The sequence below is a fragment of the Lissotriton vulgaris genome, chromosome 4_1 (genome assembly GCF_964263255.1).
Source record: "Lissotriton vulgaris chromosome 4_1, aLisVul1.2, whole genome shotgun sequence".
Taxonomy (NCBI): Eukaryota; Metazoa; Chordata; class Amphibia; order Caudata; family Salamandridae; genus Lissotriton; species Lissotriton vulgaris.
The window spans coordinates 251,432,261-251,554,156 of record NC_141691.1 but is presented as its reverse complement, the minus strand read 5'-3'; the positions used below and the strand labels follow the sequence as shown (position 1 = coordinate 251,554,156).

Sequence of the window (121,896 nt, the reverse complement as noted above, 5' to 3'; positions counted from 1 at the left end):
CACCAAGAGCCGTTGGGAGCCAAAACAGAGCAAAAGGGAGAAGAATTGGTCAAATCGGGATCAGAGCTTTCCCGAAAGTGGGAAAAGGAACAACAGATGTGCAGAAATCCTCTGGAAAGACGCGGAAGGTGCTCCTTCACTGGTCACTCATCTCCAGTTGCTGTGGTGAGAAAAACCAAGACTGTGGGTTCAAGAGGGGGAGAATTGGTGGCAAGCTTGTCCCCGCTAGCGTCCCTTGTCGGCAGTATTAAGAGGTCACACACAGGTAAGTTTCAGTGAAGTTTATTGCCTGCAAACGTAGTGCCACCAACTCCTGCTGTCAGCCTGTCAGCTCTCTTGGTTTCAACGGTCTCACATGGGACACTGCTATTGAGATAGAACTACCAGGCTCGAGCAGCACATTCCTATAGAGTCAGTGCTCTCTAGCACAGGACGTCTTTGGAGAGATGCGAGCAGTGAGATCACATCTTCCTGCTGTAACAATCTTGAGCCTGCACCCATAGGCTGACTTTCCTCAGTACCACGTTTTGAATACCCCAGAATGGGGAATACTGTGTACTCTCCGAGGGGTATTTGCAATGTGCTGGCTGGAGAAATTATTAAAGTGTTGTTTAGGTGGCTACCAAATGTCATGGCTGAACTAGGGACCATAGCCAGAAACAGGTCTCTAACATCTGGAAAGAGAAGGAAAATAACTTGCACGTAAAATTCAGTTTAGACATCTCCCTCATGCACTGGATCCCAGAGAGATGGTCCTACAATTTGTGAACCTAGATGACACTGAAAAACGATGCAAATGTTTGAGGGAATGGACACAGGTCTCGTGGAGGGCAGGATACATAGATTTCACTCCTACAGGCCCCACACTTGCTGAACCATCATCCTCAGTTGTATGAACTGGCTGAGGAGCTAAGTCACTGAAAAAACAAACTCTGCCTACCTATAACCTTTACCAACTGCATTGAATAGGAGAAAGCGCTAAAAAGTACAAGAGTAACAATTCCATTTCATGCTGTTTAGCAGAAGACAAGGGAATGAAAGAGTATGAAGATGCAATGGGAGCACATTTCCAGTATCACGCACAGTACGAGGGAATGGATGCTAGAATTACGAGTCTTTTTTCCCTCTATACTTGCACCTTTGTAACCAATGCCTCGAAAGCTCATGCACTAGCACGAATTCTCAACTTCAACTCTGTCTAATAATCCTTTCAATATGCTGAACATAAGAAATAGAGAGAATGTAGGGAAGGATAGGTGTTATGAGCCTTAGACTTGCTTTCATGATCACACAAGGTCTTGTTTTTACCATGGCCCTGGGACCAATTCCTACTAATGGGTTCTGTAGGATCACTCTCTGATGTGGAGGCATGTACACGGTGTGCATGCGGGGGAAAGAAGATCTCAGGAAGGTATGATAGCATCACAGGCATCTTTGTATACTAATATTCTTATTTTACAATGTGGAAAATCCCAAAGCAAGCTGGGAACGTGATTAAGAAAACCCACAAAATGAAATAAATTATTTGGTTGTGACAAGTTTATTACTTATATTCAGAAAAGGTTCATTTATTCACATACAACTAATTAATAGTTATCAAATGCGCAAAAAGGCAATCCTAATAGAAGCTGCCACTACATATTACCAATTAAAACACTGAGAGAATAAGTGATGATAACAATTATAAATGAGCCTTTTAAATTCCTATTCTTCCTGCAGCTAATATTATATATTTGACAATGTACACTTTTCTAACAAATGTAAACCTATTTGAATGCAAAACTGTAAGCCCATTTAAAGAAACGTGACACTTGAATTTTAAAGCATTAGGCTGCCAATTGATGTTGAATTAAATTACAAATACATGTACATGTTTAAAAAGGTTCCATTAGTCTGAAATCAACAGGATGAACAATTCTAGCGAGACGATGGGATGAATTCATCTGGAATGTTCACCTGCCATACATCTTTTGACCCCTTGGCAGGAATTGGTTCCAGCAGCCATCTTGGATTAAATACTTCAGTCAAATACTTTTGCTCTAGGCCGGTCAGAAGGGCTTTGCATCCAAGTTCAAAAGACTCTTCTGGACTTAAAATCTCAGGACACTGCCATGTGTCTCCCACGTCAATCAGCCCTGTTGAAAAGGATGTAAATAACTGAAACGTCAGGCACAATGTTCTAGGATGTGCTTATGCATTTGCTGCGACGCAGATTATAACTTCCCCAGCTCATTAATCCCTTCGCTGCAGCCGCCATTTTACTGCTGTGCGGTAAACAAAAGAACAGGGCGGGCCGTGACGAACCCCAGCCGTCATCAGCACACGCCCACCGCGGGGCGTGACGGCTGGGGTTAGGCACCAGCATGGGAGGGGTTAAACCACAACTCAACATATCATTTTGTAATTATGCCCTTTTTCTCAAAATTCCTAGCCATATGGAAAAACAATCATATAGTCGCAAAGCCTGCGATTTGCAATCAATTGCCTTCCAGCGGCATAGTAAACAAGCATTTGCAATGCAATAGGTCTTGCATTAATTAAGTTTGAGCTATTGGCATTGCTAAATATTGCAACACCAATTGCAACAAATGTCTATCAATTGTAGGCCAAAAAAATGTGTATTTATTTTTGTAGCAATGGTGGCATGCTTCGCTTTAGATTAATATGTTTAAAAGTAAAGTGCGCCATATTGCGATTGATACAATAGTTGATTGTGGATGCGTTAACAATTGAGGTGTGTCCTAATGGCTGGTGGTGTGTGTGCCTGTAGAAATTGTGCACTCATGGCAGGTGGTGTGTGTGCCTGGTGGAAGTGTGCACTGCCGGCTGGTGGTGTGTGTGCCTGGTGGAAGCGTGCACTGACGGCTTGTGGTGTGTGTGCCTGGTGGAAGCTTGCACCGACGGCTGGTGATGTGTGTGTGCTTGGTGAAAGCGTGCACTGATGGCTGGTGGTGTGTGTGTGCCGGGGCGAAGTGTGCACTGACGGCTGGTGGTGTGTGTGTGCCGGGGAAAGCGTGCACTGACGGCGGGTGGTGTGTGTATGCCTGGTGAAAGCATGCACTGACGGCTGGTGGTGTGTGCCTGGTGAAAGTGTGCACTGACGGCTGATGGTGTTTGTGCCGGGTGAAAGCGTGCACTGATGGCTGGTGGTGTTTGTGCCCGGTGAAAGCGTGCACCGACGGCGGGTGGTGTTTGTGCCCGGTGAAAGTGTGCACTGACGGCTGGTGGTGTCTGTGCCCGGTGAAAGCGTGCACTGATGACTGATTGTGTCTGGTGAAAGCGTGCACCGACGGTGTGGTTGTGTGTGTGTGGTTGTGTGTGTGTGTGTGGTTGTATGTGTGTGGTTGTATGTGTGTGGTTGTGTGTGGTTGTGTGCGTGTGGTTGTGTGTGTGTGGTTGTGTGTGTGGTTGTGTGTGTGTGTGTGGTTGTGTGTGTATGTGTGTGTGGTTGTGTGTGTGTGTGGCTGTGTGTGTGGTTGTGTGTGTGTGTGTGTGGTTCATAATCAAAGTGTACCCAGAAAAGCGTAGAGCGACAGTGTTTACCTAAGCAGTGTTGTTATTGGCAGACTATATCAATCTATGAATGCAAACTTCTGATCATGGCCATAGTTGCTCAGCTATGTTTACTGGAGAGGAGTACCCTGAGCTTTGTACCTTGCTGTTAATGCCCAAAAGCGTGTGCATGTTTGAGTGAACCACGTTGCTGCATTTTCATCACACACAGCTATTATAAACAATAATAATAATGTGCCAGGACGCCCCTTAGCTGGGGCAGCTGTGCGCAATACAAAAGCCTATAACATAACATAACATAACATAACCAAGCCCCTTCTCCAACCATACAACATGTGGCTACTACTAAACGTTGCCCACAGTCCCAAGGACCGACAGCGAGGGTGAGAATACACAAAAAAGGGCACACTCACACGGAGCCAGCAAAGATGTGCAAACAAGAAGGACAAACAAATAATCCATACATATAAGGTACATGTAAGTAGTGTATACACACTATCGTGGGCAAAAACTCATAGGGTTACAAACGCGGTAATACTGTGGCAGTATGCGTAGATGGGAGTCATGCATTGTTAGTAGACACACATACAGGTGACAGAATACGAATAGTGATTCCCGGGAAGAGCATGCGGGATAAGTACACTAGCATATACACAAGTCGGAAGGAAATCTGATGGTCGTAATCCATTTGTATTCACCATGTAACGAGACAATACAGGGGAGGCACACCAAGACATGGGGTACACACAGTGAGGTACATATATGGGTACACAGGATTCAGAGATACAGAGAGGGGTACACAGGTATGCTCACAGTTAAAAAGGATACTTGAAGGTCGTGTTCCCTTTGTATGCTACGTGTGTACAGGTGCTGAGCACACATACCTCTGGCTAAATAAACAAGTAAATTGCCCTGGCAACATCTAACTAAATATGTTGACAAGATCCTGGGCCACGCCCGCTAAACTCTAGGAACCGTCAACCTATCAATTATTAACGCACCCTTATTGTAAACAACATAAGAACAACACATAGGCTGGTGGTTTTACAGCTCATGAACCTAAACAAACTATAGCCTTTGGCAGCATCATAGAAATGAGCGCGAAAAGATACCAGACCCGAGACGATTGTTTGCCACAGCCCCCAAGAGTTTCTTAAGTTGCAGTGATTACACCTACATATCAAACTTGACCATTAAAGCATTAGTTACTTTAAAATAGTGCACATCTTTTCTGGTAGGGCTCACAGACGGCACACATATTCCCATGCAAATTTTGAAACTGATTACGGGAGTGAAACTACTAAATAGTGACACCTTGCTTTTTTCGTGTCATAGGGGAAAATACGCAGATATGAGAAAACAAGAAAAACAGAGTAGGGAACAGGTTGGGTAAGAGGAGGCAGCAAAGAAGAGAATCAAACGGAAAAAAAAATAGGAAAGGGGGGGTAGGTGCAGCGGGAGGCCGGAGAGGAGCAAAAGAACAAAAAAAGGGAGAATAGGAAAATTACGAAGAAAGATGCACAGCTGTTGGAGGGCATGCTGCAGACGTTTGTGGGCATTCAGAAGGTCAGAGGTATGGATCTGCTCAAAGCCTGTTTAGTCGGTCATCCTGCAGAGGTTGATAACAGGAAGGTTACTGTGTTGTTATTCAATCGAATAGTTGCACGCCGCATCAATGCAATGCATGATGAGCAAAACTATCACAAGTCATCTCTAAGCCATAAAAAGTGCTGCATTTTAACAGCAGTTAAACCGAAGACCAAGAACAAGCATTGGCGGCCGCGAAATGAAATAATAAAAAAAAAAACGCGAGTGGTGACGCACGTAGTGGGCACGCGCGTCACCGTAAGTGCTACCTTGCCGGAAATCAGCATGCTATAACGCGCATGCGCGCGCGCACTCTTGTGCACGTTCTAGCAAGCTGATCGCCAGCAAAAGCATTTCTCAGAGCCCCACTTAAGGTCTCGGCCGAGACCACTGCATGTGCTGGATCAGGCCGAGACCTAAAAATGCAGGTTGTAATGTACTATATTGTCATTGCGATTCGGAAAACTTCTGAGCTGCAGGCTGCGGATAACAACGAATAGCATAGAAAAGGGAGAATGTAATTTGTGTCCCGCTCCTTTGGAACCTGTTAACCCCTTCCATGCTCGTGACGGAACCATTCCGTCATGAGTCACAGTTGGGCTGTGCGGATGACGGAATGGTTCCGTCACAACCACGCCCGCGATTGGAATGTCCAGAACAGGGCTGGAATTCCTGCCGCACAGAAGCAGTTAAGCATCAACTGCAGTCACAAACCACTGATCTGTTACAGACTCCTAAAAAGATATTGTAAGGCATTTGCAAAGTGATATATGTCCAAAAGGGACAGCTTTGGCTTTCTGAATGGTGGCTGCGCGCATGGAGAGAGCATAGAGCAGTCTAGGGGACCGTAGCATCCTCTCCAATGCCATTCTTTGAATGGAAACATTTATTTGTGCAAACCGCCCTTGTTCCTTTAAAACGGCAGGAGCCGCTTCAAACAAAAGGTTGGTATTCAGTCGAAGCGGATACAGGGATGGAGGTCCTCAGTACTTTGCAGGCATCTTTCCTTGCATTGTAGCCATTCACAAGTGATTGCAAAACGACTTCCACACAGCAGTAATGAGTTGTTGTGGCTATTCAAGAATTGTCATTTTGTGCCAGTACTAATTTGTTGATCAGTCACAGCACAACATGAAGATGGATTTGCAAAGAAGTTGGTGTGCAAAAAGCACTGGCTGCTTTGCAACGGTACATCAGGTATGTAATGCTGCTAGTCAGGGGTCTTAAACTCGTTCTGCAAATAAGCAATTCCCCATACTGCTAACCCCACCAAAACAGCAGTGTAACCCAAGGGTACAGAAATGATTTTCAATGTCCAAATCATTTATTAAGATGGAGCCTTATACAGAAAATTTTTGCAGACTTCCTGGTCGTATTTGCTTGCTGTAGAAAATCATAATACTAGAATCGATCTACAACCCCTTGTTCAATTCAAAATGTCGTCAAATTTTCAGAACTGTTTATCTTCCTGTGTCCACCCTTGTGTTTCTCACCTGTTGTCACCACAAACAGAAAGAATGTAAGTGGCACATACAATAGGAAACATCAACTTCCACTTAGCAAAAAGCAAAAACTGTGGTATTTATTTTATGACTGCTTGTTCCTGAAAGCTGGGAAGATATGGATCCTAGAGCAATAAAACCGTTTGTTGATGCCATTTAAAAATATATAAATCATATAATACGTTATAAATACGTTTCCTCTCACAGGACTTTTTCCCCATTTTTTCCCCCTTCCCCCAAAAAGTTGTGCTATGTTTTGATTATTTTCTTAGTTCCCTTGAGGGGACTTAACAAACCTCAGGCACATTTAGAATCCCCAAATTGTAGGAAAACAGAACGTATGCATGGCCTAAGATATATTTTGTGAACACAAAGTTATGAAGGCTTAAGGACGCCGTGCCACAAACAACATAAAATGGCTCAGCACTGTGAGAAGTAGGGGACGGGAAAGCCTCAGCAGCTAAGTGCTTGTAAACTGCTGGGCAAAACGTTACACCCACTTACTCTACCAAAGTTCCTAACACCCAAGCCTACCAGTGAAAAGGTCCAAAGACAGCCTTTAATTAATGCACAGCAGAAATCTGATGATGAGATTGTTATGTGGCCTTGGCGTCCACATCATTTCTATCCACCAACTTCACCATAATCTTTCATATTTGCTTGTAGTTACTCCTGTTTCTTTCTATAAAAAGCATTTAAAACAATTACAGGTAATAAAACTAACCTTCTAACAGGTGTCAGTGTACTGTGTGTTTCCTTCTAATGCAGGTTTACAAGTAACTTGTATTTGATTTATATCGTGAAAATAAAAACCATGACACAAATGTCAAGAAATGTAAAATTCTTATTGAAGGTATCCAAGAAATCATTCATACTATTTCATTGCCTCTGCTCAAGTTCTAGAAAGTAGCCAGATTTTGTTGAATGCCGAAGTGACCTCTATCTTCCCCTTTGTAATTTTTAAGAGCAAAGACAGGGCAGGTATGGTGCAGAGTTACAGTGCTGTTCAAACCGTTGTTTTCTGCTGTTACCCTATATGTTTTCGTCAAGCAGATCACCAATCTTTTCCATCAGCTCCCATGGTTTTAGAGGACATGCAGATGGGTGTGAGGAAAATTTTGCTTTGGGCAAAACTGGGTGCAAACCCGGCCAAATACCAAGATCTCCCATTATCACCAGGCTTTGGACGATCGTTTATAACCTAAAGGTGCCATAAAGCATCTATACACACACATATGCACAAACCTTTTGAATGCTGGGCCAAAGGATGTTTGGGCTGATACAAGTGGTATAAACCAAGAAAGAATTGCACCCATCAAAAGCAATCTTTGGGAGACAATGTTCATAGATTATGTATAAGCAATGTGTACTTTCTCTCGGGGCCCATCATATATTAGTTATAAACAGTTGGTGAGGAGAGAGTAATACCTGGATCAGATGAATTCACCTCTAACAAACATATTTTTAAATTAGACATTGCTTAGTTGTGTTACCCTTAGAAAGTTTGATACCAAGATGGTCACCTTCAACTCTAAGTCAACGCAAAAAGAAGAATACCCTAAAAAAATTATAGATTCATTATGGGGTTTAGGCTGGTGAAGGATTTTATCTTCTGACTGTGAAACCTTCTGGGAGGTCAAATCAGTCCAACAGGTTGATGAAGAAGGTAGAGCCCAGTGAGTACATTTCAAGCTTTGATACATATGATTTGAAGGCATGGTGAACACGTCAATGCTATGGTAAAAATGTTTCGATTGAGGGAAGATGCAGGAAGGTATCTATCAGCAGGCACAGTATGAATTGGATTCAGCACGTGATGGGAAAATGTCCCCGTGTCTTCCTTGGAGACCTGCACAGATTGAACAATTTGACAGGAAGTTGTGATTCTATTAACATGTCTTTATTCTCGTTCTTCTGGACAGCTGTATTCCCAACTTCCTCACAGTACTTGTCGGCAAACTTCCAGTTAGCAGTGTTTCCACTGTTCCTGGGAGCAGTGTTTGGCTCACAGGTCTAACTCCTGAGTAGACTGCAGGGCCCATTTGCACACAAAGGCTCCAACATGTACTTAAAACACTCGGAGGAATTCTTCCAGTGGAAATCCCAGGCACATGTTTCAAACTTATGAATCCTAAATGCTTCTTTTGCAGGATTGGAACCTACCTCTGGCCAGTCAACCAGCATTTTAACCTAGTTTGTGAAGCGGCAGGGGCCTCACAAAGAGTATTGACATACAGTGGACCAAGGGGGTGTGAACTGAAAAAGATAACCCTGCATGCCTTCTCCCTTATTTGCCAAAAACGCCTTTGAAGCTGGGGAAGCAGATTTCTCTTTCTCAGGTTCATCTGCGCGTCTCTCTCCACTCGGTTCATCCAAGAGTCTCCCTCCACTCTAGAGGTGATATCCAGTGCTTATTCTTTCTTTCACCCACCCTATAAACATTTAAACATCTGATAACTGTGGACCTGAATGAGATAATTAAAATCAGATTTAGAAGTACTGATTGAAATTTCAGATGTGTTCTAATAATTTTAGCAGCTTTGCCCCATGTTCAATATTTAATACAGTATAATTAAGGAGACTGATGACAGCAACCCGGCTCTTTCACTATCCTTGTGGAACAAAGGCGATAGAAGACCTAACCTCAAGGAGTTAGTGAACACTATCTGACAAGAATAATCTCTAGGCAAATACTCAACACAACCTGCTTCTCTGGCCCATAATGTTATTTCTAACAGGGCTTTTTCAACCCAAACATTTATCAGGGAGGGGACCATGGAGTTACTTCTTTATAAAGACCCACATGCAATGATTAGACCAGGTAGGTGTACCAAATCATTACATTAGACAGGACTAATAGACCAACAAATTATCAGTCCGGACGTATTATATTGAGTGCATTGGAGCATTTGTATAGATCTTCAATACACTGAATGAGGCCCTTTAGTTCTTTTTAGGGTAATCAAGTAGCTACTTTGCTAGTTGCACACTGTTGATAGAGTGTTCGCTGAGGTGTGACCTACAGGTAAGGTATTTTGATATCATGAGTGTGGCTTGAACTTGTGCTCCAAACTTGTCACAGAGTAATGTAGCAGCCTTTTATGTATAAATCGTTGTGAGAAAAAGAATGCAGGAGATATTTTTACAGGTTGTGCACACAAATCAGTATGACTTGTAGTCTGAGAGTCTATTAGGTCCTGAATTTGGGTGCAGCAAAGTCTGAATTCTAATTAGCATCTGATAATTAATATTCTGTTTTAGAGTGTCATGCAGTTAATGTAGAAAGAAACATCTCAAACCAATTTACGTTTTTTAAAAGGAGCAATGAGCAATTTTAGTACCATTCTGTATCTGATGACTGTGCCAGTGCTTAATTTGAGCCAGGGGTGTCCAGTGATTGGCACGGCACTTAATTGCCAGCATCTGCACTTAATTCCTTGGACCGGCACTTAACTGCCAGTATGTCATGTATGTCAGCTGCCACATGGTAGCGCTGTTTAATTTCAATATACATTAAAAACAACTAATACTTGCCAACTAAGCCATTCTTAACGCTTTGGCGCCTTGAACAGTCCGAGTTGTCACACTTGTAACAGTGTGATGGTTAGTAGTTCTCTTCAAATTAAGCACTGGACTGTACTAATTGATTGGTTATTGTAAGACTGGTGATATCATGGGCATCGAGTGGTGGGTAATAGAGCTGGCTATACAAAAGATCCTTCTTGCAAAAAGTAACCAGCACACTGCTTAGGCATGGGGATAAAATGGTCCTTTCCGCTCATCTTTTGGGCTTATCGGACAGTAGCATTCTGTATTCTTTGTGGTATGAGAGATTAGATGTCTAGAAAGACCCATGAGGATCCCATGGCATAATCAAAATATGACATGACAACACCAGAGCTCCTGATGCCTGTTTCCTGTAGATAAGATATACTTATTGGGAAGATGGGTTATAATATCCTCACTGTAAAGAAAGCACATCTGGTCACTTTTTTACCTTGAGTTTGGAGTGATAGGTATGAACCCATGATCATACGGAGGTTGTTCACTTCCGTCAATGTGGTTGCTGGCAGGCTCATCTAAAGAGCCAATGCAGATATAAGATCAAAGTTTTGCCATGATCTACAAGGGCGACCTTCTGTTTTGGAGGAGCTGAGTTTAAGGTGGACCACAACATTCTCTCACTAGTTCTGGATGCTTTTAGTGCCATTTCTATTAAGGTCAACAATTGTGTCAAGCTACTTCTAAACAATCCCACAACTATTAGAGGTCTGGTAACGTTTCAGTGTATAATTATTAATAACCTGTGGTACCTCATGCACATCTGCTTTTTGCCTACTTAAAGCATGTTTTGCACCTTTGCACAAGCTTAGTGCGGGCTCTCTTTAGTAAAATAACGACATGCCTGTTTTCCCGATAACCATATATATATATATAGTGCACTTGATGGAGATAGCTAGATTGAGTTTAACCCCTCCCATGCTCATGACGAGCTCAGCTCGTCATGAGCCACGGTGGCCGTGTGCTCATGACGAGCTGAGCTTGTCATAACGGTCATAATGCTCGCACGTGGGGCTAATTCCCCTGCTATGCTGAACGCTCTGAAGAAACGGGTGTGGCCGTGACGAGCTCAGCTCGTCATGAGCACACGGCCACCGTGTCTCATGACGAGCTGAGCTAGTCATGAGCCCCGGGGCGCTGTGCGCCCCCCTTCCCCGGCCCCAGCACCGGGGGAATTAGCCCTGCAGGCAAGGGGTTAAACATCAAAACAACTTTCGCTTGTATATCTATTAAAGTGACCTGCTAAATAGTTTATGACAAACAACCAGCATACTATTGATGACACTGGTATTTGAATTGCTCGAAAGGTTACAAATGTATTTTGATACACTGAAATCGAGATGAGGGTGGAAGAATAAATATAAAAACTGATATGTAACTATTCTTTCCATACTCTACTAATTAAACCATGGCTAAAGTCACTGGAGGACTGAAGAATAATTACTTATACTCACGGTCTATTATTCTTTTAGGAAACATTTGAGGAGACTCCAGGTAAAACAAAAATAAACAGTTGTATTGTATTGTAAGGGGTGCTTGTAAAGCGCACTGACACCGTGGGTTTCCTGGCGCTGGTTGGATGCAGAGGGAACAGAGGGACTTAGCTGGATTGAGGGAAAAGCCATGTTTTTAGGGATTTGCGGAAGAGAATGAGAGAATTAGAGGTTTTGAGAGAGAGGGGGAAGGAGTTCCAGAGTTTAGGGGCCAGGAATGCAAATCTCCGGCCTCCAGATCTGCAAAGTTTGATAGGGGGGATGGACAAGAGGTGAAGGTGAGAAGATCTCAGGTTACGTGATGGGCAGTAGAGCCTGATGAGGGATTTCAGAAAAACGGGACAGGAGCCAGATAGAGATTTAAAGGTGAGGCAGCCGATCTTAAAGTTCTGCTGGCCAAAAGTGCGGACCCCAGTGGGTAGAGCTCCTGCCAGGAAGAAGGAGCTCCGTCTTTCCGGGGTTCAATTTGAGCTGGTTTTGACACATCCACTGGAGGATGTGGGACATAGCTGCCTGGAAATTAGGAATAGCAGAGGGGAAATTGAGAGGAAAGATGAGTTCCAGGTCGTCCGCGTAGTTAAAAACGGTGACGTCCCACTGCCTCAAAGAAAAGAGAAGGGGTCGGAGATAGAGGTTGAAGAGAAGGGGGGATAAAGAGGAGCCCTGGGGGACCCCACAGGGCGAGTGCTCCCTAGGGGCTCTGAAAGTGCCCAGGCTGAGGGTCTGAGACCTCCCGGTCAGGAAGGATTTGACCCATGCCAGCGCCAGGCCCTGGATGCCAGCCTGCTCGACACGGTGGAGAAGAATGTTATGGTCCACTGTGTCGAAAGCGGCTGACAGATCTAATAACACCAAGGCCTGGGGGGTACCCTTGTCAGCGCCGTCTCTCAAGGCATCCAGCACGGCCAAGATCACAGTCTCCGTAGAGTGGCCGGGTCTGAAGCCGGCCTGGTTAGCCTCGAGAAAGTTGGAACTCTCGATGAACTGTGAGAGACAGGCGGTGGCGTGGGCTTCCAGAATTTTGGTGAAGAAGGGCAAGAGGGAGATAGGGCGGTAGTTCGCCGGGGCGGCGGGGTCAGCACCTGGCTTCTTCAGTAGAGGCACCAAAACGGCCTCTTTGAAGGAGCTGGGCACCGTACCGGAAGAAAGAGAGGAGTTCAGCAGGGGAAGGATGCAGTCGGGTAAAGAAAGGCAGATGTCGCGGAGTATGGAAGGGGGACAACAATCGTCTGGAGATCCAGACTTAGTACGGGAGGCCAATGTGGCCAAGGATGTGGGATCTAAAGGAGGAAACTGAGTGAGAGAGAGGGCATTATGGGGGGGAGAGACGAAACCAGCGCCAGGTGGGGTGGCCGGGATGGTGTCCTCAACCAAAGCAATTTTCTGAATGAAAAAAGTACTTAGCGCATTGCAAGATTCCTGTGTGGGGGCCTGAGTCGGGAGCATCCTTGGATCGGAGGTGAATTCGTTAAGGACTTTAAAAATCTCTTTGGACTTGCAGGGGGCCGATAAGATTCTTTCTGAGGCGTAAGCTTTTTTGGCTGCAGAGATGGCTGATTTATACTTATTGCGCGCGGCCACATATACGTCTCTGCTAGACAAGCAATAGTCTCTCCTCCACTTGCGCTCTAATCGGCGAAGTTCCAAATGAAGGGTTTTGAGTTGGGGGGTAAACCATTTGTGGGAGTTGCTGTGTCGGGATCGGGGGAACTTAGTAAGGGGGGAAAAATATCGCTGGCTGTCGTAAGCCAGTCAGAAATATGCCCGTAAAGCTCGTTGGTGCTTATATCGTTGGGAAGCAGGGGACGGGTGAGAGAGAGGTGAGATAGCAATTTAGAGGAATCGGCGGCTCTCCACTTGCGGGCGGTGCCACCCTCCCTCAAGGGGATCCTAATCTGGCCAACAGCCGAGAATGTGGTGTCAATCAGAAAGTGGTCAGACCACACACAGGGTGTTATGAGCGGACAGGAAGACTTGACCCCGTGGACCTAAATGTGGTCAAGGATGTGGCCGCCACTGTAGGTGGCGGACCTGACTAATTGAGTAAAGTTCATTCTCGAGAAGGCCTCGAGTTGGTATAGCACTTATAGTACCTTTAGTCAATCCACACAACCAACAAATATAAAATTGACATGCATGCCCAAGAGAGTTACGTTTAAAGTTCTTGCTATAATTTACAATGAAAATACTGTTGTATGTGATATCTTTCAGTGGACTAGTTCGTCAGTCAGTTAAATATATTTACTGGGCTTAAAAACAGTTATAGAGGTACATACGATTTAAAACAACAAATATCAAAACCTTTCATTAAGACCAGTTTGTCAAGATCACACAATGTAAAAGCTTTCAAAGGGTCACAGACAAAGATTATAGACAACAGGATTATAAACAGCCTTTCAGAATAATACACACAGAAGGCATGCATGCCTGTTAACTTACAGCAATAACAGCTGTACGAAACAAAACCATTTAAAAAACGGTTTGCATATTTAGGTTTTGAGGACTCGTGTAGATTGTAAAGCTGTTGAGTGGTTAAATTTAGTGTAACATAAGATGAGCCCTTTTACTGAACGTGATAACTCTTTGGTATTGCTATTTATCCACGCTACCCTACATTCATGCAAATTAAATAATCGTAGGGCAAGACTAAACAGGGGAATAGAAACGGGAAACATCATTTACCACGAAGGCATTACCACTAATGACATTTACCACGTGACACTTACCACGCAAACGTCTTTACAACGAGGGTGCCTTCCACGACCGTCTTTACCACGGGCTGGGGGGGGGGGGAAACGTGGTATTCCTTCAAGTCGTTCTGCGTGGGCTTGGGGGGGCTGGGAGGGGGGCTCGGAGGGGGGCTGGGGGGGGTCTCCCCCCCAAAAAAACAAACAAACAAAGGAGCGGATTACTCAAATTAAAAAAAACGCACTTCAGTACCACCGAAATAAAAGGAAAGTGCCTCCCCCAAAGACGTGCTGTGTACGTCAAAATAGCAGTCCTTTTTTAGTTTTGGAAGACGTGTTTTGACGCTTGTTTCGATGGTGGATGGAAGTACGGGCTGCTGGTGAAAGACAGGAAGGTGTCATGTAAGAAAATAATCTTTAACATTTGTGCTTAAAGGACGTTAAAATGCGTGGTATAATCCTTCATTGCAAATTCCAGCGTGGTAAAGCCACTTGCAAACTAAAATTCGCGTGGTAATGCCATGCATGGAACTTGTAATCGTGGTAAAATCATATATTCAATAGAAACAAATCACAAGATCAAAGACAGGCTTGAAGAATGCAGTGTGGTAGCAGAGAGGCAAATAGCTATGCCTGTGTGTATAATATAAAATTATATATATATATATATATATATATATATATATATATATATATATATATATATATATATATATATATATATATATATATATATGTTCAAGCAAATGTCCCTTGCTGGAGGAGGAGCGACCATTCAGCTGGTGCCGGTGCCGAGTCAAGGACAAGACTCGTTTAGACTTTTCCAAAGCAACTTGAAATAAAACACCGCACTCTTCTAGGTTCCTCAGGAAGTTTTTTCCTTGATGGATTAAAGAGCTTAATCAAAACCTAGAAGAGTGCGGTGTTTTATTTCAAGTTGCTTTGGAAAAATATATATATATATATATATATATATTGACAAAACGCAAAACCCCAAACTCTCGGGTTTAGAGAAATGAGAGCACTCAAAGCCAATACGGCGTAGGTCAGCCAAGTCTTTTATTCATCAAAGACCTCCTCGGTAGTCAGTTAACAAAAAAAAAAAAAAAAATATATATATATATATATATATATATATATATATATATATATATATATATATATATATATATATACACACACACATATACAAACTGAAAAAACCATCTATTTCACACACAATATAGTTAGGAATTGGCATTTAAAAAAACCTTAGAAATTCACTTAAAAAACATAGGTTTCATACATGTTATAGTTAGCTGGACATTTCACTCATACAAAACGATTGAAATTCCCCCGTTATAGTTAGTTCAGCTAACTATAACTTGCGCGCCCGCAATGCACTTCTGATGGCATCACATATTACATCACTCATGACATGGTCAGTGACATCCCTCATGACATTACTGAGGACATCTCAAATGACATCTCAAATCACTGATGACATCATCCAGCGAATGTGTGTCTGTCTGAAAAATAAATATTTTTTATATATGTATATCTAAAGGTGATGGAAGAATAAATGGGTAAATAAATGTCTAAATGGATGTTTCTTTTGTAAAAATGATTGCATACTGACTTATTATGTGAATCTTAATGAATATATCTGCAGGTACTGGATCCCACCAATTAGAAGGAAACAGAGACGGCACACCAGGAAATCTTGCACAAACCCTTTATTGTGCACTCGTTAACCCAAGACGACGCGTTTCGGCGTAAGCCTTTATCAAGTAACCACCATTTTGTTTTTTGCCATACTTATAGTCCCACAACTGTTTCGATACACAATAGACATAAAGAAAATACTCAATAACAAACATCGTTAATGAAGAACTTAATTCGCTTCAACAAATTCTATTGCACTATGTCAGCATTTCGACATTCAGTGTATGCAATTTGGTGAGTACGTGAGGTACGGAAAGTCGGCTATGTTCGGTAACCCCGCTGGCAAAGTTGTCAATGATCGTCATGTATAATTGACAGTGAGCCTCCCCAGGGAAGAGATTTCCAAGTGAATTCTCATGCAATATATATCCCGCATTTAATCAAAAAGGCCCGTCAAGGTAAATGAAATTACCATCGTGACGCGGTGCCGGCATTGGCCAATCTCCAGCCGAGGACTGACGGGTCACCGCTAGGTATCTTGGGAGTTGTGGTTTAGGTAGATACCGCGGAACGGGACTGTAGTCCCGAGATTATTTATGGGAGCTCCCTGATTTAGATGCGCGATAAAGCCATGGGATTGGGCTATGTCAGTGGAGGAGAGCTCCCCTCGTGAATTGACCATCATATAAGACTTGCCAGAGGGTAGTTGGTGGTAAAGGTCAAGGTGTGAGTGCTCTTATTCAGGATGAGTGTAAGGTGAGAAATTTCGATCCAAATGAATGTGTTTATACAGTGATAATTCAAAAATAATAACATTAAAATTATACGTAACAACCAACTCAAATTCCAATCCATTATCATGAGTATGGTGTCATGTTCCTATGTCCAATAAATATATACATTACTTTCAATTCAAACAGTGGGGATATCAAGATACAGTCTACTACTCATTAAGGCTGTGCCTTCCCCGCTAATTGTTTTTTGCATATCTAAACATAGGAAAATTTATCAAATAAAACGTGAAAAAGTGTAACACACAAACCATTCATCACAACGCGGGTATACTTCTGCTCAGCCCTGGTCAGATCTAGGAGCCTATGTGGGATGCCAATTCTTCCCCATAATTCAGTCCTTTTGGGGCCTTACTCTCCATGTCAATGATTTTCCTAGACTCTCTCATCCTCAGCTGTGTTTCGCGGTCCCCACCTCTAATGGTTCTAGGTATTCTATCTATTCCATAGAATCTCAGACTACCATTGTTGCTGCCATGTATTTCTTCATAATGGCGGGCCATGGGGTAATTATGATCTTTATTTGAGATGGCACGAAGGTGCTGCAGAATCCTAGTTTTTAAAGGATGCTTGGTACTTCCCACGTACTGGAGCCCGCATGGGCATTCCAGTACGTAGACAGTAAAATCGGTGTTACAATTAATAGGTTGATTGATCGTGCGTGTTTGACCTGATCCTGTTTTGTAATTTTTGCAAGATTTGCCATTGCGGTCACACTTACAACTCCCACATGTAGTGAAACCATTGGGAATTGGGGGCCATTTCGTGCTTCTATCTTCTCCAGGATAGCTTCGGAATTGGCATTTAAAAAAACCTTAGAAATTCACTTAAAAAAAACATAGGTTTCATACATGTTATAGTTAGCTGGACATTTCACTCATACAAAACGATTGAAATTCCCCCGTTATAGTTAGTTCAGCTAACTATAACTTGCGCGCCCGCAATGCACTTCTGATGGCGTCACATATTACATCACTCATGACATGGTCAGTGACATCCCTCATGACATTACTGAGGACATCTCAAATGACATCTCAAATCACTGATGACATCATCCAGCGAATGTGTGTCTGTCTGAAAAATAAATATTTTTTATATATGTATATCTAAAGGTTGATGGAAGAATAAATGGGTAAATAAATGTCTAAATGGATGTTTCTTTTGTAAAAATGATTGCATACTGACTTATTATGTGAATCTTAATGAATATATGTATTAGCGAGTGATGTTTAAATATGTAAATATCTGTATCTGTGTCTGTGTCTCACTTTGCGTATAAGTGGCTGCATGGGTTGGTGAGTAGCTACATGAGTGTGCATATGGGTTATTAGTTGTTTTTTTGAGTATCAGTATGAGTGTCTATATGAGTTATTAGTTGGATTTTTGAGTATCAGTATGAGTGTCTGTATGGTTTGGTGGGGAGTATTACTTAGCGCATAGATGCATGAATGAGTGACTCACTGTTTGTATGTGTTTTGAAGACAGCATGTGTGCAGGACTGTACGGGTGGATGAGTGTGTGTATGGGTGTGTTAATGAGTGAATGACTGTCTCAATAGTGTCTTTATGAGTAAGTACATATGTTTTAAACTAGTATATGTGAGTTTTGATGTATATAAGTGAGTATATGTGAGTGTGAGAGATTGGAAGAGTTCCTGTATATATAAGTATGTGTTTCTATAAGTTATGTTATGTTATGTTTTATACCGCGCTCAATTACTACCGGAGTATCCTGGCGCCAATAGACCGCTGGGGAACCCGTCCTGGCTTTCCCTGTGAGATGGTCCCTACTGGGTATCTCCAAGGTGAAACCAGGCATCCCCGGCGTATGTGGGGGGCCGTTGTGGAGATAAGGCAAGCTAATGCCCAGAGTTGCCAAGTGTGCTCCCTGATTAGAGTAGGCACAGAGGTGAGAATTATTGAGTCCGCTGACCCTGGTCCACGACCCTGCCGCGTCGGGAATTGAACCCTGGTCCCGGGCCGTCCTCTGCACCCGGGTCCGCCGCCTCTAACCAGTGAGCCACACCACTCCACCATAAGTGATTGTTTAAGAGAGTAAATATGTGTACGTTTCTGTAGAAGTAAGTAGAGTGGTGTGTGTATAGCTGTATATGCAAGGAAATGGATGTTCGACTGATTTTGAAGGAATTTTTTTAAGTTCCAAAACTCCACAATTAGAAGAATTTCCAAGTGAAACCAGTCAATGTTAGCCTATGTAAGGAAATTCAAGTTACTGTAAGTATGGTTAGAATTACTTTTCAGGATCAGTAGTGAGCTGAAAGATGCAGCACTGAGGTCTCTCCTGATAACAGGTGAGTAAATCGGAATTCGTAGTTCAGCTGATTTTACAGGAATTTTTTAAAGTTCCAAAATTCCACACTTAGAAGAATTTCCAAGCGAAACCAGTCAATGTTAATCTATGGAAGGAAATTCAGTTACTGTAAGTATGGTTAGAATTACTTTTCAGGATCAGTAGTGGGCTGAAAGATGCAGCACTGAGGTCTCTCCTGATAACAGGTGAGTAAATCGGAATTCGTAGTTCGGCTGATTTTAGAGGAATATTTGTACGTTTCAAAAATGGACACTTAGAAACTTTTCTGGTGAAAACCACACAATAGATTCCTATGGGAGGAAATACAAGTTACTGGTAAGTACCTTAGATTTACTTTTCAGGGTCCGTACTGGGTTCAAAGATGCAGCACTGACGTCTCTCGTGATAACAGGTGAGTAAATAGGAATTCATAGTTCCGCTGATTTTAGAGGAATATTGTGCTCAATAGTGAAGGAACAGGGCGGGCCTGAGGCGACATGTGTGCAAACACGCCCTGTGGAACGTTTTAGGCTGGGGAATTAATTCCTCTTAAATCTTGAGGTCCCCTGTGAGCCAACTGGCCCACCAGGTACCTCCAGTATGCGCCAAGAAGCTGCGTTGCAGATAAGTGTTCAGAGGGCATGCCCCCTTTTTACAACACTTTGCAACGCAGCTCTGTGGTGCTTACTGGAGGTACCTGTTGGACTAGTTGGCCCCTAGTGGACCTTTGGATTGAAGAGGAATTAATTCCCCAACTTAAAACGCGCCACAGGGCAAGTTTGCACAAATATCATCTCAAGCCCCGTCCCCTACCTTCAACACTGTGCAAACGCACCCCGTAGTGTGTTCTAAGTTGGGGGATTAAGTCCTCTTGCATATTAGTGGTCCCAGGGGGCCAACTAGCCCACCAGGAACCTACAGTATGCGTCAGGGGGCTGCGTTGCAGAGGTGTAAAAAGGGGCGTGGCCTCATTACACCTCTCTGCAACGCAGCCCCCTGGTGCGTTTGCAGAGGGGGAACTAATTCCCCTTGCATACTGGGAGTCCCTACGGGCCAACTAGTCCACCCGGAACCTCCAGTATGCGCCATGGGGCTATGTTGCAGAGAGGTGTAATGAGGCCACTCCTCTTTTTACACCTCTCTGCAACGCAGCCCACTGGCGCGTTTGCAGAGGGGGAACTAATTCCCCTTGCATACTGGGTGTCCCTGGGGGCCATCTAGCCCACCCGGAACCTCCAGTATGCGCCAGGGGGCTGCGTTGCAGAGAGGTGTAATGAGGCCATGCCCCTTTTACACCTCTCTGCAACGCAGCCTCCTGGCGCGTTTGCAGAGGGGAAACTAATTCCCCTTGCATACTGGGGGTCCCTGGGGGTCAACTAGCCCACCAGGAGCCTCCAGTATGCGCCAGGGGGCTGCGTTGCAGAGAGGTGTTCTGAGGCCACGCCCCTTTTTACACCGCTCTGCAACGGAGCCCCCTGGCGCATTTGCAGATGGGTAACTAATTCCCCCTTGCTTACTGGGGGTCCCTGGGGGCCAACTAGCGCACCAGGAACCTCCAGTATGCGCCAGGGGGCTGCGTTGGAGAGAGGTAGTAATGAGGCCACACCCCTTTTTACAACACTCTGCAACGCAGCTATGTGGCGCTTACTGGAGGTACCTGGAGGGCTAGTTTGCCCCCAGGGACCCCAGTATTGAAGGGGAATTACTTCCCCCTCTGCAAACGCGCCAGGGGGCGCGTTTGCAGAGTGGTGCAGGGAGGGGGCGGGGCTTGAGGTAACGGATTGCACCACTCTGCAAACGCCCCCTGGCGCATTTGCAGAGGGGGAACTAATTCCCCTTGAATACTGGGGGTCCCTGGTGGCCAACAAGCCCACAAGAAAATAATTGACGGAGTGCTGAAACTTTTCAGACACTCATCTCCAGTCACAGATCAGGGTAGAATCCATCATCATTCTTTAGCTCACTTCGCCACCCCAGTTCAGACCTAGCTATATGCAAATCAGTCTTAAGCATGTTCCTCAGAGCCTGAACTGTCACCCCAGGTCTTCGGGGACTAGAACCAAGCATCCTGGTACCGATTTCTGGGTAACACCCCTCATCAGCCAGGTTAGCTTGAATCCAGTTGCAAAGTGAGCAAGGGACCCATGTCTGGCATACCCTGCCAACTTAGAACAAACATAGCAAACTACAAGGACATGATGGGCGGAGCGCTGAAACTTTTCAGACACTCATCCCCAGTCACAGATCTGGGTTGAATCCATCATCGTTCTTTAGCTCACTTTACCACCCCAGTTCAGACCCAGCCATATGCAAATCAGTCTTGACCCTGCTCCTCATGGGAACATTACAGTCCGAACTGCCAGGCCAGGTCTTTCTTGGACCGGAAACAAGTGAGCTAAAGAACAATGATGGATTCAACCTAGATCTGTGACTGGGGGCGATTGTCTGAAAAGTTTCAGCACTCTGCTCATTATTTCCTTGTGTTTGCAATAGTGTTTTTATTGCCTTATTGGCGCACGACAGTACATTTATAGAATGTACACTATGTTGAGCCGTACACACATTCGGTCACTTGCTACTCTGGGGAATCTTTTCAACACGAATGAAGAGCAGTATGTTTCCCATCAAAAAGGGTGAAGACTTATTTTCACCCCAAAACAGATGGGGTGTACTGAAAAAAAGAAGAGGTGAATGAAAATGAAAAGAAATCCGGAACCTGAACAGAGAGCAGTCATAAATTTCGAATCTGTTTCAGGAAATTCTATGAATACATATTCAACCTTTCACAATGCATGCAATTGCAATTTGAGACCCCCATTACTAGGAGTAGGTGACAGACCATTATGGTCTAAATGACAAAAATGATACTCATAAAATTACCACCACTTACCAGCGATAACTCCTCTGCCAAATCTCTCTCCCGAGTATAACAAATTGTCAATTTCAGCCGGTGACATGCCAAGGTTAGTTAGAAGAATATCTTTCCAAGCACAATCCTCCCAGTCTTTGTAGGCGATGTGAATAGCAATAGTGCAGGTCGAGTACTCGGCCAGGACAGGTCGCCAGCGAGTCTCCAATGTTTTGACTCCATTCAAAACCAATCCAGCATACGGTTGCCGGAAGGAGAGGCAGCCAAATTTCATGCCTCTGATGTCACTCAGTTCTCTCCGTCTCCTGATTTGAACGATATAAGCATGTTAAACATTAAACGGTCGAATACAATTCACGTGTAATTGTAATTAGGTGAAAAATTATTTCTGTAGCAGAAAAAAACACAAAGCAGATGTTTGAAAAATGCAATGACATAGCTGTGTCTTCTACGACGACTTTTAGAGATGTGGTCAATCAAGTTCCTGTCCGTGGAACCCGGGGAGCTTGTTTTTAACCTCTTGTTCGAAACATTACCAAAAACTGTTCGAGTCTTGGCAAATAAATGTATCAACCAAATTCTGAAGTTGTAGATTGTGAAAGTAAATGCGTAATTGTTAAAAAAAAACTCCGCCATCTAGGACAGTTTCAATTACAAGCTTCCAAGCCTCAATTTCATAATGTCTCGGTTACAGTCTTGTATCAGGTGGCATTCCCCCACACAGCCCTGTTCTGAGTAAAGCACCTTGTGCTTTACGTATGTAGATCATATATACCAGGTGTCTTCAACTGGTCAGGATCATGAGCTACTGACAGCTCTCATGCTGCTTCGGACTTATTTTGCATGTAACTGCCTGTCAGCTGGATTAAGAAACTACAGCATCCTACCTGCCTGTTTCTAGGAGGACTTGGAAGCTGACAGTGTTTGAACGTTGTAGTCTACACTCTTCCAACGAATTGTTTCTTTCTTTACTTCGTTTCCCCTTTTTATCTCTTTTCTTCAGTCTTTTTCCTTAGTTTATTGTCATTCTCTCGTTCTCGGTTTCTTTCATCTCCCTTCTGCTTCTATCTTTCCTATTTTTCTATCATTCTTTCTTTCTCTACTTTAATTCTTTCCCTCCTTTGTCTTGCATTCTTTTTCTTGCTACCTCTGCTTTTCTCTACTTGTTCACCTTTCTTCCTCTAATCTTCTTTTTTCTCCAATGGTTTCTCCCTCTTTCAGTTTATTTTATTTTCTTCAATGCTTTCATTCTACTTGTTTCTCTTGTTTTCTCTACGTTCCATTTTTCTCTGCAATTTCTCTACCTTCTTTCTCACCTTACTTCTCTCTGTATTGCTATCTATTATTGTTTCATTCTATCAACCCCCTTTTGTATTTCTCCATTTCTTTACCTTTCTCTTGCGCTCTACTTCTTTCATTTGGCTTATCGTCTTTCAGTCTTAGTCTCTTTTCTTCCTGTCTTTCTCTCTTGCTTGTTGTATTTACTTATTGTACTTTTTCCTTTTTTTCTTCCTTTGCTCTCCACTTCTTACATTTTCTCCATGTTTCCCCTCCGGTTTATTTTCTTCCACTTTCACTCTCTACTTTTTCACCCTTTCCTTCTCTTGCTTTCTTTATTTTTTGTTCTGTCTTCTTCCTCCTTCTTCTTTATTTTTCTACTTCTTGCTTTTCCATTTTGCCTTCCTCCTTCTCTGTTCGCTAATTCCTGTCAGTATTATTTATATTTTCTTCGTACTTTTTTATTTCATTTTTTTATTTTGTTCCTTTCTGTTTCCTTTTTCTCTTTTATCCATCTTTCTTTAATTTTTCCCCTCCTTTCTTTCTTGTGTCTTTTATCGGTCATTCTTTCTCTTTTCCACTGTTTTTCCCTTTCTCGGTTGGTCTCTCTCTCTCTCTCCCTTTCTCTGTGTCAAAAACAAAAAGGGACAAAACCCTTTTTTCTCTGAAATCTTTTTATTAGGTTTTCATAGAACATGCATACAGTAAACAAGCATAGAAAGCTTCCAAACTTCCAGCACAATGCGGCAGTGGGTGGAGGAACCACCGCTGGGGATGTGTGGCTGTGCCAACCTGGAACGTATGGCACTTTAAACCAGTATAAACAGGACTTTAAGTGGGCTGGGTCTCAAGGGGTCTGAGCACCGGCAGTTTTTTAAAGGGGGCCTCGAAACGGGTCTCTATCGGGCTCTGTTTTGAGCCCTGGCACAGGTGGTCCGTTTTTTTCCAGACTGCAGTGACAGCAGTTTGCTGTCACTGCTGTCCTGAAAAAAGTGCCAGGGCCCAAAACAGCCCGATAGACACCCGTTTCGAGACAGCAGGCACATGGATATGCGCTGCCCACACTGCTCACTTCTCACTAGTGGAGAAGTTACGGCATGACATCATGCCAGGTGAGTGTTGTAGACGAAGGGAAATCCTTTAAAGAGTCATTTTCTTTCTGGATTTCCCTACTTTTCTGAAACGCAAGAGCAGCAACATTGTGGTATGTTCACCAGGGCTTTAATTGGAAGCGTTTTCAATATTATATGTAACATGCCATAGTTGCAGCTTATTTATCTTATGCAACTAATAACCATTGACAAAGCCAATAGTCCCTACTTTTTGTTGGTATGATGTTACTTGTTGTATCACAATTTGGATGCATGAGAGAAACAGCAAAATACAAGTCGGCTGCACGCTATGCTACACACAGATTTTTAGCATAAGTGTTTAAAGCCACGCCCCTAATTACAATGGCCACGCCCCTTTGAGAGACCCCTTAGTTTTTTCATCCCACTTAAAGCCCCGAGTATAAACAATCACAACAACATTTATGGATAATTATGGAAAAAGTAAAAAGAAAGAAGAGCAGCTGGAAGGAAAGCGAGGCGGGAAAGAGGGAGGAAGGGAAGAGTACCTCTATGTGGCCAGTGAGGCCCGACTTCCAGGATACTAGTGACATATATCTGTCTGGATGATTCAGTGAGAGGAAGATTTGGGGGGTGGCTATTGGAAATAGAGGGTAAGGCAACAGCTGGTTAAACTCTATATCTGTACCAGGTTGTTAACCATAGTTTTGCGGAGGTGACAAACAGGAGAGTGTCCAGGGCCCTCTTCAATGGCTCTGCAGTGAGAAGGAGGGTATAATGAGAAGCTCGGGACAGCTACTTAGAGCCCTTGTGATGCTCAACGTAAGAGAGCACGGAGCCTCTGGGGTTGGATAAGCGAAACGCCAAACGCTCCATATAATCTATGTGTTGCCACATTTTTGCAAAGTGCTCGTCTGTGTGGGTCAGTGCATGGGTAATCTTTTCCATGGCAAGCATTTGCCACATTTTAAGAAACCAGTGAATCTCAGATGGCGGTTTCGTCTTTTTCCAGCTAAGTGCTATGAGTTGCCTAGCGACCCCTAGCACGTGGAAGAAGAGTGTCTTGTGTGAAGCCTTCCATGCTGGAGGGCAAGATGCCAAGGAGGGTGGTAAGGAGAGGGCTGGTATGGGATACCCCATAGTACTTCTGTGTCCAAGAATCTCCTTCCAGTATGTGTGAATGGGACCCCAGTCCCACAAAATGTGTAAGAAAGTTACCTTGGCCCAACCACATTCCCAGCAGAGTGCTGAGGAGTTTGGGTACAATTTATGAAGGCAACTGGGGAAAAGAACTACTGCACCATGGGTCTGTAGACGGATTTGTGTAGAGGATGCCTCACAGTTTCTTGGGAATGTCTCATTACAGTAAATCGCAAGCCTTAGTACCAATCTGTTCACCCAGGACTTTGTCCGAACAGGACTGTTAGGGGTGGGGGGGGGAGGGGGATCAGTTTTGAGGTCTGGATAGTATGATATGTCTGGTATGTCTGAGATATCAGCCTTTTGGTACAAGAGAAATACCTTGTGAGGGTCTCAAATGGCGTCGCCTCCCTTGCATTAGCAGAGTGAAGTGCTCAGTGGCATAGTTGATCATATTGGATCCATGCTGTTTGAGGGATATAGAATTCTTGGAAGCATTGATCGAACGACTTGATGTTACCATTGTGGAACAAGTCTTTTAGGGTGCGGCAGTTGAGGAAATAGAAATTTTACGTGGCCAGTGTGTCCCCCACTCGCACCCTATCTATGTACCTATGCCCCATGTATGTCCATGTCATCATGTAATTCTCTTCCCATGCCTGTAATAATAATGCCTCTGAATTTCCGTTCAATGTTAGTATGTCAGTTATTAGGCCCTCCATGAATGAAACGTTAATTCTGCACCAAGGCCTATGTTGCCAATGCATTTACATGGTACACGTTTAAAAGTCGAGATGCACACGTTTTGTGGCACAGCCGAGCCAGGACCCGAATTCAGGCTCCGAGCCTCCTGATACTCTGAAAGCTGCAGTTTAGTTATGTATCCTTGACCTCTCCCTTACTTCCTGCTCAGCCGAGAGGTGCCCAGCCTGGCCTGCCAAAGACAGTATTTTGCCTACAGTTATCTGCTCAGCTCCACAGAAAACACATTCCAGTCTAGTGAAAGGGGTAAACATGTTCCGCCTGCAGAAGACAGGGCCTAACCTTTCTGTCTCCATTTAAGTGATTTACTGAACCCGTTTCCATAGAAGGCCCATGGCCCCCACGCAATGCATGAAGAAATATATGCACACACTAGCATTTACTGATGAGCAGTCTTTGCTCGAGCGACCTTTACTTCAGACAATACATCCTCCAAACACAAGATACCAGATAATGCCAAAGGTGCAGGTCGTTCTGACATCCCAGACTCTCCTACTAGCACTAAAGTCAGCCCCCCCAGCTCTCCCCAGTTACACGTCAATTCTTGCTCACCCATGCAGTAGTATTTGAGGAGATTGGTGCAGACGAGATTTCCCCTTTCCCTGGGCAGCATCTGGATATTGTTTGATACGTGTGGCTGTATCCCATTCCAAAAAAAGTGGCGGAATCTCTTCTGCAAGTTGGTGATATCTGCTTCTGGGATGTCCACGTTTACTCTACCAAGTTAAGAGAGATAGAGCAGCTGCCACCTCCACCTGTCCTCAAGAATGTCTTTACGGACAAGCTTCCAATTGTTAGATGACCAGTCTTCGAGCCAGGGCTAAACTGAAGGCCTGAGTATCACAAGGATGTGGCAGTCCAACCCCGAAGGAAATACCTCTGATATTGCAGGGCTGTCTTAATGTCAAAGCTAGGGGTTCGACCACTAGGGTGAAGAGGAGGGGGAGAGGGGGCACTCCTGTTTCGTCCCCCTAGTGAGATAGATTGGGGTTGTGCAATTACCTTTGACCTAATGACTGCCATTGGAGAGTTGAAGGCTGCTAGGATTTTGTCTTCCATGTAGGGCCCCATCTGTATTTTAGTAGGAACGGTCTCTAGGAAGGTCCAACTGTCATAATCAAATGCTTTTTCAGCATCAAGTGAGATCAGGAATGAAGGGATATCCCTGTTGTGGGCTTTTTGTATGATGTGGGGGAGCCTCTTGAGGTTCTCCGCTCCTTATTGACCATGTATGAAGCCCACCTGATCTGGGTCGATCAGCCTCGGCAAGAGTTGGGCAAGGTGGCGTTCCCGAATTTTAGTATTGAGATGCGGGCTGTATTCAACAACACTTTGGGGCGGTAGGACCCGCAGAGAGCCGGGTTGTTCCTGGGTTTGGGAATTAGAGTGATTTTTGCTTCACACATGGTCAGTGTGAGACTAGTTTGTCGGGTAAAGGAGTTAAACAGGTTCTTTAGTGGTGTTAGTAGTACCAACACATTTTTTGTTGTTGTAAAAGACTGGTGTTGGGCCATAAGGGCCTGGGGATTTACCCACAGGAAGTAACTTATGTGCATGTTAAATCTCATCATCTGATATCAGGGTCTCCAGAGGATCCCAGTGGTGGCAGTCTTGAAGTGGCCAGTGGCGGTCCTCTAGGCACCCCCTCGCCTGTTCACGGCAGTCTGCAGGATATATATATAGATCTTTGTAGTATGTGAAGAATGTCTCTCGCTTTTCAGCTTCTCCTGTAGTGTGGGAACCATCTGCCCTTTTGATCTGCGGTATAAGTCACTTGGCTTTATGCAACCTAATCGTGCATGCTAGTAAAGAGCCAACTTTGTCCCCTTACCATAAAACCTCTGTCCCAGTGTTAATAAGGACCATTCTGCCCTATAGTCCTGTGCGTTCTCAGCTGTCTACAGAGAATTGCAAGTTTGCGTTTGAGGGTTCGCATACAGACCCTTTTATCTTACCCCTTTTCGCGTCTTGTGCACTCTGTTGAGCCTTCCAAACATTTGAAAAAACACCAGCAAGGCGAGATTCCTGTGCCCATTCCTTGGCTGAGAAGATCAAACCCCACCCTTACAGTGGCCTTGAAGGCATCCCAGAGTGTATGCAACAACACGTCCTATGTTCAAAGTAGTCAGGGATCACAGTGCGAAGCATTTGTCTATTGATAGGGTCCTGGAGTAGTTGTGTGTCTGAATGCCAGTGCGGAGGACCTTTTTTTGGCAGTCAGGGTGTCTTTCCAGACCATAGCTACTTGGACTTGGTCAGATATCGATATGTCAAACATAGAGGCTGACTCTATAGCAGGTAAGAGCACCTGTGTGCCCGGAATATGATCTATACTGGAGTAAGATGTGTGCGTATTTACATAAAAGGCGTAATCCCGTTCATCAGGGTGCATATAGCACCAGATGTCAGTCAGTCCAAGTTCTGTGATCTCTTTCTTGAGGAGTGCGGACATTTCTCTTGTTCCCTGGTAAAGGTGAGTTTGCCTACCCCGCTAAGGATCCCATAATTAACTGAAGGCACATTCATTTCATTTCATTATTATATGCTCTGTAACTGCCCTCATCTGTAGGGGCAGCAGGCTGCGGAGATAAGTGTCCTGTGCCGAGTTCGGCACATAAAATGTTAAAGAGCGTAATAGTGGTCCTTCCCTCGGGAAGCGTTATTTTGATAAAGTGACCTTCAGGATCTCGAATAACTGTGGAGGAAATTTTCCCTATATGTGGTTGTTGGACTTGGCCCTTAAGGCAGGTTCACCCCTAATCTTTTTGCTTTAGATCTGTGAGCTGTATGGATGATTTTCTGGTCTGTGCGCACTTTTTCCCTGTGTCCCAGAGTAAAGTGCGTGCATGTAGTTAGGCTGGCCTGCTCTCCCATAGGAATGCATGGGGAATGTCTGTGTCCCTAGTAGTTCCTGATGCGTGGGGAGTGCATGCTCGAATTTGGTATGTGCGAGCTCGTGAGAATGAATGCTTCGCAATGGTGTATGTGGCATGAGTGTGTCCTGTGTAGAAATGCCACTTCTAGGAGTTGGCATATTAATGTAAAATATGCCTGGCGTATGATTGGCTGGAGCTGGCTGGTGAGCCTGGCTCCAGGAAGGCTGGATGGGTCTGCCCGGTGGTGAATGTGAGATTAGCATGTTGATGGCTTGGGAGGAGTGCACCTGGTCCCTGATGGGTCTGGACTTTCCCCACACAATGCTGGCTCCACCCCCTGTAGTGCGACTGATGTCCCTAGCCCTGCCAGTGAATGAAATGGGTGGTTGAGCTATCAAGGGTACTTCAAAACCAGCTGCAATTGGTTTCCCCCCACCCTGCACCTACAGACAAAGGGTTTTACAGTATAAGAAGGGGCTGTGTCCCCATACAATTTGTTCTTGGTTCTTCTTTTGGATCCTTGCCAGAGGGGGCTGCTGCTGCTGGGGCCAAGAGGACCGCCACTTGGCTGTCTCCCTGCCTGGATACCCAGTGAGCTGGCTCTGGCCCTGCCTTGCCCCCCAGCCTGCCTCCAGACCTTGCTGGAGCTTGACTTTGTGCTTAGGGAGCGCTCTCCCTTGTCTCCAGCGCTGGGAGCGCTTTGTGTCTGCCCCTTAGCGCTGAGAGCGCTTCTTTGATGCTGCCTAGCGCTGGGAGCGCTTTATTTTCCCCGCTACGGGCTGGGAGCGCTTTTTAACTTTATCTAGCGCTGGGAAGAGCTTTAGTTGCCGAGCCGGTCCCGCCCGGCATTTGCCCGCTTCAATTGCCGATTTTTGGCATAGCGAGTGCCCACCTCGCTTTGTCTTTTATTTAAAGGCCGGATCCCACCCGGCATTGCCTCGCTTATATTTTATTATTTAAAGCCGGAGCCCACCCGGCATTGCCTCGTGATCATCGCCGCAGCCCAGGAGCACCGAAAACCGTTGCTGGGCTGCTGCCTAGTGCGACCCGGAAGTCCCGCCTCCTTACCCCCAGGGCCGCGCTGCCATTGGAGGCCCCAGCGGAAGTCAGGCGGAGTGCAGCGAGACAAGGCCAGGCGGGAGACGAAGGAAGCCGGCTGCCGTGTCCGCGAGGCTCCCCGAGTGAAGAGGAGCCCCGCGCTGTTCAGAGAAGGTGAGCCAGCAGTGTTTCCAGCCTCCCGCAGCACCAGTGAAGTCCCGGTGAGTGCGGGGGCGGGTTCTCGTGATCCTTCGAGCGGCCCCAGTTGGCAGAGGGCCGCTCCAATGTCTGCCGCATTTATTTGATTTACGAGCCTGAGAGGCTCAGGGGGCACTTCTTTCCTTTGCGAGCCCCGAGAGGCTTGTTGGGCATTTACCTCGGTTTCTGAGTCCCCCGTGAGGGACTCCAACGACTGCCCTGATTGATTCACGAGTCCCAAGAGGCTCGAGGGGCATTCATTATGGTATACAACTGTTACAACGAAGTTTTTACAACGCACTACCATTACAACGCAGGCATTACCACACATACCATTACAACGCATTGCGCTGGGGGGCGCTCTAGGATAGGGAATAAGTATAATTTTATATCCAACACCTTCCCTAGTGTCCACGGGGACTGGAGTTGGAATATAAAATTATACTTACCACTATCCAGCACCTCTAAGCGCTATGCGTTGTAACGGTATTCGTTGTAAATACCGCGTTGTAATGGTATGCGTGGTAAAAGTATGCGTTGTAAAGTCATACATCCATTCATTATTCTGAGCCCTGAGAGGCTCCCCGCCCACATCATTGTTTTGAGAGCGCTGAAGCTCTAAGGTGCCACATTTGCTTTGCGAGCCCCTGAGAGGCTCCTTGTCCACCCTTGTTCTTGAGCCCACGAAGCTCCAACGTTGCTCTAACTTTTCCTGCACCAGTTGCCCAGCACTTTGTGGGCAACTGCTACGTTTAGGCTTTTGTGTTCTTGGCTGCCTGCGCAGCCTGCCTGACATTGAGACTCAGGGCATTTCAGCCCCTTGCGAGGCCAGTTGGCCTGAGGGACAATTCTAGTGTTGTGCTATGTGCACCCTGCGCATTGTAATTTACTGATGTATGTGATTCTTGCGCAAATGTTCCAACCTGCACCTCTGAATGTGTTTTACTGCCTCATGTGCAATTTGTTTATGTTTTATCCCCTTTGCTAAGAGTGACCTGCTTAGAGGATTGTTTATGTCCCATTACCTTTGCTAAAAGTGACCTGCTTAGGTATTTTATGTTCTATCCCCTTTGCTAAGAGTGGCCTGCTTAGAGGATTGTTTATGTCCCATTACCTTTGCTAAAAGTGACCTGCTTAGGTATTTTATGTTCTATCCCCTTTGCTAAGAGTGACCTGTTTAGAGGATTGTTTATGTCCCATTACCTTTGCTAAAAGTGACCTGCTTAGGTATTTTATGTTTTATCCCCTTTGCTAAGAGTGACCTGCTTAGAGGATTGTTTATGTTATTACCTGCTTAGGTGATTGTTTAGGATTCCTTCCCTTTGCTAAAAGTGACCTGCTTAGGTGATGGTATTCCTTCCTTAGGTCCTGATGATAAGGTCCTAGTTCCCTGCGTGATTTTCCTACAGTGTTTTAGGGTTGCGTAGGAGGTATTTACTCTTTACCAGTGATTACTGGTTGTGTGCTGCATTTACAATTTTGGTGCTAGTCATTATATGTGTATGTGCTAAGTGTATACCTACAAGTATTCAGGGCTCGACAAATCCGAAAAATTGTACTAGTCCTGCTGGTCTAGTACCATGGAAAATCCCCTCGACCTGACTGCAACCCACTTGACCTCCGTCTCTGAAAACGGAGCAAAAGTGACAAGATAACAAGATTTAAAGGCATCTTTATTGCTCTTTCCCTCCATGAGCAATAAAAATGCCTTTAAATCATGTTATCTTGTCACTTTTGCTCTGTTTTCAAAGACAGAGGACAAAAGTTAGTTTGACTTCCTACTCGCCAGAAAGGGCGAGTAGGACCTAAAAATAGCTCGTCCTCATCCATTCTCCCTCGCAAATGCGAGCGGGCGAGTGGATTTGTCGAGCCCTTGTATTATTTCTAACAAGTGCCTACCCCTGACAGTGGTCCATGTGGCCCTGTCCTGTACATAATCCCTTGTAAATTCTGCCCGTGCCTGTTGGCACATTGTAAAGTTTGTGTGTTATCTAATGTGTTTTTACTATAATACAAAGGCTATTTCTTATATAACCTTGTGTGGAGTTTCCTTTGTGGTGGGCCTTGGGTGTTGTTGCTGGGGTGCTTGCGCAAATACTTAACTCATATCGCCTCCAAGTTTAGCCTTGCTGCTCGCGCCACATTACCTAAAGGGTGAGCAGGGGTTATCTTGGCGTGTAACTCCCTTGCCCTGACTTAGGAGTGGTGGTCTCTGACTGACTTTGGCGTGAGCCCTGGCCAGCCAGGTATCCCGTTTCTAACAGTGGTTTACATAAAATAGCGACACAAACATTCTTTGTGGAGGAAGAGGCCCAGTATTGGTGAGGGTATGTAGCACATCGCATGCGCTTCTGATCTGATTTAAGGAGATGAGTTTCCTGCATCAGAATGACTGTGCTCTGCTGCAGGATATAGCGCAACATCTGATTATGCTTGGTGGGCGACTTCAGCCCCTTCACATTGAAAGTCAGGCGTTTCAGTGTGTGTGTGGCGGTGGGGGGTGAGGCCACCTGCGTGTGTGAAGTATCAATCATCGCCGTGATGGGTTGTGGTAAAGATATTGTGTCTGGTGGGGACCCACACCTCAGTGATAGATGCAGACCAAGGTGGTAAAGCTAGGGGAGGGGATGTGGAAAGCATAATTAGTGTACAGCTAGTTGTATGGCCAGAAAGTCCAGCAGGGTGAGCCCAAGTGGGGTCAGTCCAACCGGTCTGTGGACTTTTCTGAGAGAGTTCCCTTGCGGAGTCACCCTCTGGGTTATGGCTTTGTGGTCCATAATTCCTTTAAGAACTGGCATGCTCATTAACCTGGACCTTGGGTGGAGTGTTCAAGAGGGAGGAGATGTTATGCTGTACCTCCCGGCCATCTCCTCCCCTCCAATGTTCCAATGCTGTATCTTCATCCTCCTCGTCCCACAATCTGGACTCTGTGTGATCTAAGGGGATGGCACTGTTGACCTCTCTGGGAGCGGCAGATCATGCCCCTGTTTCAGCTTCATGAGATTCAAGATTATATCCACTGTGGCCTTTTCCGAATGTGCATCTTGAGGTTGACAGTTTCTGAAGGAAGAGGCAGTGTACAAATAGCCGAGCGGATTGCCTCAGCCCCCGCACAGTTCTAAATTGTTAGAGGCCATGAGCGGCCGTTGTAAACATGGTGGCTGCAGCACTCTCCCGGAGATTAGACCCCCGGGCCCAGGGAGGCTTCAGAAGTGCTCTGGAGCATCGATTACGCTCCTGTGAGACTGAAGTTGCGGTCAGGGGCCAGTGGGAGGCGCAGGACATAGTTCAAGGATAGAGTGCTTTGTATAGGAGATATGCCCGAGTCGGAGCGCAGCTCTAGTGATGTGCGTCCAACTTCATGCCCGGTGTGGCCACGCCCCAAATGTATAGCTATTGTGACATTAATGCTGTATGCTCAATTAAACAGTACTGAGATACTCCATGGGTACATTTTACATTCTTTAGAATGTGTGTACCCTTATGAAATCACTATATGAGGCAATAGCTCAGGAAACAGTTTTCAAGGATTAGAAGTAGCTCTCACTATGGGAAAGGCTGGATCCCTGCTTCGGATTAACTTATTGTCACAATATTTTTTTTCGCTCCCAGGACAAATATTCTAGACACCCATCCGTACTTCCAGGAGCTTCTACTTATGACCCTATATAAATTACATTAAAAAGTGCACAACTGAAGCAAAATCGCACGTATTAAAATACTACAGAACAATCTAATGCTCAGCATTTTAATTGCCATCTGATCAGCTGCATTCCATAATCTGCTACTCAATGGCCTACTCTCTTTTCTCTTAACAACTCCTTCATCACATCTTTCCACGAATAAACTCTCTTAGCATCCTCTCTAGCAATCACATCCACTGTCATTTGCTACCCCCATGTGTTTCATACCACTCTCTCGCTTTCATCTAACCACATTCACTCTCTTGTCTTGCATCTACTCTTGCACATTAAAGTTTGCAATTTTCTGTTATTTCTCAAAACATTGTCATTCTAACTACTTTTGATCTCTGGGGTTCTGAGCTTCAAAAGTAAAAATATGAAAACAAGACAGCAGAGGGTAATATTCTCAGATGGCTGCGGAACCCAAAACACTAGGGCCAACCCCTGACTCGACCATTTCCCATTTGGAACTGTAGTTTATAACTAGGTTCCAACTAGAACTTCAAAGTGTATAACAACACAACAGTAAGTTCTTCAAACCCTTCTGGCATGAGAGAGAGAGAGGCCACAGACAATGGGACACTGTGCCAAGACAAGAGGTGACGAGGCAATTCCTTGAGAATTGATGAGGTCACAGCAACAATGTTGTTCCAAAGATCTGAGTTTGTTGGCAGTCATTAGGAGAGACGGCTAAAAGACTGCCACCAGCAGGGTCTCGGTTCATGCTAAAACACTCTCGGTTTACTCATATACAGAGTTTCCACAGAGTCCAGACAAAGTGCAGTTTCTCTACCCCTGATGGTGAACAATTATCCCAGTAGGAACCAGTGAAGAGCCAGAGCCCCAAACAATGTATTTCCTGCAGCTGAAAAACCACACTCCGACTGACCACGCAGTCTCATTACCCGACGGTGACCATGGAAAACCTCCACTTCCAGGTCCGGATAAATCCCAACACCACCCTCCGTGGCACCCTCATCTACAGGCCCCCCGGGCCATGAACCCCATTCACTGATGCCATTGTAGACCTCATCACACCCCAGGCTGTCCATTCTACCAACTACATCCTACTCGGAGACCTCAAGTTCCACCTGGACAACCCAAGTGATCAGGCCACCACCCCCCTCCTAGGGAACCTCCCCAACATAGGACTCAAGCAGCTAGTCACCGCACCAACCCACATAGCCGGACACACGCTCTACCCCGTCTTCTCCACCAACGGGAACTTCAACTACACCCACACCAAAGGACTCTCTGTAAAGTCCCAAGCAAAGTAGATCATTAACCCAGGTAGAATGTAAATCCTGTTTAATAAGATGAGCACAGTACTGCAACTGCAGGAGATCAAACTAGAATACCACAGAAAACAATTCCATATGATGTAATGACAACTGTATAGAAGGTTCTTTAGTTAAGAAGTACAAAGAACACTTAAAAGGATAATAGGTAATTAAAAGGGAAATATATATAAAGATTAGTAAAGGTATTATAGTACATTTAGAAACACGTCTCACATTCGAATCTTGTCCAACTTGAGTAGCCACACTATTGCAATAAACTTTGACAATTTTCACAGGTTTACTGAACTTAGCACCACCTTTTAGGAGAATACCAGGTTTGCGTATTCTTACAAAATCTCCAACCACAAATGTAGGTATTTTAACTTTCACGCGAAAATCATAAAGATATTTACTTCATAGTTTTTTTTCTTCAACTCTATGAGCTTTTTATCCAATTCTGAAGTTTGAACTTTAACAACCTTCATAAACCACCAAGGACATAATTTGGATACGGGATCCCTTCCCTAAAGTAAACGGAAAGGTGAAACTTCAGTTGTTGAATGAGGAGTTATGCGGTACAACCATAACTTTTCTTTCAAGTTATCTTTCCATTCCATACCAAAGTTACGTGCCCAAAGAATATCCTGCTTGAGAACCCTATTGAACCTTTCTACTTGACCATTCCCTTGAGGTTCATAAAGAGCTGAGGCAATACGACCATTATTATAAAAATATAACATTCTGTCATTTCATGAGATTTCAATTGTGCACCATTATCTAATATAAGCACTTCAGGGCTACCTTTTCTGGCAAAAACGTATTTTAAGAACGAGACAACACTACTGGTAGTAACACTTTGAACCAACTTTACTTCAGGCCACTTAGACTGGTAATCCACCATTACTATTGCAAATCTACAATCCTGAGGTAAAAAATTAAAAGGACCTCCAATGTCTAAACCAGCCTTTTGCCATGGATAATCAGGCAACTTGACAGGAATGAGAGGAGCAGGATCACACCTGAGTGTTTTCTCACTGCATACACATTTAGGACATTCCCTGACCATTCTATCAAAATATCTGTCTAAGCCAGGCCACCAAAATACCGACCTGAAAAGTATTTTCATAGTAGACATTCCCAAAGGACTTTCATGACTTAGAAACAAAATGGAATCACATAAAGGTACAGGTGAAATACATTTTCCATGTCTGAATATCAACCCTCTTTCTATAATCAACTCATTAGAGATTTTCCAATAAGGAAATAAATCATCCGAAATCTCCTTCTTAGAAGGCCAACCTATTCTGGTATAATTTACAACTTCCTCCAAAAGATTATCTTCATCCATGGCCTTTTTTCCACAATTCTTCAGAAATAGAACTAAATCTTTCAGATAAAACTTCCGAAAAACTTGCAACAACTTCTTCATCATCAGTAGAATCTTTCAAATTACAAGGAAGTTGTGATAAACAGTCAGCAGTAACATTCACTTTTCATGGAACATATTCAACAGAGAAAGTATATTCTTGTAGTCGCGACACTAGCCTAGCTATTCTGGCAGTGGCATTGAGACCACCACCGGGAGATAAAATAGGAATCAAACGTTTATAATCAGTTTTTAAGACAAACCGTGCACCCCAAATGTAGTTCCTGAAATGTTCCACATCCCACACGCACACTCGTAATTCTCTTTCAATCACTGCATAACGTCTTTCTGTAGCATTCCATGAGCGAGAGGCAAAAGCCACATTCCACTCTTACCAGCACACTGAGACAAAACACAACTAAGTCCATACAGGCTGGCATCAATAATAAGAACACAAGTTTTTCCAACACAAAATGGCTTGAGAGAAGGAGCAGCAATCATTTCCGCCTTAATGTTTTCAAAAGCGTCCTGTTGTTTCTTACTCCAAACAAATTCAGTATTTTTCCTTGTTAGTTCTCTTAAAGGTTCTATTTTAGAAGTAAATGTTTTTTTTATAAATTTACTATAATATTCGCAGAGTCCTGAAAAAGAAAGACGTTTTTCTTTAGAGCCAGGAGAAGGCGCTCTGAGAATAGCATCAACAAGTGATTTTTTTGGAACAACCCCTTCTTTGGAGAACGTGTGACCTAGATATTCAACAGATTCTTGGAACAATTTGCATCTGCTTCTCTTCGGAGTAAGTCCATGATCCTTGAGAACACAACATACTTTCTTAAGATGGGTTGCTTCATCTGGTGAATAAATTAAAATGTTGTTGTGAAACCATTTTACACACAATTCCGTTTGTTTAAAAAGATGGCACATAGATCTCTGTAACACAGATGCTGCGGATGCTAAGCCGAACGGCACCCTCTTGAATTGAAAAAGTCCCTGTGGTGTAATAAAAGCAGTCATGTGACGAGAATCTTTGGCAAACTCAATCTGATGATATGCGGGCCTAAGGTTCAAAGTGGAAAACACTGTGGAACCCCCTAACATGCTTACTACCTCGTTAATATTGGGCAGGGGGTGGCAATCAATCAAAATATTAGCATTAAGTGCACGGAGATCTAGGCACAACCTCAAAGTTTTATCTGATTTCTGTGCCAAAACAATCGGAGAAACCAACTTCGAAGATTCTCCTTCCTCAATAACTCCCTCATCTAACATTCCTTGCAAAAGCTTCCCAAAGGTAATCCCTCACGTTGATGGCCACATTCCTAAATATTTATTTCACAGGAGATGCTCCCTCTTTAAGCTTAATCTCATGAGCGAAACCTTTGAGCTTCCCTAAGGAATCTGAAAAAACTTCAGGAAATTCATTTCCAATGACTTCCAAACCATCACCTTTCCCTTTAACCCTCATGCGATCACCTACTCCAATGACCATGACAGGTTCTTTGTTACGGGGATTGAGAATAATCCCTAATCTCCATTGATCTCACCAACCTAAAACATTAACACCTTTCCTTGCCACATATACTTTTATAAATGCTGACCTCCCTTTTAATTCGACATCTGAAGCGACATATCCCTCAAGATCAATCATAGATGCATCAAAGCTCTGATCTGTGATGTCAGGAGGGCACACATCTTTCAAAGCAATGACTTTACCAAACTTTTTATTCAAATAAACTTCAGTCATAATGGTTCATGGTGATCCTGAATCAGCCATTAGTTCCAAAATTTCATTTAAGAACTTAACTTCACACTTAGGTGAACTTAAACTCTCCTCGAGAGAACACCCATCAATAATAGAAACAACTATACCTCTTTCACTAACCTGATCAGAATGGTTCATACCTCTCACACAAGAAACATCATTGGTTCTAGAACCAACATTTTTAGGTTTCGACCTGGCGAGGGCACGCAGTGCCCCTCCCAGATCGAAAACTTTTGTCAACAGTATGGATGTTCGGACCGCCTCTGTTTCCCATTGGCTAGCTCCATAAATGGAGGCTAGCCATTGGGAGACAGAGGCTGTCAATCACGCTTTCTCGGGAAAAAGCGATTCGGGGGCGTTTCTCTGTCTTTTTTTAAGCCCCGCCCCTGTGTCCTGGGCCGCGCCGTGATTGGCTGCATGCCCGGGACACCCCCGTGACGTCATTCCCCGGGCCGCGCTGTGATTGGCTGGCCGGCCCGGGACCTGACTTGTTTTTTTAGCCGTCTCTCTCCCGCCCGCCCACTGTCCGTGCCTCCTCCCTCCCGCCCACCCACTGCCCGTGTTCGATGCCTTCGGGTAAAGTCCGCTATACAAATATGCATAAATAAAATAAATAAATAAAATCCCCCTCCCTCCCGTTGTCCTGCCTTCTCCCTCCCTCCCTCCCGCCCGCTGTCCGTGCCTCCTCCCTCCCCCGCACAAATTGTAAGCAGAGTAATTTGGCCACAATGTTCAGCCTGATTAGGTACTTCCTAATCAAATTCACGTGATCCGCTTTAGGGCGGCATCACATGTTAGTTTTAAATAAAATGACATAAGGGTAGTGCTTACGACCGGTTTAGATCCGTGCGTCACTCTTATTGTCCAATCACCAACTTCAAATCTTCATTTTATCCCCGCCCCAAAGTCGCTTGTTTACTGTCACTAAAGTCCAAGGGTCTGGCCTCTGATTTAATACTTAAAGCTGATTGGTCGGCCCTAAGCCGAGACGAGTTTCTTTTCCACGCCCCTGATTTCGCATGTAGATGTACTTAAAGTGGCAGGTAGAGGATGCAAGTCTCGCTCTCTAATGGATACAAAAGAAAGACACAGGTATAGCATCTTCGGGACAGCTTCGGAATTATGGTGGCCATCTTAAAAGCTGTTTTCATGTTTAGTACATCCACTACAGTTAGGTATGTGGAAACCGCATAATAAAAAAAGCGAGCTAGCAACCCTTGTGTAGGAATAATGATATGTTTATTGAATGTGTATCCCGTATATATCAATATGTTTACGCCTCTTTAAAGTGGAGTTTTCACTACATATTAACAAGAACTTTTCAAATATTTGAGAGATTTTAATAATATATTATTTATACTGAATTTTTTCATCATGATTGCGCCATTTGTTGAATTAGCATTTTTAACTTACCTGGGTGGCCGTAAACGTTACCCACTCGCCCTCCTTTAGCTTCTATTTCTCTTTTGTCGTTCTTCTTTGGCAGGCCACGCCCCCGGAATTTTAGGGCTCTCTACTGCCAATGGGAGCCGGGCGCCCGCAGCGTTGGGTGCTGGTGCGCTAACGGCGGGCGGCCGCAGCATCGCCTGCTGCTGAGGGCCCCTCTGCTCTGTTGCTCGTCCCGTGTTCCCCCGAGCCCTGCTGTCAAGTGCTGTGTCACTCGGGATGCGAGGCTGGTGCACAGGATGCTGAGCTCCGCGGTGCTCCCTGGCGGAGCTGGCGGCAGAGAGGAACTGTCAGGCACCTCCTCTGCCCCGGTCGGGGTTCTCCCCAGCTCTTCGGCGCGATCCCTGCACGTAGAGCTGCCCTCCCAGCAGGTAACGGAAAGGTTGAATTACATGTGAGGCATGCCTGCACTTTTGTTATTATGACTGTCACTGTTTGGAAGTCCGGCTTTATGTTGGGAAAGGGTCCCTGTGTTTCAGTCATATGAGCTATCTATAACGCCCTTTAGTAAAGTTCAAACTTTTTAGGTCACCCCCAGTAAAGCGGAGCCACCGTTATAAGGTAGAGACCAGTCAGGTTTAGATGGGTTTACCACGCAGTAGGCGGTGTTTACCCGTTTTTGAAGTGAGTATTAACATAATCGCATAGGTAGGTTAATCACTATATCTTTAGTTGTCATTTTTGGGACATTATTGCTAGGCGAGTGTGCTGATAATAAGTCACTTCATTGGGTACAGTATAACACTTTTGCAGTCCCAGACTTTCCTTTTACAACTTGTTTTCAGCTGTTTTAGACCATATGGTACACAATAAGCCAGTTTTGTTACATTGACATCCATAACTGTCAAAGGATTGTTTTGTCAACAAGTAGTTCAGGGGTGTTGTCATAGATTGCCCAATAAGTTGCACGCCAGGCGTGATAGATGGTTTGTTCATCTTTAACCCGTGAATCTTTGTTTAGAATGGGGTACGTCCATTTGTGGTGAAGTAATTGCCCCTTGGTCAGATATAATCAAGTTTTAGGTAGTGTGGCTGTCACCTTTACAATGGGGAGAGTATGAGGCGTGTGGCCATTTAGCTAGGTCATGCCTGTTCTGGGAAGAAATCTCCTCCCCCGTCGTATGTGCAATTGAAAGAAATCTTTTACTTCGTTAACTTTGTGGTTAGGCTCAGGTTATGTTATGAGGTTTTTATATAGCACACGTTTTGGCTCCCATCTCTTCCTGCTGCCGACTAAGGTTTTTTTGTTGATGACTACTATGATGGCATATTGGGTGATGTATTATGTTGCATTAAGCCATCCAGGAGCTCTCTGACAAATGAAGCTGTAGACCTTGTCTTGTTTCATGTCATAGAATCCGTAGGTAACTGATGCACTCTGATATATCATTATGGGTAGGTGTAGTCAGGTACAGAATTGGTGTTATGGAAAACAAGCACAGGGATTTTACACACCAGTGCATCTGATGAAGCAGATATCAAGTGTGTGGTAAATTTGTTTGGCGTTCTCAGCCCAGACTCTGAAAAAGCTTTACGCTTTGTCTACGCAAAGCTATCTAGCACCTGTTTGCAGGTAAGCTGGGTGTGTTTGCTAAACAAGCAGCGCAGTGTTATGCAGGATGTTCTGCAAACAAACAACATTGAGCAAGCAGAGTGGGAGCGATTCTATTATATGGTCCCAACTCCGGTTTCAGAAAGACACAATCACATTTTTTTCCAGCTCAGAAAATAATTTGTTTATATAGTGTTTACTGTCATACTTTTGCCATTTGTAAGTGTTGTGAATAACATATTTAACTGTTGCCTATTTAGTAACCCCAGATAGAAGGTAAACCGAGTCGGTCTTCCTTGGATTCAAATTTATGACCTTCAGATTGCTACATTTGTCTGTGTCGAATGTTCAACGCATTGAGTCATCCTGCTAGATAATAGATTATTACAGACTAGCATAATAGTCATAAGCGGAGCTAGCTACCAGTGAAGAACCAATTGGGGCATTCTTGTTTATTTTGCTTCTTTATCATTTCATTTATCTTAGGAGTCCTTATTCTGTGTTTTGTGTCAGTGAACGCCCTCTTTGGTATTTGCTGGAGCCATTAGAAGGCTAGTTGTAGACATTAGCTATCTGTGTTAATTGCTTGTTAGATGAGGTCTCAGTGAGATATGTTCAAGGGCTGAAAGGTTTAAGTTCTTAAGGTGCCTGTAGGTGACATAGTTTCGTGCCACTTCTGCTGGGGCTTTTCAAGTTGCAAAGTTGTTATGCAAAGAGAAGATGTGATGGTCACACCAGATTAAGTTCATGTTTCTTCTTGTTGTGATTAATCCCGGCATGCCAAAGATTACGTGTGGGTCAAGCCACATAGAAATGTTCTTGCCACGTCAGTATGGTCATACCAAATGTTTGTTGCCTAAGACAGAGACAGATGTTGCTTATTGGTGGTTCTGGGATGAAATTAATTAAGGCTTCCTTGAAGGCTCCGTTGTTTGAGGATATTATGTATCGCAAAAGAAATGAGCAGGAAATTATAAGTGAAGGGAAACCCATTTCACGGATCTTATCAGTTCTAGAAAAGATTCACATTTAGTAAAGTCTTCCATTTTGCCCATTTCTGCTATATTTGAAAACACCAACGATCTCACCCGCTGTCTACACATGAGGGATCCCGAGTGTGTGCGTGTGTGACTGCTCCAGTGTGTGCGTGTGTGACTACTCCAGTGTGTGCGTGCATGTGACTGCTCCAGAGTGTGTGTGTGACTGCTCCAGGGTGTGTGTATGTGACTGCTCCAGGGTGTGTGTGTATGTGACTGCTCCAGAGTGAGTGTGTGTGTGTGTGTATGTGACTGCTCCAGTGTGTGTGTGTGTGTGTGTATGTGACTGCTCCAGAGTGTGTGTGTGTGTATGTGACTGCTCCAGAGTGTGTGTGTGTGTATGTGACTGCTCCAGTGTGTGTGTGTGTGTGTGACTGCTCCAGTGGGTGTGTGTATGTGACTGCTCTGGTTGTGTGTGTGGGGGGGGCTCTGGGTGTGTGTGGCTGGCTCTGGGGGTGTGTGTGGGTGGTAGTAATTGCTGTCTGCTGAGCTCGTCCGTAGGGTACAATAGTTCTCACATTTGCGAGAGATTAAGCTAATGGCAATGTAAATGACAATGCCATTTATTTATCTGTTTTCAAACCCAACACATAAATACACATTTTGTCATTTACAATGCCAATAGCTCTAACTTCTCCAAAGGCGAAACCGTTGCATTGTAAATGCTTGTTATTAATGTTGATAGTTCTTCTAGGTTCATCTTTGCAGGCTTTAGCAAAATGCCCTACCCTTCCACATTTGATACACTCTTTCCCTATGGCAGGACAACATTTGAACGATGCTACATGGTTGGTACTTCCACATCTAAAACACACAATAGTTTTGACATCTCTATTACCCTGGTGAAAAGTCTTAGTGAAAGATCTTCTTTTAACAACACAAACCTCATCAATGCATTTGTTACTACTATCACTGTTAGCATTTACATCTTCAATGGTTTTCATCCATCTCTCAGATTGTTCAAAAGCTTTTGCAGTAGTAATTGTGATATGTAGATTAGGGTTTCATAAAATCAATAACTGTTCTTGGGTTTTCTTACTTCTTACATTTACAATAATTTGGTCTCTAATCATCTAATCTGCTAGATTACCACCCTCATCGCCAATGTAAAGTTCCAAGCAAAGTAGACAATAAATCCAGGTAAAATGTAAATCCAGTTTCATAAGATGAGCACAGTACTGCAACTGCAGGAGATCAAACTAGAATGCCACAGAAAACAATTCCATATGATGTAATGACAACTGTATAGAAGGTGCCATAGTTAAAAGTACACAGAACAATTAAAAGGGAAATAGGTAATTAAAAGGGAAATATATATAAAGATTACATGAATTGTAACACACTCCTGTACCGACCATCATTGTTTACATCACGTCTTCATCATGCCCACTGTACACCATCATTGCCCCCCGGTCACAGCTGGATGAAAGCCACTGAAGAACTACCCGTCAACTCACTCAGCCCCACCACTCTCTCAACCCTTACAGATGCCAATACTGCAGTGCACAACCTCCACCGATGGATCTCCAACTGCGCCGACACCCTGGCACCCCTCAAGAAATTACCGGGCAAACAACACTCCAAGAACGCCAACTGGTTCACTTCCGCCCTAGACAAGTCCAGCCTCCACCTGAAGAAGTCTCGAGTAGAGATGGAGCCACAACATCAATCAACTGTGCAACACAGTCACCCTTGCACCATGGCACAAGGGTGCCTGCTTTGGTGCATGGCGGCAATTGTGTGCCAATATAGGGGAAAAAGACAGGGCGGCTTATTCATGACCGGTACGTAATTTTCTTGACGTACTTGCAGCGTGATTCTTGCACCACGTTGCGCCGTATTTGCAAAGTGACGCATCTAAGCATATAGGTGACCTTGTGATGCCCTGTGCCACATTATGTTAAACAACAAGAGAGAAAAGGAAAGAGGCACTCTCATACCCCTGTAAACTAGTCTTAAACAACAAAAGAGTGGCTCAGAGACAACAAAACATGTCCGTTGCTCTAAACAGTTGAATAGAAAAGAGCACAAAAAGTGTTTTAAAAGAACCCTCACTCACCGACCTGGTCGATGACATGCTTCATCATAGGGTTCCACCAAGGAAGCAGAATGCTTCCCTGGTGTGCTTCCACGCCTGATTTATAGCGGAGCAGGATGTTAAATGCGTGTTGTGCAAAGTTAGTGAGGTGAACTGTGATAGTTAAAAAGTATTTCGGACTAGCCTATCCAATAGTTTATTCAAGGCTGTTCAAATACTACTAAAAACGTGAGATGGATGTAGGTCAGTCCTGTAAAGTGGCTGATAGCATCCGAAATTTATAAAACTTGGTCAACATGTTTCAGCTTGAAAGTGCTATTCGCAAAGCATTCGTCAGGACCCAGAAAAATCCCACGGCGGTATGCGCAAGCTAAGGCGCACCCTAACCTGTGGAATATTGTAACAATGGTACAACTCACGGTTATACCCGATGGTCTTGCGTAGTTTCAGAGACCTTATAGATAATAGCAACCTGAAAAGAAAAGACAGTCTGTCATTGTGTCTAAACTGCAATCCAATTTAGTACAGTTCCAGGTTTATATAAACTATTCAAGAGTGAGTAATCTCTTACAACTAACTTAACGTTTACCAATAAAGTGATGGATTTGACCAATCTAAACCTTCAAAGATTGTATCTATTGAACTGGTAATAGCAATGGCGCAGTTACCTATTGTCATTTACTTAGCAAAGACTTCAGTGAGGGTTTTATTAAGTACATTGTTTTATATATGAATATACCATGCACAACATGCTCATTAGATCATGCTAACTCCAAGAGGCATAGAGAACGTAGATTACCAGCTCAAGAGGATGAAAATACGCACACATAACGTTAGACCCAGTCAACTTTAAAAAAAAACCTTCAGGTATTACATGGGGATAAAAAAACTGGTGAAGAAATGCGTATAAATTTTGAAAAAAAGAAATGTTTTCAATCATTGCGCAGAAATTGGCTTACTTGTATTGGTCAAGTAACTTGTGACATGGAAACACAGGGAGGTAGGACGGACATAGGGGTATCTAAAGGCAAGACAAATGGAGAAAAGCTGTCAGAGCGGGCGTTACTCACATAGAAAATTTAATAATGCCTGTTAGCACGGGCACTTACTTCCCGTTTCGTCCGATCCCAGCCATACACCTATTCAGGTCCGCCCGGTCCGAATGTTGGCGTACGGGCAAGTGTCCGTGATTCAAGTACGGGTTCCCCCGTGACGTCATAACGTCAAAAACGTGTGACGTTTTTGCATACATATCCCTGAAACATATGACGGCGCCTCGTAGTATGACAACTAGAGCGTCGAACAATGAAAAAAGGGAAAACTTTATTAAGCGAATGATTCTTATGACAGTTTTTTTTGACGTGTCATTCACAGTAAAACACTGCAATTTATTAATATTCCTCAATATGGGACGGACGCTAAATGTATGATCTAATCATTTTACGGGGAGTCATCACACAAAGATACTGGATATGTAGCCAGTCAATAAAGGCTTCATATTTTATGTTTATTTGATTTGTTATTTTGTTCTTCCACTCCCAGATGGCAAACCGATGTTTGAATGACAAATAAATTGCCTCACCTCAAATCTACTTAGACAGTTGAGTGAGACTAAGCAAACCTTATATCTTTATCAACGGATGATTCACAGGGAGGGAGAGGGGAGTCAGATCTCATAGCGCTACTTATAACAAAATATGATTAAAGTTTACCTCTCTACGTGTCCTTGATGTAATATGTGTATATGTATGTGACACCTCAATTTAGACCAAACAGTGCATCATTTAGAGGATAAGGAGTGTCAAAAGACATTCAAAATAGTCCTTTTGTTCGAACTAAGATGGCATAGTCCCATACAAGATCGTTACAGAATACATTGACTGGACCACCCTGATCTTTCACCGTGCCAAAACAGTACCCCATGGGATATTATCATTTAGACCTACACGATGGGTTACCAAACGATAAATCCATCTCTGTTCCTTCTCAAAAAGGGATTGTTGGGTACTGGAACTTGGTGGTAAATGCTCAATCACTGTCCAGTTTAGATTGTTCGTAGTGTGATGTTGTAGCGAAAAATGGTCAGTTAGTTTTGTACTGCTCTTCTTACATTGAATATAATAAAAGTTCCAGTACCCAACAATCCCTTTTTGAGAAGGAACAGAGATGGATTTATCTGTTGGTAACCTATTGTGTAGGTCTAAATGATAATATCCCATGGGGTACTGTTTTGGCACGGTGAAAGATCAGGGTGGTCCAGTCAATGTCTTCTGTAACGATCTTGTATGGGACTATGTCATCTTAGTTCGACCAAAAGGACTATTTGGAATGTCTTTTGACACTCCTTATCCTCTAAATGACTCACTGTTTAGTCTAAATTGAGGTGTCACATACATATACACATATGGAGTGGAGTGGTGTGGCTCACTGGTTAGAGGCGGCAGACCTGGAAGCAGAGAACGGCCCGGGGCCAGGGTTCAATTCCCGACGCGGCAGGGTCGTGGACCACGGTCAGCGGACTCGATAATTCTCACCTCGGTGCCTACTCTAACCAGGGATCACACTCGGCAACTCTGGGCATAAGCTTGCCTCATCTCTACAACGGCCCCCCACATTCGCCGGGGAGGCCTGGTTTCACTTTGGAGATACCCAGTAGGGACCATCTCACAGGGATAGCCAGGACGGGTTCCCCAGCGGTCTACAGCGCCACGACGCCTCAGGGCAGCAGTGCGCTTTACAAGACCACATACATACATACATATTACATCAAGGACACGTAGAGAGGTAATCTTTAATCATATTTTGTTATAAGTAGCGCTATGAGATCTGACTCCCCTCTCCCTCCCTGTGAAACCTCCGTTGATAAAGATATAAGGTTTGGTTAGTCTCACTCAACTGTCTAAGTAGATTTGAGGTGAGACACTTTATTTGTCATTCAAACATCAGTTTGCCATCTGGGAGAGGAAGAACAAAACAACAAATCAAATAAACATAAAATATGAAGCCTTTATTGACTGGCTACATATCCAGTATCTTTGTGTAATGACTCCCCGTAAAATGATTAGATCATACATTTAGCGTCCGTCCCATATTGAGGAATATTAATAAATTGCAGTGTTTTACTGTGAATGACACGTCAAAAAAACTGTCCTAAGAATCATTCGCTTAATAAAGTTTTCCCTTTTACATGGGTTGACGCTCTAGTTGTCATACTACGAGGCGCCGTCCCATGTTTCAGGGATAAGTATGCAAAAACGTCACACGTTTTTGACGTTATGACGTCACGGGGGAACCCGTACTTGAATTACGGATGCTTGCCCGGACACCAACATTCGGACCGGGGCGGACCTGAATAGGTGTATGGCTGGGATCGACAAAACAGGAAGTAAGTGCCAGTGCTAACGGGCATTATTTAATTTTCTATGCGAGTAACGCCCGCTCTGACAGCTTTTCTCCATTTGTCTTGCCTTTAGATACCCTTATGTCCGTCCTACCTCCCGGTGTTTCCATGTCACAAGTTACTTGACCAATACAAGTAAGCCAATTTCTCCGCAATGATTGAAAACATTTCTTTTTAAAAAAATGTATAAACATTTCTTCACCAGTTTTTTTTATCCCCATGTAATACCTGAAGGGTTTTTTTTTAAGTTGACTGGGTCTAACGTTATGTGTGCGTATTTTCATCCTCTCGAGCAGATAATCTACGTTCTCTATGCCTTTTGGAGTTAGAATGATCTAATGACCATGTTGTGCACATATATATATATATTTATATATAAAACAATGTACTTAATAAAACCCTCACTGAAGGCTTTGCTAAGTAAATTACAATAGGTAACTGCACCATTGCCATTACCAATTCAATAGACACAGTCTTTGAAGGTTTAGATGGGTCACGTCCATCACTTTATTGGTAAACGTTAGGTTAGTTGTAAGAGATTACTCTCTCTTGAATAGTTTATATGTACCTGGAACTGTATTAAATTGGATTGCAGTTGAGACACAATGACAGAATGTCTTTTCTTTTTAGGTTGCTATTATCTATAAGGTCTCTGAAACTACGCAAGACCATCGGGTATAACCGTGAGTTGTACCATTGTTACAATATTCCACAGGTTAGGGTGCGCCTTAGCGTGCGCATACCGCCGTGGGATTTTTCTGGGTCCTGACGAATGCTTTGCGAATAGCACTTTCAAGCTGAAACATGTTGACCAATTTTTTATAAATTTCGGATGCCATCAGCCACTTTACAGGACTGACCTACATCCATCTCACGTTTTTAGTAGTATTTGAACAGCCTTGAATAAACTCTTGGATAGGCTATCTTGGATAGGCTAGTCCCAAATACTTTTTAACTATCACAGTTCACCTCACTAACTTTTCACGACACGCATTTAACATCCTGCTCCGCTATAAATCAGGAAATCTGCTTCCTTGGTGGAACCCTATGATGAAGCATGTCATCGACCAGGTCGGTGAGTCAGGGTTCTTTTAAAACACTTGTTGTGCTCTTTTCTCTTCAACTGTTTAGAGCAACGAACATGTTTTGTTGTCTCTGAGTCACTCTTTTGTTGTTTAAGACTGTGCCACATTATGCCAGCATATAGTTATGATGTATACAGGCCGGGCGTTCCTACGCAACAAAGCATCATCGGAGTGGTGCAGTGAAATCCATCAGATTTCACTGCAACAATTGTAGAACACCACTGCGTCAGTACCTCATGGCTGCCTCTTGGCAGGCGTAATGGTGACGCAGTGCCACAGGTATAGGCTGGCCCCATGCATTGCTGAAGTTGCGTCATGCTTGCGACAAAACTGCAGCAATGCATGACTTTAGCGCTGAGAGATACATCAGGATTATCAACGTATCTGTCATTAATTTGGACATGGAGCAGTGAATACAGGGCATCAATGGTGTCACAAGAAGGACGTAGTGAAAAGTGTTGCAATGCTGTTTTGCCACAGTGATGCAACACTTTTCATGAATGAGGAGGCCCAGGAATGCGCCCTATCTTATTGATGGTGCGCATTCCTGCCCTGTAGTTTTGTTGCAAGGCAGAGCAGCAACATTCCTTGCAGCGCTGTCCAACACCAAAATCTTCTGAAATGAGTCCCTAAGTGTTTTCAACATTTTTAAGCCGAGCCATTGTCTGGTCTTAAAAAACTGCCTCTAACTGGAGTTAGGGGCAGTTTTTTAGGTTTTGCGCCATACAAGGAATTCCTTGTAAATATCGCAAAGTGGGGTTAGCAGCAGTTTTTACATGGGAACGCCTACCTTGCATCACATTTTTGTTTAGTCTTGCTAACAGAAGTGGCGATCCTAAAATTCACGTTTACACTGGAAAACCGCCACTAACTGCGGTTAGCGGCAACTTGTAAATACGGCGATAAAAAATATTATGCTACTGCAGCGTTAACTCCTTGTACATATGCCCCTTAGTGTTCTTCCCTTCCTGGAACTTTGTGTATTTCACAGCTGTGTCTTGTTAGAACCACCTATGTTTTATCTCTCTCTCCCTGGGAGTGTGAGTGGTGGTGGCTGGGGAAGGTTGCAATTGGAGAGGAGTACAGCAACTTGCACGTTGTGACCGCACTATAAGTTACACATTTTATGCGCGTTAATATGAAGCTGAAATGTGATAAACATAAAAATGCACCGTAATGCCTTCCATTAAGTTCACTTTTTTTTCTAGAAATAGTTCTTGTGCAAGCTTGATTTAAACTGCGATGTGTTTTTATGAAACAAAATGAACTGATGTAACTATTCAAACAATGTTTTAAAGCACTGTTGTTTGGGTATTAAACGGAGAAAAGAAGAAATATCCATCCAGTTCCAGAACTGCACACTATGTAATCAGAAACCTGAGCTCAGTCCCAGCTACTCCCTTAACCAAATTGTGTCATCCTAGACAAGTTACTTCACTGTGCTTCTTTTTCCTGATAATCACATTTTAGAGCACCGCAACAAATAATTACGCTCTCTATGGCGCTATGCAGAAAAGTCTCTTGTTTAAGTGAAACCCTTATACACGATACAGTATTTTTTTTTACTTTGTAGAGTCATCCCTATATTATATTACATGACGTTTGTTGCACTCTTTATATCCCAAATACTTTAAGGGCTCGGCTCGTGCAATGGTTCTCAGAGCAAAACCTAATCCCTTGTTTGCCCACCCTAAATCCATGCTGAGTAGATCGTTCTGTCCAAGATTTTACTATGCATTGTGGGACTTGTAGATCAGCTTTATCTCCTCATAAAATCAACACCACAAATCCCATGATTCAAAGACAAAAAAAATCTACGCAGGTTACACGCAAGACCAGGAAAACGTCAGTGCTCTGGGTCCCCTACACTAAGTGTCTCTTTTGTATTCCTTAAATGATGGCATTTACATTTTTGCCTCGCTTTTACTCCTTCGATAAATCCCCGAGTATAAGTACCACAATACAAAATAAAGTCTGGATTTGTTATTTTCACCATCTTGGTCACGAGGTGATGATACACATTACCTGTTGTGTCCGCTTTGCCTTAAATCTTCGTTCTTTTCAGTGGAAGGAAAGTCAGAAAAGATGAAGACCGCTGGCAGAAAGTTTAAACGGAACACCGGGTACGAACTTGTACCAGCATTGCACCTTCTCTTGTACGGATATTCAACAGGAATTTGCTCTATACAGTAACGTGTTTGGGAAAATACACGTAGCGCTGGAAAGTAAATACATGAATCTTTTTACAGCAACCACTCGATGGCTGTCAGTCCGCACGACATTCGGGAAGATCGTATTCGGGGAATGGACTATGAAATAGAAGAAGAACTTTAGGCGTCACGGAGTAAGGTAAATCTGAGGATCCAAAACAATTGTATATAAAACGTGCAGCACTGCAAACAGGAAGTGAATTTCGGCCATGTTGTGGTTGGCATCCAACACCCGGAAGGAAACTATGCGCTCTCAATCGGTGTTTTGAACGGGGGACTCTGAAATATGGAACACAAGTACCAGAGTTTATCTTATTGATTTTTTTTTACTTTTATTAAGACAGAGCTTTCAAGTTTTCCATGGCTTCGCGCGAGTTTGTCACCCATGTCAGAATTTTTCTTTGCAATCTTCTTTACAGTTGTCACATTTCACAGGGAAAATGTCGGTTATTTTGTCACATTTTAAGAATATTTAAAGACACGGACGTTTTGCTGAAGAAGGGCTTTATATAAATTAGTCTGTAAATATTTTTTTAAATACATTTCTGTTTGTTTAATTTAATTATCATAGAGACCGCTCCAGAACACATTTTTAAATAACCGTTATTTATCAAGCACGTAGGTCATAGAGACATCGTCGATCGAATATAAATGTTACAATTGGAAGGAAATCAGGCATCCCTCGTTTCTATTAGCAGATAAATAAAAATATAGTTATTATTCACAAGAATTTTCATTTCTATTAAGGACACGGAGGCGAGGATTATGCTTGTCTTTCTATTTATTGCCACTCACAGTAGTCATTCAAAACATTTTTGTGTTAAAAATAAATGTAACCTCCCTTGATGCTTTAGTCACATGTCACTTCCTGGATGACCCTATAAGAGCCACCATAACTAGTCCTTGAGCCTCTTTCTTTGCTCAAACGATAAATCCAACAATAATGTATAAGTCCAAACAAATATCCTCCAACATGGAAGAAACAAGAACCAAACGGGAACGTCTTCTTTAGCCAGAAGTACTCCTACTCCATCTTCTTGGAGCCTGGAAAGAAGGAAATACAAGAAAACATTTTACTTCTGCTTAAAAAGAAAATCCAATACATACAGGTGGATAAGCATTACAATACTGTAATCCAACCAGGTGGGAAAATCCTCGCCTCTGTGTCCTTAATAGAATTGAAAATTCTTGGCGCGAATGCTAGCTAATTTGTTATTCTATTACAGGACTGGAGGCTTCGTATTATGCTAGTTTAACGCTGATCAAATACAACAGAGCTAATATCACCCACTGGTTTATAATAACACTGTTTAAAGGTTGACTCAGAAGAACAATCAGCAGAATGCATGATATCCTGAATAGTAGAACCTAACATAAATGTTTTAGACGCCATGGCGCCCCGAACAGAGTGCGCCCCAAACACTTGGGTATCAATACCTGCTTCTTGCATAACAGATTTTAACCATCTGGCTATAGTAGCCGCAGTAACAGGTTTATAAGGATTTTGCAAAGGAATTAGTAACTGCACCACACCACTAGGCCGAATAGGCCTGGTTCATTCTTCGTAAGCTTTGAGACACTGCACAGATTTTCGTGTTACCAAAAAAAGCATGATATTTCACACTACGTGACATTGTTTTAGTCCCGCCAGTAATATTAAAGGGAATCCTTCAGGAGTAAATACTCTACCTGTAAGGTCTAGAGCTTTCACATCAAAAGAACGTCTGCGTGCAGAGAGACATAACAGCATGGCTAATTTGGATGAGAGTTGTTTCCTTGTTAACATATTGTTATGCGGCCATTTATTGAATAAGGAAAGAACTAGAGAGACATCCCACAAAGAGTAATACTTCGGCTTGGGAGGATTTGCTACCCTAATACCCTTCAATAGTTTGGATACTAAGGATGCGTTCCTACTGGTTTGCCCTCAATCTGGGATTGACCAGCTGAAATGGCCGAATGGAAATTGTTAATAGAACGCTATGCTAGACCCTCAGAAGCCTTTTTAGACAAGAAATTTATAACATAGGGTAAGTCCGCCCCCACAGGATCCACGTGCTGTTCCACGCACCAACAAACCCAACTCTTCCAGGCTGAAAAATATCTTTTCTTGGTTGAGGGGGCCCAGTCTTGGTTGATAAAAGCTGAAGCTTCTTCCGAAAATCCTGGTATTTGCCAACGTTGACGGAATGTCTCCAGGCCATCAGGGACAACTGCCCCGATAGTACCATTTGGTGCATCTCTCCATGATGGCCCTGGAGGATTGCTGAGGACCACGGAATCATTCTGGGGGAGTCGCAGCTCGCCTCCAATAATATTGGGAACCAAGGCTGCGACTTCCACAGAGGAGTCACTAGGATCACCTCAGCCTTTTGGTGAATTATCTGCATGAATACTCTGGGAATCAGAATGAAGGGGGGAAAAGCGTAATTCCGGTTCAGGGACCAATCCTGGGAAAAGACATCCGTCACCAGAGCCAATGGATCCGGTCTCCATCTGAAGAATGTGGTAATTTGACGATTCAATCTGGATGCAAACAGGTCGATCTCGCATCTCCCCCATATTGCCTGTAGCCACTTGACTAACCGGGGCTAGAGTTGCCAGTCGCTGTAATCTTTGAGATGTCGGGAATTCCAGTCCGCCACTACGTTTGACTGTCCCAGAACATTCTCGGCTGTGACCGAGATTTGCTGACTCAGGCAGTAATGCCAGAAGTCCTTCGCTATCTCTACTGGGATTGAGGACCTCGTGCCTCCCAGCTAGTTGATGTAACGAACCGCTGAGATGTTGTCCATCCACAAGAGAACGCAACACGAGAGCCGTTTGGGTGACAGAGTATGGATTGCAAATGACCCCAATAGAAGTTCTAGACAATTGATATGGAGGTCTAGTTCACGTAGGGACCAACAACCACCTGTAGAAATATTTCTGCAACTAGTCCCCCAGCCCCAGCAGCTGGCGTCAAACTCTATGACGGCCTCCGGCTGGGAGCCAAAAATAGCTCTGCCGTTCCACACCTCCACGTGGCCAAGCCACCGCTGAATCTCCTCCCGTATCTCTTGAGAAAGAGGGACTAAGTCTGTGTAAGAGAGACCCTTCTGAAGATGTTAAATCTTTAACCTTTGAAGGGCTTGATAGTGAAGGGGGCTTGAAAATATCGACTGTAGGGAGGATGCCAGAAGACCCACAATTCTGGCAATCCCTCTCAGAGAGACCACATGTTTGGATAACAGAGAGTATAGCTCCTTCTTGATGTCCCGAAGTTTGGAGCGTGGGAGCCTCAACTGAGTCGTCTGAGAGTTTATGATGAACCCCAAGAAGTCTATCGTCTGGGAAGGACAGAGAACTGATTTGGATTTGTTGATCACGAAACCCAGGTTTTGCAGCGTAGCACTCTTCATTCATAAATGCTGTACCACCAAAGCTGGATACTGTGCCATGATAAGTGTGTCATTCAGGTACACTATCATGCAAACTCCCTGTTCTCTGAGGTATGCTATCACTGGTTTCTGCACCTTGGTGAAGCACCATGGTGCTGAGGAGAGTCCAAAAGGAAGGACCAAATATTCAAACCATTGGTTCCACCACTGAAATTGAAGGAACCAGCGATGGGGAGGAAAAATGGGAATGGACAAGTAAACGTGCTTCAGGTCCAGGCGGATCATCCAGTCGTCTTCTTTTAGGAAATCCGTCAAAAGATGGATGCCCTCCATCTTGAAGTGTTTGTAGATCATGGATTGATTTAATTTCTTTTAAATGCAGTACCAACCTGTAACCTCCGCCTTTCTTCTGTACCAAGAAAATATTGCTGCAGAAACAGCAAGGGCCCTCGTCGCAATATGCTATTGTGCGTTTCTGCAGCAATGCTTTGAGTTCGGAATCTATAAAATCTCACTCGAGTTGGGAGAAAGAAAGCTGTCTGGGCAGTCTGTTATGATAAGGGGTCTGATAGAAATCTAAGTGGAAACCCTGAATTGTTTGCAATATCCAAGCATCCTGCGACGGTTGAACCCAACTGTGATAGAAAAATTGAGTACGACCCCCTAAGGGTAACAGGAAAATGTCTGGGGCTCTTACCTTTTGATTCAGGGGCTTGGAAACCTAAACAGTAGTTCCCTCTGTGGAAACGCCTCCGGTTGAAGCGCTTTCTGGTGGGGTAGAAGGTACCCCCATGTGGGGAGTCACACTCATGCGGCCGAAATCTCCTCTTTGAGGACCTTGAGAGAACTGATGGCCAAACGAGCGTCCTCGGCTTCCAATACGAAGCCTCCAGTCCTGTAATAGAATAACAAATTAGCTAGCATTCGCACCAAGAATTTTCAATTCTATTAAGGACACAGCGGCGAGGATTTTCCCAACCGGTTGGATTACAGTATTGTAATGCTTATCCACCTGTATGTATTGGATTTTCTGTTTAAGCAGAAGTAACATGTTTTCTTGTATTTCTTTCTTTCCAGGCTCTGAGAAGAAGATGGAGTAGGAGTACTTCTGGCTAAAGAAGACGTTCCCGTTTGGTTCTTGTTTCTTCCATGTTGGAGGATGTTTGTTTGGACTTATATATTATTGTTGGATTTATCATTTGAGCAAAGAAAGAGGCTCAAGGACTAGTTATGGTGGCTCATATAGGGTCTACAGGGAGTGACATGTGACTAAAGCATCATGGGATGTGTAGTTTATTCTGAATACAAAAACTTTTTGATTGGCTGCTGTGAGTGGCAATAAATGGAAAGAGAAGCATAATACGAAGCCTCCAGTCCTGTAATAGAATTCTATCTACTATTACTATGGCTTATTCTTTAACTAAATCCAGTTCTGGAGGGAATTCAGGAGAGATCAACAAGAAGTATCTCAACTTCATTGGTAGAGATTCAAGGGGTCCACTTGTATGAAATATGTAAAGGTGCTATTTGGTTTTCTTCACATAACTTTGGTAAACACTAAAAAGTTGAGGGTGTTGGTGTGGTGTTCTGAACCTTCATGTCATCCACAACCTCCATGTTTTGGAATGTGGGGAAGGTTGCCAGGCACTGGGTTTAGAACTATTAGTTTTGTCAGTTAGCCTCAGCCTGCTGCTGGATGGGTCTCTGTATTCCTGTGTCCTGAATAAACCCCCTTTTCTTCCTGAACTATCCTGAACTACTTCTCTACGCTGTTTCTTGAGGGAACTACTTCAACATTTTGGCGACAATTTACCTGCGCTGCGCACTAGACTACAAGAGACCCTAAAAGCCTTGAACATACTACAGAAAAAATAACTGGAGCCTACCTTACAACTTATGACCAGTATCTTCAAAAGCAAGCTCTCAGCGACCATCTGCTGCACCTTTCCTGCCTTCAAAGATTTCCTCATTTGATCTGCCACCTTGAACTTCACTCATCAGCATGAAAAGCAACTAGTAAGGAGAAAACACGATTTACTGTAGACTCTGCCTCGCGCCCATAAAAACAATGGCCGGTAGGGGTGGTGGTTCTCTCATGTGGCAAATTTTGGGAGATCCCTGGACAGCTAAAGAGCCCCCATTTATTTTCCAAGCTCCATGTCGTGTGCAGAAGCGCGCTCTCGAGCTTACACTGACGCGCTCCTCCACGAGCGCTACTGCGTTTCACCAGCTCGGCTGCCTGATGCCACTCCTATCATGTCATCACATTACATCCAGCCATCATGGGAGGCTAGAGGCCTGTGAACGGTCACCATAGCAACAGATGAGTTGCTCAACACGCTGATGCGCACAGCTGCGCCTAGGAAGGGTCATCAAGTTGCTTGTAGCCATTTTCGGAGGCTTGTATACAGTTACTATAGCAACGGTATACTGGTACACGCATCTGCGATTACATCCCTGTTTCGCCTCTGAACAGTCACCATAGCAACGGTGACCTACATTGCTGTTTCGCCTGTGAACAGTCACCATAGCAACATCTGTTTATCTTCTTCACATGTGTGTAGCTTCTACACTGATGCACATAGCTTACTCTGTGTGCTGAACTTGCAGTACGACGCCGTCCTCTTCGCTGATGACCTCAGCCAACTGCATTGTTGGAGCGCACATTTTGGAAATTTCTATTGCTGATGCGCATAGCCTCACTCTGTTGGTACTCAGTGTTTGCTTTTATTGTACACGCATTTCTCGCTGATGCGCACAGCTTGTTTGCACACACAGCACCCCTACGTTTATACACAATTGCACCCATAACAGTCGCTGATGCGCACAGCTTTACTTACATTACTCTTCTATTGAATAACGATTCCTTCAGCGCATATTCTTTTGACAACACTTGCTCTGTACCTGCGAATTGATCTGTGCACGCCTACTTTTTTCTTTTCTTTTTTACTTTCCTACATTGTAATTGTACTATGCAAATTGTTACAGCACCTCCTGTTTTTTTTTAACCATCCCAGGTGATACCCCACTTCCCTAGCAAAAATTGAAAAAGTGTTTTCACATTACGCTCGTGTTTGTGGTACCTCCTTATGCGCAGAGAGGAGGAGCTCTCTCCTGATGCATTGTTTGGGATCAGAGAGACAGGAAATATTTGAACATCTTCCTGAGCTCTTTGATGGTGACTCTGCTACTCTTAATGAATATGAAGATTGCATCACGAAACTGGATCTACACTATCTCCCTAAAGTAAGTATTGTTCTTGAGGGGTATCATTTTGGAAGAAGAGTGCAAAGGCAAGAAGAGTCGGTTTAGCAGTATAAAACAGTCTTGCACAAGTTGGCCTCTACCAGTAACTTTGGCCCCGCCTTGGAAGTGCGCTTAAGAGATCAGTTCTTGTTAGGATGTGCGCTAGACAAAATGAGGGATGCTTTAAGGCAGAAAGATACTCCCACTCTTCAAGAAGTTCTTACGATAGCCAAGAGTCATGAACATTCCAAGGCATGTGTTGACATTATAAAGAAGGACTCGTCAGGTGATAAGAAAGAGAGCACTGACGTTGATGTGGTGGTGGATAGGGGTGTTAAACCCAAGACTTGTCCAGCTCAAAAATTCGCCCTATCAAAAGAACTTTCAAGGGAAGTGTTTCAGGTGTGGTGACTCTGGTCACATGGCCAATTTTAAGGACTGTTCAAGCTGGAAAGCCAATGCAAAACTTCTGGAAGAAAAGGTCATGTCTCCAAGTGCTGTAGGTCAGGCAAGGACCACATGAAGGTCAGTGAGATTTATCATTTGCCAAATTGCAGGAAACACAAGTGACGGACCACAAGAGCTCGTGCTAGTTAATGATATCAATATGCTGTTCAACTCTGGAGCCAAAATTGCGCTTGTCCCAAAAGTTTTTTATGCGTGTAATTCATTAGGTAAAGTCACACTCTTAAAGCCGGACATCAGATCGAAGGGGTATGGTGGGTTGTCCATAGAGTTACTTGGTTACTTTTGGGGCACAATTGATTTCAAAGGGAGAGTCATCCCTGGGAAAATGTATGTCTCAATGAAAGGTCACTCACTCATAAGTTGGCTCCATCACAGGGATCTGCTTGTATTTCTTGACCCCAATGATAATCCTCCAGTGTGTTTAAAAGAATTGTCGCCTGCGAGGGTGGTTGATGATACCATTTAAGATTGGATCAAAGAATTCCCTGCAGTTTTTGCTAGTGACCTGGGGTGCCTTAAAAACTATGTACATCGTATAAGGATTAAGCTGAATGTTGTTCCAAAAGTTGCTAAAGTTAGAAATGTGCCCCTGTTGGTAAGGGAGAGCATGAAATCTGAGTTGGAAAAGCTCCTGGCCAAGGGTATTGATGGAGCAAGTATTCGCACGTCACGCGACTTGCTTGTATTCAAGAACCTCACATAACTTTAACTTTGTAATCAATCTGTGTGTCTTACTAATATTGCACATTTTACACTACACGGGGTGTCCCAGAGACGCTTGCCTATGTGTTTACTAAACAGTAATAACGCTTGCCTCTAAAATAGCTGCTGCTTTGCGGGAAATTAGACTGCGCATGCGTCGGTCATAACCACGGGATGTGACGCACTCGCAGTTCTGGTGGGAATTTGTTGCTCATGGGCAATGCACTTAAAGATGCCTGCTTTGTTTCTCACCTGCTCCGAGCTTGCAGTGCCGCTTTTGCAAAGCTGTTTGTTCTGCACTTATCCTAATGCTATAGTTACTATAAAGTAAGGGGTGTAGTATAGTCAATCATGGTATACAATGTATTAATTTTTTCTGTATTTCTAAATTGTTTTCGCGTACTTTTCATGTATCGTATTCTTTGGGCCTCGGAGGCGCTTGCTACTCCATCTTGAGGAGCCCGTATGGTACTTGTCATGTGATGAGGGAAATGAACCCTGCAGCAGTGGAACTCAGCCAGCTGGCAGCCGAAGCCAAGATGCTCATGAGAACTGACCTGTAACCCAGCAGGACGAAGCCGAACTGTACCTGCAATTGCTACATTTGTAATACACTGCTGGGTACCCTATTGTTCTCTGTTAAACATATGCCATGGGAAGTTAGAATTTAAGGGGTGGGTTTGAAAATGAATATTAAGCCTGAGAAAGTCTAAAAGTTAGGTGGTGTGATGACTTAACCTCCTCCTTCATCCAATCAGAACTTGGGGATCCTTTCAATTGCAACATTGGTGGGTGGTACACTGACCCGAAAACAGTATAACTAGCCTAGGTTTAGCTAGAGAAATTGTCCAACTTGTCCGAATAGCTGACCTGTCACTGACCCAAAGAACTCTATAGGTGATTGATACGGAGAGCTGCGGAGCACTCTGTCGGTATTTCCACTGACTCAGTCGGGGTTTGGGAAACCTTAAGTGCTGGCGAAGCACTTTGCTGGGAGATTCGAGAACCCAATCGGGGTTATTGGCAGATTCCTTGCAGAGAGGGAGTAGCGCAGGCGTTGCAACCGAAGCTGCAGGTGTTGGTCGTACCCTTTGGTGAACCCGGTCCTGATCCAAATCCTGGGGTTATCCTGTCCGGACTGTCCATGAGCTGTACCTGCTCGCCTACAGGCAACCTAAGTCCTTGAGGGTCCTTTCCCGCCTTTCCCAACTGACCCGTGGCCAGGGTTAGTATTCGATCTGTCCTAGGTAATTATAAAATCAATGTGGGTATTTGTCTTTCCAAACCTCCTTCCTATCGTCTTGAATAAAGCATAATTGCATACGTCCTTTTTCCCCTTTCTTTCCCTATTTTTGAGATCCTTATGCATTATTGTCTATTAGCATGTTCCATTTTCTACCTACCTTTAGCTAACTGCAGAATCGTTTTTCTATATAGTTTGTTCCATTCCTACCCTCCCTATAGAGAATAAGTACATCTGGATAAATCAAATTGCATATGTTTCTACGTTTCGTTTCTTCTGAACCGTTAGTGAGTTTCGAAAGTCTACTTAGATTAGTATGTTCCCTTTCTTTACCCGCCTTTAGTGAAGTTGTGAAAGTCTGCTGATCTAAAATAGTATGTTTCTTATTTTTCCCTTCCCTTTACTTTTCGATTTCTAAATGATTCTTACTCTCATTCATAGCTATACAATATTTCTAATTCTAGTTATACACAGTTTGATTTGTGTAAATTTTATACTCATGGCATATGAAGAAGAAGATGATTAGATAAAGGTGTTTAAAACTTCTTGCGTCTGTGGTCATTATAAAGAGTACAACCGTTATTTCAATGGTATATGGTATTTGTGTTGTCTACTTACTCCACAGCTAGCTCCCTGATCCATTGTGATCATAGGTACCTGTTTTGAGGATTGGTAAGTCAGGTACATGGAAACAAACAGAAAGGAACTGAATTACTGATAATAGTGTGTAGGTTACCTGATTAAAGTATAGCGGAAATATTTGATATGGTCCCAAGTGTGTATATGTGGTAAACAAAGTTAGTCGGGTGACCTGCGCGCTCTATCAGTAATTTTCTGGTAGCAGAGGAAATGGTTAGGGACTAGTTAAGATAGGTAGATAGGTTACTTGTTGATAAACTGTGTAAAATAATAATTGCTGCTAACATTTTATTGCTGCTAAAAGTATCGATCGATCAAATATAAAATTGCTTTAAAATGTTATGAAAAGTTTTTTTGAAATGTTTTGATGAAATGCTGCTATATTGTTATATGTATTAACAAACTCATTAGTGATCGTTATATGTTTGTCTGCAATCTCCGGAGGCAGAATAGCGGCTGGTGAGGAGAATCCACCTCGCTGTGAGGTCAGTGGCTCGAGGAAAATTAGTGCATGGTTAGGCAGAACTGGAAGCGCTAATTAGGGTTTCTGTATGAATAGTTGAATAAATCATAGCAACGAGTTCGCTAATGAAACTTCAATTGTGATATAACCTAGTAATGGTCACATGGAAGGAGTAGTAGGTTCATCGGAGCTTGAGTGATAGCAAAAGAGTTCGCTAGTGAAACTTTAGACTTAGTATATATCCCGAAAAGAGTGGATGAGTCAAAGAAGTAGCAGGTTCTCTAATGCTTGTGTGAAGGGTAGGCAGAAGGGATCTATCTGCAGTATATGAAAAGTAGACAGAAGAGGTTTACTTGCAGTGAAAAAAATCTTTCCGTTCTAGACACTCGAGTACAGTGGCGAATGTTATACGTTGTAAATTAAATTGAGCACTTGCACTTTATGAAAGAAATCAAGTTTCCGTTACCTTGTGAAGGAGGGAGTCAGTCGCGGAGCTGTGCTGACTCCACTCTGTGCCGCGCTGGTATTGGTCGAAACAGCGGGTGTGTAACGGAGCTGGTATTGTAAAGGAGGGGTGAGCGCAGAAGCGTGAGAACCTGTCTCACAAAAAGGCCACACACCCATTGGTGGACAATATTTGCAAACCCAGAATTGATTGGTTGTTGAAATTTACAAGAAGCGCTAGCATTGGAAGAAAATTAGTAAACAGAAGTTCGTAATTCACGCACGAACTAGGTTTTACGAAGTATATGTGGTATCCAGTATTTTTACCAGATCCGAAATACTTAGGTTTTGCTAAAGAACAGATGTTAAAAGGTAGATCTTATAATATTTACGGAAGCAAGAGAAAAATGACTCTCGTAGACAAAGTTAAAAATTACTTTAAGAAGGATAAACCCATCAAAACTAGAGAGGGTATAATCATCCCACCACCTAATACTCCCGCATCATTCATGTTGTTTGACAAAGGGTATCATACCTGTGTATGGTTGGAAAATTGGGTGGAATACACCAAAGATGACAGAGTTTTAGCACTTCCTTTAGATGGTACTTTTAATGGTAGAATTTTGTTTAATTTGAGGACCCTAATGAATGATTTACAACCCAGACCAAGACTGACGCAATATGAGGCTTTAGAAGAATGGGAGATTGAGGCCTTTGAGCGAGATAGACCTAGAATTTACAAGGGAATAAGCAAATGGTATCTGAAAATGCATGGAGAAGCAAAAGAGAAAAAAATGAAGCAGTGGAGACAGAACATGATGATAGAAGGACTGTTCCCAATACGTACTGTAGACGAACCCGTAGGAGGAAAAAGGACAGAGAAAACAGACACTTATTATTAATGAAAAATCCACTGCCATATGATGAGGAGTCTAGGTCCCTGGATGCGAAAAATCCATTCTTTAGACCTACCAGTAATAGAAGGGCAAGTGCATCTGATCCGACAGGTCCAGGTTATAGGCCTAGCGGTAATGAGGGGTCGAGTATGCCCGATATAACTGTTCCATATTATAGACCATCCTGTGGTGAGGGACCACGACTGCACCGAGTCTTTACCCTCCTTTGATTCCACAAGTAATACATGAAACCTCCACAGAAAAGGTTTTACAGGACCGAGAAAGAGAAGCTCTAGTTAAACAGAGAAATGAACTCACTCAGAAAATATCCCAGTTAAATTCAAGTCCTGAAGCTCTGACAATTCCAGTAACTATTGGACCAGTTGTTCCTCTATATGGGGATAAACAGGCTAGCCCAAAGACTACAGTTATTACTCCAGCAGGGGTGCAGCCAAGAAAAGAGCCCTTAATAGTTGATGACCAGGCAAGTGAATGCGAGTCTGTAATTTCCCTGATGGATTTGGCCATAAGGGAACCAAAAGGCAGTTCACAGAGAAAGAACACTCAGATTGGTGCAAGAGAAGATCAGATAGAGTCAGATTCTGTTACTAGAAGTGCCACAGTAGTGTCTCCGGAAGAAAGAGATCGATGGACCCGAGAATTAGAGAAAATAAGTCCTCAGCCAAAACCATTAGATATTTACAAATTAAGAATAGAATTGGAAGAACTGATGGCTGGGAATGTGGGACTAGACAGGCTGAACACCCTTAGTGAAGAAGAATTATTATTCATTTGCAAAAGTATTACCAGAAACACCAGAGTGTTCCATGAGAAACTAATGGACACAGCAGCTAACATGGGAATAGATGTCAGCAGATCTAAAGTGTTGCAAAAGCCCTACGGAGCAGAATTTTCTGACAAAGATTTAGAAAACATGAATGTGTCAGGGAAAAAGGTTCAGATAGGAGAATTATTGAATCTGTTACAGAAATGGGGAGACCTAGAAAAATAGAAAGCCAGGTGGGCAAAGAAAAAGGAAGACAGTAGATCCAGACAAGTGACTTCTGAATATGTCTGAAGTAATGAGGAAATACAATCAGGTAATACTGTACTTGAAAGGAAAGGTGTCTGCTAAAGAAACAGATTGGACCCGCATTGATAGAACTACCCAAAATGGAGATGAAACTGTGCATTCATATTATGAACGTCTGTTACAAGTGTTCAAAACGTACAGTGGGCTAGATAACATTGAAGTGAAGGACATGACCCACTTCATTTATCGATTCGTGTTAGGGTTAAGACCTGAGATTTCTCAATGGATTAAAGACAATAAAATCTGTTGGCAAGCCAAGCCTATTGATGAGGTCCTAAAGTACGCCAAGTATTGTGAAGATGAGCTGGAAAATAAACGAAAAGAATTAAAAGAAAAAGTTATGTGGGTTAAAGTAAAATTAGCAGAGCGCCAAGAACAACAGTTACGTAAAATGGATAATACCCAAAATCAAGGCCCTGGGGTGGAGGAAAACCCCGAGTAAAAATGAGCCGAGAAGAGGCTCGAAAAAAGTTCCCCTGCCAGGGTGCGGAAAGATAGGGCACTGAAGGGACGAGTGTAAGGCTGTGCAGAATGATAATGTGCAAATTAATGCTTTAAATCCGCAGGTGCAGAATGAGGGACCACGAAAGACACAGCAACAGGTAAAACAGCAACAGTTGCCTCGTGCACCTAGGCCAAACTATAGGAACAAAGCACAACAGGGTGAGGAAGCAGAGGTTTGGGAAGGAAGGGAGGATAGAAATGCAGCAACTTCACAATTCCTGTTGAATGATAAATTCCTCTGTGATGAACCTTACTGACGGTGCCTGAGTGGGGAGGACGAGGAGTGCGTGCTTGGTGCCTCCTTGACGGTGGACCAGTCAGGGCCATACATTGAAGGAAAGGTTGAAGGGAATGATGTCACCTTTCTGTTGGACACTGGTGCTACCCGTTCTACTGTGAGAACAGCAGATGTTCCAAACCTACTTCTCCCGGGAGAAGCAATCTAAGTAGTGGGTGTTTCTAATCAATTAATTAGTACCCCAGTTACTGAGCCCATGGAGATTACAATAGGGAATTTTAAAGAAATTCATAGATTTGTTGTCTGTGATTCAAGTCCTGTGAACTTACTAGGACGAGACTTGCTGTGCAAAATGAATTGCACCATCTTTTGCATCCCAAAGGGTGTTGAGATTCAGACCCCCGATGAAGACGGAATTTACAAATTAATGTTAATAAGGCCTGACTCAGAAATTAAAAGAATGACAATACAAGACTTACCTGAAGAGCTCCAACAGACAGTGAAACCAGAGGTATCAGATTTTACTGGAAACGATGTAGGATTAATGGCAAATGTTGACCCAATTAAAATTTCCATAAAAGAAGATGCAGTTTACCCGAACACTAAATAGTATAAAATGAGTGCAGAAGTGAAAGCAGGGGTTGCCATTGAAATAAAAAGATTGCTAGAAGCAAACATTATACAAGAAGTGATGAGCAGTCCCTGTAATTCGCCCATAATTGGAATCAAGAAACCTAGTGGAAAGTACAGGGTAGTACAGGACCTGCACAAGGTAAATAAAATAGTTGTTCCTTGCTGTCCTATTGTTCCAAACCCTGCAGTAATTTTGTACCAAATTCCATGGAATGCTGGATGGTTTACCGTCATTGACCTATGTCACGCATTCTTTTCAATCCCATTGCATCCAGACAGCAAATTTCTTTTCTCATTTGAATTCAACAGTCATGTGTATGTCTGGAATCGTGTCCCTCAGGGGTACACAGAGAGTCCTTCGATTTTCAATCAGATTCTGAAAAAATGCCTTGAATCCTTGGTCTTACCTGGAGAATCAGTCCTAGTGCAATACATAGACAACCTCTTGGTGGCGTCTAAAAGTCGGAAAGACTGTGTTGTTGACACCATTTCCTTACTGAACCATTTGGGTGAAGGAGGGCATAAAGTATCACCTGACAAATTGCAGTTCTGCACCTCCTCAGTGAAATATATGGGACACCAGATAGAGAGAGGCATCAGGAAGGTGACCACAGAAAGAATTAGAATAATTCGAAATATGGAACTACCAAATACCCAGAAAGAAATCAGAATGTTCCTTGGAGTTGTAGGATACTGTAGGCAGTGGATTGTGGGATTTTCAGTCCTAGCAAAAACCATTGATAAAAATGACAAAGAAAGGAGCAAAAGACCCAGTGGAGTGGGATGATGAAAGCATGTCAGCTTTTACAAAGTTACGAGAATGTCTGTGTACAGCTCCCGCATTAGGAATGCCTGATTACTCAAAAGAATTTGCACTGTTTTGTGACACACAAGACAATTGTGCACTGTCAGTACTAACCCAAGCCCATGTTTTGACTAGATGTCCTGTAGCAAATATTTCTGCTACTTTGGATCCAGTGGCTGCTGGATTACCTGGATGTCTGAAAGCAGTAGCTGCAACTTGCATGAGTCTTGAACAGAGTGAATCCATCATTATGGGACATTCTGTAACTGTGTATGTTCCACATGCAGTTGTAATATTACTGACCAGAACTAAAACCCAGTATCTCACACCTAGTCTAGGCTGACTAAGTATGAGAGAATTCTAGTGGGTGCAGCAAATATAACCATTACTTGATGTAACATACTGAATCCAGCTACCCTATTACCAAATTCACTCATTGCAGAAGTAAAGGGAGATGTTGAGCATGATTGCCTTAACCTGACTGAGTTTAGTACAAAACCACGTCCAGACATTAAAGAAATGCCCCTGACTGTTGAAGATTACAAACTGTTTGTAGATGGTTCGTGTCTAAGATATGCGGATGGAGGCCTAAGTGCTGCGCATGCCGTGTGTACCTTAGAACGTGCAGTAGAAGCATCCTATTTGTTTGGAGTCAAGTCTGCACAAGTAGCCGAATTGGTTGCATTGGCAAGAGCCTGTAAAATTGGGAAAAATAAGGAATAACCATATACACGGATAGCCAGTATGGTTATGGGGTTGTGCATGACTTCGGCCAACTGTGGCTGCAAAGAGAGTTCCTGACTTCTTCAGGTACTCCTATCAGAAACTTAAAAGTTGTACAGGAACTACTGGACGCAATCCAGTTACCAAAAGAATTGGCAGCGGTCAAGTGTGCTGCTCACAAATCGGGCGATGACAATGTGACAGCAGGTAATCGATATGCTGATCAACTGGCCTAACATTGTGCAAAATATAAAATGTCGATCAATATCAAATTGGGAGGCGGAAACAGCTGCCAACTTATGGTGTTTGAAGATGTACAAACGTGGGAAGAATTGAAAGAATTGCAGGGCAAAAGGAAAAGAAAAGGTGGAGAAAATTTGGATGTCAGATAAGGAATGAGGATGGTGTCATTGTCTCCAGTAATGATATGCCTGTGTTGCCAGACAGCTTGCTTGCTCCTATGGCTAGGTTAATCCACGGAGATGCACATGTAGGAAGAGATGCAATGGTTCGTTTTTTTAGACAGACATGGTACAATTCGAAATTCAGAAACATAGCAGAGGCACTCTGCCAGAGGTGCTTGACCTGTCAACAATACAATCCTGGAAAGAAAACAGTAGTTTTACCAGGTAAAATCGGGAAAACAGAAGGTCCTTTTATAAGATTACAAATTGATTTTATTCAGTTTCCCCCTTGTAAAGGAATGAAGTACGTCCTTGTCATTGTTTGCCTATTTTCAAAATGGGTAGAAGCTTATCCTGCAAGAAAAAATGATAGCATCACTGTAGCCAAATTGTTACTGAGGGAACTAATACCTAGGTACGGTTTTCCAGTCACAATTGAATCAGACAGAGGTGGGCATTTTCAGAATGAAATAATAAGCCAACTCTGTGAAGCATTCAAAATTACACAAAAACTGCACTGTGCATATCACCCAGAGGCTTCTGGAGTGGTAGAACAACTGAATGGCACTATCAAGTCAAGATTGTGAAAAATGTGTGAATCCACTGGAATGAATTGGATAGACGCGTTGCCCCTTGTCTTGATGGGACTCAGAAGTATTCCAGATCGAAGACAGGCCTGAGCCCCCATGAAATACTGATGGGAAGAGTAATGCGGCAAGCATGGGTACCAGGACACAAACTGATAAGCATTGCTGATGATTTGGTGCTAGAGTACTGCAAGCAACTGGGTGACCAAGTGCGTTCTATCTCTCACCAGATTGGGGAAGACAACGTCGCCAGGCCAGCAACTCCAGCCCATGATTTGAACCCTGGTGATTGGGTTGTAATTAAGAAACACACTAGGTCGAGCTGCCTTGCACCGAAGTGGGGAAAAAAAAGACAAGTGATTCTTGTTACCACAACTGCAGTGAAGTGTGCGGGTGTGCCACGGTAGATCCGTGCCAGCCATACCAAATAGGTGACAGAAAACGAAGGAACTGAGGCTGAAGGTTGTGCAGCTGAAGAGGTCTCCAGACGTTGGTCCTGAAGTAGCTGAAGAAGAACAACCGAGCACCAGTCAAGATGATTAGGTCCCAGTAATCGACCTGACATTCGATCCAATAAGAACCAGAAGACAAACCTACTTAGATAGAGAGTGGGATAGTGGGGACGAGACAGAAATAGAAGGAGATAATCAGATCATTGAAATCCATGTCAAAGCAGATGATGAGGAAGGTCAGATAGGGACAGAACAGGTTATCAATACACCTCCAAGAACTCCTGAGATTGAAAAGGGGCAGATAGAAAATAGGGCGGAAGTTCAAGCGGAAGAGGATCAAAAGTTTGAAGTGCTAGAACAGGATCAGATAGAACTAGACGAATGCGTTCAGGAAACAGAAGTTGAAACAAACAAAAGTCAAATTCAGCATATACCTGACCCAGGCCAGGTTAGTAACCAGGCAGAAGAAACTGAAATAAGACCTGGGACTAGTCAGACAGAAAGGGAAGAAGAAGACGTTGAAATAGATGTGCCACAACTGAATGAAAACAAAAGAGCATTAGAAGAAAGCCAAATAACAGTGCCAGTTAAAAGATTCAAGAAGAAGACTAGAGAACCAAGGTTCATCAAAAGACTGAGACTAAAGACTGTAGAGGAAAAACTTGAGCAAGAGAATCAAGACTACAGCGAAGCTGAGCAATCTGGAGCAAAGCCTAAGAGAAGAAGTGCCCGAATGAAGAGACTGAACAATAAATATCAGAATCCTGAATGGACTTATCTGGTGTTGGAGGAATTTGAAAACCTTGACATAAGTGACGAAAGTGATGAAGAACTGATTGCTGACCAGACTACCGAAGAAGAAGAACCAACCTGAAGTTGCTCTGTGTAATCAACCTGTACCAAGTTACAAAGAGGGGTTGAAAAACTTCTTTTGAGCCAAAATGTCTGATTCCAATGTGAATGGAAGGCCTAGACGAAATTGTTGTAAAACATGCTGCCAAGTATGTTTATGTAGTGTAGCAATAGTACTGATACTCTGGATAGGACTTACCTTAACTATTCCTGCTATGATGAGTAAAAACCCAAGTCTGTACCCCAATAATAACCTACCAGATGACACTGTAGAATCACACACTAGAAATACACCACAAAGTGTAGACGTACTAGACAAACCGCTTAGCCTGAAACAAACAAAGCTAGATTTAGAAGCACCAGATGAGCAAGGATTACACTTTAACAAAATTAGGAACAAAACTCATTTAAATGTTTTCGCAAACCTATTAGTACATTATGTAGAGACAATGGAAATAGACAACTGTTATGTCTGCATGAAGCTACCCACTTCAGTAGCTGAAGGTGTGACTTACCACCACTTACCCTTAACCTATGGAATTTCCTGTAGTATACTAACTAGCTTATTCTCCAAAAGAGGACCTTTACAGTATTACTACTCAAACCTTGACGTGACATTTTCTGAAATTCCTGTTCGAAGAAACCTGAACCCTGTACATACGACTAGAGATGTAGCTAAATAAATGAGTGATTATTTTTTAACTGTAGGAAAAATTAACATAGATGACGCATACAAAAATAACTTGACTTGTTCTTTACACGAAAAGGAAAAAGAATTTCTGGATATGGTAGAAAAGAGAAGAGAGAGTTTCCAAAAGAAAGCCAACGACAAAACCTAGAAAGTTCCTAAATGAGCAGAAAGTAGAGGGAGCACATCAAATGGTGGAGCCAATGCTGCCATGTTGCTGGATTTCGAAAAGAAAGGGAAACTTTGTCTTCACAGAGAAAAGACTAGTTACTATAATAACATCTTCATTTGTTCCAGTGATTGCGAACACAATTGCAAGGTAATTGGGGGTTGGGGATTCAAAGATGGGTCAGAGCCGGTGTTTCCGGGAATTTATTTTATATGTGGAAACAAGGCTTATTTCAAATTGCCCGACCATTGGTACGGAAGCTGTTACTTTGGTATTGTCTTCCCAAAGATGTACCATGTGGGGAAAAGCACTGGAAGCACTGAAAAGACTAATAAATTAGCACGCACTAAAAGAGAAAGTGCTGGAGAAATAGTGGGAGATATTTTTAGTGCATTGATACCTGCAGTGGGAGTGACTCTGAATACACACAGAATTTGCAAATTGTCAACAGTAGTGGATTGGTTATCTACTGACACTGCTGGAGGTTTCCTGATGGTCAATACTGAAATGGTTGCGATCAGAGCTATGGCTTTACAAAACAGGCTTGCTCTTGACACCTTATTAGCAAAGGTGGGCGGAGTCTGCAGAATGTTGAAAGCGCAACATTGTTGCACTTACATTCCTGACAAAAGTGTTGAAATTAAGAAATATGTGAGAAACATAACTAATTTGGAACAAGAGCTCAAACCACTGGAGGTTGACAGTGCCTGGAAAAGATTAACTGATGGCCTCTCCGCTGTAGGTCATTGGAGTGAAGAAGTGTGGCTCAATGAGTGGCAGACCCTGATGCAGAGGTCCAGCCCGGGACCAGGGTTCAATTCCCCACCTTGGCGGGTCTTGGGCTCAAAAATTCCACAGACCTGATAATTCTCCCCTCGGTGCCTATTCCAATCATAGAGTCCCACTCTGCAACTCTGGGCAATAGCTTGCTTAATCTCCACAACGGCCCCCACAACGCTAAGGATGCCTGGCCTCCACCTTGGGGGTGCCCAGGAGTGGACGCCTCACAGGGAAAGCCAGGATGGGTTCCACAGCGGTATTCGTACAAGCGCCTTGAGACCCTTGCGGGTGAGTAGTGTGCTATACAAGTATCAATTTACATTTACATTGGTTTTCTAACTTAGGGAAAAGTCTTTTGAGTAAAGTACTGATGCCAATCATGGGGATAAGTATAGCAGTGTTTATCATATTCATTTGTTGCAAATGTAGCAAACATCAGAAAAGGTACACTGTGAACAAGAGAGGAGTGAAGAGAAATGTGCATGAACTTGAATTAGAGGAGCTGAATAATCAGATTTATAAAAGGGTGAAAAATTCTCACCCTAATAAAGAGGCTAAAGAAAAATTGAATCGAATGTTTGAAGAAATTGAACTGGGAAAAATGTGAAAAGTTGGCATCTGGTTCCATTAATAGTGATGATAGTAAATATCATCAAAGAGGGGATTGATGGAGCAAGTATTCGCACGTCACGCAACTTGCTTGTATTCAAGAACCTCACATAACTTTAACTTTGTAATCAATCTCTGTGTCTTACTAATATTGCACATTTTACACTACAGGGGTGTCCCAGAGATGCTTGCTTATGTGTTTACTAAACAGTAATAACGCTTGCCTCTAAAATGGCCGCTGCTTTGCGGGAAATTAGACTGCGCATGCGTCGGTCATAACCACGTGTTGTGACGCACTCGCAGTTCTGGTGGGAATTTGTTGCTCATGCGCAATGCACTTAAAGACGGCTGCTTTGTTTCTCACATGCTCCAAGCTTGCAGTGCTGCTTTTGCAAAGCTGTTTGTTCTGCACTTATCCTAATGCTATAGTTACTATAAAGTAAGGGGTGTAGTATAGCCAATCATGGTATACAATGTATTCATTTATTCTGTATTTCTAAATTGTTTTCGCTTACTTTTCATGTATCGTATTCTTTGGGCCTGGGAGGCGCTTGCTACTCCATCTTGAGGAGCCCGTATGGTACTTGTCATGTGATGAGGGAAATGAACCCTGCAGCAGTGGAACTCAGCCAGCTGGCAGCCGAAGCCAAGATGCTCATGAGAACCGACCTGTAACCCAGCAGGACGAAGCCGAACTGTACCTGCAATTGCTACATTTGTAATACACTGCTGGGTACCCTATTGTTCTCTGTTAAACATATGCCATGGGAAGTTAGAATTTAAGGGGTGGGTTTGAAAATGAATATTAAGCTTGAGAAAGTCTAAAAGTTAGGTGGTGTGATGACGTAACCTCCTCCTTCATCCAATCAGAACTTGGGGATCCTTTCAATTGCAACATTGGTGGGTGGTACACTGACCCGAAAACAGTATAACTAGCCTAGGTTTAGCTAGAGAAATTGTCCGACTTGTCCGAATAGCTGACCTGTCACTGACCCAAAGAACTCTATAGGTGATTGATACAGAGAGCTGCGGAGCACTCTGTCGGTATTTCCACTGACTCAGTCGGGGTTTGGGAAACCTTAAGTGCTGGCGAAGCACTTTGCTGGGAGATTCGAGAACCCAATCGGGGTTATTGGCAGATTCCTTGCAGAGAGGGAGTAGCGCAGGCGTTGCAACCGAAGTTGCAGGTGTTGGTCGTACCCTTTGGTGAACCCGGTCCTGATCCAAATCCTGGGGTTATCCTGTCCCGACTGTCCATGAGCTGTACCTGCTCGCCTACTGGCAACCTAAGTCCGTGAGGGTCCTTTCCCGCCTTTCCCAACTGACCCGTGGCCAGGGTTAGTCTTCGATCTGTCCTAGGTAATTATAAAATCAATGTGGGTGTTTGTCTTTCCAAACCTCCTTCCTATCGTCTTGAATGAAGCATAATTGCATACGTCCTTTTTCCCCTTTCTTTCCCTATTTTTGAGATCCTTATGCATTATTGTCTATTAGCATGTTCCATTTTCTACCTACCTTTAGCTAACTGCAGTATCGTTCATCTATATAGTTTGTTCCATTCTTACCCTCCTTATAGAGAATAAGTACATCTGGATAAATCAAATTGCATAAGTTTCGTTTCCTCTGAACCGTTAGTGAGTTTCGAAAGTCTACTTTGATTAGTATGTCCCTTTCTTTACCCGCCTTTAGTGAAGTTGTGAAAGTCTGCTGATCTAAAATAGTATGTTCCTTATTTTTCCCTTCCCTTTACTTTTCAATTTCTAAATGATTCTTACTCTCATTCATAGCTATACAATATTTCTAATTCTAGTTATAGACAGTTTGATTTGTGTAAATTTTATACTCATGGCATATGAAGAAGAAGATGCTTAGATAAAGGTGTTTAAAACTTCTTGCGTCTGTGGTCATTATAAAGAGTACAACCATTATTTCAATGGTATATGGTATTTGTGTTGTCTACTTACTCCCACAGCTAGCTACCTGATACATTGTGATCATAGGTACCTGTTTTGATGATTGGTAAGTCAGGTACATGGAAACAAACAGAAAGGAACTGAATTACTGATAATAGTGTGTAGGTTACCTGATTAAAGTATAGCGGAAATATTTTTTATGGGCCCAAGTGTGTATATGTGGTAAACAAAGTTAGTCGGGTGACCTGCGCGCTCTATCAGTATCATCCAAGAAGTCAAGGCAACAGAGTGGGACTCTCAGGCCAATGGTGAGGACTTGAGGGATCTCTGTGTGGACTTGAGAGAGCTTAACAGAGCGGTTATTGTTGACCACTACCCCTTACCCAACATTACCGATATGTTGTGCTCACTTAAGGGGCAAAGCATTTTTCCTCCTTGGATCTAACCTCTGCTTTTACCACCAAGTCAAGCTTCATCGCTCCTATCAAGATCTCACAGTCCTCGTAAAAACTTTTGGTACCTCTAGGTTTCTGAGAATGCCCTTTGGTTTCCTCTTTATTGCCTCTGTTTTTCAGATGGCAATGGAGGGCATTCTTGGAGGTCTTCAGGGTGTCAAAGTGTACCAGGTTGACGTACTCATATTTGGGGTTGATCTGAATCAACATGATACAAGGCTTGAAGTCTGAGTTGGAGAAGTTGCATGATGCTGGCCTCACCCCTAGGGGGGACAAATGTAAATTTAATGTCAAGGAGATAGAGTATCATGAACATTTTATGTCAGCTGCAGGCATCAAGCCCAAGGCAGAAATGGTAAGCTCCATCTACAATTTGCGTACCCCGTCAAGAAAGGAGGAGCTAGTGAAGTTCCTGGGAATGGCAGAGTTTTACTACAAATTTGTCCCAAACTTTGCAGGGAAGATCTTGTGTCTAAGGTTTTTGCTCAAGAAGGGTAGTGAGTTTGTTTGGCCCAAGGACTGTGAGGAGGAGTTTGACTGCATCAGGAGGTATTAATGATGCACCTTGTCTGAGTAGCTTTGATCCCATGAAGATGTCCTACATTATGACTGATGCTAGCTCGACTGGTCTGGGGGCAGTCCTATTGCATAAGATTGATGGAGAGGAGAAAACCGTTTTGTTTTTTTCCAGGCCCTTGAGGGGTGCTGAGTGCAACAATTCGGTGGTAGAGAAGGAGGCTGTGGGGGTGTTCTGGGATGTGCGCAAGCTAGGGAAGTTTTTGTGGGAGAAGACATTCAAGATACTTTCTGACCACAAACCCCTTAAGAAAGTGTTCTCAAAGAAGGGCATAGATTTTGTCTCCCACCGCATACGGAAATGGGTGGTGGCACTGCTGGAGTTTGACTGTAACATCTCATACTTACCTGGCTCTAACAGTGTCCTGGCAGACTGTCTATCAAGACTTGGCTGCGCAGGTGATGAGACGGTCGATGATGTTGAGTGGTTTGGTGGTGAGGACTTAGAGGAAGAAGTCAATGGTTGTTTGATCAGTGAAGGGCTGATTGCTGAAAACGAATGGAGGGAACACCTTGTGAGTGATGTTGACTTAAAGAAGGTCATCACCATAGTGAAGGGTATTTGGCGCGAGAAGAAGGACTGTGAGGAGTTCTCAGGCTTGTCAGGAAAGATTTGGCTGTGGTGGATGAATTCCTCATGCATGGTAGCCAGCTTATTCTACCACTTGCTCTGAGGGGCAAGTTAGTCAAAAGCGCTCATGTGTCACACACGGGCATCGCCAAAACCAAGGAAAGGATCAGGGAGGCATACTGATTGACTGCCATGCACGTACATGTTGAAAGATTGGTGGTTGAGTGTGCAGAGTGTGCGGGCTGTGACAGAATTCTTAAGTGCAGGACACAGCCTATGGTTATTAGAGAACAGGCTGGTGGTCTGTGGCTTGACATTTAGATAGACATTTTGGGGCCTGTGAACTAAAAACTCAAGATTGCTATGTTATTGTGGGCATAGATATATTTTCTCAGTGGCCTGAGATCAAGGTAGTAAATTCAGTGAAGTCTGGTGTTGTGATTGAGTTTCTCTTGGACTTGGCCCTTTAGGCAGGTTCACCCCTAAACTTTTTGCCTGTCTCCTAGCCTTTTCCCTGTGTAGTGTTGGTGGTTTTAGCCTCTAGGCACTTTAGCACTGTGTCCCAAAGTAAAGTGTGTGCGCTTTGGTTTACATGTAGTGACATCTACATTTTGAGTAGTGGGAGGAGAAGTCCCTGGTCCCTGAATAGGAGTGTGTCTGCCCTAGTGAATGCTGGCTCCACCCCCCTGTATTGTGTCTAATGACGAGCCCCCCACCTGACAAAGGGGAAGAGGATCCTTGTAAACAAAGTTCTCCAATTCCCTCCTGAACTAGTTTTTGCTGTTTCCCTAAACCCTGTGCTGGCGCAGACAAAAGGGGGAAGTAGTATAAAGATAGGGGCTGTGACCCCATGAAAGTGTGTGTGCTTGTTGGTGCTTGCTGGAACCTGAGCTGTGCTGGGAAACAGGAGGAACCGCCGTGGGACCCAGCTGCTGCTTCCTGGGGGGCCCTACGTGCTGACCTGCCTGTGCCCAGGTCTGCCCCTGATTATATTGGCCTAAGCATCCTGGGAAGTGCACTTGGCGCAAAGAATGCCCAGGGATCGTGAAACCGCCAGCGCTGTGCTTCGTGAGCATTTGCAAGGAATTCCCGAGGTGTGGAGGATTGCCCCGTGCTCTGAGGGGGAGCGGGAGCCTACCCCGCATTTTGCCACTTTGAGCGAGTGCCCACCCGCTTTATATTTTGAATTGAGAGGGAGCCTACCCCTCATTTGCCGCAAGAAGAAACAAATTCACAGCCTGTCACCCGAGTCCTTAGCTGGGATCACTGTCCCCAGCCGTGCCGAAACTGGAAGACAGGAAAAGATTGCCTGTTGGTGTGCGGGCTTCCCTGACCACGAGGAGAGCCCCGCATTTCTGCCCAAGCTGCCAGAGGTGAGTGGAGGGCCTCACAAGCCCGTCAGGAGACCAGAAAGGTTACCACTTGTGCTCGCCGGAGGCTCACAGGCTTCTGCATTCTGAGAGGGAGAGGCTTTGGCGAAAGACTTCGGTCCAGGGAGCTGAGGCTGGAAGCCACGTAGACCGGGTTGCCAAACAAGGGAGTCCAAGGATTCCAATTTCTCCGGGCCGCGGGTGAGTTGCTGAGGAACCAGCATGTGGGTGGGACCCGGGAGAGGTCTCTGTCCCGGTTGTGGCTGGGTTGCCTTGCAGCTGCTGTCCCTCCTGTGTGATTACGGGCAGCTGCATTCCAAAAAGTCCCGCATATTTAAAGATTACATGCTGGAGACCGGGAGAGGTCTATGGCGGGAGCATTAATTATTTTGAATCAGGGCAGGGGAGGGGGAGCAAGATGTCTGCTTCCCTCGGCGCCCGAGACTAACCAGAGTCGTTTTCTGTTTTGTGCCACAAGTTTGGGGGCAAGAATCGTGTACGCAGCTGTGATGCCAGATAGCGGGCAGCTGCTCGATGGACACCCCCTTTCGGCGGACCCTGTACCAACAAGTTAGGTACATCGCTTGGGGGCAGGGGTGAAAGTATTTCTGTACCCTATGCTTGGGCTTGATGATTCAGGTGCCTGTGAGCCCTGGAAGTGGTATCATGCACATGTGTGGTGCCCCTTTGAAAGTGGGGCTTTATGGTCCTCTTGCTACTAATAATGCGCAGAATGTGCTATGCTGGTGGTAAGGCCTAATAGGCTCCTAAAATATTCATGCCAAGATTACCTCTACCAGTAGATGCTGGTTGCTCTGACAATGTCCTGGTGGGGTGATGATGCGTGTCATATAGTGCCATTTTATCCCTAGTGGGGGCATGATAGGCTTATAAAATATGCACTGGGTGCACTGCTCAGAGTTTATGCCTATGGTGATGATGCTTAATGTGGTTTGGGCGTATTGTGAGGATGCATAATGTGTTTATGCTGATGGTCATTGCATAATATATTTATGCCTAAGGTGGTTGCCTAATATAATTTATGCTTGGGGGGCCTATGCCATGATGTGTTATGCTAATGAGGTTTGGGTCTAATGTGATTTATTGCCTAATGTTATGGTATTTTCGGTTGGTGTCTAATGCCAATGTGATAATGCTTAGGTGATTATAGTGCCAGTAGTTACTGGTTGTGGATTATACTTACTTTTCTGCATTCTGATGGTTCTGACCTTGGCCTGATTGGCCCGGTCCTGTATATAATCCCCTGTGAATATTGCCCGTGCCAGTTGGCACAGTGTACATTGTGTGATTATGATCTAATGTGTTTATGACAGTACAAAGGCTATTTTTGATATAACCTAGTGTGGAGTTTCTTTTGTGGTGTGCCTAGTGTGTTGCTGCTGTGCGGGTGTTGCGCAAACGCTTTACACATTGCCTCTGGGATAAGCCTGACTGCTCGTGCCAAGCTACCAAGGGGGTGACCAGAGGTTATCTTTGGCGTGTAACTCCATTGCCCTGACTAGAGTGGTGGTTTCTGCCTGGTTTTGGCGAATGTTTCTAGAAGGACTTTTGAACATGAGGGTTTCACGCTGTCGCTTTTGTCTGACAATGCTGTTCAATTCACCTAGGCAGCCATGGAAGAATTTCTGACCTCTAGGGGGATTAAGCACAAGAAGGCTTCCCTGTCCCATCCACAAAGTAATGGTGTTGTGGAAAGATTTATCGAGGTATTTAAGGAATCTACGCAATAAGCTACTTTTTGTGGTGCAAGTTGGGAGTTAGCTGTGAGAAAAAAGTCTGAGAGTATTGTTTCACATTTCATTCTTCAACTGGCGAAGCCCCCTTTCGTTTGTTTAAAGGAAGGATTTCTAATGTGAAAGTGGCTCGTGCATGGGCATATTCCAAGAGAGCGTTGGTGGATAACAAGGTGGGTAGCACAGAGGGGTGTAGAGAAATAGAGAGAGAGAGAGAGAGAGAGAGAGAGAGATGTAATGAGTAAGAGGAAAATCTTGTATGATGAAAGAAGGGCGGTGAAGAACACAGTGATCAATGTTGGTGACTGGGTTAGGATTATATCTTCCAGGAAAAGTTGTGGTGGTTCTAAATCCAGTCAGCCCTTTCAGGTGATAAAGGTTTTCAAAAATGCCATAAAGACCAGTGATCATAGAATTTGGAATCTGGGCAGGGTGGCGAAATATCGAGTTGGATCTTCTGTTAGTTCTGCCACTACCACTGGTCGAGCTCCATTGAACTCAGATGCAGGGGAGCCTGTAACTTCTGGAGGGGGTTCTAGGCCACGTTGCTTAAGGTGTATTACCCGCCGCTTACAAGATTGTGTTCCTTAAATTTGTCTGATATGCGTTGTTCTCATGTACTATGTTTTTAGGTCAAAGCCTAGCGCAGCGCGCATGCGCTGCACTAGGAGATGACCTTTTGGAATAGGTCTGCATTTTTAGAACATTCTTGTGTGGGGCCGCATTCGCCTTGTGGGAGCGAGCAGCGGCACGCAGGGGCCATCTATTTCTAATTAGCGTAGCCACTCTAACTTGTTTACATTTGGCTGTCTTGCGGTCGCTTTCACTTTCTTGCCTGTCTTGCGGTCTCTTTCACTTTTGAGCCGTGCCGTCCCTTTGCACTGCGTTTAATTACGAGAGTGTAATCTCATTGAGAAGCTGGACAGGACCTTGTCAGATCATAGGTCTTGATTTTTATACAATAAGTAGTAATATTCATAAAAGTCATGGTTAAAGTCTATCTGGGATGGGAGGATTACTCCTGCAATCTCCCATATGTAAGTAAATGGTGGGCATGTGTTCTCAGCTCTAAGCAGTCTAGCAAGCAGCCTGCCGGGTGTGTGCGTTTCAGCCTGTGTGTAACACGTATTTAGTGTCATCTAGGCACCATAAACTCTTCTGCAATATTGTCTTTTCTATATCATGTCAAGTTGGGAAATTTAATATGAGAAGTGTCTGCAAATCTCAGATTATGCGGAAAAAAAATGCAACAGGAGTAACACATAATTCCACCAGTGAACTTGAATATAGGTCAAACTACCACCCAAAGACAATCATCCATGCTTCAGAAAGGGCACTCACAATCCTGTTTGAAGCGCTTCCCAGCCTCCTGGGGGTTATGAAGCACTCCATACATTTTACAATACATTTTAACATAATACAAAGAATCACAGGCCCGTACATAACATAAGAAAAAACAAATACAAATGCAATCGTACTTAACGGTCTTAGCTTGAAAAATGGGACCTGTTGAAGGCACTCTTGTGCAACAGAACTACCTGTCAGCGAACAGATTTCCGTGGCTATATTTTCATCTTTGCACTCTTTTTGGCCTGTTTCATCACCTAACTGGATTTGGCTTTGGATGGCTCAAGGTGACCAGCCTTTCCACAAAGCACGCAACAAGACAGGGCTGAATGGTGAGAGAGTAGGGGAAAGTTCAATTTATGAGGGGTATGTTTATCGCATGTAAGAACCAATAGATCTCCCCTTTGGGACCTTATAAGTGTTTAGCCATGCAACAGTTGATGTTGTTGCACCAAGGATATTGGCTATGCAAATGCTTGTTTTTTCTTTCTTTTCTTTCATAACAGTATTTAGATTGTATTGGTTATTTTGTACAAAGTTTATAACTTCTTTTCAGGGTGTAAGGGGGGAGGAGATGTGGTGTTCTGAACCTTCATGTCATCCACAACCTCCATGTTCTGGAATGCGGGGAAGGTGCCAGGCACTGGGTTTAGAACTATTCGTTTTGTTAGTTAGCCTCAGTCTTCTGCTGGATGGGGTCTCAGTATTCCTGTGTCCTGAAAAAAATGCCTTTTCTTCCTGAACTAGTTCAGGAAGTTTTTTGAGGGAACCTATTTCTACATTTGGTTTTGGTGAAAGTTCTATTGGTCACAATGCTCTGAGTGCAGTATGAGATAGGTAACTTTCTTAGAACTAAAGGACTTGTTTAGAAGTGCATGAAGGCCAGTGAACTTTGGTAGAAGTAATAACGGGAGTGAGGGATGTTGAGATAATGTCCCAGTTGCATACCAGTAATATTCATTAACCTTAGGCCTATTTGCCCTCATCACAGTCATTACTGGTAAGTAACTGGGACATTCAACAATTTCTGGAATTTGCAAAGTAAATCTGCTTGGTTATTTGAGCTCCATTGACTTTGAATGGCCAATTGATATAAGTCATCCAAGTGATCATCTCACACTGGGCACTGCTAAACTCACCCTCATTTGAATGGTATCACCCTCTTTTGGCTTAGGACAAGAAAGTCGAATATTATCGACTTCAATCAAATCTCCTGCCCTGATCAGGGCATTCAGGGCTTTCAATTTGGTTCACAGCACATCAAAATGGCCGGGTATGTGGATGATGTTATTATCTTCTCAGAAGATATAAAAGAGCAATTCTTGCTATTTCTCGCATCATCAAAGAATTTCCTCTTGTTTCAGGGTATACTTTAAACAACTACAACATTTAAATGTTTCCTCTTAATCGGTTATGTTTTCTTCTCACATCGGAGATGCGGAGTACAAATGGCAGTCTGAGCCGCTTAAATACTTAGGGATTTGGTTTTGTGCGACTTTGTCTGATACCGTCTCTTATAATGAATCCCAAGTATTAGATAAAGTGAAAAAGCTGTTGGAGGCCTGGTCGCCTAAGTTCATCTCATGATGGTGACGTCTCCAGACATTGAAAATGATGATAACTCCCATTGTCAACTTTGTGTCATCGATGCTCTCCATCAATCTCTCCTCTTCTTTTTTTCATGAAATGGATGTGATCTCCTCTAAATTTCTCTGGAATGACAAACGTGCTAGGATCGTTTACAAACAATTGAGGAAATCTTATGATATGGGCGGTTGTAATTTCCCAGATTGGAGCTTATATCACTCGGCATTCTTAGCCTCTTAGGAGGCTCTATGGTTTTCTTCTGATACAAGGCATATTCCGTCATGGCTGTATATTGAACAACATTTGTGTTCTCCCTTACCTACCTCTGCTTTGATGACTGCGTCTACATTGACTTTCCCCTTCTCTGGACGTATCATATTGGATACCATTTTGGCATTGAAAAAGATTGATAGGAGAGTGTCCTTATACATTCAAAACTCTAGATGGTCCTCTTTGTGGCACAATCCCAGGATTAAGATTTAGATGGACGCGGAAACAAGGTTACACTGGGCCAACAAAGGCATTACATTGGTCAAGCATTTCTATGATGCTAATAATGATCCTTTAACTTTCTCTTCGTTGGCCTCAATATATAGTCTCAATAATATTGATTTCTATTCATTCCTTAAAATTAAGGTAGCTTTGTCCAAAAGTACTTTTCATCCGGACTCAAATACTGTTTCTCTCCTACAGCTTTGGGGTAAGGCAGGACATATTGCTTCTAAGATATGTAAGTTTTTGTTTATCACTCCGCCATCACTTTCTACGGTTACACAGCTCAAATGGATACACCATTTTTATTCTGATGTATTCAACATATTACACCCCACACTTGGAAAACCATTGGGAAATTTTCCCTACGTAATAAAATTGCTCCTTCTCTGATTCAATCAAAGTTTTTCACCATCAATCTTCTACATTGGACCCCAGCTCATCTGTATACACTAAAACTTAAAGATGATAATCTTTGCTGGAACTGTAAAAGTGCTGCTGGTACCTCTCAGCATATGCCTCTTGAGTGCTCCCTTCTCCAAACGTTTTGGGAGTTAATCCACAAGCATTTATTACTCAATTTTAATATCCAGTTTGAGATTTCCTTTCCTCTCCTTTTGTTGGGTCCTTTAAGCAGCTTCATCTCCACTTCCTTTAGGCGAGTTAGATTTACAACTTCTGGATCTATTGTTATCTATAGCTGTTAAGATTATATTGTCAGAATGGAAATCCTTTAATTCCTTATCATATCACACATGGTGGGCATGGGTATCATTTTTCTGCGGTGCTCACACTTCAGTGGATGAGGGACAATATACCCCTTTTATCTCTTCTGGTATCCGGAGATCGCTTGATAAATATAAGCATTTAGCCTCTCAGGGTCCGGTGGCCTTGTATCACTGCTGATTGGTTTTCCCTTTTCTTTTAGTTAGCCTGGAGTACCTTTCTCTTTTTCTCTTTTTCTCTTCTTCTTTCTGTCTTTCTATCTTCTTATTCTTTTCTTTCCTTGTTATCTTCTTTCTTCGTTTTCCCTTTTTCTTGTGGGTCTTTTTATTTATCCTTTCTGTGATCAATTATTCTTACTTAAATGTAATACAAATGAAATGACATGATTAGGTTCTTATCTATCTGTTTTTATTAGGGTTTATCCATTATATATATTATTGCTCATATTTATTCTTTTTTATTACTTATTTATTCTTCAAGATTTATTTAATGTATCATTGATACTCTCTCTTAAATTAATAAAAAAAAATGGACAAAAAACGAATAATGTACTGCCCTGCAAATTCTTGTATCCTTCAGCAATGAATTGATGGTTGATTATGGTAACCACCATCCAAGTGCTCTAACAGTATTTATGTCAACCAAAACATCTTAAAAATATGAAATTTCATTATAGCAAATGCATACAGATAACTTCCATTCATTATAATGGGATCACCTCCAAAATTCACATGATTTCAGACACTGCTGAAAGGTTGATAGAAAAGCGTGGATTTGCAAGCCTGTTTTTTCTCTTACTCACCTGGAAGACTGTGACTGCTACTCTGGTACAGAGGTGAAGCTGCTATCACCACAATTGCAAAATGAGCGTAAAGGACAGAAATTGTTAGAAAAAGTCAGTGCACATGTTGCTGTGTTCACACTTTACAGAGCGGCACATCGTGCAATCTGGAGAAGAAAATAATACATACTAAACTGCTGAGCTCTTGGGTTTCCCTATGTATTAGTTCCTCATCCAGATCAGAATAAGGAGGGAGTTACCCCTTTTACCGGAAAAAAATGGGTTATAATATCAAGAAACAGCAGATTTCCCTTTTCCGCAATTTTATCAAGGATTATAATCCTATCAGGTCACTAGATATTAAAGTGCCCTCCCCATCAAGAATGAATAGAGTCTTTGAGAGAGTTACCAAATGTACAAACTTCTATGTAACAGTTGTTCAACAAGAGCACATTCTCACACATTAGCTTAAAATTTCATTGATTTATTGAAAATACTTTTAAAATATCAATATAAAACTGAAGTCATATTATCCATCATTTCAAAGTCAATAATCACAATTATAAAAAACTTTTTCATTAAAAACATACAGGTACACAATTTATTAGAAAAAATAACTTTTTCCTTTTGGTCACACTACAGTTGAATAAAAAACAAACAAATTGTCTTCATATTCATACCTTTATGCTTATACATCCTAATTCATCCCCCTGTTATTTGGTAACCCCACAAGACCATTTAGCAGCTGTATTCTTTAAGCGCCCATGGTGGCTTATTATTAAAAAAAGATCATTTTTATAGATGGGGCGAGCACTGCTCCACAAGGAGTCATTTTGCTTAATGCACATGCCTATTCGATCTAGATGACACCTCCAATGGTCTGTGCAATTAAACACTCGGCATATCATAAATGAAGCAAGCTGTGATTAAGGAGAGAGAAGAGAAGCAATAATTGCTCCATCCTTATATTTTCTTTAGTCTACCAGCTTTAGCTTCTTTCTACTTACTCTTACCTAGGGATTATTTCCTTCCTGGCAAGTTCTTTGGATATCCAAGTGTGTTTATTTTCTGTCTTTGAATGCTATAGGAGGAATACGAGAAAGAATATGTGTCTTATCCCAATGGGCAAGGTTCTGTTGTTACTTATCTTGCCTCCCCCATCTTTTTCAAGACATATCCTACTTTGTACCATTTGCCAAAGGTTTTACCTTATGAGAGGGACTTGCTAGGTTTTTCTCTGCAAAGTTGGTATAAGTCTTGCATTTTCCTAATAAAGACAAAGGTTTCTTTGAGTTTCTAGTTGTTTATGTTTATTTTTTCCTTATCAACATGTTCCTTATTAGTCTTACCACTAATCGTTTTCCTCCTTTTTTGGGGGGGTAAGGGGGACGTCTTTTTTGTTAAAAAGGCCCAAGCTTCCTGAGTATAGATCTAGAACATAATCAGGAAATTAAAATTAAAATCACTATCTTCTAATTTATTTGTTGTCATCATATAATCCCTAACTAGGGAAAATTCTTACCTTGGCTATTATGTACAAGGTTTCTTAGTGCTTCTCTATTGGTTCCTCTTGTCCATATATTGTAGAATCAAGAAACCACTAAGTTGAATTTTTTTTTAATTTTTCCAAACTGTGGAGAAGTCAGAAAGTAGTCTTTAAGGGCCCGATGTAGGTAATTCTAATTTACCACTTCTAAAATACCGAATCATACCGATTCGGTATTTAAGAAGTGGTAAATTAGAGGGTGGGAAATGTAGGAAATTCAGAATCGGTAAATACTGAATCGGTAAGATTCGGTATTTACTGATTCTGTAAATATCGAATCGGTATCCCCCATTGATTCCTATGGGCCTTGAAGCCCATAGGAATCAATGTGGAATACCGAATCGGTATTTACCGATTCTGTAAATTCCGATTGTTGCAAGGGTGCGTCACTTTGACACCCTCTAGCACCCCAATTCCGGACTTGTGTGCCATGTGGCACACAGACATGCCCTAAGGGCATGTCTGTGTGTCACATTGCACAGGTGTGCATGCACAGATGTGACTGCACACCTGTATTCGGTATTTTACCACCCAATAGGATTGGGTGGTAAAATACAGATTCTTAAAGCCCTGTGGCACTCTGACATGTGCCAGCTACATCTGCATTTACAGAATCGGTATTTTACCGAGTCTGTATTTACCGATTCGGTAATTTTACTGAATCGGTAAATACAGAATCAGTAAAATACAGATTCTGTAAATGCATGCCCTACATCTGAAAACCGTAAAACTGGTCGGAAACGGCCGAATTCGGCTGTTTCCGACCGGTATTAGGGCACCTATATCGGGCCCTTAGTATTTTAGCATTAATGCCCCCATATTAAAGTTTCCTGGTCTCACTAAGTCCCTAGGGTACTTACTAGTGAATGAGTACATCCAGTATGACGTTCTCCCTTGTCAGCTTCCTTTCTGCATCTGAATCTAGGGAAAGTTCCGTCGTTTTTATACAGGAAACTTTTTTTTTTCAAGTCAAATTTTTTTAAATTTGTTTTGGTACTCAATTGAGGACCACAAATTTTAAAAATTGCACACAGTTTGTTATACAATTCAATACATTTTCAATGATACTTTTAAAAATGTATATATTTTATAGCAAACAAATTCATTCGGCGGCCTTTTGCATATTAATAGAAAATCTTTAGCAGTGCCTATCCTACATGTCCGATAGATGGGATCAAGGCATGTTAACCGTGCATTTACAACTTTGACATTTGGGCATATAAATAAGAGATGCTTAAGATTCTGGTTACCCCCCTGACAGAGTGAACATAGCGGAGAACTGTCTGGTCTCCAAGTTGAGGTAAAGGTTAACACAGGTAGTATACCCAGACGCAACATCGTAATTGACCGCCTTGCACCGTGTGTAAGAGAATAGTCTAAGTAAGGCTGTTCATGCTTGTATTCCAGAGACTTAGCATAAGATTTATACACAGGTAAATTAGTACAGTGTAAGTGGTCAAGCTCAAAACTCAATTTGGGGGTAAAGTTTTTTAGAAAAAGTTCGAGTTGTGCAGGTGTCCAAGATAACAACATTTCAGAGCTAATTTTTGCTAATTGAAATGCCGCTGTCATATTTCTGGAAAAGATAAAATGAGAGGTATCCTTATCAAATGTCTCGATCTTTAACAGGCATCGTAAAGTTCCTTCTTTAGAGTGGAGAAGGTTGTAAGCCCACCTAATGATGTTTGCTACGGCTGTAGCGTATGCGCTGGTGATTGAAAATTCGAGTCTTAGTGCCTGCACTGGTGTAGATGTGGAGACTTTCAGTATTTTCTTTAGTATTTTACCTTCTTTTAAATCCATGTAGGACCATTGTTTTAAGGCAATGTATTCAGAGGCATACGACAGAACCGGAGGAATCTTTGCTTTGTAGACTTTTATAAGTGCAGAAAAGTGCCTGTTTCCAGTAGCCGAGTACAGTCGCGACATGGCCCCAGCATGTAAGTCACATTTCCTTTTTAAATGGTTTATTTGTTTGGTGTTTTTCATGTTGTGTGAAAAAATCCTGCCTAGGTAGGTATATTCCTCTACCTGCTCTAACCTCTCTCCACCCAACTTCCAGCAGTACTTAACGCCTTTTTTCTTTCTTGAGAATGCAACCACTTTAGTTTTATTTATATTGGGAATTAAAAAAAATTCTTTAGAGTAGTTATGTAGAATATCTAGAAGGTGTTGTAATCCAAAAGGCGTTAAATCAAACATGACTATGTCGTCCGCATATAACAGAGCGTGTATGCGTTGAGTGGCGATCTTCGGAGGCGTACATAACCCTTGTTGCAGTTGAGATGGTAGGTCGCTTAAGTACAATGAAAATAAAATCGGAGCTCAAAGACACCCTTGTTTAAGGCCATTAGACGTACATATTATCTTAGACAAACCCTTGTCGCTCCCCATTTGCACACGGCACCATGTGTTACTGTGGAGATTCACAATTACTTGAAGTAGTGGTTCAGGGATTCCCATCCTCCTTAATTTATTCCACAGGGTTGGTCTGTCCACTCGGTCGAAGGCGGTGGAATAATCAATGAATGCCGCGTGTATGGGTTGTGATTTCCCTACTGTATATTTATCTAAGATGGTCTGGAAAATTGCTATGCTGTCGGTAACTGAGTGATTGGGGCGAAATCCGGCCTGAAACATGGGTATTAGACCCTTTGAAAATGCCCAGATTTTTAGTCTGTCCAGTACTTCCGCTGCAAAGATTTTCCCGGAAGCGTCCATCAACGCTATTTGTCGATAATTTCCAGCTTTGTTTCTATTTCCTTTTTTATATATGGGGATAATTGTACTTCCCTGCCAGGACTTCGGTATTTTGCCAGTCTCAAAGATGTAATTGAACAGAGGCGAGAGCGTCATGCTCCACTCCTTGGGGTCAGCTTGGAAGACCTTAATAGGGATCTGGTCAGGGCCAGACGCGCCCGTACTTCTTGCCTTTCTTATATTCGTGGCAATGGAAACTGCTGAAGTCTTGATGATTTTAGTGTCTTTACTTTCCGTCTCATAATCTGGGACCTTCCTTTCCGAGAAAGATGAATTAGATTTGTATAGGTCGCTCAGGTAAATGTCCCAGTCCTCCGCTGATACAGGGATAGCTTCCAGCTTCTTTTTTGTTCCAGTCATTTTAGCAATCAGAGACCAGTATTTACGCTGATTACGTTGTTTGGCTGCTAATTGGATATCAACCCAGTTGGAGTCCTGGACCTGTTTTTCATATTTATTTTTCTCTCTTCGTATTTGATTCTTTAGTTTGTTAATTTCCACTTTATTAGCCGTAGAGAAGTTCAGATACTGGGCTCGGATTAGTCTATTGAGTTTTTTTACAGTTGGTTGATTCCAATTTTTGTTCTTAGCGGTGTTTTTACTTTTCAAGTGTCTATCCTGTTGTAATTTATTTTCGAGGGCATTCTTAAGATTGTAGACTATATTTTCAAAGTTTTTTATAGGGTCGTCTGAATCGATGTTAGTCAACAATTGGGTGTGGGCAATTAAAGCTTTTAAATAGTCCAAGTTTTCCGAGGGCCAGTAAATCCGACGCTGGGCTGTATTTACTTCGATTGTAGATTTTTTAAATATTGGCTGATTGATAAAGGTGGTGGGTGCCGTCCAAAGGGTTGTTAAATGTAAAAGAGCGTGATCGCTCTCTTCTGTAAAATGGATTGTGAGATGAGTGATTTGTTCCTTTTCATCCATCCCACAGATGAAATAATCAAGAGTAGAAGAAGATCCATTTCCCTGTCTAGTATGTGATGCTGGTATATCTCCTTTAGTATTACCATTTAGGATTGTCCCGTTGATGCTGGGGAGGAGTGATAGTAATGATCTTCCTCTCTTATCGGATTTAGCTCCCTTAGGCAGTTGTGGGAGGGACGTTTCGAAAGATTCTTCTTTGAAGAGTTTTGTCCATTTCTCAATTTCACTATTTGAGATTTTGCCATTCAAATCGCCCATTATTATGTATGGCATGTAGGAGCGATCATCAAGTATGTGGATAATAGTTTCCATTAAGTGATCAAATAGGGAGTCATGTTTGTTACTGGGTGGAGCATAGATGTTAAAAAGCAGTATTTTGTTCTGGGCGGCTGTTGATTGAGTTTTAAATGACACCTTAATACATTGCAAGTTATCTAAGTTTGTATCTATGATTTCTTGAGACCAAGAGTATTCCTCGCGTAGTAAAATTGCCAGACCTCCCTTTGCGTGGCCCCTATTGGATTTTTTTGCGGGAATTTCGTAGACATAGTATCCTTTTTGAGAGAAGGTTATGGTTGACCATGTTTCCTGTAGAGCAAGAATATCCGGATGATTTTTTGTGGCTTCTATCATTTTTTTAGCAGTTTTCCCGGCCATATTCCATGTCGTAATCGTCAAACCTTTGCTAAACCAAATGTTGTTGAAGTTTAGCAGTTTTTTTACAGTTTAGATTCTCCGATATCCATGCCCAAGGTTTTATTGATTTCCCAACGTCGCTTCGTTCTGACTCTTGGGACCATACTGTCCTTTCACCTTGAGTTACTTGAATTTTTAGTGTGTCATTTCCCATTGCATTTGGTGCAAGGTCTCCCCATTTGGTATTGAAATTACCCTTTCTTTGGTCAAATAGTCCAATTGATCCGTTATTTTGGATACTTCTTCTAGGTTCAGATATTAAAATCACATCATAGCCGTTTTTGTGTAGGATTTCCTTCTCTCTAATTATTATTCCTGGGAGTACTGGAGACAGAAATGAGACTAGTGCTATTTTGTCATTTTCTTTGTTCGGAAAGAACACCAAGTCTATTTCGTTACTTGTAAGAGATTGTAGAGATGGTATTTGTTGTAGGAGATTGATTATTCTGCCTTGATTAAATGGCAGATTGTCTGTAGGAAATAGTTCTTCAATTATTACATGCTTTGATGGTGTTCCTTCCCACGGCTGGGATTTGCTATCATGCATTTCATTTGTGACATTGATCTTTGGCCCTGTTGTTTTTGTTATTGGGACCGGACGATAAATTTCTGCTTTAGGATTCAAAGATTTCACCATCGGTGTTGTTTGAATAACTGAAGGTTCCGCCAGTGTAGGAATAGAAGAAATTGATTCGGTATTTTGGACCTTTGCGGGATTGATGAAGATAATAGATTTTTGGAATTTAAGTTTACGCCCTTTTTTCTTTTGAATTCTTCTTAATGGCTTTCTTCTCTTTTTCTTGTCCCTGGCTTCTTCCAGATCACTAGTTCTTGGAGTCTTCTCCGTTTGGTTTGATTCCTGTTCAGTGTGGGCTCTAATTATCTCCACTTTATTGTCGCGGACGATTGGTTCTAAGTCAGTATGATTAGCGTTTTTTGAGAAAATGGGGTACTGTTTAGTTGTATTTTTAGGAGTATTTTTAGGATCTTCTCTGAATAGTCTCTTAAGAGAGTAGGTGATAGGAGATTTTTTCTTTTTTCTTGTATGCTTCGTTTTTGACTCTATTATTACTACTTCCGTAGTTTGTGAACTTGTTTCTCGTTTTTTTGGAGACAGAGTTCGGTTTTTTGGATCATCTTCCAAATGTGGCATATTATCTGTTTCGTGTTGTTTTGTCAATACGTTAATTAGATCTTTTTTCCTTTTTTCTTCCACTAGGAATTTTAGAATACCTATTTGTACATCGAGAGTGTCATCTGAATTTGCTAGAATTTGACCAAGATGTGTAAGGACTGATTCCAAAATTTCCTGCAGGGAAAAAAGAGCTTTTGACAGGGGAGAAACAGAGTTTGCAGATGTTGAGTTTGGGAAGAAAGGATCTGTAAAGGTCGCATGATTTGAATAATGATGGGGTGATTTTTCAGGAGAACTGGTAAATGGCTGTTTTTGGCTTAATGGTAGTTCCGCTTTTTCGTTTTCTATTTTCGTGGTGTTACATGCGTAATCCTCTAGACAGAATTGACTCTCCAGAGGTTTTATAGGTGTTAAGGATTTTATTTGAGACATCTCATGGACCGATTTTTGATGATCATCGGCTAGAGAGATCTTTATTTGGTTACTCTCAGAAGTTATGAAACTTTGGTTGTGGTTGCTTTGATGGGAGGAAAGTAGCGACTGATGTTCGACCTTAGTATCCATGAGATCGAACTTATTTTCTACTTCAGAAGTGATGATAGATGAATGATTTTTCAAAGGTGGAGTGGAGAAATATTTATTTATAGCTGATGTACAGGATAATTGACCGGGTTTTAGTGCTTTATCAGAGGATTTTTTGACAGCTTCCTCAGTGCCCATACGCCTCATGTATATTGTGCGTGATCGTAACTTTTTTAGTGCCATTTAGGAGACCGATGAGTCTACTGAAGGATTTATGAAGTTACTATTGTTTCGGCAAAGAATTTTAGAATTGACTTAGGTAACAGGTTAGGGCCAATTGGGAAAGTGAAAATGTGTTATACTAACAAAGAGTGAATGATATAGTGATCGGGGTTCCTTGGCCTTGATCAACTCCTGGATGAGTCAGTTGTTAATATGCACGTCTCACCTTGGATATTTGCAGTTTGTTCCCGTTCCTCATGAAGTCCAGAGCAAACAGAGAAAATGAAAATGGAAATGGGGTGGTCCGTCCCGTCCTCGGTCGTCCCCGGACGGCCACATACGGTCCCGCCCTTGTCCCGGGCTTCTCCCGGTCGCTCCCGCGCGCTCCCGCGCAGCGGGGCTCAGCTGATATACTTATATGGCCAAGGGAGGATGGAGAGGGAGGAGCCTGCAGGGAGAGCTGCCCAGGTGGCTTCAGTGTGGGCGGGCGGGCGGGCGCTCCTGGGACAAGTAGTCCTGCGCCTCCGCCAGCTCGCAGCCCTGCAGGTTTCAAAGGCAGAGTTTCCAATCCGCTTGTAAAGAATGTCAGACCGGCCTCCCGGGCGACGCGGGACCCGCGCAGCGGATACCGCTAGGTGCAGGCGTCAAGGTGAGGGAGAAAAGAGTTAATTCCGCCGCCTCGAACAGAGTGCTGCCTGGAAAACGCTGATCAAGGTATCCCACTTGAATCCCAGTACTGTGGTCTTTTGAACGAAGCAATGAGGGAGGAGCCTGCAGGGAGAGCTGCCCAGGTGGCTTCAGTGTGGGCGGGCGGGCGGGCGCTCCTGGGACAAGTAGTCCTGCGCCTCCGCCAGCTCGCAGCCCTGCAGGTTTCAAAGGCAGAGTTTCCAATCCGCTTGTAAAGAATGTCAGACCGGCCTCCCGGGCGACGCGGGACCGCGCAGCGGGTACCGCTAGGTGCAGGCGTCAAGGTGAGGGAGAAAAGAGTTAATTCCGCCGCCTCGAACAGAGTGCTGCCTGGAAAACGCTGATCAAGGTATCCCCACGCTGATCAAGGTACAGGAAACTTAATTGTTAATTGAGCCCACCTGTTAGTGCTTAGATTCAATTGTCAGGGGGACTCGATCTTTTCTGGCGAATACAGCTGCCAGTTTGTAATGGGTTCATACTAGTATTATATCCTTCTTCCTGATGCTTGTATCCTTATTATTCCTTTATCAAGTTATATTTCCCTAGTTTACATGATTATGGAAGTATAATGCAGCCGTTTTGTTAATAAACTGGCCGTCGCGTGTCTCATTAAAATGTATTGCTATCAAGTAGTTTCGATAATTCTGACCCCCGTCCATTAAGCGTGTGCTGTGTTCCATTTTATCATGTCCACAGAGATTAAGGGGACTCATTATTATTACCACGATGGTTACTTCTATCGCTATATATTCGTTAATCCCATCGTTCAAGTGACTCGATCTTTTGCGGCGAATATGGCCGCCATTTTGAAATGGGTTCTCGCTCCTATCGTGCTGCTTTTCTTTTAATAGTGTAATATTGTATCTACTTTGTCGGGTTCTCAAATCATTAATCACCAGGATGTGGAAACAACCATGCAGGCCGCCTTATTCATGTACCGGCCGTTTTAAACCTTGGTTTCACCGTTACTCTCGCACGGTCTTTCCAATGATTATGGCCGCCATGTTGTAATGGTACTGTGTCGCGTTTAACCGCGATTTCAACCATTTTGCCTATTACAAAGGTTTTATGTAATCACTATCATATTCAATTTAACTTTATAGTGGAAAACCACGACAGGCATGTCGTCACATAAGCTGTTAAAAATATATGTTATTATTCCACTCACATCATTGTCATAGATCCCTATGGCCGCTGTCTGATCATAGGTTCACAATATTATGGGGTACCATTATTTAAGGTGTGAGATATGTTAATGTCAACATTCAATTATATCATTGTTTAATTCACATTTTCTCGAGCTGTACTTGGTGCAATTATATGCCATTATGTATCATCTTATCTCTATTATTTGGCTGCACATCAAGTGTTAGTTCCTCATCCAGTATAGGTTTTATTTGTTGCTTTTTTTTTAAAGTACATCATTAAACCAGGGTAAAAGTTTGAGAATTCAAAGAAAAAACCTGACCTGGATGACCTACTCATGCATGGGCTTGGGAAACTTGAGAACTCTGAAAGCGGCTTTAATTGGATGGGACAGTTTATTATGTAGGCAGCAGCAGACTGCTGTTAATTCAGAGTTCTCAGGTTTTCTTGGTGAATGCGTGGCTAGCTCACCTAGTCAAGGTTTTTTAAATTAGCATTCTTGAATTTGCAGTCCAATATACTGAAAAAGACACTCAATTGATGGACGGAATACTGAACAAATCAAAACATTCACCCCAGTCAAGAGATCTGGGTTAAATCCATCATTCTTTTGCTCCCCATGCCACCCCAGTTTAGACCTGGCTATATGTAAATCAGCCTTGACCCTGTGCCTCATAGGAACAGTCCAGCCCGAACTGCCAAGCCAGGTCCTCCCTGGACCGAAAACAAGCGACCTAGGACCGGTTTGGGGCTTTAATTCCTCATCAGCCAGGATAGCTTGATTCCAGTGGCACAGTGAGCTCGGGACCCATGTCTGGGCATACCCGGCGCACTTAGGACGAGAAAGCAAAGACACACAAATGATGGGCGGAATGCTGAACAAATCAAAACATTCACCCCCAGTCAAGAGATCTGGGTTAAATCCATCATTCTTTTGCTCACCATGCCACCCCAGTTTAAACCTGGCCATATGGAAATTAGCCTTGACACTGTGCCTCATGGGAAGAGTCCAGCCCGAACTGCCAAGCCAGGTCCTCCCTGGACCGAAAAGAAGCATCCTAGGACCGGTTTCGGGCTTTCAGACCTCATCAGCCAGGATAGCTTGAATCCAGTGGAACAGTGAGCCCGGGAACACATCTGGGCATACCCGGCGCACTTAGGGCAAGAAAGCAAAAGACACAAAATTGATGAATGGAATGCTGAACAAATCAAAACATTCACCCCCAGTCAAGATATCTGGGTTAAATCCATCATTCTTTTGCTCACCATGCTACCCCAGTTTCTCTGTACTGGGGTGAATGTATGACATCGTTCTGCATCCTGTCCATCAATTACTCTTTTTACATTTGTCACCCCAAGTGGGACGGGTATGCCTAGACATGTGTCCCGTGCTCTCCATGCCACTGGAGCTTCAAAGGCATGCCTCCTTTGTGAGCCTATCCAGACCATTTGCTGCTTTCAGCAACTAGTCCACACTGGTTCTACCCCAAACTTTGGATGGGAGAGCCGGCTGGAATAACAAGTGAGGAAAAGAGGTGTGCCCACCTGTGCCAACTCCACCCCTCAGGTGGGGGAGGCGAGGTGAAGCGCAACTCTGAGTTCTCGCCATCTTGAGGATGGTGGGACCTAGCCAACCGGGGACAGGTTCCTGCCCCCCTCCCACTGCAGGGTGGCACGATAAGGGATGTTCCACCCCAGGGAAGGAACTCATTGATCCCTGTCCTTTACCTACCTGTAACACCCCTAAATCTAGTATTTAGGGGGCACCCTGAACCTTGCTTCCTCAGATCCAGCCTGACAACAAGAAGAAAAGAAGAAGAAGGACCGAACAGCCATGCAGCCAGCTAACAGGAGGAAGACGCCCACTGACTTGGACCCAGCCCTACCGGCCTGTCTCCCCTCGAACCTGTTTCTGCAAAATCCCGTTGTGTCCTGCTGCTAGCAACATCAAAAACCCCAGAGGACTACCTGCCTTCACTTTTGAAGACTGCTTCTCCAGTAAACACCTGTTTTGTTGAACTGTAACATCTGGCAGCAGCCAGAGACAGCGAATCCAGCCCACTCTGCATCCGCCTAACCCGACCCGAGCTTGAGTGGAAAAACACCACAAGGAGGTCACCCTGGCGATCCTGACCCGAGATCCGGCGACCCCTGACCTGCCTCAAGCCTCCAACCGACTCCTGCAACCTAAATCTAGAAGGTCCCGCTAGCCGCGACCAGAAGCTGGTAAGAAGATCCAACCTCAAAAGACACCCCTACACCCGATGCCCCACGGCCTTGTGTACCCAAATCGACGGTGCCTAACCAGCTCTTAACTTCCCAATTTACCTCTTCAAGTGGGGTTCGCACCCAGAAGTCCTTCGTCTCCCTGCCTGTAGTGCTTTTGCGAATCGGAGGTTCTCAATAGAAAACAACAGGGCGCCCGACGTCAAACTGCAGTCTGCACCCGGTTGCCCCAGTGCCGCTGAAGGTGCACCTTTTTTGCTAATTTCTTTCCCCATTTGCCCTAACCTTAACCGTCTGAGCTTTGCTTCCACAACCCAGTGGCCTTGCAACCAGAGGCCCCCTATTCCTCACTGGATAACATTGGGCATCAACACTCTGCACCCGGCCACTCTAGTGCAACTGAGGGTGCAACTACAGTGCATCATTGACCCTGGGGGACCACTGAGTAGAACCCCAGAACTGTAACTCCCGATAACCTGTTTTCCCTCCGTAGGGAAATATTGACAATTTTCTTCCCAAAACTTTCCAAGTGTGGAGTTTTGAAATCTAAAAATATTCTTTAAAAAACGCACAAATAATCAAAATGTTATTACATACCTGTTTACAGGAAATGTCCCTGTGCTGAATCTAGGTATCCTGTCGTTCCACCAAGGACGAAGGAACCTACTCAGCCCATCTAATAGCTGAACATACGGGTCCCCCACTCCCTTGGACCCCCACCGGTTCCATATTCCCTACAAGCGACCTTGCCTCATTTCCACACGCGTCGCTATCCTGGTCACCCTGAGACCCACGCCGCAACTCCTATGAGACCTCGCCCCCCAGCTGTAGCACTACCAGGAGCCCTTCCTGACGCTCCACGGCGCGATCGTGCACCGGGACGTCTCCTGTCGTTCCACCAAGGATGAAAGAACCTACTCAGCCCATCTAATAGCTGAACATACGGGTCCCCCACTCCCTTGGACCCTCACCGGTTCCATATTCCCTACAAGCGACCTTGCCTCATTTCCACACGCGTCGCTATCCTGGTCACCCTGAGACCCACGCCGCAACTCCTATGAGACCTCGCCCCCAGCTGTAGCACTACCAGGATCCCCGCACAGCTGTCCCAATACCGAAACCTCAGACTATTTGCAACTACGGTGCCGAGTCTACTGCTTCATTCCCTTCCAGGGCACTCGGTACAAGCGCGTCGGCACACCACGGCTAGTTAGCTGTGACCCAGTCCCCCCCAGCCCTTCTGGACTTAGCGTGGCAGCTCTCCACGTCCTGATGCTTTTAATCAGGCAGACAATGGTAGTCCTGATGATGATTCACTATCCTTGAATGGATCGAAACGCCGTCGACATGATATGTGGGCTTAACACTAGTTCACTATTATGTGCATAATATGTTTTGTTCCCCACATATGTGAAGCAAGCATATTGTAGAGTTTCCTTTTCTTGCTCCATTTTTGTTTACATGCCTGATACATCCTATATGTTTGTATTGTCTCCAAGTTTATGTAAGCGTTGTGGATACAGGACTGTGTCCCACTGTTTTATTGTTCTTTAAATTGGTTACTTAATTATTGAATAAATCTGCAAGTCCGGCTGGACTTTTTTGCTGTTATAGCGCACATTGTGGCCTATAATTATTATAATCTTCTATTTTTGTGTCAAGGGCCATTGTTTTTCGAAGAATCTAGGTATCCAGCACTGAGTTAGAAAAGTAACGTAAAAAGTAACTTACCTGTAATTTACTGAAAAGCCTATTCATTCCAAAGTACTGTATTTGCTATGTGTTGTAATGTGGAAATTTGGCAGAGATCACTGTTAGCATTTAGCTGTAGCCATCTTGTGTCCAGCAGCCATTTTAGTTAGCTATGTGCTCTCCATGTGCTCTGTTATCTCCTCCTTATTTGTTGAGTGTGCATTTTTGTATGACCATCTATGTATGTAACTCTCCTATGTGTGCTTGTACCGCCTTCTTTTGAGCTCCTGTGTGGGTATAAAAGACCCATGGTTCTTCTACTCCTTGTGCTGCTTCATAGTCTACCGAAGAGTGTTGTGTGAATGTAGTTCCACCTCACGAGGGTTAATAAATATCTCTTTTTGACATTTCAGTTTCCGTGCCAACTTCTATTTACTGGTCTGAGGACTTGTGTGCAGAGAAGGGCGAACCCCTAGCACTGGTAGGCCTTGCTGAGGCCCACCTCTACAGATTGGCGCCCAACCAAGTGGGGGTCATCAGCGACTCGGATGCCCGAAGGAGGGGTTGAAACGGAGGATTGGAATCTCGCTACGGACGATCACTGCCCGAGAAGACCAACGTCTTGGCAACCATGGCATTTTTCCTTTTTTCCTCTCTTCCTGATCTGACCCTCAAGGTGGTGCCGGTCCTCAACTGGGATCTCTTCTGGTGTTCGCCATGCAGAGACCATTTGGTCGATTCAGAACTTGCCAGTTGGAATCTGGAGACTTTTGTTTGGTGAGGTAGTTTGATGCAACACTTTGTATATGGAAATTGGCCAATATATGGAATTTGATTGGATATATATGAATTGCAATTTATATAGGCAGGTAATGAGGGGACATTTCTCTAACTTTTGAATAATATGTAATGGCACACATCGGTTAAGTGCCACTGCTGTATAGTATTGTATATGCTACAATATTTTTGGCATGCCTGTTTCAAGCACACTTCGTAGAATGTGTTGCTTCTTTGGAGGTAAACCAAAGGAAATGATGGACGGAGCGTTGACAATACAAGCACTCACCCCCAGTCAACTGATCTGGGTTTAATCCATCACCGTTCTTTAGCCCACTCTGCCACCCCAGTTCAGACATGGCCATATGCAAATCAGTCTGACCCTGTGCCTCATGGGAACAGTCCAGCCGGAACTGCCAAACCATGCCTTCCCTGGACCGGAAACAAGCTACAGAGGACCGGTTTCTGGCATTTCAGCCGTCTTCAGCCCGGCTTACTTAAATCCAGTGGCAAAGTGAGCAAGGGACTCACGTCTGATCATACCCTGCCAACTTATGGCGAACAAACAAAAATCAAAGGAAATGATGGACGGAGCGTTGACAATACAAGCACTCACCCCCAGTCAACTGATCTGGGTTTAATCCATCACCGTTCTTTAGCCCACTCTGCCACCCCAGTTCAGACATGGCTATATGCAAATCAGTCTGACCCTATGCCTCATGGGAACAGTCCCGCCCGAACTGCCAAATTCTGCTAGATCGTTCTCCGCCTCCATATACTTTCCCCTTTGCTCCTATCCCTGATTCTGATGACGATGTTTCTCTTTCGGATCAGGATAAGTCAGGACCAGATGCTCTGCGAGAGACTCGCTCCATGCGGAGCACTGATCATGCGGCTACCCTTAGATCAGCTGCTCGTAAAGCTGTCTATGATGGTATTTCTGCTTCTGATCTTTTATCTGACGTACAACAATGTCAGGAAAGAGAACAGTTAAATTTTGCAGAAATATTTGCCACAGAAGTAATTGAACGGTTTAGGAAGCATTTCACAGAGTTAGAGCCAGCTGAAATAGCAAATGATTATAAGCAATTGTGTGACGGTCTCTTTCTCCTCCCTCAGGTGGCTGACTTAATTAGACATGTGGTTAAACTGCGAGTTGATGCATTCAATTTGCGGGAGGAGAAAAAAGGCAGCTGCTGCAGCTGCACAAACACTTCAGACCACCGTGCCGCAGGCTGATGCTTCGGAGACAGATAAGAATGTTCTAGTTCATGAGAGACCCATGCGGGAAGCCACACCTTTGTATGTCCCTCCTAAGGGTACGGAACAGATGATGGTAAAATTCCACTGATGCGAAGTTATAATTGGGTCTATACTCCTTGGAGTAGAGCAGTTGTTATTGCTCTTAAAGCTGCTTTGCCGGACCCACAGAAAAATCCATCCCCTTTTTATGAAGAAGTTGAAGGAGCCATTAGTTCTTGTACCATGACTTTATCTGATATTGATATGTTTTTTGGTCTTATTTTATCCCCTGATATGTGGAGATCTATTCGTAAAGTCGATGATCATACAACTTTTGGGGATGGTTGGAAGGAACTCACAGAAATCACAGCAAGAAATTTTAGATCTTCCTAAATCTATACTAATTAAATTGAAAACTCTCATTCATCCTAAAAAGATAGATTGGACTGTGTTAGCATACTGCGAGCAAAAGGCAGATGAATCCGTCTCTGATTTCTGCACACGTTTTGAGGAGGCATTCCACGATTTTAGTGGCCAGTCATTGACAAATGACACAGGCAAGCATCTGTTTGTCGATAAATTTGTTGCAAACATGTTGCCAGGAATAGCAAGTTGCCTAAAAGCCAGGGAAAGTTCATGGACTACGTCTTCCCCAGACTCTCTTTTGACTATGGCCCAGTATTTTGAACGTCAGGAATTGGAAGCTAAGGGCCATGAGGATAAAAAATAAGGAACTGAAAACAAAGGTTAATATTGCTCAGGTTTATGGTCCATCCTACAGAAATAGTGGTCAAGGCGGACTTGCAATGTATAGCCCAGGTGCACCCTCTTTTTCCCGAGCTACTTTGTCTGCTGATCAGTGCGCTTATTGCAGGGAGATTGGACATTAGGCTTTTGAATGTCCTCATTCGCGTACTCAGCAGTATCAGCGTGGTCGGGAACAAATGAGAGGTCGCCCAGGGAATCCAGGATATAGGGGAGGTATGGATGATCATGCTAGATTTGAGACTGTTGGGCATCCTCCGAATTCTTCAAATACATTTGATAGGCGTAACCAATAACAAATATCTGATTATTTGAATTCGGATTTGAAGGACTCTGCTTATGCATCAGAATGCCTAGGATGGGGTAAGGAAGCAGTTGAAGTCCCAATAGATCAGACGGGTCCCTATGTCCAAGCACATGTTTTGGGTTCTACTGATCGGTTTCTGGTTGATACCGGTACTCGTAGCTCCTTGTCTAAACAATTGGTTCCAAGGGCTCCCCTGTCTGGCTTACCCATTACATCAATAGGTTTCGATGGGACACCTTCCCTTAGCCCACTGTCATAACCACTTGCATTCCATGTTGATAGATGTACTACTACTTGTCCATTTCTGCTTTCCCCTAACACACTGGACAATATTGTGGGTCTTGATATGCTCAAGTATTTTAGGGCTACGAAACGTTGTTCCCCAGAAGGTGTGCATGCTATTTTAAATGATAACTATCCGGTGGTTGAGAAGTCCTGTCTCATTAGGGTGGATATTGCATTGGCTTCACTCCCTAGTACTTTGTGGGCTATTTTGGACACTGATGTGGGGCAAATGGTTATTCCACCAGTGCACATTCATGTCAAGGAGGGAGCTTCATTGCCACGATTGCATCGAATACAAAATTTCTCGCGAAGGTGAAGAGGCACTTGTACGCATTGTTCATGATCTGATTGAAGTGGGGGTTGTGGAAGAAGTCCCTTATAATATTTGCAATAGCCCTATCCTTCCTATTTTGAAGAAAAATACTGATACTAAAATCTACAATGTTATCCTTGATTTACGAGAGGTTAACAAGATTGTAGTGCCAAAATACCCGGTAGTCTGTGACATCACAACACTTCTTACCTTGGTTCCTCTGACTGCTACTACCTTTACTGTGATTGATTTGAAGAATGCTTTCTTCTCAATCACTATTCATCACCATTCTTTACCATCTGCTACCAACCTACCTCTCCCCTCCTGAGGCGGAAGCCGGGAGGTCTCCTTACTTTTCTTTTGGCTGTGAAACTCTGCTCGTGTATTTTTAATATTGCCATTTTAATTGTGTGCCTTTTGCAGCTCGTGCTCGCGCTTGTGTTAGAAGCGTGTAGGAGCACAGCGCTGCCTGCCACTTGATCTCCCAGCGCTTGTAAGCGCTTCGCTTTCCCCCCCTCCCTTGCCTGGGACTCTGAGACCGCCCTCGGCTGAGTATTGACGCCGAGGGCTGGGATCTCATTTTGGCCGCCATCTTGGGGGTAGGACTATTCACCCTCGCGCTCTAGCAGCGCTACAAAAGGGAAGCGGATCATCTAGCAGGTGATTACCATCTGCTACCAACCTACCTCTCCCCTCCTGAGGCGGAAGCCGGGAGGTCTCCTTACTTTTCTTTTGGCTGTGAAACTCTGCTCGTGTATTTTTAATATTGCCATTTTAATTGTGTGCCTTTTGCAGCTCGTGCTCGCGCTTGTGTTAGAAGCGTGTAGGAGCACAGCGCTGCCTGCCACTTGATCTCCCAGCGCTTGTAAGCGCTTCGCTTTCCCCCCTCCCTTGCCTGGGACTCTGAGACCGCCCTCGGCTGAGTATTGACGCCGAGGGCTGGGATCTCATTTTGGCCGCCATCTTGGGGGTAGGACTATTCACCCTCGCGCTCTAGCAGCGCTACAAAAAGCTCACCCTCTCCTCCGCGCAGCGGACGCGATCAGCGGTCGCGCCGGATCTGCGCCGGAGTCGTGCCAGAGTCCTGCCCGTCTGCGCCCATCAGCGTCCCGGAGGCGTTTGGCGTGGCAGGTACTTCTGGCCACTATGCTTTCTTACTCCGCTCAGGAGCTCCTTTCGCTGCGCAATTGGAATGTGTCGTGTCTGTCAGTTTTTCCAGGCCGATATAGGGGTAAGCATAAGTGCCCTGTTTGTCTCTGGCACCCTGTCCGCTCCCTCCCTTCCCCTGTTCCTGTTAAGGAGAGTGGCTTAAAACATCACTGCCTACTCCTCAATACGAGGTCGTTGCATCGTCACACTCAAGAGATCTTTGATCTCCTGTCAACGACTAGTCCCACCTGTTTGATGCTCACGGAGACATGGACCAATGATTCCTCCCACCCGGACATTGTGGCTGCCATTCCCACTGATTATACCATCCATCGACAGGATAGAGACAAGGGCAGGGGAGGAGGAGTTGCCTTGGTTGTGAAGAACTCTCTTTCGTGCACGGTCACGCATACTCACACCATCGAAGGGGCTGACTCATTAGCTTTTTCCATCTTCCTATCGCCGCAACAAGCACTGAAGGGCCTGATTGTCTACAGATCTCCGGGCCCAGTGGGTTCCTTTCTTGATGATCTCCAACAGGTCATGTCGGTCCTTGTCCTGAGATTGGAGCAATGCTTACTTGCGGGAGATTTTAATTTCCATATGGACGACCACAATGACCAAAATGCCATCAAACTGTTAGATCTCGCATCCACCCTGGGTCTTTCCCCCTATCTTTCTGGTCCGACCCACGATAAAGGCCATACACTTGATCAGGTTTTTTCCACCATACCTATCATGAATGTAACACTTCTGCCAATCCTTTGGTCTGACCATTTCCTTGCCCATTTTGAAATACCTTCTACCTTGGCTTCCCCGGCTAGCGCCACGAGACAGCAGGGCAGCAGTTATAGGGCACTTCATCGGGTGACCCCAGATATGCTCACACATGCTCTGGTTGATCACCCTGTGGCTTGTACTGGGGACCTGGAGAAAGATCTGGAGAGCCTGCAATCCTGGCTTCTTGCCAGATTAAATGAGCTCGCTCCCTTACAGTCACCCAGGTCCGCTGCTCGACGGGTTTCTGCCCCCTGGTTCACGGAGGAATTAGCCCATGCCCGTAGGCAATGTAAAGTGGCGGAGCGGGCTTGGAGAGTCCAGTATGAGCCCGAGGCCAAACAACGGTATAAAACCATGATGAAGTCATACCATGAACTAGTCCTTCAGAGCAAGAAACGGTATCTTGCCAAAAGGATTGACGATGCTGCCAATTCCTGCAAGGAGATCTTCTCAATCGTGCGCGAATTCACTAGCCCCCGGTCCATCTCCACTCAGGGTGCTCCAGCGGAGACCTGGGCTAACACTATTGCCAATTTCTTTACCACCAAAATTAGGCAAATCCGGGTTTCCTTTCCGCTGAGAGCCCCAGATGATGTGTCTGCGGAGCCGATCGAGACAGCTTCTCTGTCTCCCTCAGGCCCAGCTCTGCTTGATTTTCCTCCCCTCTCGGTTGCCACATCTTTAGCCTTGATGAGGAACCTTAAGTCGGGCTCACCATTAGATCCGTGCCCGGCAAAATTTCTGGCAAAAATGGCAGATGCCATCAACCCCATAGCCAATCCCATCCTTAATTTATCCCTGAGCGAGGGCTTTCTGCCCCAGACCTGGAAGCAAGCCATGGTCATCCCTTTGATTAAGAAGCCCAATCTTGACCCAGAGGCACCCTCCAACTACAGGCCAATCTCGCTCCTTCCAGCACTGACCAAGATCTTGGAGAAACACGTGCACAGCGTGCTTTCCGACTTCCTGGAGTCTAATGATTTACTTCATGAATCCCAATCGGGCTTTCGCTCCAACTTAAGCACCGAGACGGCGCTCTTGGAAGTCTCGGAGATCGTAAAAGAGGTGCTGGACAGGGGAGGCAGGGTGATGTTAGTTATGCTAGACCTGTCGGCGGCGTTTGACACCGTCCCCCATGAGGATCTCCTCACCAGGCTCCGTGACATCGGGCTAGGGGGGACGGTGCTCAACTGGTTTTCTTCCTTTCTGGCCAACCGCCGCCAGACGGTCTGGGTCCCACCCGGATCCGCCGAGATGCCGCCATTGGGAGTCGGAGTGCCTCAGGGCTCTATTTTGAGCCGCACTCTATTTAACATCCTTATGACCCCTCTGGCGACATTGGCGGAGTCCTATGGGGCCCGGATCGTCTCTTATGCTGACGACACTCAGCTCCTTTTCACCTGTCGCAAGAGCGAAGAGTTCGATGGAGAAAGGATCCGTGAGTGCCTTGGGGCTGTTTTTAGCTGGTTTTCACACAACAGCCTTAAGTGCAACTCGGACAAATCTGAAATACTATTCTTCGGATGCCCATCAGAACCAGATTGGCAAGGATGGTGGCCTGCCGACATGTTCCCTCCCACACAGTCCTCTAAGTGGGCTAAGAACCTGGGAGTTAAAATTGACAACGAGCTTTCGCTCAACTCCCAGGTTTCCACTCTTACGGGAACATGCTTTGGGATTCTCAGAATGTTGCGCAAGTTTTTTCCCCTTCTTTCGGAGCAACATCGGAGGATCACTGTTCAGGCCCTTATAGGGTCCAGATTGGACTATGCCAATGTCCTCTATCTGGGCTTGCCTGAATATCTCCTCCAACGTCTGCAGGTCACCCAGAACGCTGCTGCGCGTGCCATTTTTGGCCTTCATCGCCGCACTAGCGCCTCTAATCTCCTTGTATCCCTCCGCTGGCTTCCGGTGCGGAAGAGGATACTGTTTAAGGCCATGACCCTTGCCCATAAGGCCTTGCATGGCAATGGCGCCAAGTATCTCCAGAGGAGGCTGGACTTCTATCGACCTGCACGATCCCTCAGGTCAGAAGCCTTGGCTTTGGCTCGGGTACCACACATTAAAAAGGCTCGGCTAGGCGGCCGGTCTTTTAGCTTCCTTGCTCCTCAGCTATGGAACTCGTTACCGTTGTCCCTGCGAAACACCGCAAATCTGCTTGTCTTCAGGAAAGACTTGAAAACCTGGTTGTTTGCTGGATAATTTATCCCCTCCTTTGGGCCCCGTTCTGTTACTGTTATGTTTCTTGCTCTTTTCCATGGTCTGGAGCTCAAAGCGCCGGGACACTCCTTTGGAGTAGCCGTTGCGCTATAAAAGTCCCATTTTAACATAACATAACATAACATAACATAACATAACATCCTGATAGCCAATATTTGTTCGGCTTCACTTTGAATAACGGATCCTTTAGATCCTGTAGAGTTCCCCAAGGGTATACAGAGAGTCCTAGGGCCAGATGTATCAAGATTATGATTTGCGAATTCTAAATAGTGATTCGCAAAAAATCACTATTTAGAATTCGCAAAATGGAATGTATGTACAAAATCGCTATTTTTTAGCGATTTCATAATATTCTTTATTTGCGAATTCGCATTTTGTGAATTCGCAAATAAGGAATCATTTCCAATGCAATCTCATGGGCCAGGAGGCCCATAGGAATGATAGTGCAACAATTCTCAAATTGCGAATTCGCAATTTGCTAATCGCAATTTGAGAATTATTTCAAGGGTGCAGGGGTGTCTCAAAGACACCCTGCTGCACCCCTGAAATGTACATGTGTGTGCATGTGGCACACATACATGCCACCCTCACAAATGCCAAATAGGGTGGTAATTTGCGATTTCTTAACACAAATTCGCAATTTCTAAAAGTTACATACATATCATTTAATGAATCGCAAAAATTGCGATTCCTTAAATGCTATAGCAAAATAAGGAATCACAATTTTTTGCGATTCCTTAAATTGCGATTTTTTCATACATACCAAATAATGCTAAAAGGCCGTTTGCGAGTCGCAAAGGCCGAAATTCTGCAAATTTCGGCCTTTGCGAGTTGCAAAAGCCTTGATACATCTGGCCCCTAGTCTTTACAGCCAAGCATTGAAAAGACAGCTCAATTCTTTCCCTGTGCCGACTGGAGTGGCTCTCTTACAATATGTTGACGACATCTTGTTGGCAGTTGATACACCTGAACAGTGTGAAGACGGAATGCTGCCATTGCTTTCATTCCTTGCATCACACCATCATAAGGTCTCACAGAAGAAATTGCAATATTGTAGACAGAAGGTTACCTATTTAGGCCACCTCCTGTCTAAGGAAGGATATGCAATTACACCAGATCGCATTAAAGTTATTTTAGACACACTTGTGCCCTGTACTCAGAAAGATGTCCGTGCATTCATTGGTCTTACTTCTTGTTGTAGGCAATGGATTTTAGGCTTCTCATACATTGTTAAACCCTTGTTGGGCCATCTGACTGAAGATACTCCAAAGCCCCTTCCATGGACGAATGAATTTCAGAATGCTTTCCATCAGTTGCGTCAATCTCTTTGTTCTGCACCAGTATTAGGCACTCCAGATTATACTAAGACTTTTACACTCTATGTACACGAGAGAGATGGGTGTGCTCTTTCAGTTTTAGTACAAGCAACTGCCTTGTGCATATTTTTCAGCTGTTCTCGATCCAGTTGCTCGTGCATTGCATGGGTGTTTCCATTCTGTCGCAGCAGCAGCTGTGTCTATACGTCAGAGTGAAGGGATAGTCTTCTCACATAGGCTGTTGGTTGGTGTTAGTGTCCCATGCAGTTGATGCCCTTTTAAACCAAACTAAAACGCAGCATTTAACTAGTGCTAGGTTGACAGGATAGGAATCGACACGTTTGGCCCCTCATATCACTTTGAAAAAATGTAAAACCCTGAATCCAGCTACTTTGTTGCCAAACCCAGCGACTCAGTCTCAGTCACAAGAGCCTCATGATTGTATATTCCCTACTGAGGAACAGACAAAGGGTTGTGTCGATTTGCAAGATACGCCCCTGTCAAACGTTGGTGGGGAACTGTGGGTTGATGGGTCTTGTTTGAAATTACCGGATGGCACGACATCTGCTGCATATTCAATTACAACACTTCAGGCGGTAGTTGAGACAGCTCATATTCCACAGAAGTCAGCTCAGGCAGCTGAGCTAATAGCTTTGACACGAGCATGTGAACTTAGTACTGACTTGTCTGTGAACATTTATACAGATAGCCGCTATGCTTTTGGAGTGGCTCATGATTTTGGGTTACTCTGGAAGGAAAGAGGATTTCTTACATCCCACAGGATGCAAATAATACATGGAGAATTGGTACATAATCTTCTGACTGCCTTGACATCCGAAGAAAATAGCAATTGTTAAATGTAGCGCACAAAAGAAAGTAACCAATAAAATAGGACAAGGCAATGCCTTTGCAGATCACACAGCCCGTGAAACTGCAATGCAGCGAAGCACCACATCCATGTACGTAGTGAGGTCACAGGCTGAACGTTGGCATGATGTTATGCAGTAAGTGCTAGACATGCTATAGATCTGATTCTGCTGAAGAACCTGAGCAAAGAGGGAACATTGGATGATGAGGGCTATTGGCAAAATAAAGACTTGACCAAATGGAGACTGCCCACAGCTTATTTACAACCTATGATTCTGATGGCACATAGGCCGGCACATGTTGGAGCTTCCTCGATAACGAAATTGCCTACGAAAGTTTTGGAGCATCCAAAAATTGCCAGCACAGCTAAAAAGACAGTACAGTCCTGCTTGATTTGTCTCCAGTACAAACCTGGTAAAGAGACACGAACTTCTACAGGAGGGTTTGCTATACCAACTGCACCTTTTGAAGTTTTGCAAATGGATTACATTCAGCTTGAACACTGCAATATTCTGAAGTATGTAGTAGAGGTATGTGCCTTCAGTAAGTGGATTGAGGCGTACCCTACAAAGAATAATACAGCTCTTACTACAGCGAAGGTACTTCTGAAAGAATTCTTCCCCAGATTCGGTGTTTGCAAACTTTTATGGAGTGATAACGGACCCCATTTTATTGGGCAAGTTGTTGAAGAAGTCCTGAAAGATTTAGGGATTAAGCAGAAGTTTCATGCTGCCTTCCATCCACAATCAGCAGGGCTAGTGGAGAGAGACAATGCTACTCTCAAGATGAAGCTAGCTAAAATCCAGGCTTCCATATCCTTGAAATGGCCTGATGCACTACCTTTGGCATTGTTGTCCACTAGATCAGTGCCACATTCACAATCTGGTCTTACACCATATGAGGTGGTATTTGGATGGCCTATGAATATTTGGGGAGTTCCTATACCACGCCCTATATATGATGTACCATGTGTTTTGATGAGTGACTACCTATGACAGTTGACTGACAGTTTGATTTCTATTTCTATTCTTCACCAGGTTCGAAAAGCTCTTCCTGACAGGTCTGTAGGTGAGAGCCATGGACTCCGGCCCGCGGACCATGTAACGGTCAGATCCTTCCAGAGGTCTAGCAGCTTGGAGCCTAGGTGACGCTTCCCAGAGCAAGTACTCCTCGCGACGAGAAATGAGGTTTGAGTGATGAACAGGAGGAACTGGGTTCATTACACCCATTGCAAAAGAGTAGAAAAAGACTGGTTGAGCAACCGTCCTGGGTTAGTGAGAGACTGAGCTGAAGAGGGGGGGGGATCTTTTGGGATAGTGAAACCCGTCTTAACTCTCAGTGAAGAAAACAGCGGCTGCCCAGGACTTTAGAGCTCCAACTATTTTTGCTACTTCTACATGAGATGAATATGAGACAACATCAACTGCTGTAAGGACCAGTGGTAAAAAGATAATGTGCATCACTGGGTTTATTGTCACTGTGGTCACTATGGCAGTGATAACTTGGGTTTTAAAGGAAGTGGCTCCTGCTCGACAAGTTCTGACTGCCACTACTCTGCACCCATTGAACATCACTATTTTACTCTCCCTTATCATGAGTAGACAGTCTTATCTGAACAACACGTTCATCCAGATGTTGCACCACACGCACAATGCTACGCACATTACTAACTGTTGGGTGTGTGAAATGATGCGAGCTCACCAGAAAAAGGGAGGAACATCTTTCATTCCTCTTCCCTTTTCCCATAATGGCTCTTGTAAAGCTTGGTTTGCACTTCTATTGGCTTCTCAAGTGACTAATGTTACTGATATGGCTGCAGGGAGATAAAACTATTATCTCAATAAAGCCTGTTATCCTGATGAAAACGGTGATCCACAAGCTAAAGGGACTAAATGGGAGTGGGAGGAGTACCAACCAGGAAATGCTTCCACACATTATGTTTACCCAAATGCTCGAACTACCACCTCCTGTGTTTTTGGCACCTGCATCATATCATAAGGACTATCGGTTATTTGATTACATTTATAAGAACAGAGGCAAAAGAACAATAAGTAATGATGAGGTGGACCAGACTGACACTGCACTACAGCAATACGTTGATTTTAATTTGGGGCTGTTCTTCTTTGTTGGTGCTGCCTTGAACAGCAGGAAAATCAGGCAATTGACTCGTGTCGTGGAAGCTGTGACCAACCAGAAAGCTATTGCACTTGGAAACATCACAGAGGAACTGCAAATTGCAAGGATTGTGGTGCTCCAAAACCGTATGGTCCTAGATGTAGTCCAGGTTGATCGAGGTGGTGCATGTCGCTTCATCGGAATCAACTGTTGTATGTACATACCAGATCATGCCCCTTCAGTTTTTGATGCGATCTCCAAACTGCATAAAATTGCTGCTGAGATCCACCCTGGTACTGGCACATGGGCTTTCGCCAGTTGGTTTTAGACACTGTTTGTCACCTTGGGCTGGAAACTGTTGACAGTTTTATGTATATTATTAGCAATTCTGCTGACCTGCTGCCTATGTATACAATGTGGTCCAATGCTTTACTCCATGTGTATTACTGCCTCTACACCTGCTAAACGTAATGTTGCACAAATGAATTCCCAGCACATATTATACAGAGAAATTGATCAATTGATGCAAATCGATGTACATGACATATATTTAGACTTATCTAGAAGGTGAATGTCTTTAGCTAATGCTAAAAGGGTCATCTATGGAAATTTGGCAGAGATCGCTGTTCGCATTTAGCTGAAGCCATCTTGTTTCCGGAAGCCATTTTAGTTAGCTATGTGCTCGCCATGTGCTCTTTCCTTCTTCTCTGCCGTTTACCCTTGTGCTCTGCTCAAAGAACTAGCTATACTTAGCTTCTGCTACTCTGCGCATGCCCAGAGGGGTCTGTAGCTGCCCATGCACCTCTTTAGGATTGTTACTGTCAGGATGTTTCTACTAAAGTCAGCAACTGTTAGCTCCTTCTTCTTTGTTGACTGGGCATTTTTGTATGACCATCTATGTACGTAACTCTCTTATGTGTGCTTGTACCACCTTCTTTTGAGCTCCTGTGTGGGTATAAAAGAACCATGGTTCTTCTTCGCCTTGTGCTACTTCCTACTCTACCAAAGGGTGTTGTGTGAATGTAGTTCCACCTCATTAAGTTTAATAAATATTTCTTTTTGACTTGTGTGCAGAGATGGGTGAACCCCTAGGACTGGTAGGCCTTGCTGAGGCCCACCTCTACAGCAACTTGCTGCATCTCTTGTAAATCAAACAAGGTACAAGTTCTTTTGCAGTGTCAAGCTGTTATATATTCAGCAACTTTTTATTGAAAAGTATTTTATGCTTATTGGTGCCAGGCTTGCTTGGTTCTAAAAATAAACAACAGTATATTTTTTATAGAAAAGCAATTGGCCTAGAGTTCAGTTCTTGAGTGTGTACACTTCATTTGCTGACTGAGAGTGTACATCAAATGCTTAACACTGTCCCCTGATAATGCCTTGCTCGACCACTGTACAAAAAGAGAGAGTAAGGTTCTATCTAACTTTAACCTCTGCCACTCAGTCACTTGGACTCTATACACACATACCTCATTTTGGTGTAGTATATATAGAGTCCGTTTTCTACAACATGTTAGCCCTAGGGCGACCTCCTCTAAACATTTGGGGCCAGATGTAGGTAATTCCGATTTACCCACTCTTTAATATCAAATCATACCGAATCGATATTTAAGAGTAGGTAAATTGGAAGTAGGCAAATGTAGGTAATTTTACTTTTTCAATTACCGAATCTATTTACCGACCGGTATTTACCATTGATTCCTATGGGCCTTGAAGCCCATAGGAATCTATGGGAAATACAGAATCGGTATTTACCGATTCGGTAAATACCGAATCCTGGCAGGGGGAATGGGGTGTCACTTTTTGTAGCACCCCAATTGCAGGCTTGTGTGCCATGTGCCACAAATACATGCCCTAAGGGCATGTCTGTGTGTCACATGGCATAGGTGTACATGCACAGATGTGCATGTACACTGGAATTCGGTATTTTACCACCCAATAGGATTGGGTGGTAAATTATGAATTCCTAAGGGCCTGTGGCACTGCAAACTGTGCCACCTACATATGGATTTACAGAATCGGTATATTTACCGATTCGGAAAAATACAGAAGCGGTAAATTTACCGAATCGGTAAATATACCGATTCTGTAAATTCAGAGACACCTACATGTCAAAAGCAAAATACCGGTCGGTAACGGCTGAAATCGGCCGTTACCGACCGGTATTGGGCGACCTACATCGGGCCCCTGGTCTTTACCCTTCAGTTTTTTTCTGGAATTCTTGTTGGTCTTAGGACACTGGCCACTTTACACACTCGGAACCAATGCTAAAGTTCATGTGCTGTCTCCCAAAACATGGTAACATTGGCTTGCACATGATTGGCATATTTAATTTACCTATAAGTCTCTTGTACAGTGGTATACTATATACCCAGGGCCCATAAATTAAATGCTGCTAGTGGGCCTGCAACATTTATTGTGCCACCCTCTTAAGTAGCCCTTAAAACATATGCCAGGCCTGCCATTGCAGCTTGAATGCAGTTTTAAACTGCCAATTTGACTTGTCAGTATAAGCCCATCCCAAGCCTTAATCCCCTATTTTATTTAATAAAATACACACATAGGTGGGCCCTAGGTAGCCCATAGGGCAGGGTGCCTTGTAAGTCAGATCTTAAATTACAATTTTGAAAATTTGCAAAACACACAAGATGATGGACGGAATATTGCACATTGGCAAAACATTCACCCCAGTCACAGATCTGGGTTTAATCCATTGTTATTTCGCTTGCCACGCCACCCCAGTTCAGACATGACCGTATGCAAATTAGTCTTGACCCTGTGCCTCATGGATACAGTCCAGCCCGAAATGCCAAGCCATGTCTTCCCTGGACCGGAATCAAGCATCCTAGGACCAGTTTCTGGCTATCAACCATCATCAGTCAGTATAGCTTGACTCCAGTGGCATAGTGAGCATGGGACCCACGTCTGGGCATACCCTTCCCACATAGGGTGAACAGCAAAACACACAAGATGATGGGCGGAATGTTGCACACTGGCAAAACATTCACCTCCAATCACAGATCTGGATTTAATCCATTGTTATTTTGCTCACCACGCCACCCCAGTTCAGACATGGCCATATGCAAATCAGTCTTGACCCTGTGCCTCATGGGAACAGTCCAGCCCGAACTGCCAAGCCATGTTTTCCCTGGACCGGAATCTAGCATCCTAGGACCGGTTTCTGCCTATCAGCCATCATCAGCCAGGATAGCTTGACTCCAGTGGTGTAGTGAGCACGGGACCCACATCTGGGCATACCCTTCCCACATAGGGCGAACAGCAAAACAAACAAGATGATGGACGGAATGTTGCACATTGGCAAAACATTCACCCCCAGTCACAGATCTGGGTTTAATCCATTGTTATTTTGCTCACCACGCCACCCCAGTTCAGACATGCCCATATGCAAATCAGTCTTGATCCTGTGCCTCATGGGAACAGTCCAGCCTGAACTGCGAAGCCATGTCTTCCCTGGCCCAAAATCAAGCATCCTAGGACCAGTTTCTGGCTATCTTTCTTTTGGGTATCATGTGGGTGCAAAAACGTTTTTCTGTCAAAACATGGTGTTGATATATGTGTGTGCCTGGTACCGGTTTCCTCATTTCTTGATTTCTTGATTCCTGGCACAACTGATCGTGAATGTATCCAAGATGGACTGCCTGCTCTACAGGAGACTGTTGAAAACTCATCCCAACTGTTGAGCTGGCCATCTTTCATGGGACACATTCCCTACTCATTCAAGCAGTTTGAAGCTTCTAGATAATGTTTGACCCAAACTTAACTTTATCACACAAGGTAACAATTTTTGAATTAACTTCCACCATCTACCATTACTATGTTATCTTCTACTTCTAACACCAACTATATAGGATTTGTCTGGTTTCTGTGAATATAACATCATACTTAAATGAGGCAGTGCAATGTACAGAGCACTCTGTAGTAAGATCATCTACATACTCCAAAGCGACCTTACCAATGTTTCCTGCATAAACAATATACTATGTCCATTTGACTACATTAATCCTGAAAGCCTTGTGCTGGCTACTAAAAAATAAATCACACTCCCTGACATTGTGCCAGCTACATAGTGCCACCAATTTGAGGGCTTTGATATAACTACTATGTGCTTCTGTCCCACAATCACGCTAGATGCATAAGTTTACTTTTTTGAACAAACTAGACATCGGATTGGCAAGATCTAACTTGCTTGTCCAGGGATCGCTCCACACATTCAGCTCAGGCTATGCTACATACGTATTCCATAATGCTCACAGAAACTGCTGTAGTCTCGTGTGTGTTAGAGATAGCGGGAATCCTCCGGCCCCTAATGGACTCCTTAGCATAGTGATGTAAGTAATTGGGTATGGTTAACAAAAATTAAGGGCGTATTACGCGCAGTTAACAGTTACACGCTGAAGAATAAAGATATGGAATACCAAGCTCTGTGTGAGCATGATCACTTATAGGTACCCAGGCTGGAGAGGACACTACAACTGGTGACGAGATAGGGGATTACGCAAACCCTTCAACCCAAAGAACCAAATGTGCGCTCCCGCAGAGGTTGCAGTGGTCCAGTAAACTGCTCCTGCGTGCCACCTGTGCCTCAGTCGAAGTGAAAAATCGACAGTTGACGTATGTGTAGTCATAGCGCCACCCTAGCAGGTGCCAGGCCTGTAAAGAAAGTGAAGGACTTAGGAAAACTTTGTTTGTCATTGGCTAGAAATTTTCTGGTAAAGTTGAGACAATAGATACTGTGCCACAGCCTAACACAGGGAAGGACATGGCTTTTGTAGTTCGGACTGGACTGGACTGTTCCCATGGGGCACAGGGTCAGAGCTGATTTGCATATCGCCATTGTCTAACCCGGGGTGGTGTGGAGTGCAAAAAACGATGGATTTGGGCCCAGATCTTTGTACTGGGTTGAGTGTGTGACATTGATCCACATTCGGTCCATCACCTGTTGTGTTTGCATATTCCGCCCTAAGTGCGCTGGGGATGCCCAGACGTGGGTCCCAGGCACTCCACACCACTGGAGTCAAGCTAGCCGGGCTGATGAGAGGTGTTACCTCGAAACCGGTCCGGTCCTCGGATGCTTGATTCCGTTCTGGGAAGGACATGGCTTTTGTAGTTCGGACTGGACTGTTCCCATGGGGCACAGGGTCAGAGCTGATTTGCATATCGCCATTGTCTAACCCGGGGTGGTGTGGAGTGCAAAAAACGATGGATTTGGCCCCAGATCTTTGGACTGGGTTGAGTGTGTGACATTGATCCACATTCGGTCCATCACCTGTTGTGTTTGCATATTCCGCCCTAAGTGCGCTGGGGATGCCCAGACGTGGGTCCCAGGCACTCCACACCACTGGAGTCAAGCTAGCCGGGCTGATGAGAGGTGTTACCTCGAAACCGGTCCGGTCCTCGGATGCTTGATTCCATTCTGGGAAGGACATGGCTTTTGTAGTTCGGACTGGACTGTTCCCATGGGGCACAGGGTCAGAGCTGATTTGCATATCGCCATTGTCTAACCCGGGGTGGTGTGGAGTGCAAAAAACGATGGATTTGGGCCCAGATCTTTGGACTGGGTTGAGTGTGTGACATTGATCCACATTCGGTCCATCACCTGTTGTGTTTGCATATTCTACCCTAAGTGCGCTGGGGATGCCCAGACGTGGGTCCCAGGCACTCCACACCACTGGAGTCAAGCTAGCCGGGCTGATGAGAGGTGTTACCTCGAAACCGGTCCGGTCCTCGGATGCTTGATTCCGTTCTGGGAAGGACATGGCTTTTGTAGTTCGGACTGGACTGTTCCCATGGGGCACAGGGTCAGAGCTGATTTGCATATCGCCATTGTCTAACCCGGGGTGGTGTGGAGTGCAAAAAACGATGGATTTGGGCCCAGATCTTTGGACTTGGTTGAGTGTGTGACATTGATCCACATTCGGTCCATCACCTGTTGTGTTTGCATACAGCCTAACACAGAGCCGTTATTCATACTGTACGACAACGCTAAAGTCAGCAACAACCAGGTACAGAGAAGCTCTAAAGGCAGTGATAGCCAAGTACAAGGAAGCGCTAAAAGCAAAAACATTTCTGATGCATAGAAATGCAATAAGCAGTAGAAACTGGGTACAGAAAGGTGAGAATGGGGAGCATCCCGGGCAAGAAACAAAGCCGCTACTCACAGCCAAAGGAGAAGACAGTGCCCCACAACCAGAGAGCAAGCGCGATGATCCAAATGTTAGCACATGGCTAGTGCTTAATTAAGGTGCCAGTCCAAGTAGGCAGCAGACGCTGCTGGAGCTGGCTCCGCTCTCAACAGTAGAAAGTTCCACAGGATATGATGCTGCCGCAATCCTAAAACAACTGCCTTTTCGATACCGCTAAAAAGCAGAAAATTGGTGACAGATGGACTGCCTGGATACATTTATTTAATGATTTCATTGATGCGGTGGAAGAATCAAATATTAAACAAATCTAAACAATTTGGTGGGTGAAGGAGTAAAAGAATTGATAAAGAAAATACCACATGGTGACGAAGACGTAACATCAAATCAGAGAGGCGTTAAATGCCAAGTTTAATCCAATGCCAAATTTTCACTGTGAAAAGTACATTTTCAGTCAATAAAGGCAGAAAGCTGGTAAAATAATGCTTGAGGTTGTAGAAAGACTTGATTCGCTCATCAAGCACTGCACATTTATAGAGTTAAACAATGAAGAGGCCATGCATCTTAGAGTTATAGATGGTTGTCTCTCCGATTCCTTCGGATGCCGAATGCTGAAAGAGACACTCCGATTTGAGTGAGTACTCTTGGCTGCTAGAGCGGAAGAAAGAGCTGAAGGACAAGCGGCTAACATGGAGGCCAGAACGGCCCAAAACGAAGTGTGAAAAGTAAGCCGAAACAGAAGTTAGAAGTTATGTCTCCAAAGAAAAAGAAGTCGTTGTTTTCAATGTGGATTTTCCTTTCTCGATGAAGGTAAATGCCCGCCATCGGACAAATATGCAAAGGCTGCAGGCCAGAGAACCATTTTCTAATGGTTACCACAGCGAGTGAAAGATCAAGTGCGTCACATCGAAAAAACAAAATGGATGCCAGAAAGTTCCAGAGACGTTCCAACCACACCCACAGGGCCAAGCGGCAACATCATTTGAGGCAAGTAGAAGCTGAATGACATTGATCGTCATCAAATTCCTCGTCTTAAAGTTTATCATTGTCAAGTGAGAGGACGATGAGTATGTGATGTCAACACCAACTACTGGCCAAAGTATGCATGTAAGATTAGCAAGTGAAAGTGCGAAATTCATTAGGACACTGTTCCAAAATTACACTGAAGGTGAATGTGTGCTCCATACCTTTTATCATAGACAGTGGAACGTAAATGAACATTATGTCGGAGGAAAAGCACAATTAACTATCTCCAGTGCTCCATATAACCCCTTTGAAAAAGTGTATACGTGGGCTGCTTTAATGCCATTGAAAAGTCAACGTTCAGTTCTGGCAACTGTGAAGCATAAAAACACAGAAGTCCAAGCTTCAGTTCATGTCTTGCCAGGCACTTCATCAAGTACATGTTTACTCAGTTTCAGCACTGCTGCTCACATGGGGCTGATTTCTGTATGTCTGTGAGTGTCATGAGATAGTGAATAGGTTTCCATCATTGATTCATGGACTAGGAAGACTTAAGACTACTTCACATAAATGAGGACATCTGTTGTGTTGCTCGACAACATTGTCTAATTGTGTTTCATTTACAAGAGGCTGTTAAGAAAGAACTTGAGATGCTATTAAAGCATGACATAATTGAGCGATCCACTGGTACGACGCCAAGTTGATTGAAAGTGAATGACATCTCGGTCCGCATATTGCTGACATGATAACGTCGCTGAATGGAGCCAAAGTCTTTTCCTGCCTTGATTTGAAGAAATGGTATCACCAACTTCAACTGGAAGAGAATTGCAGGTACATTACTACCTTTTTAACTAATGTTGGTTTATTTAGATATAAATGACTACATTTTAGAGTGTCATCAGCTGCAGAACTCTTTTAGGATTTTAATACAGCCAGTCACAAATGCTTCCAGTTACAGTGATGACATACTGTTTTTTGGGGCCACACGAGAGGAACATGATAAAGCTCTTACACTAGTGCGCTGTATACTTGCTGAGGTAGGTCCCACATTAAAGGCAGCAAAGTGTGAGTTTCATAAAACCAAACTCAAGTTCTTTGGTCATATCTTTTCTAATGGCGGAATGACCCCAGATCCAAATAAAGTACACGCTTTGTCATCCACTTCTCCCCCACAAGATGTAACTATGCCACGATCCTTCCTTGGTATGGCAAGTTACTGTACAAGGTACATATGTGACTTTTCCACTGTAAATGCCGTGTTGAGAGACTCAACAAAACAAAATGTTACATTTGATGGCCACTTAATTACGAACAACTTCAAGAAAATCAAACATGTGATTGAGAATGCCACTGATGTAGCATACTTCGATCCGAAACTGCAAACAGATTTTGTTGTTGTTTCCTGCCCTGTGGGGGTAGGTGCCATACTTGCCCAGTATAATGGACATCCTAATGCACCAAGACACATTGTGGCGTATGCTAGCAGGAGTTTGTCACTGATGGAACATGCTTATTCACATCCTGAAAGAAAACTTTGCTGTGGTGTGGCTTGTGAGTATTTTCATGTGCTCCTTTATAGAAAGCACATCACAGTTGTCACTGACCACACGCATTACTCACCATTTTTGGCAATCCGAAAGCCAAGTTGCCCCCTCATGTTGAGAGGTGGGGGTTGCAACTGCAGGAGTATGATTATACAATTGTGCATCGTCCAGGAAAAGATCAAAACCCTGCTGACTACTTCTCACGTGTACCAATACCGTGTCATGGCACCTCTTCTAAAGTGACTGCTGCTTATGTTAACTTAATCATACAATCCGGTACCCCTGCCTCCATATCTGTAGTACAAATGATTGCTGCCACAAGCACTGACAGAGATTTGCTAATAATAATAATAATAATAAATTATTAATGAATTAAATGTAATTACATTAATGTAATACATTAAATACATTAAATTAATAAATGCAATTTAGTTATTAATTAATTAAATAAATAAATAATCATAATTAAAGAAATGATCACATATCAATCTTGAAGAAAACATACTTAACCTCTTCATGATGACCTTGAATACTAGAAATAAAAAAATGTGCAAGAAAAACTTTCAGTTACCCCAGAAAGCATTACATTTCGAGGGTCGAGATATGTTATACCTGAGAGCATGAGACAACAAGTCCTGACATCCTGTTGACCCGTGTCGAGGCGGCGGGCATTGGGGGCACGGCCCACGCCTGGCTCCGGTCCTTCCTAACGGACAGGGAGCAGGCTGTCCATCTGGCCGACTTTGCTGCCCCTCCTCGTAGAGTGACATGCGGCGTTCCCCAGGGCTCCTCTTTGTCTCCCCTGCTATTTAATTTATACATCTCACCCCTTATTTTTTCTTTACAGCAGATGGAGGTCTCGGTGTTCAATTACGCCGACGACCTCCAACTTATTTTTAACCTTTCCCATTCTCCCTCCTCTGCCCAGAATTTCCAGAGGGTGATGCTCTTCATCCAAGATTGGATGAACTGCAACCACCTCAAACTAAATCCCGACAAAACGAACTGGTTTTGACCGGGAGTGGTTGCAGTCTCTGGTCCCCGTCTTTTTGGCCCGGCTCACTTGGTCCCCCTCCCCTCCCGGTTCCAAAGGTCAAAACCCTGGGCATCTTTATCAATTCCCAGCTCTCCCTTCACACGCAGGTTCACTCAGTGGTGTCCTCTTGTTTCTTTTCACTTCGCACTATTCGTAAGGTTTCCCGTTTTTTTTCTGTTCCCTCCCTTAAGCTTATCCTCATGGCCATGGTGCTATCGCGCCTTGACTATGGGAATGTGGTCTACAATGGCGCCCCAGACTACGTGATCCGTCGCCTTCAACAGATTCAAAATCAGGCTGCCCGCCTGATTTACGGACTCCCTAAATTTCACCATGCTTCCCCTCTGCTGCAATCACTGCACTGGTTACCGGTGAAGGAGAGGGCTCTCTTCAAGTTGGGCTGCATGACTTATCAGGCTAGGTCAGGGACTGCCCCTGTCTTCCTCTGTGATGTCATATCGCCCTACCTTCCGGCCAGAGAGCTCCGCTCATCTCACCAGGCCCTCCTGACAATTCCCCGTTTTAGGAAGAAGAGGTCCGGGGGGACAAGATTTGCGGTCCTAGCTCCATCCTTTTGGAACTCTCTCCCTTCTGCCATCAGAGCCTCTACCTCCTATGCGGAATTCCGCAAACATCTTAAGACCTTCTTGTTCTCCAGATCCCTAGCAGTCTAGCCTCTGTCTCTATGTCCACTGGTTCACCGCTACCTAGCGCCATGAAACCGTCCCGGTATAAGCGCGCTCTACAAATATGTTAAAATTAAAAATTCAAATTCAAGTAATTGAACTGGCCAAGAGGGACATCATGCAGTTGTAGCTATTAGACAAGCCTTACAGGACCCAGTGGGGTTCCCTCATCTTGATTAAAGAGTTGAAAATGAATTAAGGGCATGTCATTTGTGCAACTGCTTATCATCCCAAACAAGCCTGCGTCCGTTAAACGTGTCTGATCTTCCAAAGCTTGCATGGGAGAAGCTTGGAGTTTTCTTTAGACCCCATTACAATGGACATTCTCCGCTAATAATTGTTGATGAATATTCCCGTTTTCCACTTATGCAAGATATGCTTTCAACCACTCATCTCAGAGTCATTGAGAGATTACAAAGTATTTTTTCAATATAGGGTGTTCCTTCGATTTTGAAATCTGTCAATGGCCTGCCTTTCAATAGTCGAGAACTTAAAGATTTTCTCACTCACCTAAATGTCAGGCATCAGAGAAGCACTCCTCTCTGGCCCCAGGCGAATGGTATTTTTGAGCAATTTATGAGCACTCTCAAGAAGACTGTTCAGCGTGCTGCTCTGGGAATACCAAACTCAGTTCTTCGCTCTACTCTTCGTACATACAGGTCAACTCCCCATTCTAATACAGGTGAAAGCCCTGCCACCTTAATGGTTTGGGGGGCCATGGGAACTAAATTGCCATAATGGACCACTGAAAGGTCTATTGACATTGATAAACTTCACTCTACTGATTCGTCTCACAAATGCAAAATGAAGACCTATGTGGATGGACGCCACTGTGCTCGAAGTACTGTGTTCAAAAGAGGAGACTAAGTCATTGTCAGACAGAAATGGAAACACAAGTCTTATGCTCCTTTGATGCTGTTCACTGAGGGTTGTGATTAGCAAAGTACACATGGTGACTGCTCATCGAGCTGGAAAGTCCACTACAAGAGATTCTTCTTATTTCAAACCCTTGCCTCAAGGTTTATTGACTCCAGATGTTCAGAATAAGACCGTTCCATAAGAGAGTCAGGAGAGCCCAAAGACTGCACCTGTGTCTGTGTCAAGTGTGCTTGCAACCTGTGCAGGCACACTTTCTATTCAACCTCACTAAGTGAGATTATGAATATTTATTTGAGCGCATCGATGATTCATTAAGGAGTTATGATGTACATATGTTTTTGTGTGTACTCGTTATTTGACAAGAGGGGAGATGTACTGTTGTGTGTGTTAGAGTCAGCGGGACCCCTCAGATCCCTGATAGACTCCGTAGAATAGTGATTGGGTGTGGTTAAGAAAATTAATGTCATGCTACGGTCAGTTAATGGTTACACCCTGAAGAATAAAGACATGTTATACTGAGCTCCATGTGTGGCATGATCATTTACTAGTACCCAGGCTGGAAAGGGTGCTACTTCTTCCATCACAAAGAATACTAATATAAGTCTATCCCTGTAGCCCCTTTCTTTTTGTGGATTGCAACATAACTGTGCAAAAATGTTTAATAAATGCAGCAATAATGCATGCAGAATGGTTGCAAAGACCTTGCCATTGGGAATCTCTTAATTTACACGTTTTGATTGGGTGAAAAAACACACGCGATTCGTTCCTCAAATATTGTTTGCACCTGGGTGTTTTGAGTCTCAAACTGATGCTCTAGTCTGCATGAACCTCTAAATGAACGTTTTTAGGTCTCGCGTGGGTGTGGCAGCAAAGCTGTCCCGCCTCTGCGAGAGATATTGTTAGAAAAAGGGGACTCTAAGCCCCGTCCCTCCTTTCCATTGGGTAGCATCAGCGTTTATGGTAAACGCTGGCTTCCCAATGGAATGGAGGGTTTTTGGATGCCACCCTGTCCGTTTTTCAGACAGCTCCTCTGGACATCATGGCCTGGTTTGTGGCGCTGTAATGAAGACTTTTCTTATCTGCTTGTTTATTTTAACAAACAGATAAGAAAATTCTTCACTACATCCCTGAAGCAGGCACGGAGCTGAGAGGCGCATGGGGTCCCGTGGAGGACAGGGGGGTCCTTAAATGTAATCATGCATATAAGGTTGTAGTGGTTTTCTAGATGGTTTTAAAAATATGTACATTACATTACACTTTGTTGAAAGGGATTATTTCATATTAAACACGATTTAGGTGTTAGGAGATAACGTTAACAATTCTGTGCTGAAAAAAACAAATTTCTCCGGCGGGAAGTGTTTCTCTCTGCAACCAACTCATGACTTGGACGTGAGTGGAGGGTGGCAGGAGGAGGTGGTGCGCCCGCGCTTGCTGGAGGCCTCAGTGAATGTCTGGAGAGGGACAGTCATTAAAAGCTGGCCACGCCTGTGTTTGGATCCTTCCTTACTAATGAGTGAACTGCCACGCTCCCTGCCCTGCCTCCGAGGGGCGTTCGGCAAATCAATTAATGTGGTACCAATTGCATTGTGGATGCGGAAGGGGTGGGGCGGTACTGCACAGCCGTATTATTTTGCTGTAAATAGTTTTTGCAGATATATTTCATCCCTCATTTCCTTTAGTAGGTCCAGGCTTTAGCACAGTCTATTCTGACCGGCCGCACTCTACACAGTGAATACCGAAATTATTTTTAGAAACTAGTTTTTCTCTCCTGATAAGATCATAGCAACTCATAAGAATTGTGCTTTTAGAAAAGTGTGTCTAATACTTTGATAGTTGCCAAACCAAACACTGCCTCCACACTGTGTTTCTAAAGCACCAGTCTGTCCGTAGACAGATGTAGGATATTGTCCCACAAAACAACGAAGGCTTACTACTCACCCTAAGAAAGCACCAACGACGACAATAATGTATAAAAGAGATTCTGGTCTTGGAGACTAGCTGGTTTTAATTCCCCTGCCGAGGAGTTGAGTGCCACCATGCTCTTACAGGAAATGGCCCTAAATTGTGCGTTTTTCCTTCAGTTTTGTATGTTTTAAAGAGAAAAATGACTTTAAACATTGTACCTGTGCGCAGGGAAGGGACACGAGGCATGTGTCGG

At 43.8% G+C, this 121,896-nt stretch overlaps 1 protein-coding gene across 1 annotated transcript; it reads right to left on the bottom strand.

Annotated features, from left to right (window-relative positions):
• Positions 1 to 1,524: 1,524 nt before the first annotated feature.
• Positions 1,525 to 51,394, bottom strand: LOC147718635 (protein EOLA1-like). The gene is made up of 3 exons (XM_086918608.1): positions 50,994 to 51,394; positions 21,979 to 22,262; positions 1,525 to 2,135 (listed from the first exon to the last, which is right to left on the bottom strand). The coding sequence occupies exons 2-3, from the start codon at positions 22,229 to 22,231 to the stop codon at positions 1,918 to 1,920; spliced, it is 471 nt and encodes a 156-aa protein (XP_086774734.1). The 5' UTR covers positions 22,232 to 22,262; positions 50,994 to 51,394; the 3' UTR covers positions 1,525 to 1,917.
• Positions 51,395 to 121,896: the final 70,502 nt, after the last annotated feature.

Coding starts and splice junctions, on each gene's coding strand:
- LOC147718635 (XM_086918608.1), bottom strand. CDS start 22,231: ATGAAATTTGGCTGCCTCTCCTTCCGGCAACCGTATGCTGGATTGGTT. Junction 2,136..21,978: donor TGGCAGAGGAGTTATCGCTG/GTAAGTGGTGGT, acceptor CCTTTTCAACAG/GGCTGATTGACGTGGGAGAC.